General features: G+C 39.2%; 1 protein-coding gene across 2 annotated transcripts; it reads left to right on the top strand.

The window, feature by feature from the left end:
* Nucleotides 1-43,863: 43,863 nt before the first annotated feature.
* SNX7 (sorting nexin 7) lies at nt 43,864-136,403 on the top strand. 2 transcript variants are annotated; one of them, XR_007135607.1, is made up of 10 exons: nt 43,864-44,060; nt 70,255-70,437; nt 76,783-76,893; nt 77,259-77,423; nt 80,105-80,303; nt 83,222-83,421; nt 90,086-90,172; nt 117,694-117,846; nt 135,803-136,037; nt 136,291-136,403. XR_007135607.1 is itself a non-coding variant. In XM_047785221.1 (9 exons), exons 1-9 carry the CDS (start codon nt 43,881-43,883, stop codon nt 135,878-135,880), a joined length of 1,356 nt encoding a protein of 451 aa, XP_047641177.1. In that variant the 5' UTR covers nt 43,864-43,880; the 3' UTR covers nt 135,881-136,263. The 2 variants fall into 2 exon arrangements, 1 of the variants encoding a protein (XP_047641177.1); XM_047785221.1 differs by lacking the exon at nt 136,291-136,403 and having other exon boundaries at nt 135,803-136,263.
* Nucleotides 136,404-144,179: the final 7,776 nt, after the last annotated feature.

Genomic DNA, 144,179 nt, shown 5'->3' with positions numbered 1-144,179 from the left:
CATTAACTCATCTACCTCTCAGTAATATGCCACTTTCCCTGAGCGTGTGTTCCTTACAATAATATCTCTTCGTTTTTCCCTTCCAGTTTTGTGTTGTTGTTCATTTACTTCTACACATTATAAACCCCAGCACACAAAGAACTGTCGCCCTCCTCGGCTGTTGTTTGTCCTGAAGCTGATTTTCATAAGAGGATACTACACTTGTGGGAAAACTATTCTCTTTTCCCACAGATGAAAAAACGTGGTCTCTCTCTGCCTGTAACTGGAGACATCCAAGTGGAAAGAACAAACTAAAGACCCTTAATACCCTTAGTAAACCCTCTTCTGTTGTGAAATGTTTTTTAACTTTAGGTCTGTTTTGCCAATATTCAGGCAAGGTTGTTTTCTTTTGATGATGCTAAGCAATAATTGCACTAGCATCCAGTAATATTGTGGGAAAAAAAACCACATATAAATGATTTATAGTATACAAATCATTTTAGATGCTAATACTAATCATTAATAGGTGACCACTGCTTATGAGCACATATAAACATGATCCTTGTAATTCAATATTCAGATTTCAACACTGTGTAACACTTAACATGTCAACTATTCTGCGTATTAATATAATGCATCAAATGTTTATAAAAGTTGCAGGGCACATCAGAATTGCTTGGTTCAGATGCTTGATAAATTGGCTTGTGGCTTCTGAAGAAAAGTATATAGTCATAGGCAAGTATATAGCAAATTCTTAAGTAATGAATCATTGGGTTCATTAATGACTATTGATAAAACAATAAAATATATGGCTAAGTAAATAAATCCTTTCAATATTTTAGTGACTAGTAAGATCTAATGGGATGGAATATGTTTTACCATATATAGGAATTTTAACAAGAAAAATACATGTTATCGCAGACAAATCTAAAATTTTATTGAAAGATGTACAATATAATCTGAATAAAGACAGAAACATTCTATGTTCTAGTATTTGATCTAATAGCCTTAAAATAGCAATCCTTTCCAAATTTATGTGTATTTGTCTATATAGCTATATTTAATTCAATTAAATTACATAAGATGTAATTCTTGGAGTTCCCATTGTGGCTCAGTGGTTAACGAATCCAATTAGGAACCATGAGGTTGCGGGTTCGATCCCTGGTCTCGCTCAGTGGGTTAAGGATCTGGCGTTGCCGTGAGCTGTGGTGAAGGTCGCATACATGGCTTGGATCCTGTGTTGCTGTGGCTCTGGCATAGGCCGGTGGTTACAGCTCTGATTAGACCCCTAGCCTGGGAACCTCCATATGCTGCGGGAAGCAGCCCTAGAAAAGGCAAAAAGACAAAAAAAAAAAAAGAGATGTAATTCTTGACAAACTTTTTTCACCTGGAAAAAAATTATTCTAAGGTTCATAGGAAAGAATAGATGTGTGAGAATTTTCAAAGAAATTGCCTTATCAGAGAATAAATCTTATTAAAAAGCGATGATCAAAAAATATAGTAGTAGGAGTTCCTGTCATGGTGCAGTAGAAACGAATCCAACTAGGAACCATGAAGTTGTGGGTTCGATCCCTGGCCTTGCTGAGTAGTTTAAGGATTTGGCGTTGCCGTGAGCTGTGGTGTGGGTCGCAGATGCAGCTCGGATCTCGCGTTGCTGTGGCTCTGGCGTAGGCTGGCAGCTGTAGCTCCAATTAGACCCCTAACCTGGGAACTTCCGTGTGCCGTGGGTGTGGCCCTAAAAAAAAAGGCAAAAAAAAGAAAAAAATATAGCAACTTTATAGCAGCAAATAGTTTACAGCAATATCAATGAAAGAGAAGCCCTAATTTTTATGTGTTTAAAAAATTCAATTACACATTTTAAAATTCAAATAGTTTACAGCAATATCAATGAATGAGAAGTAGTAAACAGTTTACAGCAATATCAGTGAAAGAGAAGTCCTAATTTTTATGTGTTTAAAAAATTCAATTACACATTTTAAAATTCATATGAGAAAGGAGAAAGAAAGCATTTTAGAATTATTTTTGTATGACAACTGGTTCTCAATTTAGAATAAAATAAATATATAAACTCATTTTATAGTATACATAAAAATAAATTCCAGAATTAATAAATATTAAAAAAAGAATAAAGTATGAAAAATAATATAGGGAAGTATATTTATAACGTGGAGTGAGGAAGATCTTTCTAAACATTTGGAGGAAATCAGGAGCCATAGAGAAAAGCAATACTTAATTTGAATATATAAAAATGAAAATTTCAGTATGACAAGAGATCATTACAAAAGTGAAAAAAAATTAAAAAGCTAGAGAGTTCCTGTCGTGGCTCAGTGCTTAACAAAACCAACTAGCACCCATGAGCATGTGGGTTCGATCCTGGCCTCCCTCAGTGGGTTGAGGATCTGGTGTTGCCATGAGCTGTGGTGTAGGTCACAGATGTGCTCAGATCCCACATTGCTGTGGCTCTGGCATAGGCCAGTGGCTACAGCTCCGATTGGACCCCTACCCTGAGAAGAACTTCCATATGCCGTGGGTAGGTGCAGCCCTAAAAAGAGAAAAAAAAAAAAAAAAACCAGGAAAAAGGAGAAGCACAAAAGGGATGAAATGTTTCTATTTTTAAAATTAATTTTAAGAGCAAATAGGATAAAAATGGACAATGATTATAAATAAGTAGGCATTTGATGAACAAGGCAATATAAATGGCTAATCAACAGGAAAAAGGCTCCAACTGTTAGTGTTGAGAGAAGTAAAACAGGAACCACTGTAGGTATGTCTAGCAGGAAGAGATTTATTTTGGTAAATTAAGTGCTTACATACTCAATGAAATAGCGTGGAAAAAGTCAGGAAAGGTCACTCTGGCTCTGAGCTTCATCACTAGGCTTCAGAAACCTAGGAAGCTGCCACTGTCACCAAGGCCAGGAAACATGGTAACCTATGTCCCTGGTAATCACAGCTGCCATGGGCAGAGGTGGGAAATTTGCACTATGGCTAAGGCTCATGCATTTACCTACCATTGGCAGAGGGAAAAACAACTTCTGCCCGACAGGATTTTAACTGGGTTGCCTCTGGCAAGGGATTGTGAAAAACATAATTCTCAGAATTCCAGTCCAGTGTCACAGGGAGGAAAGAGAGATGCTTAACTTTACAAATGCAGAACGAATCTGCATAGCCACATGGGTGAGGTATTTAAATGGTTACTTTATAAATTCTTTTAATAACTTTATTGGGACTGTAATGTCTTGGTTACTTTTTGTGTGTAGCATGCCAGTGTTCATGCACCCCAGGCCCAGACCAACGGCACAATCAAAGAAACAGCAGGCAAAAAATACTTTCAGAATAACTCTTTTCCTTACTTGCCTTTCTTGAAAACTGAGAGGAGTAGGCATAGATCAAAATTACACTCCTTAAATGTCTATTGGCAGATGAATGGATTAAGAAGATGTACATATACACAACGGAATACTACTCAGCCATAAATAGAACAAAACAATCCTATCTGCAGCACCCTGGATGGAACTAGAGATTCTCATACTAAATGAACTAAGTCAGAAAGAGAAAGACAAATACCCCATGATATCACTTATATGGGGAATCTAAAATATGGCACAAATGAACCTATTACAGAATAGAAACAAACTCATGGACATAGAAAACTCATGGACTTGTGATTGCCAAGGAGGAGAGGGAGAGAGTGAGATGGATTGGGAGTTTGGATCAGTAGATGCAAACTGTTGCATTTGGAGTGGATAAGCAATGAAGTCCTGCTGTATGGCACAGGGAACTATAACCAGTCACTTATGATGGAAGATAATATGAGAAAAAGAGTGTATATATATATATATATATATATAATTGGGTCACTTTTCAGTATAGCAGAAATTGATAGAACATTGTAAATCAACTATGAAAAAATTTTTAAAAATTACACTCCTTGGAGTTCCCATCGTGGCACAGCAGAAACAAATCTGACTAGGAACCCTGAGGTTGCGGGTTTGATCCCTGGCCTCGCTCAGTGGGTTAAGGATGTTGCTGTGGTATAGGTCACAGACGCAGCTCGGATCTGGCATTACTGTGGCTGTGGCATAGGCCGGTGACAACAGTTCCGATTAGACCCCTAGCCTGGGAACATCCATATCCACACTCGTGGCACTAAAAAGACAAAAGATAAAATAAATAAATAAATACATAAATACATAAAATATATTACACTCCTTATAATCTCATGGTCCACGTCCTCACAGGCAGATGATTCCATGCTTCTTTCTTTCTTTCTTTCTTTCTTTCTTTCTTTCTTTCTTTTTTTTTTTTTTGTCTTTTTGCCATTTCTTGGGCCACTCCCATGGCATATGGAGGCTCCCAGGCTAGGGGTCGAATCAGAGCTGTAGCCACCGGCCTACGCCAGAGCCACAGCAACGCGGGATCCAAGCCGAGTCTGCAACCTACACCACAGCTCACGGCAACGCCAGATCGTTAACCCACTGAGCTAGGGCAGGGATCGAACCCGCAACCTCATGGTTCCTAGTCGGATTCGTTAATCACTGCGCCATGACGGGAACTCCAATGCTTCTTTCTTTTAAACTCTTCCAAACCAAGCCTGTGTGCAAAAATCTTGACTTTTTAGTCAACAAGCTATGCCACACAGTTTTGTATGAACAAGGCTCAAAGAACCAATCTTGCAAGTGGTGGCTTGCATCTATGAGTGTAGCATATTTAATAATAGTTCCAAAACATTCATTCTTTACTCCAGCTATTACATGGGAGGTGTATATTTTCCTGACATGTTGAAGTTGTGCTTGGCCATGTGACCTGTTGAAGTTGTGCTTGGCCGTATGACTTGCTTTGGCCAATGAAATCTGTGTTATGTCTAGACTTAGGAGGCACCCCAGTGTCTCCATGTGTGCTTTGGGGTACTTCCATCCTTGATCATAAAAAGAACATGACTGTGATACCTGCTGACTTCAATCTGAATCCCAACTGACCCACAGTCCTGCTATGTTGAAGGTATTTTTCTGATTGCTTTACAAGAATTAAACAAATTCTATTCTCATAACAATCCTTTGAATCACTAAGATTGTTGCCTCTATTTTACAGATGAAGAAGCTGAAGCAAAAAAAAAAAATTAAGTAAATTACCCAAGGTTTTAGCAGTAGATGAGATTTAAATATACTCTAGCTTTAGATACTGTTCCTTGACATTTATTTAAATATGCTTTCTTTTTCCAAAATGTTATAAAAATATTCTATATTTTATTCTAAAATATTTTTAGAAGTTTTGTCTTTCCGTTTTAAATCTTTTGGCTATCTAAGAATAATTTTTTATGGTATGGTATAGAATTCTTTTTTAACATGGAAGGCTAAATTCTCTCAGTACCAGGTACTTACTTTTTCTATAGAAGGCAATCAAATAAATCACTGGAGAATTAAAATAATTTTTCCTTTGATGTTTGCATTTTCTTTAAGGCCATCATTTATAATTTGAATTAAAACACATTGGCAACTGTCCACTCTTGATTCTCTAGGGCACTACTGTCCCAACAACATATACCCACATAAGTAAATAAATGGGTAAGAATATTTATGATAAAGAGACAGAAATATATCAACACCTGAAGCAGAAAAAAAAAAATTGTTTCAGTTTTATTGCCTATAAGCTACTCAGTAATCTCCATCTTCAAATTCATCATAAAAAGCAGACCACAGATTTTTTTCCTGCATGACTAAAAGAATCCTAACAAATCGATGAGTAAATACATCCATAAGTTATGATCAAAGCTTGCTGAGAACTTGGAACGAAGAAGAAGAGGTAGAAGAGAAGAAGTGAAATTGCTGACATAACCAGTGTACTTTACAAAACCCACTCACTGAAAGTTTATACCTACCTATTACTTTTGGATGACAATATAAAAGAAAAGTATGATATATAATAGATCAGAGTGAGCTCATGTGTCACTACGTCTTAAAAATACATTAAGCTAAAACTCGATTCTAATGAGAAAAAATTATAGATCTTTTGCACTTACCATCACTTTTTAAATATGCAAAGAATGTAAAAGAGCTTAAATATAATTTAGGTAGTTTTTAAAAATCTTATTTTAAGAAGTACTTTATATGCAACATATCGATGATTTTCATTGTCTGCTATATATAAAAGATTAATGGAATTGTTCATGGAATATGCAAGGCTTGAGGAACATAGCTTTATAATGAAAGTATAAACCCAGTACTCTTTATGGATTATTTATGTTTTGAACTTCTCATAGACTTTATATAAAGTTATATATTTAAGGAACTCTGCAATTATTTCTAAATTTTGGCTCATCGCTTGGTAATAATCCAGCTCAATATTTTCATCTCCATTTAATAGGAAGAAAATGTGAGGTTGGAGAGTAAATGAAGTACTTCTCACACAAAGTTAGAAGATGTGATAAATTTATTATTTTTAGATTTCTTAAGCTAAGCTAAGAACTTCCTTCACTGAATTATAATTTACTGGAATATAATGCACTCTTTCTACTAAAGTCTGGGTGTTTCTAACATTGGCACAGCATGGTCTCAAAAAAAAAGATGCATTTTAGTAGGAAATGTTAGTAAGTGAAGGCCGAATTATGCCTTTCAATTTTTATATTTGTGCATGTGTGCTTTTGTGTGTGTGTGTCTATGTGTGTTACATAAACCACGCATTCCAAGGATGCTTCCACTCATTGCCCCATCGACAGCACTATTCTAACATGACTGCGTGTTTCAGAACACGAGGCGGAACATAACGTACAACCTGTCACCTACTATTTCCAGCATTTGCTTCCTGGAAATTGTACTCTCTGAATATATGGACAAATGCAGTGGATGCTAGTGCAGTAAGGGAGCAAAGGGAAGAGATTAATGTTGATGTGCCAAAGGCGTAAAGACTAGGGGAGGACACTTAACATTTATGCATCAAGTGTCATCTGATGTTCTGATCAGAATGACCTCTGCAACCAAATGTTAAATGCTATCTCTAGAGATCATTCCAAGTCTTTATATCTTCTTTTGGCCACTAATACTTTTCTGGTTCAGAAATACAGAGCATACATACTACTAGTTTATTCCTACAAAAACAAAATCTCCAATGAAAATGCTGCTAGTAAAAAAAAATATTTCCAAGGAAGGTCTATTTTTACTCTGTCAAGCATACTTGCAAGGTTTCTTTCTGTGTGTGTGTGGGGGGGGTGTGTGGTTGTGGTTGGATGTGTGTATGTATCTTTAAGGACATTCCTATGGAAAGTCAAGGAAGTTGTCACAGGTTTCCCAGTCTGCTGCTTAAATAATCTCTGTCCTACATTTTTGGCATTGGAAATTTTGCTAAGGACTGCAGGTCAGCCTAATTTCTGAAACTACATCTATGGTGAAGTACACCAAGGAACAGGCAGCATGTAAGGGGCTATAAGAATACTGTAGCTACCCTGTCTGATAGAAAATTTTACATCTGCAGAAATCTCTTCTATTTGAAAGTGAGTCATGAGGAAACAACAGAAAAACAATAACAATATCGAGTCTTTGAAAAACATTTTGATGCCAAGAGAAAGGAAGAATCACCGAAAACACACCATCTTTGAAGGTGACTTAACATAGCAAACAGAAGAAAATTTTAGAAGCACGCTTCCTATCTTCTGTGAACTCAAATAGGCATCTCCCCCATAAACAAGGGACAATTGAAGATAATTACAGAAATGAAAAGCAATAAGACTGGATGAGAAAATAATGCAAAGAAATCAGAAGAGGTTAACAGAATTAGATCTGCACTTAAGAAAGTAAAAACATAGACACATTATAAAAATTAAAAAGTTGATATTAGAGGAGATGAGAGAGACCGAGATAATTGAGAAAATGCAAGAAAGCACCACATTCACCAGAAACAAGCTAGCAGAATGAGCGGGAGGAGGTGAAATCACGTGGCAGGTGGTTCTCACTGCCTACCTTCACCGTCTTAAAAGGAGCAAAGGCTCAAGCCCAACTGCCTCACACAAGACCAAACCTGCTGGACCAGGTTTACCTGTGAGCTAGAGCTCCACGGAATCGGAAGGGAAAATGCTTCCTTCTGTTATTGCCCAAACCCAGCTTAACACAATCAATGTAAGGACCAACAGTGCTGTTGGATATCAATGCAAAAAAAATCCTAAATAAACTCTTAGCAAGTAGAATTCCAAGTATATATTTTCCATGATAAAAAGCTCTTTCTTGGAGTAGTTGATTTAATGTAAAGCAATCTATTATTATGATCTACCATTTGGTGTATAGCCAAGGGGGAGAGAAATGATTATCTTTGTAAGACTAAGAGGTATTAGATACAATTTAAAACATTCATTTGAAAGATTCCCATTAAAATAGGAACTTAGAGGTACTTCCTTATTGCTGCAAGTAAGTATACATAGGCATTCATATCCATCATGTAATGCATTAGCATGAATGTGTATGTGTTTGTGTATACACATCAGTCCAAAAGCTAACCTTGAACTGAATGTTTGAACAATGGAAACATTTATATTAAAACCAGAAGGGAGAAAATGCTCATTATTGCTACTGTCATTAGGTAGCCTGGCAGATCTAGCCAAGGTAAATGGCAAGAGAAAGAAACATGAGGCATAAACATTTAAAAGGAGAACGCAGTATTTTCATTAAGGTAGATAACTATTACTGTGAACCTAAAAAACTCGAGAGAATAATTTGTACAATTTCTAGACACACAGAGAATTTAAGTATATGCTGGATTTATATAGAAATGTATTGCATCAATATATAAATAGCAGCCTGTTTGAAAATATAATGGAAATAAGAGTCAAAGTAAAAAAAAAACAAAACTTCTATATGAGACACTAAAGAAAAAACAATAGGTAATATATTTATAAAATGAAAACTTTTAATGCTGCTAGGGGATAGCAAAAAGATTTGAGTAAATGCCAAGGTTTATTAAATTCTTGGATAAGAGAAGTCAGTATTGTAAAGATGGCTGTTATTTATTTATTTGTTTTTATTTTTATTTTTATTTTTTTTTAGGGCCATACCCATAGCATATGGAAGTCCCCAGGCTCAGGGTGGAATCCAAGCTGCAGCTGCTGGCCTGCACCACAAACCCAGCAATGCCAGATCTGAGCCACATTTGCAGCCTGTGCTGCAGCTTGTGGCAGCGTGGATCCTTAACCCACTGAGCAAGGCCAGGGATAGAACCTGCATCCTCACGGATTCTATGTTGGGTTCTTAGCCTGCTAGGTCATGAAGAGAACTCCAAGAAGGGCATTTTTTAAACTTCCAAACTATGTAAACTACTTCTAAAGTTTATATGGAAAAAAATAAATAAATTAGGGAGAAGAGCCGGCCAACTCTGAAATATCGATATGTTGAAAGAATATGTATTTAATAAATGTCAATGATTTAGTAAACCCATAAAAGTTCTAAAATTAAATATAGGAATATTTCCCCCCAATAATCTTAAAATTAGGAATACTTTAAAGACATAAAACTCAAAAACCATGAGGGAAATACTGATAAATTTAACTATGTGAAAATTAAAATATCCACATGGAAACCTAAAGCCAAAAGACAAAAAAATAGGAAAAAGTACAACACATCTGACAAATGGCTAATTTTTTCATCTTTGTGGAGGTATTTCAGTAAGAAAAACATTGACAGTTATTAGAAAATGAAAACTATTAGGTGTTTAAATATTTTCTAGAAGTTACTTTATCTTACTTGTAAAGATATCCTAAATAAAAGTGAGGATATCACTTCTTAACCTATTATTTTAAGAAATAAAAAAAAAAAAACTGAGAACACACTATTCAAGATGGTATGGAAGAAAAGTCACCCTCAGATGCTACCAGTGGGAACATACATTACATTAGCTTTTTAGAGATTAATTTGGTAATGGCTATCAAAATTACAAATGCAGAGACTTCTCTTGTGGCATAGCTGGTTGGATCTGGCATTGTCACTGAAGCAGCTTGGGTCACTGCTGTGGCATGGTTTCAGTCCTTGGAAACTTCTGCCTGCCACAGGCATGGCCAAGATGGTAATAATAATAATGATAAAATTGAAAATGCACACCCTCTTTTACCAGGCAGTTCAGCTGAGTAATACCTACAAGTAACCTGGCAAAATCGCCAAATGACAGATGTACATGTTTATTTCTTGAAGCATTGTTTTTAATAGCAAAATCTTAAATGGTGTCTTAGTCAGCTCAGGATACTCTGACGGGAACGTCATAGACATAGTTGATTTAAACAACCAACATTTATTTCTCATTGTTCTTGGGGCTAGGAAGTCTGAGCCCAGGGTACCAGCTTGGGCAGGTTCTGATGAAGGCCTTCCTCCTGGTTTCCCTGCACAGCAAAGGGAGCTACAGAGCTCAGGTCTCTTCCTCCCTTTTATGGGCACCAGTCCCATCCTGGGGGTTCCACCTCCACCTCCATGACCTCACCTGAACTTAATTTCCTCCCAAAGGTTCTACCTTCAAATACCATGACATTGGGGATTAAGGTGTCAGTCTTAAGGGTCATGAATATTCAATTCATAGCAGTGGTTAAATAAATTATGGTTCACCCATGCAGTGAATGACATGGGTTGTAGTAATTCAGATTTTCTTTCAATATTTTTATACAGCATTTTCCTTGGCATTTAGAACTCTCTTTAGTATCAGTTTTGAGTCATTCCATGAGAAAAGAATTCTCTCAAGTTTTGTTTGCTCAAAAATATCTTATATTTATTTATTTTTTTGAAAAATAATTTCATTGGTTAGCGGTGGGTTTATTTCATCACTTTAATACTCTGCTTCTGGTTTGGGCTTATAATGTTTGCTTTGAAAAGAAGCTGAAGCTCTTGTTTTTCTATTTTAAAATAATGTGTCTGTTTCCTTTTGACAGGTTGTGATATTCTCTTTGTCTGATGTGCCTTGATGTAATTTCCTTTGTATTTTTCTTGCTTAGGGTTTGTAGCAACTCTTGACTCTATCAGTGATGACTCCAGTTTTCAATTTCTAAAATTTTTAGCCATTACGTCTTTCAATATTGCCCTTTTCTCATTCTTTTCTCTATCCTGAGACTTTGAATACAAATATTAAAGGTTTTTTAAAAATCATTTCCATATGTCTTTTAGGCTCTTTTCTGAATTTACCATCTTGTTTGTCCTCTCCACATTTTAGTCCAGCTATTTTCTATTAATCTTTGTCCTGGTTCACTAATGTTACCTTTAGCTGTCTTTAATCTACAATCGAATCAGTGTATTGATTTCTTTATTTCATTTGTGCATTCTAGGATATCCATTTTGCTCTTTTTATGGATTTCAGTTGTCTATTTTTTATCTTTTTAAAAATAACTTAGTTATTGTAAAGTCTAAGTCTAATAACTTCAAAATATGTATTTGTTTAACCTGTGGTTCTGTTTACACTGTTTATTTTCTCTTGCTTTCTTTTTTGGTCATGCCTGTATCATGCAGAAGTTCCCATACCAGAGATCAAAACCGCTCCTCAGCAGTGACAGTGGTGGATCCTTAACCCACTGAGCCACCAGAGAACTCCTCTTGCTTTCAATTTTTTAAAAACTATACCCCATCTCATAGTAATTTTCTTTTGTTTTATTTTTAACGCCAGACCGTTTGTGCATACACATTGAAGCTAATATGAGGTTCTGCATGATATCTTCTTTCTTCAGAGATTTACATGCATTTCTGACTGTCATTCTGAAATGGAAGTAGATCACCTTAATCCACTGTGGCTTGAGCTGTTGCAAAACTGGGTTTCAGTCTTTGTGAGGGAAGTCAATTTCCCTTTATCCTTATTCCTAGGTTGTAACCCTTGAGGAATCCCAACTGTATCTTCCACAGGCCTCATCCTTAGCAGGTCCTAAACTGAATTTTGTCTTCCTCACATCATGGGAGTGCTAAAAATTCTCCTAGGCCTCTCAGCTTTTTATTTGCTGCTTTCTGCTTGACTTCCCAGACTCTTAGCTACAATTTACAAACAACAAACACTTCAAGGGGAAGAGTGACACCACATGTTAGACTAAGCTCAATGCATTTTTCTTCTCTCAGGGATCCTGGTCTTTCAGGTTCCGAATGCCTTGGTCATTCTCTAATGTTTACGAACAGTTTTAACTTTTTATCTATAAAGCTTTTTCATTCACTGTGAGAATATTGATCTAAACCAGTAGACTCTGAATAGCCAAAAATGGAAGACTAAATTAGGTATTTCTGAGATGTTGAAATTTTGAATAACTTTCTATTGGTATTGTAATCACAAAATAACCCAATAAATTCAGTTTATTTCATGTATGGCTATCATAGAAATTGCATTTAAATGTAAGCTGTTGGAGAAAGACATTTGCAGATGAGTAAAAAGGAATCGATGGATGAACAGAAGTAAAACCAAGAGAATGTAGAATAATGAAAGTCAAGAGAAGATTATGCAAGATTACCGAAGAGACTAATTTGTTGGCTGAAACTGGGAGGTTAAAATAAAGGAAAAGGGTGATGGGTAAGGACAGCAGTGTTGATTCCAGATATTGACATTAACCATTAGGTTACAGATATTACAAGGGTGGTTATGGTGTCAGATATAGCAAATAATTTTTTATTGAATAAAATAAAAAGCTCATAAAAGTCTATGCAACTATGAATGTCATTTTGTCATAAATGTGGTGTTTTGAGTCAGCAAAGAAAGATTGATTAAATAAATAGCATTAAAACCCTCGAGTACTCCTAGTGGGGGAAAAAAGTTAAATCCTAATTCACACCTTATATCAAAACAAATTCCTGATAGATCAAAGGCAGAAACCATACAAACATAAAATACCATATGGATAGAGAGATAAATAGACTTCAATTGTTTTCTTATTTAATAGACTTCAATTGTTTTCTTATTTAACAAAGAAAAAACCATTCATACATACATATTTAGGAAGACATTATTTTAAAATTTTTATAAAGCTCTAGGGAAAATAATTTAAAAATAAATCATCTATAGTATGCATATTAAAACTAGAAATCAGGAAAACATTGAAATTACTAACTCTATAAAACGAGTATATTGAAAAAGTTAATTAGATAACTTTAATTATAAAAAGTGAGAAAATTAAAAATAATTTGAAAAAGCAGTTAATAATGGTTGGTTTCATTTAAAAGGTTGCCATATACAAATCTAAACTAATATATCTCAATGGAATAGATGTTTTTTTGTAGAAATTTTAAAATTACCATAATTGACAGTGGAATATATCTACTAATTAAACTACATAAAAGAACTGGGGTGAAATACTATGTAATTATAACATTCACTGCTCAAAAAAAAAAAAAGATTCTGGGTCACATAGGTTTGTAGAATGAGCTTTCAGTATTTTAAAGAGCAATTTCTGATCCTAGCATAATTTATTCCAGGCCAAGAAAAATGAAAAAGAGCTGCCCAACTAATTCGATGGGTCTAAAATAATTCTAAACCTAAATCAGTAGAGGATACAGAAAAGAATTATGAAGACAATTTTATTTGCATAAAGATTCAGACGTCTTAGTTTTTAAAACAAGTTCAGCAATTTATTCTTAAAATCATTTTCTATAATCAATTGCTTTTGGCTTATCAGATATTGAATATTATTCAAAAGCCATTTATTATTTTTTAAATGGTTTTAGGAAGTGCTAAACATATTCTTAACATAAGGAAAATCTTTCCTCAGTAGTAAAAACATATTTAAGAATAATTTTAGTAGCTTCTGTCATTTATTGGACATTTATTTAAATTAATTTTTCAACAGTACTAGAAAGTACGTTATTGTCCTGATTTTAAAGAAACTTTCACATTATACAGATAGTAACTGGAGAAACTAGTATAGGAAGACTCTTAACCATTACAGTGAAACACTAGAGGCTTTCCCATTCATTATGGGCATAAAAAAGATTTGTTTCATAAACAATAAAAATCTCATAAAAACAAAAGTAAAAGGTCAGTTAATTCTGGGAAAAATAGTTGCAATTGATCTCATAGAAAATGGGTTAATATCATTAATATAAAATCAGAAAGAGGTTTTTTTCAGTTTGTTTTTTGTAACAGATGTTATACAGTTTCTCTATAACATCCAAAGAACATTTAAAACAGTTCTTTAGATGTTATAACCATTTTCTCCTTGATAACAATTAGATTCCTCTCCCTTCTTGAACTTATTGCCTTTTCTGGAGAGAGAGAAAAAACAGGCATTAGGAAAATTCTTTATAAAAATTACTCTGTATCTAACTACCATGAAAATGCATTATCTTTGATAATTCAATCCACTTTGACTTACGACTACTTTAAAAATATTCATGGGATTCGTAGTAAGATACAGTCACATTTGCATTTTTGACTCTTCAAAACAAGCAATTAAATTTTCTCACTTTCATATATTGATTTCATTCTTAGCCTGAATATGTCCTAATTATGTATTTCAGGAGATTCTGTCTTTAGTCATTGAAGAAATTTAATTCCCTTTGATCAGCTAACCAGGTTAAACAGTTTCATCAGGAGACAAAATTTTAATTAACAAGGAAATGCTTTCAAACTAAAAGTAAAAATTGCTAAAACAAATCAAATTCAAAATGTTATCCAGGAGTTCCCGTCGTGGCGCAGTGGTTAATGAATCCGACTAGGAACCATGAGGTTGCGGGTTCAATCCCTGGCCTTGCTCAGTGGGTTAAGGATCCGGCGTTGCCGTGAGCTGTGGTGTCGGTTGCAGACGCAGCTCGGATCCCGCGTTGCTGTGGCTCTGGCGTAGGCCGGTGGCTACAGCTCCGATTGGACCCCTAGTCTGGGAACCTCCATATGCCGCGGGAGTGGCCCAAGAAATGGCAAAAAGACAAAAAAAAAAAGACAAAATGTTATCCATTTTATCCATTCATGATAAAAAAATATCAGCTGACTACTTATGAGGTATGAAGATTTGCTGTATTCTCATTTTTTTCAGTCGTTGCTTCATTTATTTAAATATTACAAACAGTTGGCCTTAATTTTTCAAGGAAACATTTCTAAAATTATCTTCATTCTCATTTTCATGGAAATTACATATGAAATAGCCAAGTATGGGTGTGTCTACAGGGCTTTAGAGGGCAGTAGGTCAATGTAACGTCTGTTCTCTCATCTCTAGATGTAAGCACCCTTTGGGTGGGTTGTCCGTCTAATGGTATCATAGTTTGGCTCCACCTGCAACCTCAAACAAACTATGAGCCAATACTGAAGTCACATTTTCTTACATTCCTTTACAGTTTTCTCTCATGTTTATTCTTCCTATTCTGGGCACTTCAAATCCTTCTTCAGAAATATTACTGTCTAGAAATTGGTCATAGCCATTTCATGCAATTTCATCATGGGAACACCTGCTATTTGAGATCGTGAAGTTTACGTGTGGGGTTCCATGGCTCCATCTTTAGCCCTCTGATTCCTTAGACATTTAATGGTAAGCTATAACCCTGCAGCCTCTTACAACTTATCACCATCTATATGTCACACCTTGTTCTGAATGATACCTCATTTATTCCATCGTTCATCAAGTGTTCATTATATGCCTGACATCACAAAAATTATTGGAGTTATATGTAGAAATAAGGCACAATCCCCTGCCTGCCTTTCCAGCCCTGTCTCTTCTCATTCCTTAGGTCACACTTTATGCTCTAATAAAACCGCCTTTGCTCAGGCTGCTCACCTCTGCACCTATCCTCATCTTTCAAGGTTAAGCTCAAGTCCCATTCCAGCATCTTTTTCTCATGTCTTTTTTTTTTTTTAATTATTCCTTCCTGCCAGAGGTTGACTAATTGCTCCTCTTCTGGGTCTCTTAGTAGCCAAGCAATCATTGTGTTTGCTTCATTGTATTGAAAACATCAGGTTATAAGCCTAGATTATAAGAACAAAATTGCATCATATTCATCTTTACATCACCATCATCTGACTGGTTAGACATAACCGCCACTCTACAAGTGTTCATTGAATGCATGTCAACTATACTGAACTGAGTCCAGTGGCTGAGCGACACACCCAAATAGAGATACAATCTGGCAAGTAGAAAATATCAACAAGGTAGGAGCAAAGTGCTGCAGAACTAGAATGTAAAGAAGGAAACAGGAACACATTCTCAGTGCAAGTTTTTAAGCTATTATCTCTCAGCTCCAATTTCACTCTTTTATACTTTCTCTGTGACTCAGTCTGGGACTTCATTTTTATCAAAAGAAAATATGAGGAGATTTGAGAGGCAAGAGGAAGACACAGGGGCTTCCTCCTTTGTGGTCTGCTTGCTGATCTTGACAGTGCTTCTCATAAATGGAGTGTTGCCACAGCAGCAGGAGTTGGTTTCGACTTCCAGCATTTTTCAAGACTCTTGAACCACCTTCATCTTGGTCATTCATAAAAGCCATCAGCAGCCAGGGAAGCCTCCATACTTAGAGGACTCAAGCTCATCTCCATAAAACTCGACCTCCAAGCTTCTAGATGCTGATAACCCCGATCTCTTGTCTGTTTCTCCAGCCTTTGTGTGATGGCTGTTTCCTGCAGATATTATTTCTTGGTAACCCATGTGCTGTGTTTTCATTTTAGCCTAACACCTCTGTAACTAGCTCTTTCTGTTAAGTCCTCCTTATGAAATACTTTGGTGGGGTGTTTTTTGTTTTGTTTTATTTTAATCCACTGGCCTCTGAGACTAATATATTTTGTCTAGATATATTCTTCCTACAGAAAATATGGTATTGGAGCTGATTTTTAAAGAAAATATAAGAAATCTAGAGAAAAATTTATGGACCTGAAAAACAAAAAATGAGCTACGCTAGCCCATATTAATCAAGTTACTGATGACTCAGAGCGATCTACTTCCAACTGGAGTTTTGTAAGATTTCATTTGAATAGGGGCTTCTTCAGCCTAAGAAAATAAATAAATAAAGTTTCAGAAATAATGCCCTCATCCAAAGATATAAACCTGGAGTGGCTCAGTGGTTAACGAATCTAACTAGGAACCGTGGGGTTGCGGGTTCGATCCCTGGCCTTGCTTCAATGGGTTAAGGATGCAGCATTGCTGTGAGCTGTGGTGTAGGTCACAGACGCAGCTCTGATCTGGCATTGCTGTGGCTCTGGCGTAGGCCAGCGGCTACAGCTCCGATTAGACCCCTAGCCTGGGAACCTCCATATGCCACAGCTGCAGCCCTAAGAAGACAAAACAAAGCAAAAACAGAAAACAAAGATATAAACCTGAGTGGAAACATGTCAGTGACAGTTATATTCAGCTTTTTTGAAGATGAAATCTTATGTGTTTCATGTATATGATCCACTTTGATCTTTTCCTTAGTACTGTAAAGTGACCTGTGTAGCTATTTTAAATAGGTTTTTCAAAGTCATATAGTTTGTGAGAGACAGATTCCAGTGTATTATAAAATCCAGTGTATTGTTCACTCCACGGCATGGCCCTTAATTGCAGAAGCTGGTTGGAGATAGTTTGTAAGCCTTGTTAGAGCATAGCACGTTCCCAGGTGGCCTTCTAAACACTGGTGTCACATTCTTTCCTTAGTAGTAACTAGTACTCATTTGATACTAACTATTTAAGAAGCTCTTTGCTAAGTGTTTCTCAGGTTATTTCATCCAGTTCTCACAACTATTATTATCTCCACTTTAGAAATGAGAAAACTGAGCTTAGAGGAGTTGAGGAATTATCACCTAGATGGGAAGGGAACAAAGTCAGGATTTAATGGCAGCATTCTGAATCCAGATCCCACATGCTTAATCACTACACTCTAATATCCCCTATAACGAGGTGTTTTTAAACAATATTGTTGGGAAGTGTATTAAAAATGAATTAATATATTCATTTGCATATCACTGTACATTTGAAGGAAAAAAAATTTGTTGGGATAGAATTTTTTTTTTTTTGTCTTTTTGCTATTTCTTGGGCCGCTCCTGTGGCATATGGAGGTTCCCAAGCTAGGGATCCAATTGGAGCTGCAGCCACCCGCCTACGCCAGAGCCACAGCAACGCTGGATCCGAGCCGCGTCTGCAACCTACACCACAGCTCACGGCAACGCTGGATCCTTAACCCACTGAGCAAGGGCAGGGATCGAACCCACAACCCCATGGTTCCTAGTCAGATTCGTTAACCACTGCGCCACAACGGAAACTCCAGAATGTTTTAAAGTTGCAAAAAACACCTGAATTCTAACACTAAACTGAAATGGCTTCATTTTTACTGAGGTGTTAGCAAAACTTAACAACACTGGAAAATCAAAATTACCTATATATTAATTACAGAAGTGAATATATAAACATTCATAATTATTCTGAATATTTTTCTTTTGTGAATTTAAAATGTAATACCATGTAAAAAGTTAATTCTGTTGAAAAGCTTGCTATTCATTTTCAAGACTTCGACTTTATTATACATTCATATACTAGAGTTTCTACCACCTTCATATTCTGATTTTCCCCATTTATAGATACTAATGAAAGGCAAAAGCCACTTCACTTTCTCTCACATGATCTGTCCATAATATTTCAATACCTAAAGCATGAACATCAATTACTTTTTAAAAGCTACTCAGTTGTCAACTGAACTGACAAATAAATGCAAGATAAAATATGAGTCACTGCTTTTGTAGTCTCAATTGATTTTTTAAAAATACTAATAAAGAAAACCTTTATAGAAAATTTCTTTTTGAAATACAAATGAATGCCTATAATTGCATCAAATAACAATGTAAGTCACAAAAATGTTTTTGATAAAGGTTTTTTTCATAGTCACAATGGAAATTGTCATATTTGGAAGACGTCGATATGAAAGACTTTAAAAATAGGTCTGATAGGGGCCTGAGAATAAAATGTGTTCATTTTTTCTGTCCAGTATGTTGACGTTTAGATCAAACCATGTCAAGTGCTCCCAGCTACCTTTTGTTCTTCTAAGCCCCATGGCAGTGCAGCTCCTCCGTCTACTGGGCTTGGCCCCACAAACCAGCAGGTTTTGGAAACTGTCATCACTGTTCCTGATCTGGAGGCTCAAGCTTAAGCAGCTAAAGCAGGCAGTTCCTTCTAAAACTCCTACAGGGCGGCTGGGCTGTCTTGGATTCTTTTGCCCAAGTCTCTGAGATGTCTTGTTTTGTCTTTTCCCCAGGGCTATAGGAGAAGACCTGCCACAGCCTCCAGTTAGTTCTCTGGCTTCATTTTCTGCATGCTGAGTCTTTCTTCTTCTTTGCTTAGTCTTACATCTGGACAGAATTTCTATCCTGACATTCCAGAGTATCTGACACACATAGAATCTGTATTCAGCAACAGCAAAGCGATATTTTTACCAACTCCCAGTCACTTCTCTGCAGATCACTTTGGCCCCTCAGTCCCCCAAATTCAGTTTTAAACATGTTATGATCACACAATCAAATCTGAACATTTATAAGATTAAATATAAATGCAAAAGCATATGTAAATACGGGTTTTAAAACATCATTGTTTTATAAATGAAATTGTATTTTTGTCTGCAGAACTTTTTTACCTATAGACATAGAAATACTTTGAAAAACCCCACCAAGTGCACATGGATGGCTGGCATTCATTACTTGTACTAGCTACATAATATCCCAGAGTATGAGTATTTCATAATTTATTCACCCAATCAACTCTAGCTATGCATTCAGATCTTTTCCAGTTTCAGCCATTATACATACACACTGCTATAATAAAAGTTGTTATAGACTGGTCCTCTTACTTTTAAGGAATAGAAGTCAGTTTTTAAATTTATTAGATATTTTAATAGATATGGTTTATGTCTTAGTATATATGATGAGATTGGCTTTCCCAAAGCGGGGCAATAATTGATCTCTCCACTGGTATCCAGGAGGATAGTTCCTGCCTGCGTCCACAACAGCGATAGGTCTGATTCGTGTCCCATCTTCTCCTGGGAAGAGCAGGGTGGTCTCCTGGCATCAGGGTAAAGAAAGGTACCTGCATATCTTACTATTCCTCAGCGCACACATTGTGGCTAAAGGTACCTGGCACCTCCAATTCCAGAAGGTTTATCAAGTGGAAATTCGGCTACCTGTCTCACTTTTCCCTCAACTCCTGAAGACATGCTTTCTTAGGTATAAGTCAGGTACTGTTGGCCCATTTTTTCAGTGTCACCTGGTTTCCTGTCTAATTTTTTGTTGTCCACCCCTCCATTTTCTATCCTTGAAGGCTTATACCTTTAAAAAAATTCTTTTACTCTGATTTTCTTGGAGTTTCAGGGAGGAGCAGAGTAAAAGAGTGTGTTTCTCCTGTGGACTTTTTTACTGGTTGCTATTGAGGCAACTTTCAGATCGTATTGTCTACTCTGGTTGTTGCCTTTTTTTTTTTTTAATCTTTTTGGTTTTCTTTGCCATTCTCTTATAAACATTGATCATTTATATTTTGCCAGGAATTATTGACTTCCTGCAGTTTTCCAAATGTCTAAACACAGAGCTTCTGAAACATTCTTTTGTAATTATTTCAGTCTCCTTTGTATTTCTGGTTATGATTCCTCTCTCATTCTTTTTATTTTTTTATTTATTTTTTATTTTTTGGCCTTTTAGGGCCACACCTGTGGCATATGGAAGTTCCCAGGCTAGGGGTAAAATCAGAGCTACAACTGCCAAATCAGAGATGTAGCCACCAGCCTACACCATAGCCACAGCAACGCCAGATCCAAGGTGTATCTGCGACCTACACCACAGCTCACAGCAACATCTTAACACACTGAGAAAGGCCAGGGAGCGAGCCCACATCTTCATGGTTACTAGTAGCATTCATTACTGCTGAGCCACAATGAAGACTCCCCTCTCTCCTTCTTAAAATTGTATATTTGGTTCTTTTCTCTTTTACCATTCTGATGAGGAGTGTAATCTGTTTTCCTTATTAGACTTTTACAAAAGTAGCCTTTGTATTTCCTTTGACTTTATCCTATTGTTTTGCTTTTCACTATTTCAGATTTTATTATATAATTTCTTAATATTTACTATTTTTTATTATGTATCCAATTTCTTTTTTTTTTTGTCTTTTTTTGCTATTTCTTGGGCCGCTCCCACGGCATATGGAGGTTCCCAGGCTAGGGGTCCAATCGGAGCTGCAGCCACTGGCCTACACCAGAGCCACAGCAACGCGGGATCCGAGCCGTGTCTGCAGCCTACACCACAGCTCCTGGCAATGCTGGATCCTTAACCCACTGAGCAAGGGCAGGGACTGAACCTGCAACCTCATGGTTCCTAGTCGGATTCGTTAACCACTGCGCCACGACGGGAACTCCTGCATCCAATTTCTTAATAGGTATGTTTAATTATTTTGTTTTGTTCTGTTGTTCATCTCTCTTCCTAATGATGAAGGTAAGCAAAGCCCAGCACTTCCAGATGATTACAGAGTTCCCCAGGTCTGTGGGCTTTGGGGTGATGTCTTCTTCTATTGTTGTCTTAGTTTGAAAGGTTTTGGCATATATATCAAAGACTGAGTGGCTTAAACAACAAACATTGATTCTCATAGTTCTGGGTGCTGGGAAGTATAAGATCAAGGTGTCTGGTGAGGGAGCTCTTCCAGCTTTGCAGAAGGCTGTCTACACATTGTATTCTCACCTCATGGAGAGCAGACAGAGAGCAAGCAAGCTCTTTCATGTCTCTTCTTATAAGGGTACAAATCCCATTTATGAAGGTTCCACCTCCATGACCAAATCACCTCCCAAAGGTCTTACCATCACATTGGGGCTTAGAATTTCAACATGTAAATTTTGGAGAAATGCAAATATTCAATCCATAGCAATTGTTTTTCTAGATAGTTTGCTTTTTTTCTTTTAAATTTCTTTTATCAAAATGTGGTCAAGTATATTTCTAATTTCTAAGCAATTATGATTTTTGGATTGTTTTTTGTGTTCGTGTCTAGTTTTATCTATTCAATCAAAGATACTTACTGTGCAGCTACTCTATGCCCAGAAGGATTTGTGATGCCTGAAATACATCAGTGAACACTACGCAATCCCACTATTGTCTATCCTATAATCATTTTGAAATCTCCCATGCCTTGTTTCTGGGTTGATTCCAAAAGTTGAAGAATAATAAATAATATTTATGTACTATGGCTATTTAAATGTGACTCACCTCAAAGCAAGTTAGTATGCTGAAACCATCAAAATTCCATAAAAGAAGATGCTCCAGACCAAAAGCATTTTCTTTCCTTTTATACATTGTTACTATTCAAATACTTCACCACATTTTACTTTTCCTCCTATCTGTAGCATAAATATCTTATAAAGTTTTACATTTCTCTCCTGTGTTTCTCCTTACTGGGAGAAGAAACATGCCTTGCTGTTCATATCACCTATAACTAAAGTTTTATGTATGTTGTAGGTCTCTTGCCAACTACTTCATTGCTTTTCCTGATCACATTTGATTCAATGTGATTAACGAACATTAAATGATATTCAGTGATTATTTAATGTAATTGGACCAGTACTCTTGTAAAACTGCCATCCCTGGGATCCTTTTCACTGGATTCTTGGATCAGCTTCATCATTTCCTTTGGTACATAATTTCCTTTTCTCCCTTCTTTTGTTCAGAGTAATCCCCAAGTAAGTAATCATCTTTCATTCCAGGAAAGACACAATTTGTCCACCTATTTTATTAGCACTTTGGGTATGGAATTCAAGATTAGAAATAATTTTAATTAGAAGTTTGGAGGATTTGCTTTTTCTGCATTCTAAAATTTAATTTGGCTGATAAGGTATCAGATGCCAGTCTAAATCACATTCTGATATGGTGGACATTTTTTTTCCCTCTCTGTTGTTAGCTTTTAAGATCATTTCTGCATCCTTGATGTTTTGAAATTTAATGATGATATTTCTATCTCTGGATCTGTCTTCATGTATTCTGCTCAGAGTGAACATCCTAATTTGAAGATCCACATCTCTTTTCAACCCTCAGAACTTACTTCCCTTGTCTCTAAAAATTTCTCCCCCTCTAATTTTCCGGCTTTCTCATTCTGGAACTCTTATAGGATTTAGAACCATCCACAGTTATTGTCTATGTCTGATTACTTCTCTCCAACTTTCCATTCCCTGGCTGCTTTCTCTATCTTAAGGAATAATGTCTTGAAAGTTATTTTTAATTATTCAGTGACAGGATCGATTTCCAAGCACCTTTTTCTCTGATTTATCTATTTTGAAGATTTTTTTCGATAAACTATTTTCTTAACTATTTCTCAAGTTAATCAGAGTAATTGTTTTGTTTTTCTTTTCATATTCTTTCTTATTTTCCTCTGGATTATCTAGATGGTTTCTTGAGTGATTTGCTTTGTCTTCTCTTTTAAGCTATAGTATTACTTCATTCACTTCAGGTGAATGTATTTTTTTAATGAAAGACTTGGCTTTTTGAGGTATAATTGACACATAATATTAGTTTCATATGTAGAGCATAAGAACTCAGTATGTGTATATAAAGCAAAACTCAGTTGGCTTTTCTAAATAGCTGATGTGGATTATGTTTGTAGGCTTGTTCTTTTCTCTTAGGTCCCTGTGTTGACAGTCCCTAAGACCACACTCAGGTTTGGTGATTCAATAGAGATAGTCACAGAATCAGCATACAGCAATACTCACAGTTACAATTTATTACAGTGAAGGGATGCAAAGCAAAAATCAGAAAAAAGAAAAGGCACATGGGGAGAAGTCTAGAGGAAACCAGGTGCAAACTTCCAAAAGTTCTCCAGAGACTCACAGGACACACTAAATTTTTGCAGAAATGAACTGGAGCAACATTCTCAAAGTATTGTCTCTCAGGGAAGCTCAAGAGAGACTTAGCACCCAAGATTTTTATTGGAAGATAATCCCATAGAATATTTTGCCCAGCTTGTTCCACAATTCTAAACTCTCAGAGAAAACACACACACAGATGTTTAGTATAAACCATATTGTTTATAAAGTCTAGGCACAATGAACCACCCTCATCAGGTAACTGTTGACTAAGAATGTCTGAGAGCCAACCTTCCAGATACCAGCAAGGGCCATCCTTCCAATCAGGTTTTCTTAAGCTAATAGTCCCAGGCCTTCCAAGTTAACTCTTTACTACACATTCATTCTGATGAAGAGGATGTCTAATTCAGAGCTCTGTGTTTGCAAGCTGGACTATTAATGTTCACAGTATGATGTGTAGTTTGGGATCTGGCTTCCAGGTCAGGAAAAGTGGATATGCATGCAAGAAAAGGGAGCAGGGTACAATACCTTAAAGCACTGGCATTCACTCTAGCACACACATTTCTCTCTAGCAGTCCTTTAGATCTTTGGAGAACCCTACATCAGACCCACATCTCTCATGAGGACTTTGCACTTTCAAACTTCCTTGTCTGTCTGTGAACTTTTTGTCTCTGCCTGGATTCCACAACCCTCCCTTCTCCACTTAGAAAAGTTCCTCATGTTTTAATAACTAGCTGATACCTCTACTAAACTTTCTCCATTGCCTCCAGATAGAACTATTTCTTAAAACATTTAACAAAATTGTATTGAATTCCAGGTAGTGCACTAAGGGATGAGAATATCAGGAAAGTTGCTACACCCACAGAAGTTACAAGTACTATTATTTTATTACTAATATCACATGTTTACATCATGCTGTAAACCCATGTCTTTCTCAATAAATAACTCATTTACTTTTATGTCTATGCTAGCACAAAGCATAGACATAAAACATTTTTATCAAAGGTAAATACAGGCTAATACAGGTCAATAAGCACCTTGGGACATTTAGAATATTCCAATCTAGTATATATTTGGTTATGTGTGTTAACTCTGAAACTGAAAAATAAGAGAGAATGAGACACAAAAAGAATATGAATAGAGTGGATAGCAGTGTTTCCACATCTGGGTGTATATTATATTAACTCAAAAACCTAAGAGAAGATGAAAATTCTGACAGCACTCATAAAAACCTTTTCCTAGCTCTAACATCAAAACACATCCCAATTCTACTTTCATTTTCTGGGATGAAATGTTTCTAATGTTTTATCTTTAAATGAAAGACATCTTTGTAAGTGACAATCCAAACCAAACTGGTTTTGTATAAGATTGCAATTACTGTTTCTTTGTTGTTTCCACTATAATTCTGATAATACTTCAAGGAAAAATCAGAATTGAAAAACCTGAAAACCTGAAACTACTTGTATATGTCTCTTTAGTGAACATACTGAGCAGAAAATTTAGAGAAACTCAAATTTCTCTCAAGAGAGGGAAATTTGGGAACACTTGTTAATTTTATTTAAATATTAGTTGATCTGACTTTTACATTTATTGTATTTTAGGCTTTATTTGAGACTTTTACTTTAATGTTAGTTTTGTCTGAGGACTTATTCAAATTTGCCTTAAAATTGCTTAGCACATTTTATTAACGTATACAAAATAATCAGCTTGTTTCTGCTTTTACAGAAGCAGAGATACAGATATAAGTAGTTTTTTTTCCTTTTATGAAACTAAAATACTTGTTATTCTACTGATTCTAATATTAAATGCTGCATAATTTCAGCAGAGAGATTAGTTATCCTCATATGCATATCTGTTTGCAAATTGTAAACCTTTTAAAACTACTCTCTTTTAACTCACAGGTTGCTCTTTCTCAGTCCCTTTTGCTGGTTCCCCTTCAATTTCCTCAAACTCCCAAACTTGGAGTAATACAGACTCAATGTTCAGATTTCTTCTGTTTTACAGATTTGGTGAGTTCACTCAATTAGAGCTTTAAATGCTATCTATATACTCATGATCCCAATTTTTTACCTCCTGCCTCGACTTTCCTTGAAATTCCAGTCATGACATCTAACTGCCTGCTCAACTTTCCCATCTGGATATCTAGTAGGTCTCCCAAATTTAACATGCAAATATGAGCTGATTCTGCCCTTCCTTGAACCTGCTTTTACCATTTTTCTCATCTCAGTAAATAGCAATATCATTCTTCTAATTGCTTATGCCAAAAAACTTGGGGTCATCTTGGCTCCTCATCTCTAGAAAACTGAATTAAAGGAAACTGGCCTTTCTTATAGCAATCTTATTTTTTCTTGGCCATGAATCTCTGGCCCAGGCGATTGTGGTCTGAGAAGCAGGACCACACAGCCCAAGTCCTAGCTTCTAATCAGACGGGAAATCCAGTTGGTTCAACCTGAGGATTTATCCAGAAGTCCATCACTTCCTTAATGCTCTGAGCCACTATCATTTGTTGCCAGGATTGTTATAACAGCCTCCTTACTGGTGTTTCAGCCACTTCCTCTGTCCTCCTAAAGTCTGTTCTTCATAGAACTGTCAGAGTAGCTCTTCAAAAATGTAAGAGAAATTCTTTTGCTCAAATGAGTTTCTTGGTGTCTTTCCATCCACCTCAGATGAAAAGCCAAAGGCCTAGGTGATAACTAACTATGAGATCACTTCTCTGATCTATTGAGCACTCTTCTCCTTACTTACGACCATGACCTTGCCAAGAATTAAGCTGCCACAGGGTCTTCGTACATAGTGTAACTTCCACCTGGAATGCTATTGTCCAATGGTATTATTTCCTCCCTGCTTTTAGGTCTCTGCTCAAATATTACTTTATAAGAATGACCTTCCCTGGCCATCCTATAAAGCAGTGACTTCCCCCACTCTAATTCCCTCACCCAGCTTCATTTTCCTTCATATGCATATGACCACTTGAAACACTTTATATTTATTCTTTTGTCAGATTCCATCTACTGAAATGTATCTTGCAGAAAGGTAGGGACTTTAAATCTCTGTTTCATTTGCTGCATAATGCCAGCGCTAAAACTTACATCTGTCAAGTTATAGATACTCAAAAAGTAATTGTTGAAATTGAAATATTTTAAAAGTAAATAACATTGATTTTATTTTCAACATATACTGATGTAATGAATGTATTCAGTGATTAAAACTTCAAAACACATATACACTAATTTTAGTACTGGCAAGAAATTATTCTAAGATTTAGTACTAAATAGTTCATGAATCATAAGTGTCTGCCACACCTAGAGTTTTCTTCTGAACAAAATAACCATGAGCCATTCTTTCTAAACAAAAGTGCCAAGCCTTGGGTCACATGATTTTCTATCTCAGGCTACAACTGATAGGGCCGGGGGGTCTGCTGAAGGTAAGCAGTGAATAAAGGAAAAACAAGGTTGACATTAAGACCTCTTCCTTTGATTTACTTTTCAAGAAACTATGTCTTGATACTAGAAACTGGCAAATCATCTCAAAAAGATCTCTTTTGGAAATTTCTGAAGTTGAGAGTCACATTGAATGATCAACAGGTAACAAACATACATATTTCAAAGAATCCAGAAGAGGAGACTGGTCACAGCCATTGGGGTAGTGAAACTTCTGTTCTCTCCTGGATGGTTATGGACTCTTGATACAGCTCTCCCTGAGGCTGGATCTATTTTATGTCCTGGAAGCACTGGGACCTCACTGCTGAGATGCTTTCTTTTGCTTAGTCACCTCTCCAGGTACATTTATGACAGAAATCTTTCCTAAATGTTAACAAGCATTACAAATAGACTGTTTAGTGAGCAGATGTGTTAAGGAAAATGCTAGGTTTAATATTAAAATACATTTCTTCACCATCAAATAAGAAGAAGCATAGCACAGGTGTTAAAGCAAGGGTTTTAGATTCATACTGACTCTGCTGCTTATTAGCTGGGTGATCTTAGGTAGTTATTTAACCTTTATGTTCCTCAATTTCCTCATCTGTAAAATGAAGATATTACCTAGCTCTTAGGGTTGTTGCTAGAATTAAAGAAATTACATGCATGAAGTTCTCAGAGAGGTGCCTGGCACATAGTCTGCATTCCATAAGGACCAGGTACAGTGGTATGTTATCCCAGGTAATACCTACATCTCCAGAACAAATGTTCTCTTGTGCCACATTGAGAAAAATGAAGTTTCATGACAGTGAGCAATATGTCTCTGACGGAGCCAGGATTCCAACCCAAGCTTTCTGCCTTAGAAGCCCACGTGGCTAACCACTCCACAATCCCAAGACGGATTTGGCTGTGGATTTCTTTTTCTTGAGACCTTGCAAAAAACTAGTACTCTTTAGAACACAGACAGTGCTGACTTAAGGTAAATAGAGTTGATGAAACAAATGCCATTGTGACTCCATGGTTCTGGGGGCTTTCCTCAGAACAATTTTAATAGGGTTCATATTTTAGAGTTAACAATTTGGCATGTTTTTGACTCAGTGTATTTCATGGCCATCAAACTAATGAAGCAAGAATTATTAAGTTTCATCTACAGCAAGAACTACTACACTTTCCCATTAAGAGAGCAAATAAATCCCCTTTGTTGTTCGTCAGTATTTATTGGGTTTCCTCTTAGTTTCAACTGAAAACAAAACAAGTGCTACCATGGAGATATTTTGACATCTTATCTTTCCTTGGATATAGCCTAAAATGGTATTTCTATGTCTTAAATTTTTCTTCTTCTTTTTTTTTTTTTTTGTCTTTTTACCATTTCTAGGCCACTCCCGCGGCATATGGAGGTTCCCAGGCTAGGGGTCTAATCAGAGCTGTAGCCACCAGCCTACACCAGAGCCACAGCAACGTGGGATCTGAGCCACATCTGCAGCCTTCACCACAGCTCACGGCAACGCCAGATCCTTAACCCACTGAGCAAGGGCAGGGACCAAACCCGCAACCTCATGATTTCCAGTCGGATTCGTTAACCACCACGCCACGATGGGAACTCCTTAAATTTCAAGGAAAAACATCAATGCTCCAACAACTTTCCAAATTTTAATTTGATAAAATTTTTATATTAGAACAATTAGAATTCTAATCTCAGAATTGGTAGTTATTGGTAATTAAGCAGTTCTAAGACCTCTCATAAGTGCACATGAAAACAGATTAAGCAGAGGCAAAAATCCCACACACCTTGTTATTCAGCTCCAGACCTGGAATTCAAAACTTAGATAGAAATTGCTTTTGATCCAAGACAATACACAAGATAATGATAGCAAAGAAAGTCTTTGAAATAGTTTACTATGCTCAATCATTTGTTCTTTAGCTGTCTTTCCATTTTTATTCCTTCAACACAGACGAGCAAAAATGATACTGACTCCTGAGAGACAGCCCATCCCTAAGAGAAGGAGATCGCTGCAGTCCTTCCTCTCATTCTGCCCCACCATCCCAGACTGCCTCTGGGACCCAGTCCACACAGAGTCCTTTTCCAATCCGGTACTTCAGCAGCACCTGTAAAGAAGGCAGCAAGACCCAGAACCATATCCTTGAGAACTAACGCTAAACTATTTCTTGGCCAAGTTGAGGAGATGGAGAGACTGTGACATAGAATAAGGAATGAAGAAAGAAATGGATAAGATGACCCACCAAGTGTCGTGCTGATTCAGGTATGCTTTCAAAGGAAAACCTAGCTCAAACTAACAAACAATGAAGGATTTCCTGGCTCTCTTGAGTGGAAATTCAAGAAACACAGAAAGCTTCAGGCACAGTTCTTTTGGGACTCTGGTTCTGTTTCTCAGACATCCTCTCGTCATTGCCTTCTTCCAGGCAGCAGGGTTTCTATAGGATTGTGTCACTTCTATGACAAGCTGGGTATGTGAGAGTATTTAACTTAGCCTAATGTCATTAAGCAAATAGTTACTCTTCCTTGAATCCAATTTCAATTTCAAAAATCACTTTGTGATACCCACACTGGTCTGCTGATATGGACAGAATGCACATTGAATAGTCTTCCATCCCTGTGAAAGTGATGTCTTATGGCAAATCAATACAGTTGCATCTTATTATGGTTTGGAATGTTCTGTTGCCTTACTGCAGGGACAGAATGTGCTGAACATGCCAAAATGTGTATTTCTGGACAGTCTCCAGGTATATTTGAGGGCAGAATCAATTGAATCTTTTGATGTATTAGATGATGGGGACGGGAAGAAAGAGAGAGCTTGGCATCTAGATTTCTGACTTGGGTACCTAGTTTGATAGTCATGCCATTTGCTGCGATTGGGAACCTGGAGAAAAATAGAGTTGAGCAAAATAATGAAATAGATTTTAAAGTTGACTTGTTAAGACACAGAATCTACACTTCTGGGCAGATTACTCAGAAGGTAAAAAAACAAAAACACTTATAACCTCTCATTAAGAGCAGAACAATAATCCAAGAAAATGCTGTCATTTTTAACAGAGACCAAATTTTAGTCTTATTTCAGTGTAATAACTAATGCTAATTTTTCTTTTTAAAATATTAAAGCAAGTACATAAATCGTAGTCAGGTTTGACTGCAAGAAATAAAATTCCTTTTCCACAAACTTTCTACAACTTCCCATATTCACTCAGACTTTGTCCCATACTTTCTTATTTCTCATTCTGCAACAATCAATCATCCATACAAAGTAATACAACCAAAAAGATGGGTTTTCTTATTCACTCAAGTTTCAAGTTCCTGGTGAAAACTGTATGATCCATCATGTGCCACATTTTGCAGGTGGGGTGGGGGGGACCTATAACAGCAACTAGGGTGACAGGGAATAAGGATGGGAGCAGGATTCATTAATTCATTAAATATTCATTAAGTGGATGAATAGGATCATGGCTAGAAGGGAGGATCATGGCTGGTAGGCAGCATCGTGGATGATTATTTTTTACCATCCAGTAATACAAGTTAACTTGGGGTTAGTTTGTTATAACTACCCATAGTCTATGCCAAGAAAGTTCCCAAATATCCAACAGTAACCGTGCATAAGGTCTAATCCATCCTTTTTCTGGATATCACATTTCCCACATTTTCTTAAAACGAATATTTTTGCACTATTCTCGGAAGAAATTTTCAACAGTTGTTTAATCAAGCGTTCACATGGTGGGTAGGATGAACACTACTAGTTGTCCATTTACTATCTTGCCAACCAATCCAGATCTTTTCTGATTGAAAACCTCAAATTTCCAGACTGCAGCTAGTGATACTGACCTAGCTAGTGAGATGTAAGTTGATGGCTGCTCACTGGGGCTTCCAAAAGCACTACGTCTTTTCCTGATTAAAATGTTTTAAAAAGATAGATCAATGGCATTCATGTTTGACCCTTTGTCTTTCCCACTAGAATGCAGACTCAATGCTCAGAAGTAAAGTTGCCATTATGAAACAATGAAAACCCTGATCACACTATATTGTCACTGCTACTCTTTTGCAACCCTGTCTAGACTACAAACTCTTCAAGGTTCTTGTCAGTTTTGTTCCCCTTGTATCCCACACACCAAATATATTGTGTGGCTCATAGTATACACGGAACACATGCTGATGGAGTAAAGGAATGGAAATACATAAACACAGGCAGAGTTTATATCTTTAAAGAACTTATTGCCCTTTTTATTTCAAATATACTGGAAAATCATGTAAAGTAGTAGAAGGAGGACATTTTTTTGTAATGATAGCTGGATCCATACTTCAGTTGTGCCGCTTATAACCTTGTGACGTGGGGAAATCTACCTCTCCCTTTTGAGCCCGTGTGTATTAATCAGTATAATGATGAAAAAAAATATTGTGTGGGTTATTTGTGAGTACAAAATGGGATGATATATGCAATGTCTACCAGGGTAGACTCTCAATATTAGTCCTCTTCCTTTCCTAGCATGCAGCTTATCTTCCAGTTAACACAGCTATCTGCTCATGCATTCATGTAAAGGACTCAACTTTATACTAAATTCCACATACTCCTCTATACCCAAGCCCTTTTCATTCCCTCACTTAAAGAGATACAAAATTACTGCAGGCTTTTGTGTGTGTGTGGCTGCCCGTGTGGCATGTGGAATTTCCTGGCCAGGGTTAGAACTTGCACCACAGTAGCAACCTGAGCTATTGCCGTAATAATGCTGGATCCTTAACCGTCTGTGCCACAAGGGAACCCAACTACAATTGTTTAAGTACATGGAAAAGGGAGTTCCCGTCGTGGCACAGTGGTTAACGAATCCGACTAGGAACCATGAGGTTGTGGGTTCGGTCCCTGCCCTTGCTCAGTGGGTTAACGATCCGGCGTTGCCGTGAGCTGTGGTGTAGGTCGCAGATGCGGCTCGGATCCTGCGTTGCTGTGGCTCTGGTGTAGGCTGGTGGTACAGCTCCGATTCGACCCCTGGCCTGGGAACCTCCATATGCCGCGGGAGCGGCCCAAGAAATAACTAAAAAAAGACCAAAAAAAAAAAGTACATGGAAAAGAAGAGGGTAAAAAGAAATAATATTTGTTCAAAATTATTCACAAAAAAATTCTTTAAATCTACTATATTTAAATTTATTATGGTTTTAAGCCAAATTTTGTGAATCCAGGTTTTATATATGACCAATGGCTACCAACCAAGTATTCTGACTGATGGAAATATCCTATATCATTGTTTTGGTTGGGGTTACACAATTGTGTATAATTTAAAAAAAAACTCATCAAGTTGTATATTTATATTTGGTGAGATTTACTTGAATATAAATTATATTTCAGTAAAGTTGATTCACATTTTAAAAGCTGTGGTAGCATCTATATGTAGTGAGTAGATTAAGTACTTAAGATCAACCTCTCTATCAGAAAAAAAGAATACTGAAATAACTATTCAAATATATGAAATGAGCTTTTGTCCTGATGGCATTTGGCAATCCAGAAAAATAGAATTTTAGTTTTTCCAGCTACATAGGAGTAGATAAGAAATCCTGTTCCCCATATAATATGGAGGTCTAACAGGAACCCCCATCTCACAGTCCACACTAAATTGTGTTCCCAAAGGGATGCACATTGGGGTGAAAGGAATTACTGAGTGGAATCCTATGTAGCTATTTTCAAGTCTCCTTGAAGTCAGCATTTTTTTTCAGAGTATAGAGGGATTTGGGATATGAATAAGAAGAAAAAAAAAAAGGATGACTCAAAGAAACATTAAAGATATTTATTATTTCAGTCAACAACCATAGAGTCTCTGATAAGGACACTTTCATGTTTACCTGATAAAATATTTAACACCGTCGGTAAGGCTCCAAGTGTTTTCCCCTTTCTGTCTGCTGACTTGAGAGTGTTGGTTTTGTTTCCAGGTTTTGACAGCTCCAGAGATCATGTCCAGGACTGACAACTTCCCCGTCTTCGGAAGTGAGATAAGCATGGCTGCATAGAGAAGGGGGACTGCATGGAGGCAGGAGGGAGAGGGCTTGTGTGTCTGACCCTTGGAAGCTCCCATTTTCTTTATAAAATAGGAGGTAGAGTCACTGTTGAGAGTGAGGAGGGAGCTTATGCAAGCAAGATTCAGAGTCTTCTCTGAACCCTTGAGTTACATCTGATTTTTGAAATAGTCATGGCAGGAAGAATGAAAGGTGAATAAAGAAACACAGTAGAAGAAGTGAGCATCGGTGAGGACCCAGTTGAGGGGGGTGACTGAAGGTTCCGAGAAGAGTTTGTCATGTTCAGCATTTCTGTCTCCCAACAGCACTCAGGGGTGAATACTGAGAAAATAAACAGTCGTAATTGTCCACGTTAGGGCATGAAAAGCACATGCAAAAGAGAAACAAAGGGGCAAGAGGGCTGATGACTAGAATGATTGAAGGAAGGGCCAGGAAATCTAAGCTGATTGGGGATAGATTAGAGAGAAATAAGAAGAGCACTAACCTGACAGTCCAGGGAGACACAAGAATGGTCATGGAATAGTTGAAAGACAAGCCAGAATAATAGATTATTTTCAGGAAGCACAATGCTTAAATTACTGGGTTTGGTGGCAAAAATTAATTCTCTAAGGGGTAAGTTGGGGAGGGGTAAATTGGGAGCTGGGATTGGCAGATATACACTACTGTCTATAAAACGGATAAACCACAAGGTCCTACTGTATAGCACAGGGAACGATATTCAATAGCTTGTAATGACTTATAATGGAAAAGAAGCAGAAAAGGAGATAAAATATCTCTATATAGTCATCGATGGATAGGTAGATGAATAGATAGAGATCTAAATCACTTTGCTATACACCTGAAACTAACACAACATTGTAAATCAACTACACTGAAATGTTGTTTGTTTTGAAAAAAATTAATTCTTTTAAAGCATGAAAACATGAATGTATTCTCCCTGAAATTTTAGAGAAACGCCAAAAGGGTTAGATGCATTTGAATAAATGCCAAAGTCACTTTTGGCTGCCCACATCCTCTCTCCCTCTGTGGAAAGGTGAACCGTGATAACAGTTTGATACCTATGCCAAGTAAAAACATACGTACCCACCGAAGACATATTATTGGTTTGTGTGTATAGATAGCTATATATTTGTTGTTTATACGTAGACTGCTACTTGCTTTTCTCATTTGATGTTTTACTTAATCATACCTGACTTTGTTGATACATGAAGCTGTTGTTCATTCCTTTAACTAACACACATTACATGAATATATCGCACTTAATCTAGTCATTTCCTTATTGGACATGGATTGGTCAGGGTTCAGTATAAGAAACAAAGAGCTGGAGTTCCCGTCGTGGCGCAGTGGTTAATGAATCTGACTAGGAACCATGAGGTTGCGGGTTTGATCCCTGCCCTTGCTCAGTGGGTTAAGGATCTGGCGTTGCTGTGAGCTGTGGTGTAGGTTGCAGATGCGGCTCGGATCCCATGTTGCTGTGGCTCTGGTGTAGGCTGGCAGCTGCAGCTCCAATTCGACCCCTAGCCTGGGAACCTCCATATGCCCAAGAAATGGCAAAAAGACAAAAGAAAGAAAGAAAGAGCTGTATGTATATTAAGCAAGTAGAGATACCATATAGGGAATTGGGGCTTATGAAACCATTAGAAAGGCTAAAAAGAGTACGTTCTCAGCAGGCCTTTCACAGGTATCTTCCAAGATGATAGGAAATTGACCAGCTAAGGTAACTCTGAGACCACCTCTGAAGCTGGACCAAAATCAAGATGCCAACAGTGCTTCCACCAAAACCTTCTCTCAACACCCAGGAAGCCAGGGGATGGATCCTGGAATGCTACTCCTGCAGGGACTGTCTCTCAAACATCAGCAACAGCAAAAACCTGTACATTTCCACCACTTTGCTTCCCATGAGCCATTACCGAGTGCAAGCGGGAAGATGGTGTGCACCACACTGCCAGCTCCCGCTTTGAACACACCTAAATAATTGACGCATTTTGTACCCAGAGCCCTGGCTGCAATAGTGTCTAGGAAAGCTGTTAGCTTCCTGACTTCAGAGAATAGGAGGGAAATAAAATTTGAGCGAGCTGATCCACAATATACAACTTGAATTCTTTACAATTACAAAAATGCTGTAATGAGCATCCCCATGTGAGTCTCCGTATCTTTTTTTGGGGGGGGGGTGTCTTTTTTCTTTTTAAATTTTATTGGAGTATGGTTGATTTAGAAGGGTGTGTTAGTGTCAGGTGTACAGCAAAGTAAATCAGTTATACATACACATATATCCATTCCTTTTCAGATTCTTTCCCCATATAGGTTATTACACAACATTAAGCAGATTTCCCTGTGCTATATAATAAGTCCTCATTACCTATTTATTTTATATCTAGTAGCAGGTATATGTCAATCTGTCTCCATATCTTTATCTAGAGAAAATACCTATAATTGGAATTTCTAGGTCAAAAGCTATTACATGAGTCAGCACAGCCTGCTGTAACAAAATACCACAGATTGCATGACTTAAACAACCAAAATGTATTTTCTCACAGTTCTGGAAGCCAGAGTCCAAGATCAAGATGCTGTCAGCGTAGGCTTCTTGTGAGACCTCTGTTCTTGGCCACCTTCTCGTTGTATCCTAACAAGGCCTTTTCTCTGTGCACATGGGGACACAGAGCATGCTCTGGGGTCTCTCTGCCTTATTAAAAGGACCTCAGTCTTATGGGATTAAAGCCCTACCTTTGTGAGCTCATTTAACCTGTATGACTTCCTGGTAGGCTGTGTCTCCAAATATTGTCGGGGGGGAGACCTTCAATGTATGGACTTGGAGGGTAGGGGAGGACTTCTTCAGCCTATAATAAGTAGGTACAATTTTTATTTCTTAATTATTCCCGAATTACTTTCCAAAGATGTTTTATCAGCTTGAATTAAATATATCAAATTCTCAAAGCAACATTTGAAAATTTGGGAAAACTTGGAGATCTTAAGACAATTACATAAGATAAAAACTATTTTTTTATCATTGTATTGAGTGTCTTTTTATATACTTAAAATCCATTTATATGTTTTTTTTTTTTTCTGACAGAAATGAGTGACTGAGTTGAAATGGTCAAGAAAACCTTCAGAGTTGAAGTTAGGAAACTTAGAGGTCATGAGAAGGACTGCAGGATTCTGAATATAAGCAAGACTGTGGACCTAAAGCCAAACCTGTTCTGCCTTCAGAGGAGCAATAGAGCAATAAGAAGATGGCCTTACCAAGAATGGGAGGGGTGGCGTTCTGGTCGTGGCTCAGTGGTTAGTGAATCCGACTAGGAACCATGAGGTTGTGGGTTCAATCCCTGGCCTTGCTCGGTGGGTTAAGGATCCGGCATTGCCCTGGGCTGTGGTGTAGGTTGCAGACGCGGCTTGGATCTGGTGTTGCTGTGGCTCTGGCGTAGGCTGCAGCTCTGATTAGACCCCTAGCCTGGGAACTTCCATATGCCGTGGAAGCGGCCCTAGAAAAGCCAAAAAAAAAAAAAGAATGGGAGGGGTGTGTCATATTCCAGTGGCATAGGCCTCCATGGAGGTTGATATGCAAGTTCACACAGCTAGCAGAGAACTCTCTGGATTTTTATGCAAGACTGTAGGCCAAGATTTCTGTCTTCAGGGAGGGTGTGGTCAGATGGTTCACCAGCATTGTCACGATTAAATCGTTCTTTTGATGCTACCATTCAAAAGGGAGACTTTTTTATTTTTTATCTGAGACTTCTACATATAAAATTTTTCTTATCTTTAAAAAACCAAACAGTTCTACCGTGTAAGATCAAACATGTTTGGAGAAATAGTCTCATAATAATAATGGCAATTTTTTCAAAAGGATAAGGTCAAGGTTAAAACTGGTGTTTAATACTTATAAATATTCAACACTGTTGCCTCTGCTCTCAAAGTCTATTAATAATTCACTGCAATTTTCTCTTTTTCATGAAGATATTAAATGTGGGAGTTTTAATGCAGTTATTTATGTATCCCCTTTTATATATTTATTTGGCATCGTCATGACTTATAACCCAGGAATTTTAAAGAGGGAAGTTTTTAAATAGGAACTCTTTAATTTTCTTGAATGGTATCTAATTTAGATCATTTAAAATATTTCTCCAGGCCAAAGTGTGGCTACTAAGTTCGGATACTAAGGAAATGGCTTGACAAGTTTTCTTCTTCAAATGAAAATACAATTTTAATTAAGAAAAATCAAAGAAACAAAAGTTTACCCTAGGGCCATAGTGCATTATAAAAACCCTACTTTCTGGAGTTCCTATCACGGCTCAGCAGTAGAAACCCGACTAGTATCCATGAGGATGCAGGTTCAATCCCTGGCCTTGCTCAGTGGGTTAAGGATCCAGTGTTGCTGTGAGCTGTGGTGTAGGTCACAGATGCGACTCAGATCTGGTTTTGCTGTGACGGTGGTGTAGGCCGGCAGTTACAGCTCCACTTAGACGCCTAGCCTGGGAACTTCTTTATGCTGTGGGTGTGGCCCTAAAAAGCAAAAAAAAAAAAAAAAAAAAGTTGTACCTTCCAAACTCTGCATCAGAATGAAAAGGGGTGAAAACTTCTCTAGCTCTGAGCAATTTTTCTAGACTTGTTGTTATTTATAGAAAGTAAGCATTAGAGACAACTTCAGAACGGCTGCGTGAGGAGCTCCACAGACCTGCTTCCCAGAGAAATGACAATTGAGCCCATGCATTAATTCCACCTCTGCCACGCCAGCCACCTAGGTCATGGGCCCATTAGGCAAGGAAGGTGATGGCTAGGAAGACAGGGCGATTGACACCCCCGGAGTTTATCATTTCGTCCACCCAGCCGTTAAGCAGCTCCTCTGCAGCTGTGGTCCCCTGGTAGACATTTCACCCTCACTGATGGCTCCAGAGTCTGTGCCCACTGTGAAGAGCTCATCCACGTACTCTTCCCTTCGATTCCTTTTCATCAGGTTTCCAACGTTCTTCCTCCCGAATCCTTGACCAGTCCAACCAAACCATTTGCAATGACCCAGGAATTAATATAGACCAATATTTCTGGAACTTTCTCAGTCCAGAGATAGTAGATGACCAAATGTCACACTGGAAATTCTGATCACTAGGAGGATTTTCCTTTATCACTGTCCTTCAGGGGCAACAGTAGTGAAACCGCTACATTCTTTTTTTTTTTTTTTTTCTGCACCCTCAGTATATGGAAGTTCCCAGGCTAGGGGGTGAATAGGAGCTGCAGCTGCCAGCCTATACCACAGCCCCAGCAACGCCAGATCCATGCCTCACCTGCAGCCTACAGCAAAGCTCACTGCAATGCCGGATCTTTAACCCACTGAGCGAGGCCAGAGATCAAACCCACATCCCCATGGATACTAGTCAGATGGGTTTCCGCTGTGCCAAGATGGCAACTCCTGCAACTGCTACTTGCGAGCAGTACTAACATAACATGAACACCCATCTGTAAACCAGGTTCAGGGTTTTCCTTCCTCAGGCAGCTGGTTCTAAAGAGATTTCCAGAAAGCCATTTTTGGCAGGTTTTTTCCTCCTGGGACTATTCCTGGTACCTATTTTGTATTGTTCAGGATCCTTCAGGAGACAGGACCACACAGTCATCTGAAAGTTTAATATAAAACTTTATTCACAGGGGATGAAAGTAAGGAGGAATGGGATAGTAAGGGTTTTAGAATAGGAATTCTAAAGAATACAGGAATAGCAGATATAAGATGGGACCACTACCCCTGGGGCTGAGATCTGGATACCCTTGGAGAGAGTACCACCATGGCTGCCAGAATGGTGAAGTCAGCGAGGAAGCTCGTTAGTGGGAGCTGCTGGTAATCTACTCTCTGGGAGGTGCTGAGCCTCAGAACTTGCTAGGCACCAGGAGATACGATTGGAGACAGTTGGAACCAGGACCTCTAGAGGTGTCCTTCTCAGGAGTTTCGTGTACTTCCACGTCCAGCTCAGACTGGGTCAGCTTGGGCGAGGCTGGCTGTGCAGGAGCAACGTCAGGGGATGGCTGACCTCCAGAGCCCCTTGTGTGTGTCCATTTTCAGGTCTGAGGAGAAGACGTGGGGCGCACCAGCCTGGGCTGGGGATGGTCCCACAGTATCTGGGTCTCTAGACATTGCCTCCCTTGCTGTACAAGTTTAATCAAACAGCAGAAAAAGCTGTGCCCTGTGGGAAGCTTACCCTGGAGAAACTATGCAGGGGGCTGAACAAAGGCAGAAAAGAACTTTCTGCAGGACCCTCTTCAGAGAGCACACGGGAAACAGGAAAAGGAAAACCTTTCCTCCTGCAGTGTCCTTCCAGGCCCTCTACTGACAAGGCTTAACATCATGCCAGGATCACAAAGGAGATAGAATGATAAGGCTCAGCACCATTATTGTAGAACAGGCAACAAAAGTGAAAAAGCAAAAAATCAACCACTGGCACCACGACTGTGTTTTCCACTGTTGGATTTTTAGTTCTCTTTTTTGGTAGCATCTGTGGTTATTTTTATTCTCTTTATTTATTAAATAATTTATATTTTGGTGTATTATTTAAAATTGAAGCTCTAATGCTTTTGATCGTTTGTACAGTAATTCTAGCACATGGGAGATTGTTTCCTGGGATGTTTTTATTTTTTTGTTTTATTTTATTTTTTTAATTTTTTGTCTTTTTAGGGCCGCACCTAAAGCATATGGAGGTTCCCAGGCTAGGGGTCGAATTGGAGCTGTAGCTGCCGGCCTATACCACAGCCACAGCAACACAGGATCTAAGCCATGTCTGCAACCTACACCACAGCTCACAGCAACACTAGATCCTTAACCCACTGAGTGAGGCCACATCCTCATGGATACTGGTCGGGTTCGTTAACCACTGAGCCATGACGGGAACTCCTCCTGGAATGTTTTTAATTCAAATTGTGTCTGCTTGTGTCAGAGATCCCAGAGAAATATTACTCAGCTAGCATCACTTGTAATGCTCAAAATTGTGACTTCTTGAATCAAGGTTAGGATTTGGGGGGAAGGTGGGAAATCTCTCCCACTTTGAGCCTGGGCTGATCCAGAAGAGTTTTGTTATTGATGACTATTTTACCCATTTCCATTCCCATTATTCTTTCATGACAATTCAAACTCACACTGAGGCCAGTCCTACCATCCCACCAGGGGGCCCGCTGAGTATCAGCTCAGGTGTTTTAGTCTTACTCTCTCACTTAAACTTACTTTCTTACTTTGTTCCTAGAAGTCTCCTACTTCCTTGAAAGCTCCTCCATGCATTTAAAAGACTCTTGTTAGAATTTGTCAGACTATTTCATGGAAAGACTGTAGATTTATCTATTCTGCTAAATTCCAAGAATCCCCAAATAGCTTTATAAATCCTCTTAGCTATTTTTTTAAGGCAACATATATAACACTTTCTTTCAGGGAGCCTTAAATTACTTACCACTTATTACTTACCTTGGGTAAGTTATTAAACCTCAACTTGGCACCAAGTGACAACTCCTACTCCTCTTGCAGCCACATAATCTGCAGGATGTCACGATTTGTCCTTAATGGAAAAGACACATCCCTCCTTGACAAGTTTCTTCCAGCACAATCATCCATGAACTTACTGACTGGCTTATTTCCCATAAGGTTTTGCATATAACATTTTTTTTTTCTAATCAATTAAATCACGTTCCAGCAAAAGAAGTCAAGCCATCGGGCAATGCCCCTGGGGTGACTTGTCTTATCATGAATCCCATTAGCAGAATCACTCTTCTTTGTGTGTGGTTGAATGGCCTATTAAACATGCAGTTTTCGTCTCAGGAGGTCCCACCTGGAAAGTGTGGGAGAGGGGCAGCTTTTTGACAAGATGTATATTTTTACAACCAAAACTTATATGATATTATTTCTCCTATACTCAGAATAAGAGTCCAAAAAATCAAGGGACAGGACTGGATAGGGCTTCTGTTAATATTATACCTGTACGTAAAGTTTTGGACCCTGTCGGTTGAGAGGTTTTACTACCCAAAAAAGAAGGCTTCTATTAAAGAACCCAGGGATGATTCTGTTGGAGACCATTGAAACTGCTGAACGATGCAGTAAACAAATTGAGCGCACGTGCAAAGCACAACCGCTAAGAGCTAGCCTTAGCATTAACTGCACCTGATTTTGCTCATTAACCTACGTCACCGTCCCTAATAAAAGGCATGTGGGCTAAAACCTAGGCGTCTTTGTTCTGCGGGAAGGGGTGCTTTCTGGTCCTCCGCTTCTGTGATGTATTATGCCGCGTGGTCCCTCTTCTAGGATCTCCTGTTGCCCTGCAGCGCTGGACACGGCATGATCCCATTTAATGGGAAGCTGGGACGGCGAGGTAGCAATTTAGCATTTTTCATGCCACTGAATAAGCAAGCAGCCATGGCATGGTGGTAATCAAATTCAAAAGTTTAGTCATCAGTTATAAAATATCAACAGAATTACAGCAGAATTGCAGGAGATAAAGACATGTTAGACCTGGAGCTGCACTGATGATGGGTAGGTTTGGGTTTTCTTCTTTTGGGGAACTGGGGATAATATACCCAGATGTTGGATGCATAGCTGAACTGTAATTAGTAGGAATGGGAAAGAAAAGTGTATGAAGAAATGGGATTTTTGGCGTTCCTGTCGTGGCGCAGCGGAAATGAGTCCGACTAGGAACCATGGGTTGAGGGTTTGCTCAGTGGGTTAAGGATCCGGCATTGCCCTGAGCTGTGGTGTAGGTCACAGACGCGGCTCGGATCTGGTGTTGCTGTGGCATAGGCTGGCAGCTGCAGCTCCTATTTGACCCCAAGCCTGGGAACCTCCACATGTCACGGGTGCGGCCCTAAAAAGACCCAAAAAAAAAAAAAGTGATTTTAATGTTGAGTAGCCAAAGGAATGGATTATAGCAGCTCTGCCCGCATCCTACCCCCTTTTTGCCAATGAGTATCAATATGGGTTTTTCTATGCTTAGAAATCTAGTTTCCCTTTGAAAGCTCTGTAGGACTTGGCCAGGTGGGCCAAGTAGATTGCCCCTTCACGGTTTTGAAAGGAGAACTATTGAATCAGAAACAGGAGAGGCAGCTGTGGCACTCTGTGGGTGCCAGCACCTGGAGTCCATTGACATCCGTGGAAGGGGCACGGCATCCAGTGCTCAGGAATGGTGTCGGTGATGTCCGCCTTGTTCGTTCTGTAGCATGGGTTTGGCTGTGGTCCAAGCTGTACACTCCTGGTTTGTTCTGCCCATTTTCTGAGCATGTCTCTGGTCTTTCTGGCAATTCATGCGTCACAGTGTCCTTAAGAATTTCCTGGCTGAAACTGTAATTTGAACAACGGAATCGTCCTCACTAGCAGAACGAGCTTAGAGAAAAAATAGACTTTTAATGACTTGTATTCCTTATATACCTTAGCAGAGAGCCTTTTTAAGTGAGGACATCTGCTACTGTGGTTTATTAATAAGTAATGTCATCCCTCAGCTTAAAATGTTATAATTTATGAAGGAATGTAAGGTATTTACATGAAATAAATACAATCTATAACATGAAATAAAACTAAGTGCTAAATTGGGAATAGACCTGCATCAATCAGAAAGTCTTCCTGAAAGAGATGGGATTATAGTTAATTCCTGAAGGGTGGCAGGAGATGGCATTTTGATTACAGGAACTATAAAGCAGAGGAAGGAAACTGGATAGTCAACAGCCAGGGAGATCAGCTTGACTGAAGAAATGCCTGTATGAACTGAAACCAACTTGAACGCTTAAGAGGGAACATATTACTAAGGCCTTGCTCTCTAAAGGGAAAAAGAAATTGTCTTTCTCCAAATATCTCACATATGTCTTCAATTCCCCCCCCAAAAAAAAACTTAAAACCTTTAAACATTAGGCTAAACCCCTTGCCAGAAGAGGTTTTAGAAATCAAGTCTGAATTAACCTCTTCTCAGGCTATGCGCAAACTTCTTAGTCTTTCCTGGGTTGATGATTTAAAAAAAAAAAAAAAAAAAAAAAGAGCTGGGGCTGTGTCGAGTAATAAAAGATAGTTAGTTCCAAATACATCAACTTGCTTCACTTTTCCATTATTTTTGGAATTTAGTTTTGTTTTTTTAATAATCAGTGAACTACATAATTACAGCTTTGCACTGGCAGTGTCAAGACCAGTGATTATTTCTCGGGGGCAATGTCCAGCCCTGCCCCTCTCCTCGTCTGGGGGAACACAGTTGCTCCTTGACTTCAGGAAGACTTTCGGGAGTAAAGATACACTTGAAAGTGGCTGCAAATGGTTTTAAAATCCAAGTTCCCTGGCTTGACAGCGAAATGACCACAGAGTCAGGTCATGACCAAACAGGGGGGCGGGTTGCATTAGCCTTAGTAAAAGCCGGACTAAAACCACAACCCAGAAGAAAGGCAACCATTAAAATCCAGGAAATAACAGTGTTGGCTCTTTCTCTTGGCGAGATGGGTCGGCAGCTTTCCAAGCCCTTTGGGGCGCCTCTGAAGTTCGTGGCTCCCTCTTCGGCGAGCCCAGACCCCCGCCCTCGCGGATACCCTCGGGGCAGCCCCGCAGCCAGGTCCCTCGCGAGGCCGCCCTCTTCCTCCCCGCAGGGGACAGCGTCCCAGGCCCCACCCGAGGCCCAGCCCGCCGCGCCTGCAGCAGGCCCCAGGCCAGGTGGGGATGTGCCCGGGTCCCGAGCTGGCCCGGCAGTTCCGCGTCTGCGCAGCGGACGTGGGGCTGGAGCGGGGCCGGCCGGGGAGGCGCAGGATGCGCGGGAGCCAATGGGCACGCTGGGGGGAGCCGGGCTGGCGGCGGCGGCCGGCGGGCCACGCACTCTCGGGATGGAGGGCGAGGGCCGGGCATCTCGGGCGCGCTCCTCGGGCCTCCCGGCTGGGGGCGCCGGCGAGGACTGCCCGGGGGGCGCCGCCCCCCTCCCGGGCAGCAGCGGCTCCTCCGCGCTGCTGCCGGCCGAGGTGCTGGATCTGGACGAGGACGAGGACGACCTGGAGGTGTTCAGCAAGGTGAGGGCGGCGGCGGCGGCGGCGCGTCCCGGGAAAGTTCCAAGTCAACTCCGGGAGTTGGCCCCGCGGAGCGGCGTCCGCCCCTGCGGGCTCGGAGGCGGGCGTGGGTGGGTCTGTCCCCGCCGCCGCCGGACCCTGCCTGGCGGCTCGCTGCACCCGGGGCTGCGTCCTGGCGGGTCCCGAACCGCAGCCGCTCCCGGCTGGCTCTGCCCTTTGACCTTCTGTTCGGCAGGGCCGTGGCTTCGTGGAGTCTGCAAAGTTGTGATATTCTCCCCCGCCCTGTTTCTCCTTTTTCCTTCTCTGACGCGGACATTTCTAGGGACAGTGGCCGAAGCCGGGAGGCGGGGACCCGAAAGTGCCCCAGTGCCTGGCCGCTTCAACTCTGGGAACGAGATCACCCAAGTCTGGAGAAATGATTTTTGATTTAGTGCGGTTGCTGGTTGTGGAATTGAGACTTGGGGGGCGCCGGGGGTGAGGCTCAAGTCGAGTGGCAAGAGGCGTGAGGGAATCCCTCTTCGGGAGAAAACGGCTCGTGTGTCCTGCAGGGAAGCTCCTGCGCTGCCGAGCTCAGGATTTTTCAGATAGTCAGCTCCTGCCACCCAGCCCACAGCCAGCGCTTTCGTTTTTAAGCCTGCCCCGGGGAAATCGAGGACCAAAGGGCCCTCTGAACTTGCAGGATAGTTGCAGAGAAAATGACCCAGGATGGTGGCAGACTTGTGGGTGCTTTTAGGCTGGTGGGTTGTCATTTCTTTTTGGAAGAGGAAAAATACAGTTCTTGCAGGGCCCTTCACTGCCCCTGCAGCTTCTCCCATTGCTGCCGGTAGAAGATTGGAGTTAAGATGAGAACATTGTGTGAATTACTGAGGATTCTGTGCTGTGGGTAAATGTCACCTTGAGTTGTTCAGCAACTATTTCACCTCTGCTTCATTCTGGGAGAGAGGTTAGAACGTGAACAAGCCTACTCTGACCCCAAAGAGGAATATGTCAAACTCCCCCCTTTACGCTTTAGAATTAAATGGTAGGCACAGTTGTGTTCCAGATGTTCAGAGGATCAGTCTTGTACTCTTGATAAAGTCATTTGATCTTTCAGTGTATTTAAATTCTGAAACAGTGGAATTATTCTATGTTCACTTGGCAACAGTTAACACTGCCTTTTTATGTTCCCCACAGACTTGATGTTCAGATAGGACAATTGGCCAGTTCTTTGTTCACATTGCTTTTTAGGATACCATTAGTCTATGAAAGTTAGTGTGTGGCTCTGCCTTATGAATCTTCCAACACCACACAGGGTGGGGCTAGGGACAGTGTTGGGAGTGGCAGTTGCATATCAGAATCATCTGGAATTGTTTAAATTTGTCTTGTGGTTTCTCTTTCCCCAAATTTTAAGTATTCCAGCCGCCATTAAGAGTCCCTGTTTTAATGAGTCCCTGTTCTCAAAGGCAGATCTTCGGTGAAGCTAATGAAACGTTAACGGCAGCTGTTTGTTGGCCCAGGCCTGAGAAGTGTTGGAAGTTACTGGGAGTTGTTCTGCGTTCTAGGTGGGAAGGGAACGACAGGTTGCAGCCAGACGCATTTCTAAGTAAGCGTTTCTGGTGAAGTGCCTAAAGCTATCTCAGCAGAAAGGAATCTAGAACTCGATGGTTATCGGTCCTGGCGATTTCTTTCCTCACTCTAAATAAAAATGCGTTTTTCCACCTAATTTTATGTTTGTAACTTTGTATTCTGTTTTAAAGGATGTAAGATTCAGCAGCATACCTAACCACTGCTTTGCTAAGCAGGGCAGATAATTGCACTATTGTATTTTAATCTATACAACTGGTTTCTGTAGAAGAGTTTCTCAACTTTTTTTAAGTGTCCAACATACGGAGTTATACAACAGGAATAACAGGCAGAGAGTGCATCTGGGTGTATAGGTCCTGCCTGCTTATATTTTAGTAAGTTGAATTTTCCAACCATTACCCACAGTTAGACAAGCACATTTAAGAAAGTCGTTTTCATTTGGTCTCCTCTCTGCTGCACCTTTTTGAGCCTGCTCCTCTGTAGAAGGCTGACACTGTCCACCCGCCCTTAAGACGGTATCAGGCATTACTTCGGAAGTTTGCTAATGTGATCCTCTGGTGCTTTGAGATCCACCTCTTTCATATTCAGTCGACATTTACACGTGTAGTCTCTTATCTCCTTAGATTATTTCTGACTATATATGCTGTGCCCCTGTGCATAAGCCTTGTTTTTTTTTTTCTCTTATTTTTTTGGACTTAGAGTTAACATGTAATAGTGTGTTAGTTTCAGGTGTATGACATAGTGGTTTGACATTTGTATGCATTGATGAATTGATACCATGGTGAGTCTAGTATCCATCTGTCAGCATGTAAAGTTACTGCAATATTACTGACTATATTATCTATGCTGTGCATTATATACCTGTGACTTCGTGGTTTTATAACTGGAAGTTTGCACTTCTTTTTTTTTTTTTTTTTTGCTATTTCTTGGGCCGCTCCCGCGGCATATGGAGGTTCCCAAGCTAGGGGTCCAGTCGGAGCTGTAGCCACAGGCCTACGCCAGAGCCACAGCAACGCAGGATCCGAGCCGCGTCTGCAACCTACACCACAGCTCACGGCAACGCGGGCAGGGACCGAACCCGCAACCTCATGGTTCCTAGTCGGATTCGTTAACCACTGCACCATGATGGGAACTCCAGTTTGCACTTCTTAATCCCCTTAACCTATTTCCTCTTCCCTCCCCCAAACTACCAGTTCATTCCTATCTATGTTTCTGTTTCATTTTGTTTTTCCCTTTGTTCTTTTTTTAAAATTTTTTATTTTTTTCTTTTGGGGTGGGGGGGCTGCATTTGTTGCATATGGAAGTTCCCAGCCTAGGGGGTCGAATCAGAGCTGCAGCTGCAGGCCTACACCACAGCCACAGCCACGACAGATTCCAGCTGCATCTGCATTTTACTTCACAGCTTGCATCAACACCGGATGCTTCACCCACTGAGCGAGGCCAGGGATTGAACCCACATCCTCAGGGACGCTATGTCAGGTTCTTAACCTGCTGAGCCACAGTAGGAACTTCTGTTTTTTTTGATTCTGCAGATAAATGAAATCATAAAGTATTTGTCTTTCTCTGTCTGAATTATTTCACTTAGCAAAATACTCTCTCAATCCACCCATGCTGTTGCAGATGGCAAGATATCATTCTGTTTTATGGCTGAGTAATATTCCCTTGTGCACATATCCACAACACCTTCTTTGTTTATTCCTCTCATGATGGACACTTAGGTTGCTTCCACATCTTGGCTGTTGTAAATAATACTGCGGTGAAACAGAGATGTATATATCTTTTCAAGTTAGTGTTTTCCTTTTCTTCAGATAAATACTCTGGAGTGAGATGACTGGATCACATGGTAGTTCTAATCTTAATTTTTTGAGAAAACTTCATACTGTTTTCTGCAGTAGCTGGACCAATGAACATTCCCAGCAACAGTGCACAAAGCTTCCCGTTTCTCCCCGTTCTCACCAATGCTTGTTTTTTGTTGTCCTTTTGGGTAATGGACATTTGGACAGGTGAGAGGAGATAACATATTAAGGTTTCGATGTGCATTTTCCTGGTGATTAGTGATGTTGAGCATTCTTTCCCTTTGTCTTCTGACCATCGTATGTCTTCCTTGGAAACTTATCTATTCAGGACCTCTACCCGTTTTTAATTAGATTGTTTGTTCTTTTTGTTTTTTTGTTCATTTTATATCAAGTTATATGAGTTCTTTTTATATTTTGGATATTAACCCTTTTGCACATGTGTCAGTTGCAGTTAGCTTCTTCCATTTGGTATGTTGCCTTTCATTTTGTTGATGGCTGCTTTTGTTGCCCTTCTCTGAGGAAATAAATCTATACTGTCTTGATTACTCTAGCTTTGTAGCGTAGTTTGAAACCAAGGAGCATGATACCTCCAGTTTTGTTATTCTTTCTTAAGATGGGTTTTGCTAGTCAAGGTCTTTTGTGGTTCCACACAAATTTTAGCATTATTTGTTCCAGTTCTGTGCCAAATGCCATTAGTATTTTGATATTTTTGATAGGGCTTACATTGAATCTGTAGGTTACTTTGGGTAGTATGGATTTTTTAATAATATTCTTCCAATCCACGAGCATGGTGTATCTTTCCATTTATTCGTTTATTTGTGTCGTCTTCAGTTCCTTTCACCAATGTCCTTTTTTTTTTTTTTTTTTTTTTTTTTAGGGCCACACCTATGGCACATGGAAGTTCCCAGGCTAGGGGCTGAATCAGAGCAGCAGCTGCTGGTCTGCCCCACGATGCCGGATCCTTAACCTACTGAATGAGGTCAGGGATTGAACCCGCATCCTCAGGTTTGTAACCTGCTGAGCCACAGCAGGAACTCCCTCATCAGTGTCTTAGAGTTTTCAAAGCATAGGTCTTTCACCTCCTTGGTTAAATTTATTCCTAGGTATTTATTCTTTTCGAAGTGATTGTAAGTGAAATTGTTTTCCTAGTTTCTCTGGTAGTTCATTATTAGTGTATAGAAACACAACAGATCTCTATATATTGATTTTTGTATCCTGCACCTTTAATGGATTCACTTATTAGTTCTAATAGTTTTTGGTGGAGTCTTTAAGGTTCTCTCTATATAGTATCATGTCATCTGCAAACAGTGATAGTTTGACGTCTTCCTTTTCAATTTGGATGCCTTTTATCTCTCTTTCTTATCTGATTGCTCTGGCTAGGACTCTCAATACTGTGTTCAATAAAAGTGGCAAAAGTAGGTAACCTTGTCCTATTCTTGATCTTAGAAGTCAGTGTTGCGAATGATATTAGCTGTGGGTTTGTCATATATGGCCTTATTAATTTGAGGTGTATTCCCTTTCTACCCACATTGTTGAGAGTTTTTAATCATAAATTGATGTTGAATTTTGTCAAATGCCTTTTCTTTTTCTATTGAGATGATCATATGATTTTTATCGCTCATGTTGTAAATGTGGTTTATTATCACAATCCATTTGCAGATCAGAAGCTTTTTAAAGAGTAGGCTCTTTGACTTATAAGTATTCGTTGTTGCACAGTATATTAAATGTTCCTGGTAAATACACGTTAGGTATTTCTTTTTCTTTTTTTGTCTTTTTTGCCTTTTCTAGGGCTGTTCCCGCGGCATATGGAGGTTCCCAGGCTAGGGGTCCAATTGGGGCTGTAGCCGCTGGCCTACACCATAGCCACAGCAGCTTGGGATCCGAGTCGCGTCTGCGACCTACACCACAGCTCATGGCAATGCCGGATCCTTAACCCACCGAGCAAGGCCAGGAGCTGAACCTGCAACCTCATGGTTCCTAGTCGGATTCGTTAACCACTGCGCCACGACGGGAATTCCTACGTTAGATATTTCTGTGTAAGATGCTATGCTAAGTATTCTTTGGGAAAAAAAAGAAATGTGAGATTCTGTTCTTGTTATCACATCTTGGTGTCCAGCTGGAAGATGTGACAGAAACTCTAAATAACAACATAAATCAAGAGAGATGGAAAGTAAAACAAAGAAAGTATTGTTCTGAGTTTTCAAATAATTCAGTTAGGGGAAAATGATGCTAACTCTCAGGAGAGCACAGGGACTGCAGAGGTTATTGACTTAAAAGAACAAGAATAGATGTGGAAGGTAGGAGAACATAACCAAAAAACCAAAAAAAAAAAAAATGAACATTATAGCAATAGAGTATAGTTTTAGAATTGGGCCAAAATGAGATGACGCTTGCAAAATACGTAGAGAAAAGGGGCAAAAGTGTCTACATTTAAAGGAAAAAGTTCTCTTGTGGGGTGGAAATAGTATATTAAAAGAAATTACCCTTATTTTTATTAAATAGTGTGTAGAAGAAACAGCAGTTGAAACAGCATAAGTAAATAGGTCACAGTGAAACACTGACACGTGTATTTGTTGCTCAGTAAATAATAGCCTTTATTATTAGCCTTTTAAATGGTATTCAGGACCATAAAGTGAAATGTATATCGTCTAGGATAATCAGAATTTACAGATATAATTATCCTCATTACCAGTAGTCATCTTGGAGAATGCAGGCGTGGGGTCCAAAAGCTAGAGATAGGTAAAAATTCTTTTTTAAAAATAATGGGCCAGAAAGGAAGTTCTGAAAGGTGTGGACCAATGGGCTTAATTTCGGTCTCCAGAAAAGCTATCAAAGCCACAGAAGTGTTTAGTATATTAGTATAAACACTTTGGGAAGAAGGCAACAATCTTTTTTTTTTTAATAAGAAAGGTGGAAAATTAAGATTGTTTTTATGGTAAATCAGAAACACAACAATGTATTTACTCAAAACAGTTTTTGAAAGAATCACTCATTTTTGTGGAAAAAGGTTATTTTTGAAAGAATAATGAAGTATAATTGTTGAGACCTCCAGCTCGCAGATACTTAGAAGGTAACTGGAAGTTTGGTTATCAATTTTTCTCATTTGTTCTCTGAATCATCTTTATTTAGCTCCTATTGTGTGCCTCTAGCCTCTATTAGCCAGGGGCATGATAAGAATCAGAATTATCTCCAATGATTTAAATAAAAAGTTTAATGCAAGAACTGTTTTTAGAATTTTGAGCAAGTTTCAGGAACAAGGAAAGGATCCTGAGGCACTTAGAGGCTGGCAGTAGCAAAAAGCCATTAGCACCCCTAGTTGTAAGGAGAAGAGGAATCGAAATAGTGTTGCTGGATCCCAGTGAGAGCTGGAGCTATGAAGAAGCGGCCACTTCCATATGAGCTGTATTTACAGAGAGATGTAGCTGGAAATGTGCCACTGCCAGAAGTGTGATGCCAAAGTCGGGAGGAAATAGGGAGTATATTCTCTGTTCTTCTCCTCCTGCTCCTGGGTCTCCTGCTTGTGCACTGGACATGCTGCTCCAGTGATATCAAAGATGGGGGGGGGTCAGCTTCCTAGGGCACAGAGAATAGATGGACGGGCGCCGGAAGGGGGTGAAAAGAAAGAATAAGCAGCATAATACATAGTACTACAAAAGTGTGGAGGATAACTTTGGATAAAGAAAGCCCCATCACTACCTCCCATCCCATATGCTCTTCTATAACGGGACCGGCCACCTTCCCGTCAAGAGGTGGGATCCAGGGGCTCTCACTGAATCTGGGTTGGACTTCGACTGCTTGGACCACTAAGGTCTGGTAGAAGTGGAAGTCCGCAACTTCCAGGGCCAGATCATAAAAGGAAATGCAGGCTGCACTTTGTCCAGTGGGACACTGAGCTTTTGGGTGTTGCCATGTCAGAAGTGCCATCTAAGACCTCCATGTTGTGAGGAAGCCCAAGTTACATCAACAGACTACATGTCAGCGCTCCAATCAGCAGCCTGTGCCGGAGTCCCAGGCACCGCCCAGCATTGACTGTCTTGTAAGTGAAGATGCCTAATGTGCTGTCAGCCCCCAGCATTGAGTCATCAGATCTTATCAGCCGAGGTCCCACGTTTGAAGGAGGAGAGACAACCCTGTTTCTGCTATCTCCTGTCAGAATTCTTGACTCAATAAACTAGTGATAACATATAACAACCAATTGTCTTATACTCCCAAGTCCTGGGATGGTATGTTATACAGCTGTAGAAACTGTAACAGAAGCCGATAGTCTGTATTACATAGCCTTGTAGATCTTTTGATAAATTAGAATGTGAAGCAGACCGTGAAGTATGATGGGATAAATGTAAAGGTTCTGAAGAAAGTTCTGCTCATCATTGTAAATAAAACTATAGCCAAGATATAAGCTTAATGTTTGGCACAAGAGACCATAGAAACACTGCCTGTATTTGAAACCCTGACTCCACTGCTTACGAGTTTTATTTCCTTGGGCAAGTTGCTTAACCTCTCAATGCCTCAGATTTTTTCATTGTAAACTGAAGATTCAGTGACTACTAGATTTAAAGAGCCTTCAAATAGTGTCTGGCCCTTAAAAACCTTCTCGAGTATTGATCAGGCACACACAGTCACTATAGGATCCTGCTGTCCAGAAAGAACTGCAGTGATGGACCTATTCTAGACACTTCTGTTTAACGTGGCAGCCCCTGGCCACATGTGCCTTTTGAGCACTTGAATTGTGACTCATACAGCTGAGGAACAGAACTCTTCTTTGTATTTAATTTGAATAAATTTACATTTAAATGTGCTAGTGCCTACCAGTGTGAGGAGTACAGGTCTAAACAAATTGATATTTTATTACTAGCTTGAGTCAGGATGAATGAATGGTTTCCTCCTTTGGTGATCTGGACAGAAATAGAACACACACACACTATACGTGACATGTATGTATGTATATAGTGTGGGCATATGAATGTGTATGTATATACATAAATGTGTGTGTGTATGCAGGATGTGTACACATGGCAGATGTGTCTGTGTGCATTCTCAATTGTCAAATGCACTTAAAATCTAGAATACAGGATTACAGAAGGTTTTAAATCCTGTGTTCCCCTTCCTCTGACCTTCTTCCTGGTCCTGTCTCAGTGGCTTAAAAAAAAGGGGAGCCAATAAAGAAAAGAAAAATAGTGTTGGTCCAGGCTTCTCTCTGTTTCTCCTGCCAGAAGCTCCACTGTCGACCATCCCAGCCTTCTTATATGTTAGGTTGTCTTACATTCCTCCCTGAGGAGGAAGAGTGGGCGAGTGACCTTCTCCTTAAGAGCGAGTGTACATGGTCACCAGCAGACTTAAATAAGGAAATTGCCAGAGAAGTTTGGGGAAACCTTAGGACCATTTTACGTACAGACTTTCCCAGTGGTTTTCAGTGACTGAGTGATCAATATACCCAAATGACACAGTATTGAATCTGGAAAAGCACTGTCTTTTCAAGGTCATGGGAAATATCAGCTGTACTGCACTTCGAACTTTCCATGCCACCTAGGTTCCATCCCATCCTCAGTATTTGACAGGAAACAGCAGAGGAACATTTTGTCATCTGTGGACCACATGTCCTCCTCCTTTGGCATGCCACTTTGAGAGTGTCTCAAGTCTAGTCTGAGCTTAGCAGAAGAAGGGCTGGGACCCATCAGCACGGTCTTCCATTGGCCCAAGGAGTGGGGAGGGGAAGGGCTGAAGTAGTGCGGGTCTCGCCATGCACTTGGCCATCGTGAAGGAGAATAAACTACGGGGTTTCCCTGATGAAATGTTCTGGCAGCCCTGACCTGTGAAGAAAGGCCCAGAAGAACAAAATGTAGTTTCGCTGGGAAAAGACGTGGGCTAATTCTTTTAACAGCTCTTTATGAAGAGTTGTTATGATCTAGTTGGATTAAATGTTTGTAGTTTGGAAGGGCAAACCTGGAACCACTAGGTCAAAAATATGTGAAGGTAAGTTTTAGGTCAATTTATGGGGTAGTTTTCTAATGGAAAATTCCAAAATGAAAAGGATTATTACTCTGCTTGGCCATAAATTTGGTCGCTGAAAATGGCTCTAGCACAAGCTGGATGACTAACTGTCCCAGAGGAGAGAAGGCTGTGTTTGGACTGTCCCTTCCCGCTATTAAGAGGCTGTTACAAATGGAATTTTAATGTACGAAACTTGACCACAGGAGCAATGGAAAGTCTTCGTTCAGTGGTCCTGCTCATCCCTGCAACTTAATTCCCAAACTGAACTAGGTTGTGCCTTCCTGAATTCTTACAGATCTCTTCCCACACTTATCTTTTCTGTTTTGTCCTCTGCTAATGATGTGACAATTTCTTAGATATCTAGGATAAAGTACTAGGTCTTACCTTCTGTTGATCCCTTTCACCCACCCTTCGTGTCTCATGTCCATCTGAAAAGGCTCCATTGGGTGTATCTTCTTGGTATCTCTGGAATTAGTGCCTTTTTCCTTTTCCCACTGCTCCAACCCCAAGTAGTTATGTGGTTACTTCTGAGAACTATTTAAATAGCCACATCTTCAGTCTTCTGATGTTCTGCCTGGAGTCAATCCTGTGTGTTCCCAGAAATGTGATGTTTCCCAGAGCACACAGCTCTGAAAATAGTGAACATACTATCACATTGTGTCCTTTGAGGTCTTGGTAATCAGCCTCTCCTGCCTCTTCTCTCTCCCTCCCTCTTTCTCTCTCTTGCCTTCCTGTCAAAGTATGTTCCATGAATCTGTTGGATCACCTGGGAGCTTGCTAGAAATGCACTTTCAGAACCCACTCCAGACCCCATGAATCAGAACCTTTAGCAGGATTCCTCAGCGATGTGTTTGCACCTAGCAATTGACGGTTGGGTCAACGAAACAAAATCCTTTCTGTTATTTATGGCCCATTGTAAATCTGCCCCTTCCAGAAGAGCTTCTTCGTTTTCCAGTTGGAATTAATTTCTCCCCCCTCTGTGCTCCCCATAATGGTGTTTTGAATATAATACTTAATCCATTTTACCTTATAAATAGGTATTTATTTCTCTTCTCTAAAATCTTGATTGCTTGTCTCTCTCCTATAAATTAAACTCCTTGAAGGCAGGAGGGTAGGAACTCCAGCTGTTAATGGAATAAATGCATTAATTTATGACATGGCCTGTGCCTTTTTTCATATATATGGACACGGTTATTAAAGTAATTGGCCAGTGATCTGTTTTCTGTAAATTTAGTTTGCATAGTACTGGTCTTCCCAATCTGGTTACTAGATCAAATAGAATTTAAAACAAATTTGTCTTAATAAATGATGATTAAATGTTACTGATGAATGACACAGAGCTATGCTGGGCATCGATCTGGGACAAAATCTCCTGTTTAGATTTTATTAGAAGAAATAAATACAAAGCATAAAAAACCCCAAGGGAATCATTGAGAAACCTTCTTTTACTTGGAAAAATAAATCCTTTTAAACTAATAGCACCTGTCTCAATCAGGGGGCTTGATTACAAGCAATGGAAAGCAACTCAGGCAAGAAAGAAATGAAATGGTGCCTCACAGAAATGAAATGGTAGCCCACAGAATAGTCTGAAGGCTGGAAATGCAGAGGCAGAAAGAGACAGGTACTAGCAGAAACTATACCCAGTGTTATGTTTGGAAAGGGGGTCGAGTGTTGTATAGCCAAAAAATAAAATAAAATCCATGAGAACCTAGCAGAAGAACTGTATGTAGTTCTTTTGTGCAGATAACAAAATCAAATTCAATTGGTCACTGGCAGTGGGGAAAATTATTACCAGTATTTTGCGAAAATGATGCTAAAAGGCCTCAGATTTGAACTTAATAAGATGTATTTTGTTTGGTTCTGAAAGTGGATTTTTATGTTTGCATTTTGCTTATTGGGACATGCCATTCCTGTGGCCGAGGGCAAAACATGTTAGCGCTGATGGAAACAGGCAGTGGTTTCCACATCTTCTGTCCAAAGCAAGTCGCTGGTCAAATTCCCGGGGGTGGGGAACTCTTTTTTCCCCCTGTAAGGAGGCAGTGAGAGTTACCTGCCAGTTGACCAGGCGATACATTCCTTTCATATAGAGACAGCAGTCGTTAGAAACACTCATACCATCTCCTGCAATGGTTTTGTAGCAAAATCATAGGCAAATGGCATGTTAAACCTTTCAGAATAAGGAAAAGTGATTTTTTCCCCCCATACAATGTTAAATACAAGAAAGAAAATTTTCCGTTAGATAAGTTACCCAAGCATAAGAAATAAATGGAAAGGCATTTGTCATGATTAATGACCTCCAATTGGTTAATGCTCATGCGTGGTCTAAGATCCTACAGATCCTTGGAAACTTCTAGCTGTGCAGCACATGTCTTACTTTGGATTTTTAGGTACACTATTCATTTATCATGTAGTTCTCCCTTCTCTTTTTTAAAGCTCTCGAAGATGAAGATGCAAACACTAAAAATTCTGCCACAGGAAACGTCAAAATGAGTTTTGTTGGTTATACCTTCATCAGAGCCGGGGTGCTACCCATTTGCCTCCTTTCTGGTCCCCAACGTCCTAAGACCTTTCCTGCCTTAGGCATTAAGGTTCCCCTGCCCGGAATCCCCTTCCCTCCGTGTTTTTCATGGCTGGCTCCTTCTCACATCACCTCCTTAGACACCGTCCCTGGCTGCTCTCTCTCAAAAGCGTTCCTCTTGTTTTCTGCCTTAACCACTTAGCCCAGCCATTCATGCCACTTTCTCTGGAATTGATTCCCTTGTTTACCAGTGCTTACTCACATCTGGACTTCTGACAAGCTTCATGAGAGAAGGTACCATGCAAGCCGGTCTTGGCCAATGTCCCGTCACAGCCCAGTGCTTGACACCCAGCTGACATTCAATGACCATTTGTTAAATGAAGCAATGCTGCTGTACAAGGTGCCCCTTGCATACGCGTAGGGGCGGTGGTGATGGTAGTGGCGGCTGAGTCTCGGTTCTTCCAATTAAGGAATCAGTGATTTGGGGAGAATTGTTATTAGCCTATTTATCTGTAAAATGCAAGTGATGATAATTGCGATTTTCTTTCAGGTCGTTGAGAGGGTTTCCTGAAGTAATGCAAGTCGGTGTTTCTAAGATGCAGTCCCTGGCCCTCTCATCATTTGCTGTTATCCTAAATAAGATCGATGTTTATAACTTGTATAAACAGCCGTTTTGCATTTGTAGAGAGGCTCTTCAGAGGATCACAAAAATTTATTTGTTCCTAAGTTTAAAGAGCGCGTACTTATACAAGGGAGGATATTGTGGTTAGATATCGATTGTCTAGGTGGGGTGACTTAGGTTAAAAGTATGGAAGCCATGGGAAAAAGTTCTGTGGAGGCACGGTGGATATAAAATCAAGGAGCTGGGATACTTCTAACTTAGAATAGTTAAAGCATATATTTTTTCGATGACTGTTGAGATTGTTACCAGCATGCTGGTGTTCTCTCTCAAATGCTGTATTATATGCATAGATCCTCCCTCAAGTGTGTCATTACGCACCGTATCTGCCAGGCTTTTTAGAAATACTAGGGGGTAAGAATATTCTTGGTACAGCTGTTTGAACTGTCTACTAGTTTTCCTGATATTTTATAGCATCTGTTAAGTCTCTTCAGAAATGCACTTAGAGGAGTACCCGTCGTGGCGCAGTGGTTAGCGAATCCGACTAGGAACCATGAAGTTGCGGGTTCGGTTCCTGCCCTTGCTCAGTGGGTTAACGATCCGGCGCTGCCGTGAGCTGTGGTGTAGGTTGCAGACCCGGCTCGGATCCTGCGTTGCTGTGGCTCTGGCGTAGGCCGGTGGCTACAGCTCCGATTCGACCCCTAGCCTGTGAACCTCCATATGCCGCGGGAGCGGCCCAAAGAAATAGCAAAAAAGAGACAAAAAAATGCACTTAGATTTGTTGGGGTGGCTGGATATCAAGGCAACTCACCCCTTTCTGTGGAGAGTGCTTCTAAAGACAGCACTTTGGTTTAGGGAAACCAGGATTGGTTTCATTTGCTGAGCCAGGATCCACTTCCGCCGTGCCTGATAGGTGTGCAGCCGGCAGGTTGTGCTCCTCGGGAACCATTTTTACTATATCCCTGGGTTGGGTCTGCAGTGTTATCTGCCCAGAGGACATATTTTCAGCTTCTTGAGGAGTTCTGCTCAGGGTGACGATTTTTTTCTGGTTTGCTCTGTTTCCAGTCCGTCATCTCTGCATCTGTACTAGTAGATTGGTAGTGTTTCATATGTGCATCCGATACCCCACACTTATGTTAAGGCAAGTTTAATAGACCCCCGTCATTTGTGGGTTTAGCCTTCCTGGCTTTAAATGTCTTTTGTGTGCACTAATGACATATCTGTGAAGCACACATAACTGCACCCAAGGGTTGAAGGACATGCTTAGGGGAGGGATCCTTGCCTGTCTGTCAGTCTTGACATTTGACTTGTTTTTTGCCTGTCCTGGCTTATGCATGCAGTAATCTTTACCGAGCTGATTAAGAATATTAATTTGTGGGTGTGTATGTATGTGTGTCCAATTTGGGGGAAAAAAAAGCCCCTAAAAGAAATGCAGATGCTACAAATCTGAAACTTCCTTGCCTTCTGCCCATCTCCCAGTGAGTAAGAGGACTTTATTTTTATTTCCAAGGTTCATGAGAAAACTGTGAAAAGATCATTAATAGACAGCTTTCAATAATAAAGAATATATTCTTATCCTACTTGAACATGCCTTTTAAAAATGTTTAAAATGATTTTATTGAGAATATTTTTATGGCTACAAAAGAATATATATATATATATATATGCATGCATGTATTTATTTATTTTTATTTTTTTGTCTTTGCCTTTTCTAGGGCCGCTTCCCATGGCATATGGAGGTTCCCAGGCTAGGGGTCCAGTTGGAGCTGTAGCTGTCAGCCTACGCCAGAGCCACAGCAACACGGGATCTGAGCCGTGTCTGCCACCTACACCACAGCTCATGGCAACGCTGGATCCTTAACCCACTGAGCAAGGCCAGGGATTGAACCTGCAGCCTCATGGTTCCTAGTCAGATTCGTTAACCACTGTGCCACGCCGGGAACTCCTATATGTGTGTATTTATATTACACCCATCTCTACATGTTATGTAACCATCTAAATAATATCTGCAAAATATAGCAGGGGCAAACAGCCTGTAGGCCAAATCTGGTCTGCTTTGTTTTGTAAATAAAGTTTTATTGGCATACAGCCCTACTCATTCATTTATAAATATATTCATTCATTTATTGTCTCTGGTTACTTTCATAGAACAGTGACCAGGTGAGTAATCGCGACGGGAAACCAGATGGTCTGTAAGGCTCAAACGTATTATCTGGTCCTTTGGAAACTGTAGATTCTTAGTAATAGAATAATAAAATCTGCATCCATGTACCTTCCACTCATCTTAAAGAAATAAAACCCCAAATTTTGGTGGAGTTTTTTGTTTGTTTTGTTTTGGGTTTTTTTTGGCCATGCCAGTGGCATGTGGAAGTTCCCAGGCCAGGGCTTGAACCTGCGCCACAGCAGCAACCTGAGCTTCTGCAGTGATAACACTGGATCCTTAACCCACTGCGTCCCAAGAGAACTCCCCAGATTTTGGTACCCGTATACCTTGGAGATATTGCATGTTTGGTTCCAGACCATCACAGTAAAGCAAATATTATGATAAAGTAAGGCACATATTTTTGTTGTTTTTCAGTGTGTATAAAAGTTATGTTTCTGCTGTAGTTTATGCAATGTAGCATTACATCTAAAAACATGATGTTCATACCTTAATTAAAAAAATTCGTTATTCCTAACCTAACTATCATCTGAGCTTTCAGTAAGTCATAATCTTTTTGCCACTGGAGGGTCTTATCTCACTGTTGGTAGCTGCTGACTGCTCAGCATGGTAGTTGCTGAATGTTGGGGTGTCTGTGGCGATTTCTTTAAGACAATAATGAGGTTTCCTGTATTGATTGACTCTTCCTTTCATGAAAGATTTCTCTGTAGCATGCAATGCTTTTTTATAGCATTTTATCTATAGTAGAACTTTTTTCCAAATTGGAGTCAGTCTTTTCAAGCCTTGCCAATGGTTCATCAACTAAGTGGATCAATTTATAGAATATTCTAAGTTCTTTGTCATCATTTCAAGTCGTCACAGCATTTCCATGAAGGAGTAGATTCCATTTTAAGAAACCACTTCTTTGCTTATTCATAAGAAGCAACTCCTGAAGTTCCCGTCGTGGTGCAGCAGAAACGAATCCGACTAGGAACCATGAAGTTGTAGGTTCAATCCCTGGCCTTGCTTAGTGAGTTAAGGATTCCATGTTTCTGTGAGCTATGGTGTAGGTTGCAGATGTGGCTCAGATCTGGAGTTGCTGTGGTGTAGGCTGGCAGCTGCAGCTCCAGTTTGACCTCTAGCCTGGGAACTGTCATGTGCCACAGATGCTGCCCTAAAAAGCAAAAAAAAAAAAAGCAATTCCTCATCTGTTCAAGTTTATCATGAGCTTTCAACAATTCAGTCACATCTTCAGCTTCCACTTAGAGGTCTAATTTTCTTGCTGTTTTGACCACATCTGCAGTTACTTCCTCCACTGAAGTCTTGAACCCCTCAAAGTCATCCATGAGGGTTGGAATCAACTTCTTCCAATTTCCTGTGAATGTTGATATTTTCATCTCTTCCCATGAATCGTGAATGTTTTGGTTCTTGATGGGCATCTAGAATGGTGAAGCCTTTCCAGAGGTTTTCAATTTCCTTTGCCCAGATCTGTCAGAGGAGTCACTCTCTATGGCAGCTATAGTCATATGAAATGTCTCTCTTCAATAAGCCTTGAAAGCCAGAATTACTCCTTGATCCATGGGCCGCAATGGATGTTATGTTAGCAAGCATGAAAACAACATTAATCTCATTGTTCGTCTCCACCAGAGCTCTTGAGTGACCAGTTGCATTGTTAATCTTTTTTTTTTTTTCTTTCCTGAGCAGTAGGTGTCAACAGTGGGCTTACAATATTCAGTAAATCATATTGTAAGCAGATGTGCTGCCATCCAGGCTTTGTGCTATTTATAGAGTGCTGGTGGAATTGATTTACTGTAATAGTTAAGGGCCCTAGGATTTTTGGAATGGTAAGTGACCATTGACCTCGACTTTAAGTCACCAGCTGCATTAACCCCTAAGAAGAGTTTAGAAGCCAGGCATTGACTTCACTCTGGCCATGCAAGTCTTAGATGGCACCTTCTTCCAAAAATAAGGCTGTTGCGTGTGCACCAAAAAGCTTTTTTAGTGTAACGACCTTCCTTAATTATTGGAGCTAGATCTTCTGCATAGCTTGCTTCTGCTTCTACACCAGCACTTGCTGCTTCACCTTGTATTTTTCTAGAGGTGGCTTCTTTCCTTAAAGCTCATGAACCAGCCTCTCTGCTAGCTTAAGATTTTTCTTCAGCAGCTTCCTCACTGCTTTCAGCCTTCATAGAATTGAAGAGAGTAGGGCCTTGGTCTGAATTAGGCTTTTTGCAGAGTCTTGGTTTGATCATCTTGCTTCCCTATCATTCCTTTGTTCACTGTAGAACGTGTAACTTCCTTCAAGAAATTTTCCTTTGCATTCACAACTTGGCTGACACGAGAGGCCCAACTTGTAGCCCATCTTCACTTTTAAGCTGCCTTCTTCCCTAAGCTCAGTCCTTTCTAGCCCTTGACTTAAAGTGAGAGTCACGAGACTCTTCCTTTCACTTGAACACCGAGTGGCCATGGTAGGATTATTACTTGGCCTGATTTTAGTATCGTTGTATCTCAGGGAAGAGCAAGGCCAAGGAGAGGGAGAAAGACGGGAGCAGCCAGAACACACATTTGTCAAGTTCAGCATCTTGTATGGGTGCAGTTTGTGGCATCCCAGGGTAATTACAGTGTAATAGCACCATGACAAATAAAAAAATAATGAAAAAATTGACGTATTTCAAGAATTACCAAAATGTGACACAGAGATATGAAGTGAGTGAATGCTGCTGGAAAAAAATAGCATTTGTAGACTTGTTTGATGCAAAGTTGCTACAAACCTTCAATTTGTGATAAACGCAATATCTGGGAAATATAGTAAAACAAAGCACGATAAAATGAGGCATGGCTGTATTCCCTGTGCAGCCCTCCCCAGGATTCTCTCTCTCTCATGCTTAAAAGAAAATAAGTTTGTTTTTAACATCTATTCGGTTTTCATCAAAAGTTTATAAAGATGGTTCTGGAATCAGAGTTTGACTTAAGCCATTTAGACTTTATGATGGTGCAAAATTGGTACACAGTCGGTAGAAACCATACTTGGACTTTGGAATTTTGATCTGTTCTTGGGCAGCGGATATGCAACATGCTGAAGCTTTCCTGGTGCTGGACAGCGGCAGCGAGCCTCAGCTCCCAGGCAGACGTGTGATCACGAGGTAAACAGCTGACACACTTACAGCTGTTCTGTTCCCTGATAACCATTCTGTTTCAGTACAGTAGCCAATAAATCTCAGGAGATATTGAACACTGTATTATAAAATTGGTTTCGTATTAGGTGATTTTGCCCAATTGTAGGCTACTATCAGTGTTCTGAGCAAGTTTAAGATCAGCTAGTCCAATAAGCTGTGAAGTTTGGTAGACTAGGTATATTAAATACATCTTTAATTTACAGTGTTTTCAATTTATGAGTTTATTGGGATGTAACGCCATTGTAAGTAGAGGATGATTTATATCTATATATCTGTATCTATATCTATCTATCTATATAGATAGATATCTTGAAGCAATATGTTTTAAGGATTTATATGAATATGGGCCTTGTATGTTTTAGGACCTTTAAAATGTGGTAGTGTCATGTGTGTCGACTTCTCTAATTTTTTTTTTTCCTAATACTTAGTTGCTGATATTTATCAATGGCCGTACCTGAGGCTGTAGTAGATTTTCATTGCTGTGTCATATATATAACCTCGATTGCATAAACCGCAATTTATTTATCCATTCCTCTGTTTCCAACAGCGCTGCCTTGAATGTTTTGGTACTTCCGCAAGTTTTGTCCACTGTGTGACTATATTTTAAGCACAGAAATTGATTTGTTCTTGCTTCAGATTACTGTTTAATTTCATGGGAAACTGAAAAAGTGAATGCAGTGACAGATCCTAGTACCTTTGACTTTGTGGCAGTTAGGCAGTCAAATGCTGGTTCCTTCAATCAATAGCAGTTGGAGCAACTGATAGAACCTATTTCCTCACTTGAAAACAAGGAACAAAAGAGCACCTCCTCAATAATATTGCTACCTGGTTTAAAAATAGGCAAGAAATAGACCAAACTTTTCAGGGTCAGTGTCAGGTTTACATAAGATAACTTACATAAAGCCTTTAAAAAGCAGACAGTATGTACATAACATTTATTCCTCTTTTATCCTCCTCTTAATTCTCTGAGATTCAGGTGGAGTATGATTTCGCTGAGCTTCCAAGTGAGAAGACTAAATCTCTGAAAAGTAAAGTGAGTTGACCTGGTTAGTATGACTAGTATATATCTAACCTTGAACGAAGTTTAGTTCTGCCTGATTTCAGAGACTTTTTTCTTTTAAAAGACCACCTTTTTTTTTTTTTTTTTAACTAGAGGGGGAAATTATGTCAAATACAGTTATGTGAAAAATTTCTGTCATCGGTATATAGCTTGAGAGTGCACAAAACCTGAAAAAGTCCAAGTACATTCAAGGCAACACAACGCTGTTAGAAAATAGAAACAGGAAAAGGGATAAATAAATTATGATATATGCATACAAGGGTATATATACTACATAGCACTGGAAATTATGTCAAACATGATTAGAGTGTTGTATGCCCCTTTATAGAACACGACACAAGCTGGCTTTTCCCCCAATCACAGTTTCAGCAGTGTTCCACAGAAGGCCTTTCTCATTTTTTATTATTGTTATAAGCAGGCAGATTGGAAGGAGTTGTAAACCAAAACACAGCTGCCGAGTCTAAATTTAGGCCCATCAAGATGAGTGTCCCTCATAACCACACGGTTTCTCAAACTCCTTCCACTTTAAGTTGCGTTTTCACCAGATGTCTCTTGGTGTGCGTGTTTCTGGTACATCAGCAATTTTATTTGCATGGCCTTTTCATGCCAGTGTTCTGATTTATCACACTTCTCACATTGATTTTTTTTTTTCCCCCTCTACTTGTAAAAAGAAAATAGCTGTTTGTGCACAGATGGTAGATGTGATTTTGTTTTATCAGAGCGATTCATGTTATATTTATGAGATGTTCCTAAGTAGCAGCTTCGTGAGGGGTATTGAGGAAGGACAGCTCTTAGGTCATACCTCACGTTTCACCTGTTGCTGGTGGTTTTTTTTTGGGGGGGGGATGTATCTCCTGAGTACTCGTGTATTGGCAACCCATTGTTTAAGTTTCAGCTGTGTGTGTATTTCAGGCGTAGAACGTTGGAACAAACCATTTCATAGCATTAACGGAGGGAAGCAAAAACATTTCTCAGAAATTACTGAAGTTGACTGTTAATAATAAAAAAATAATAATGGAATGGAGCAAAGATTAAATAAAACATTTTCATTGTAATTCCTTCCTTCCTTTCCACCCTTGTTTCCTCCCTTAAATATTTATCGCGTACAACTCTCGGTAGAGAAATGCTCTTCCTTTGCTAGGGCTGCCGTAGCAAAGCACCACAGACTAGGTGTTTGCCACAACCAGAAATGTATTGTCTCATGGTTCTGGAAGCTAGAAGTCTGGAATCAAAGTGTCAGAAGGGTTGGTGGTTCCTCCGCAGGGGAGGGAGGGAAGCATGTGTTCCTGGCTTCTCCACTTGGCTTGGAGACGGCTGTCTTTGCCCTGCATCTCAAAACACGTCTTCATTCTATACACGTCTGGGTCCAGATTTCCCCTTTTTGGTCAAGATATCAGTCCTGTGGCATCAGGACCCACCCCAGTGACCTCATTTTATCTTGATTACCTCTAGAAAGACCCTGTCACCCAATAAGGTCTAGGTCCGAGGTACTGGGGTTAGGATTTCAACACAGTGAATTTTGAGAGGACACAGTTCAACCCACCACAAAGGCTTATAATAAACCAAAAGTATCAACAAGGAAGACCCACCCTTACTTAATGTGTTAGCGGCTTTGTCAATTGAATTCCATTATTATGCTAGCATAATGCTAATGTCCATTTATTTCAGTGAAATCAACTAAGTGGTTTCTCTGATGGTGAGTATTGCTGGGTTGGAGTAAGGATAAAAGACAATAACTTCCTGAAACAATTTGGCTCACTTCTGTGTTCTACATATTCAAATCTCAGCCTGAACCTCAAGATTTTTTGTGCATGTCTTTGTGTGAATGTGTTCACTCTGCTGGCTATAGGGAAGGTATTTGGTATTATTTCAGAAATGGGGATTCACCATGCAGGTAATTTCCCTTCTGCTTTAATCTCTTGAAGGAAAAAAAAAAGAAGAGATGTATTTTCATTGAGTGACATATCATAGCATAACAGACATACATCCAAATGCTAAGAATGAACAAGTGCATAAATGAAGTTGAGGGCAGGGGGAGAAAAAGGGAGAGAGAGATAGCAGGTGAAAGAGGCATGTGTTCTTGTGGAGGTGAGACCTTTGTTTGGAAAGAAGAAATTTTAACGATCCATCTCTCCTGAAAAGCATCAACTGAGAGGATTACGTGGAGTTCTTTTTGGTTAATTACGTCTTTGGATCTTCTCAAACACATGTTCTTCACTTGTTCATGTCCAAATGTAAATCTTTTAAGTACTGTCAGTGTATTTTCTTTCCCTTTTCTTGAAGCAAGTATAAAACGCTTTGGATAGTCAGTTTTATGGAGGTTTTAAGAATGTTTTTGAGTGATTCATAGTCATTTAAATCCTTCTACTGAAATCTTGGATGTTGCTAAATTTCAGCCTGTAATTTCCTTCCTTTGCTGGAGGTTGAAGCATATTTTTATGACACCGCACTGCACTCATTGGAATTGTGAGCCTTTGTAACGTTCATGCGGATCTTTCCTGCTCTACAAAAGGATGCATTTTAAGCAGAAGAAATAGAATGCTAAATTATGTAGTAGGTAAAAGAAGAGGGTTGTGGTGAGTTAAGAGGGTGACTACAAAGAATGCCAAAGCCCACGGTTGTGTGCACCGTCAGTGAAATTTGAAGCATGATTGCCCATCAAATTAAAATTTGTCAGCTTAAAAAACTGCTCTTTATACAAAATGGTTATTGAGAGAGATTTTTGTACATTAAGGTTGCACATTTATTTGGAACGTCTAAATTCCGTTTTTAATGACTGCTTAGTATTCCATTGTGTTAGCATCCCATAATTTATTTTGACAATCCCACTGCCATGTGATTCCGCATATTCCTTTAAATTGCCTATTTAACTGTGCAATTTTGATCCGTTAAGAAAAAAGAATCAAATAATCAAATGTAATCCAAGTTTTTCTGCCAAAAGGGCCCTAGACAACTCCTTTACCTGATTCACAAAGGTTCTTACTGTTTCTGGACGCATCTGATATACAGTGTTGACTCTAAACAATTGAAAAAATTCAAAATAATACATGTTTATTTTAGCATATATGGAAATACGGAAACTCTAAATTTATTTTAGAACATTTGGAAATATAGAAACTCAATATTTTAGAATATTTGGAAGTATTAAGTGCAACACCAGTGCCAACATCTGGCATAACTTCTGTTAATTCCTCCGTATAGCTTCTAAGTTCATGAGCCCACACACATTGTGAGTGGGCTCTTTTTCTTTCCTACCCTCTGGCCTCCCTCTGTCATACATACACAGAAACACACATACATGCAGTAGAACCTGGTTGAGTACAAATCGTATAAGCTGCTGTTTTTTCTTAGCCACATACTATCAACCTCTTCCTAAGTTACTTTATATTCTAGATAGACCAAAATTTATTTCACTAAACTTCTGTTGTGAGACATGTACTGTGTCCATGTCTTTGTGTGTCTGATCGACCCGGCTGTAGTTGGTCTTTTCTTATTTGGGCTAAATCATGATTAACATACATATTTTCTAGCATTTATATCTTGTTTTCTAAATACCAGTTTGCTCTAAAAGGAACCAAAGCGCCTTGGAGAAATGTCTGATTCCATGACTGGAGCAGGGAACAGATAAGGTACATCTGAAACATCTTGACATGCCAGAAAATAAACTACTCAAGGAATAACAAAGACATGTCAAAATCACACAGATGTCAGACTCCCCCACCCCAGTGTCGTGCAGCAGCTTGACGTGGGAGCTCAGTTCCCAGACCAGGAATTGAAGCTAGACTGCGGTGGTGAAGGCACTGAGCCTTAACCATTAGACCACCAGGAAACTCCATACTCAGTTGCCAGCTTTAAGGGGCTCCTCCTAGGCAAGTTTTGAACCCTTAGAACATCTGTATAAATTATGATATTAATGGATTGTAACCCATTGAGTAAAATAGGCCCCTGAGTCTACATAGGACTCATATAATTAATTGACTAAATAAATAGTCTTCAAAATATATTTGTTATTTTGACATAAGGAATGTAACAAGGAACAAAAATACCTAATAGAGCTCTGAATTTGCTTCAGAGGAACATGAACTGGTAATAGCAATACTGGAGCAGGAGATGCTGCTTTTTTGCTTTTACTTTGTTTCATTTTTGTATTAAGCCTTGTGGAATGCCTTGACTCTTGAAAGCTATAAATATGCTTTTTATTTTGAAGTCACTTTCAAACTTAGGAGTTACATACCACAAAGAACCTCGATTTCCAGTTGTTACCATTTTGCAGGACTGTATGTAAGCTGGGTAAATTGGGGACGTGTCTTGCTGCTCATAAATAGGTCTGTGTGTAGTTTTTGAAAACAAAGACACACTTCTACATGATCACAGTGTTAATATCCAAATCAGGAAATTAACATTGATGTAATATGATATTCTAATCCACAGACCCTTTCAACATTTTCCACTTGTCCCAATAATGTGCTTTAGAGAGAGAGAAAAAAAATACTCTTCTCCTTTGGTACAGAATCCAGTCCAAGATCCTATGTTGCATTTGGCTGTTGTGTGTCTTTGGTCTCCATCAGGCTGGATCAGTTCCTCATCTTCCTCTTTCCATCATTTTTGAAGCTGTCTTAAAGGCAGTGCCTCATCGATTCTTTTTCCCATTCTTTTCCCATATAGATGATCACAGAAAGGATGTGTGTAACTGAATCCCTTTGTTGTACAACAGAGATTATCATAGCACTGTACATCAACGATACTTGCCTAAAACTTTAAAAAAGGAAAAAATCAAAAGGGCAAAAAAAAATAAAGTCAGTGCCTCCTCTTCAAAACATGTACCTCATCTTAATGTCACCATTTTTAGTTATAGTCAGGATTTAGAACAATTTATTTTTATTCAGAATCAAGCCATTTGGAGAACTATCATTACGTTTTCATGCTTGTACTTTTGGTTTTCTTGAGAGTTCATCATTCATTTCTTTTTTTTAAATCCCTTCCTTTCTCCCTCTCTTGTTTCCCCTCCCTCTTGGCTTTTTCGCACCAATCATAATTCATCTAGGAAATCTAACATCACCTGCTACCTTGTGTTACACTTACCTGTATCAGGTATTCTGGTCAGCCTGCCTCCCTCCCTCCTTCCCTCCTACCTTCCTTCTCTCTTTCTCTTTCCTGCCTCTCTAGCTTCCTTTATTCTTTCCCTCTTTACCTCCCTGCCTCCCCGGAGACTCTTTTTGGTCCAGTCTAAATTGGACCAGCACTTCCAGGTTGCCCTCTAAGTCTGCTGCAAAGCTTTCAACCTAGAACATTCACTATCACCCAAGGAATTTCCTTTCGTTCTCTTTGCTGTTGAATCTCCTGCTTTTGAATCCTATTTCTTCTTTGGCTGTATGCCCTTATCTTAGAAACATGAAGAAGCTTCCAAAGAATGGGTTCATGGGAATGACTTTTTAAAAAAAATCTTTCATTTCAGAAATGGCTTTCTTCTTCCTGTATGCTTGAGTGGCAGTTTGTCTGGCTATATAGAATGCTAGGTAGGAAATATTTTCCTCTACAAATTTGGAAGCTATTTTTTAGTCCCTGGTGTTACCATTGAGAAATCTAAAGCCATTCTGCTTCCTGAGGTTCCTGTTTTGTTTTGAACACGTTCCTGTTTATATTCTCTCTGGAAGCTTTTATGAAATTAAAAATCCCTACTCTCAAGAAGTTTCATGGTGACGGATGCTTGTAGGAGAACAGGCCGCGCCACCACTGCCCCGTTCGTTTTGAGGCGGCCTGATAGGTCCTGTCACCCTGGAAACCCTTCGGATCAGAGGACATTTTCTTTTCCTCATTTTCTGAAATTCTTGTCATTTGGGCGCTGCCTGCCCGTATCCTTTAATTTTTAAAAATGCTTTTCTCTCTCTTCTTCCATCTTCATGTTCTTTGGGGTCAACTTAATTCTTGAGTTCTATCTTTGAGAACTTTCTGTTGATTTTTATTCCTACTGCCGTATTTCAGTTTTCAGGAGCCTCCTTTTTTAAACCGTTTTTTCTGATGTTCTCTGAATTTTTTTTTTTTAACACCTGTTTTCATTCCTGAGTTTGATGTCATTCTTACCGCAGATGATTTCATCTATTTTTAAAGCATGATGTTCTCGGTTTCATTTGCTTCCCATATTCTCTTCGTCTGTGAATCTTTCCCGTCAGGCGTTCCACATAGTGAGATGTTTGGTGGTTCCTACACCAGGTATGAAGAGCTGCGTAGACATTCAGCGCACATGGGAGGGGCTTCCCTGGAGGGTGATTGTACAGACTCTTGGCTGGTTCCTTAAGGGGCATCTACTATCAGTTGTTTTTGGAATGATCAGCTAAGAGAGGAAACGTCCAACCAGTTTGTGGGGTTTTGCATTTTGCTGTCCACATTCTTGGGACCAAATGAAGCGAAAGGGCTGGATTATGGTGGGGTTTTTTGGGTCATTTTAGGACCACACCTGGGGCATGTGGAAGTTCCCTGGCTAGAGGTCGAATCGGAGCTGCAGCTGCTGGTGACACCACAGCCACAGCAACGCCAGATCCAAGCTGTGTCTATGACGTACACTGCAGCTCATGGCAATGCCAGGTCCTTAACCCACTGAGGCAGGGCCAGGGATCAAACCAACATCTTCATGTATACTAGTCAGGTTCATTACCGCTGGATAGATACATTTTTTAATCTAGTGTGTAGTTCTTTTCCTCGATAGCTATATTTTCATAGTCCCTCTCTCTCCCTCCGTCCTGCCCTTGTGTTCATAGACACTCCAGAAAGTAAATTTCTAGTTTTCTGCAAAATGGGGAGAGAAAATTCACCTGATTGCATGGGGTAGGTGCGGGAATCTGAAGTACTAACTCTTTATTTTATTAGCTTTCCACTAATCCTCCAGGTTATCTGTACCAGCCTTCTATGTCCACAGGCTTCTGTTGCCCCTAATCCTTGAGTCTCCGGTTCTGTCATACATGTGCCTTCTTTTCCTACCTCTCCACTCTCTGCTAGGTTTAGTTTAGCTTTCACTGTACTTCTTTTTAGATACCTTCAACCATAAGATTTCCAGTGTCCAAAATATAGTTAATTTTATTGGCTGAGTCTCTTTTTCCCTTGATGGTTTATGACTTTTAATGCCTTTTTATCTTGTCTTGTTTCTTTACTGTCATTTTTAAAGTTGGATTTCAAGAGGAAGCAGAGATAAAAATACATGTTCAACATACCTTTTTAAACTAGGAACCCAGTTATCCTTTTTGTTCTTGACATATTTGATTAATATTTGTGGTATCTAAGAAAAAGAGGATTTTAACTTTTTTTCCATAGATGTTAATTTTTGAATGCTTTGTTCCTAGGATGCCTCATTGATGGACATGAATTCCTTCAGCCCTATGATGCCCACATCCCCTTTATCAATGATAAACCAAGTCAAGTTCGAAGATGAGCCAGATTTGAAAGATCTTTTCATTACAGTTGATGAACCCGAAAGCCATGTTACTACAATTGAAACTTTCATTACTTACAGGATTATCACTAAGGTAAATATTGAATGAACATTTTCTTGAGTACAGTTGCTTCTTTGAACTTTTACAACTGCTTCTTGTTGACTTTGACATTCCACGTAGACGCTTAGCTGAATTGACTTCTAGTTTTCCCACCGTTTTGAGTTCGACATTGCATCTTATCTATCCTTCCTTTGTTCTGTATGAAGTCATATTGACTTGAGTACCAGTCGCTTGTATTTTGGCAGTTGTGCTTCTTCAAGTGGGAACCTTGAAAAGGTTTTTGTTTGCAAATTATAAAGAAATATATTTGGGAAAGAAGAGCCTCAGTTGGCTAATAAAGAAAACGACTAGTTAAAAACATGATGTAACATTTTGTATTCACATTTCTTCTGAAAAATTCCAAAAATCATTTCGTTTTCCCAATAAGAGCAAGTGGCCACTTTATCCTATGTGTGAGATACTGTTCGCTGTTTAAACGCAAGGAAAGAGAAGATCTAGAATTCCAGTCTCCTGAATCCTAGGACAGGGCTCTGCAAAAAGACAGTTTTCTCTGACAAAGTAAAACCGCCATATAGTATTATCTCTCTTTTTTAAAGTCCTTTGTGTAATATCAATGTTCAAGAATTCTGTTTATAGGGGTTCTCAGTGGGGCTCCGTGGGTTAAGAACTCAACTAGTATCCATGAGAAGAATATGGGTTCCATCCCTGGCCTCACTCGTGGGTTAAGGATCCAGAGAGCTACGGTTAGGTCGCAGGCGCAGCTCTCCCTGCATGGCTGTGGCTGTGGTGTAGGTCGGCAGCTGCAGCTCTGATTTGACCCCTGGCCTGGGAGCTTCCATATGCTGCATGCTTGCTGCTCCCCTGCCAAAAAAAAAAAAGAGAATTATATTTATATAATATTTTATTTATGAAGTCTCACCCTATGTCTCTTTGTAGCTCTGAAGCTTTTGGGCCTTCTACGTATAATCATGTCTTCCAGTGCAGCCTTCACTTTGATGCCATTTCTGTTGCCTTAAAGATGTATCTACCTGTTCTCTTCACTCAGACTCTTAAAATCCTTCCTCGGTGCCTCATGTGCCTAGGGAACAAAGTACGGGCTCCTCTGTGTGACACACAGAGAACTTCCCAGTCTGGTGCCACCTGCTGTATGTGACTCATGTCTTACGCCCTACCTTTAATACAGCTGTTCTCCACGCCTGTAAAACCACTTCTTTTATCTGAACATTCGGTCTCTTGCTCTCCTCTAACTTCGCATAGGCTCTTCCTTCTGTCTGGAATGTCCTTTCCACTTTTAAACAGAAGAATTGCTGTTTACTTTTTAAGCTACAACTCAAAAGGATGCCTGCCCACTCCTCTGTCCCCTCAAGTTGAGAGCCTTTTTTTCTTCTGTTTGCTCTCATTGTTCTAACTGAACTTGTCAAGAATATAGGACATCAGGAGTTCCCGTTGTGGCGCAGTGGTTAACGAATCCGACTAGGAACCATGAGGTTGCGGGTTCGATCCCTGGCCTCGCTCAGTGGGCTGAGGATCCAGCATTGCTGTAAGCTGTGGTGTGGGTTGTAGATGTGGCTCGAATCCCGCGTTGCTGTGGCTCTAGTGTAGGCCGGTGGCTACAGCTCGGATTCGACCCCTAGCCTGGGAACCTCCATGTGCCACGGGAGTGGCCCAAGAAATGGCAAAAAGACAAAAAAGAATATGAGACGTCAGAATCAGTGTAGTGAAGAAATTAAAAGCCTATATGAAATACTTCTAAGTCTTGGTGTTTTTTTTTTTTGGTAATCTATAAAACTGAAATGATAATAGAATCTGATTCTGTAGAGTTGCTGTGAGAATTAATTGAGGGTAGGTCATCAGTGTAGAACACATTAACAAAGTGCCTGACACAGAATAAGTATTCCGTAATTGGCACCTACCTGTGTGTAGGTCAGTAACTGTGTTCACTTGTATTTATTCCCAAGGAGCTTCTCAAGGAAGATAATTGTATCTTAAGTTGTCCATAACTCTAAATGCAATCCTTGTGATATAGCAAGTAAGAAGGTTAACCTTTTGGTGAATGTGTGGAGAAATTTATAGTATCATAGTCATATCGGGAGGCTGGAAGCATGAACCTGAATCCTGCCTGCTCCCCTTCCTTGCTATTTAATTAACCTCTCTGTGCTGTTTCCTCATTTGTGAGTAAGATAATACTACTAACCTCATAGGGTCTTTGTGAGTATTTAGTGCATTAATCCAGACATACTGCTAAGAATAGAGCCAGATTTCTCCCGTTACTACTGGTATAATTATAAGCATCCATTTTCATTATCCTTTCTAGCAAAGATTTTGCGAAACCAAATTATTTTCACCTCATTTGTTTCCTTCAGAAAGACACTTTATAAGCCACCCTGTGGATTTCATACAATTCATATAAGAGAACATACAGAAGTTGCCCTCTGTTAACAGTGGTTAACAAATCCAACGAGGAACCATGAGGTTGCGGGTTCGATCCCTGGCCTTGCTCAGTGGGTTAAGGATCCGGCGATGCCGTGTAGGTCGCAGACGTGGCTCGGGTCTGCTGTGGCGTAGGCCAGCAGCTGTAGCTCCAATAAGACCCCTAGCCTGGGAATGTCCATGTGCCGTGCCCTGGGTACAGCCCTAAAAAGACCAAAAAAAAAAAAAGAAAAATTACAGTGTGCTAAACGAACCTTTACTGTGAGACTGTGTGCCAGGCAGTGTTCTAACCACTTTATACATATTGAGTCATTTAAAGCTCATATCAGTCCTAGATCATATGACTTAGCCCTATTTTGTGAGTGAGGACACTGGAACTCAATAACTTGCCGAAGATTACACAACATTGTGGCGAGCTGAGATTTAGATCTAGAGAGTTTCCTTTCATAGATGTGGGTTTTCTGTTATACTTTCGTGCAGTGTATGATGATGGCCAGCTTTCTTTCAGCTTGACTTTTATGAACTGAGTCCCTTTGTTCTACGTCTGATTGCTTTTACTACATGCTAGTATATGGACTATATATACTAAAATATGCATTGCAGGTACAAACATATAAACATTTAGTACATGTATGTTATGTTATCAAACATAGTCTTTTCTGTGTCATTTGCCAGTCACCATTTATTTACTCATATATTCAATAAAGTTTTGTTAAGTTCCAGCAATGTCCTAGGCCCTGTGCTTGTATATCGAGACTACACCAGCAATCAAGATAGACATACCCGGAGTTCCCATCGTGTCGCAGTGGTTAAAGAATCCAACGAGGAACCATGAGGTTGTGGATTCGGTCCCTGCGCTTGCTCAGTGGGTTAAGGATCTGGCGTTGCCATGAGCTGTGGTGTAGGTTGAAGACGCAGCTCGGATCCCGCATTGCTGTGGCTCTGGTGTAGGCCAGCGGCTACAGCTCTGATTAGACCCCTAGCCTGGGAACCTCCATATGCCGCGGGAGCGGCCCAAGAAATGGCAAAAAGACAAAAAAAAAAAAAAAAGATATACCCTCTGCCTTCATGGGGTTTTCAGTATGGGGGTGATGGATGTTAAACAATGATGTGTTTAAATAATTAATTATATTATAAATACTAAGGAGAATACAGAATTTTATGAGCGTGGGTACTCTGTCTAATTTGGGGGTGCAGAGATGGCTACCTTGGGAAAGTTTTCGTTTTAGAAAAATTTATTTTATTTGCTTTTTTTTTTTTTAGGGCTGCGCCTGTGGCATATAGAGGTTCCCAGGCTAGGGGTCGAATCAGAACTGCAGCTGCCAGCCTATGCCACAGCCACAGCAATGCAGGATCCAAGCCGCGTCTGCAACCGACATCACAGTTCAAGGCAACACCAGATCCATAAATCACTGAGCGAGGTTAGGGATTGACTTGTGTCCTCATGGGTACTAGTCAGATTCGTTTCTGCTGAGCCATGATGGGAACTGCTATTTTTAGAAAAATTTATATTCATGGCCACTAACATTATAAGGATAAATGCACATACTCATATGCCCACATTCACACTGGCAATCACCTACTTAGGAATACTTAGGACTGACCTGACTGCGAATAATTGTATCAGGAAACCCATGTCCCTGGCATCTGGTCCCCTTATGGGAAGTTACCCTTTGTTCTCCAGGTGAGATGTCTGAAGGGATACTTGAAAGAGGTACTTTGTCTTTCTGAGATCTAGAGATGTGCCTGGCCCTTAGGACAGGGAGGAGTAAGAACTCGGAGACTGAATAAGAGTCTTGCCTCTCACACCTGCGTCATGAAGACAAACTCATAAATGCCACCAATATGCAATTGAGAATTAAAGTATATTCTTTATTCTAAGATTCCTTTTCCCTCAAAAACAGTTTTCTAAAGTCTCTGATCTTAGAGTAGTTGTTTGCCCTTGACCAAAGGTCAGTATTTGTTGAATAAAATGCATTTTGAGGTGTAGATCACATGAGTCCCTTGGTTCTTAATTTCAAGATCCCACATTTTTATGGTCAGACCTGAAAAATTAAACACCGCTTCTGGTTTCCCTTCCATGGAAAACTGTGTTCTAGATTAGAAGCTAGGGATAAAGCTTCCAAACAGTAGGAATAACAGAGTTTGATGACAGTTTTCCAGCTTAGAAATGCCTTGTGTTCTAAAACGTTAATTTGTAGAACAAATAATATATAACTGAGAACCCTTTAGAAGTGCAATGAAGTCTTTGAGCAGGAAGAAAGGATGCACTGTCTTTAAGGCTTGTATGTATCCCCTGTTTTCATCCGTTACTGTAGGATGTTAGAGAACTCTTTTCAGTCAATGGCATAGTCATAAGGACAGAATCAACCAATTATTTGACTTGATTTTTACATCTTCTTCCTGCCAGAATTTATACAGCATTCTTTTATGTTTACTTGAAATGTTGGAGATTCTTCAGAACACGTAAAGCTCAATCTTACTTTAACTGCTTAGTGTTTGAGTGTTTTTATTGTTAATGCCAGTTTATTTTTGGAAATCAGTAGTCAACCTGTGCATATGTGCTGGTATGAGGAGGTGTTCAGTAAGGGTGTTTAATGAGTGACTCTAGCCATGGTTTGTGTGCATATGTATGTATGTGTGTGTCTTTGCATATATATGTACACATACCAACTTGTATATATATTGTTAAACTGTGTGTCTGCTAGATTGAGTTTTCCTGTTTTTACCATTTCCATAACTTGTACTATTTTGCATAATAGTTAAGATTTCACGGTGTTTTTTGAACATGTAGTTCCTTGGACTCCTGCATCTCATTTACTTCCACTTTTCCACTAAAAAGGGAATGTTTTGCTAAGATAATATTGTATGATATTCTAAACACCCATTTTACGAGAATAAACCTTGGCAAGTATAGTTCTTGTGAGCCTTATTTTATGACAATTAAGATCGCATCTTATTTTGACTTAAACTGCTTAATTTTACAATTGTGTTCATCTCTGTGGGTGTTTGATAGTTCTGGTGAGTGTGAAATATATAATGTGTTATTCCATATTTACTCCTCCAGGAAAATCTCAAACTTAATGTTACTGTGTATAATTTTCTTAAAAAATTATACAAGTTACCTTTGTTTAAAATGAGAGGTGAGTATGCCTTATCTAAGGTATTTTTTGTATTTGTCTTGGAATTCAGGTAACAGGAGTGAGGTTGATACTGTACCCATGTTTTTCTTGTCATATGGGTTGGAGTAGATTTTTGGTTTGTTGAGAACAGATATTTTAATGTATTTGCTTAATTTTTAGGAGTTTAAGCATTCAACTCAAAATAAAATTCCTTGAGAAATGACAGAAAGATTTTTTTTCTTCACATGAAATTTCCATTAATAACATTTTTAAACAGTGGTAAAATCTCTCTGTATAATGTTAGAATTTTCGTATACTAAAAGCAAATTTTAGCAAAGCAATTCATTTGAGCAAATTCCAGGAAAACATTTTTTTTTTCTCAGTTATGTTCAGGTTATTTTCCAAATTGCAAAAATAGAACTTTCCTCAAATTCTGAATTCTGATCATCTTGAGAAATGAAATATACTTGAAACCTAAATTCGGAACGCACTTTCCTGTTAGCAGGAAAGTCATGCCAAAGATAATAGTAGTTAAAATCTTGTGGAAGACAGATGGTTTCTCTAAGACAGATTTTTCAGTTTGGATTTTAAATTCGAGCATGATGTTTGCTTTCTTTCTGGAAATACTGGAAAGTGTGCTTTGTTTCATCTGCTACATGAATTGATGACTGCAAAAAAAAAAAAAAAAGTACAGGCTGACAAACACTGAATAATTAGAATTTGTTAGTTTTTGAGACCCATTTATTTCAGAATGTCTAAAATAACTTTGGGCAAATGTCTTCTGTCTTACATTGCATGTGCTGTGATTCTCTCCAACCTTCTCCAGACATCTCGTGGGGAATTTGACTCCAGTGAATTTGAAGTTAGGAGACGTTATCAAGACTTCCTTTGGTTGAAAGAAAAACTTGAAGAAGCACACCCCACTCTGATTATTCCCGTAAGTTTACATTTTTTTCTTCATGGAAATAGCTGCCATTTTGTCTTGTGAATCGTTAGGGAGCCGAACATCCAATTTCAGCCCTTTAAGTCAGTATAATTCACTTATCTCAGAAACATTTGTTTTTAAACTTTTCAATCGATGGGCAGATTTGGTTTTTTTTTTTTTTTTTTTGAAACTATTGTACCGTGTTCAACTTTACAGTATTTGGCTCTAGCACTGTGAATTTTGAAAAATTATTTTTATAAGAAATGATCACATGTTGAAAGAGTCTTCCAAAAAAGAAAAGGTGTAGAATTCCTGATAATCCTATGCCACATAATGCTCAGATGCTTTAAAATTTTTTTTTTTTTTTTTTGGCCCAGCCATTGCCAGAAAAGTTTATAGTGAAAGGAATGGTGGAACGCTTCAACGATGACTTCATTGAGACACGCAGAAAGGCATTGCATAAATTTTTGAACCGAATTGCTGATCACCCAACTCTAACATTTAATGAAGACTTCAAAGTTTTTCTTACGGCACAAGCTTGGGTAAAGAATTTTGTGTATACTCATAGTATCTCCTTTAGTATCTGTGTGTTGCATATAAGTTGTATGCTTCTTCTTTTTACCTTTATAAATCAAGTAGCAATGTCCTTGAATTATGATGGATTTTATGCATAGGAGTGTTATCCTTCAGATACAACCCAGAGTCAAGTCTGCGTAAACTTATTATGGAAATCTTTTATCTTTCTCACATATATATAACTCATATTTCTCTTGGTAGCTGTTGTGTTTTTGTTTGTTTTTTGTTTCCTTTTCTTTCTTTCTTTTTTTTTTGTGGCCAGGGTACTCCTTGCATATATACCCAATACTGAAAAATACGTAAACATTTTTTTTTTTCTTTATACAGTTGCACCTGCAGCATGTGGAAGTTCCTGGACCAGGGGCTGAATCAGAGCTACAACTGCTACACCTCAACCAGGGCAACACTGGAACCCTGATGCATCTGCGACCTATGCCACAGCTTGTGGCAATGCTAGATCTTTAACCCACTGAGTGAGGCCAGGGATTGAACCCTCATCCGCGTGGACACTGTGTTGGATTCTTAACCCACTGAGTCACAACAGGAACCTCTAAATATCTTTTAAGTGATATGAATTTTAAGTAATAATGGATCAAGGCTTTTCAAGTTAGGATAAAATTTTTTATTGGATGGATGGGTGGATAGATAGAGGGATAGATAATTTCCTTGCTTTTCCTTCAATTAATGTGGAGCATCCTAATATCTAATACAGAAACCTTATATATTCCTTTTCTTTTCTTCTCTGAAGCTATAACTCACCAAGAAGGATGACAGATAGGATAAATGGTCAATATTAAATACTTACCGACTGATGTTGAGTTTTCTCTCAGTTGTTGCCGAAGGGATAGAAGCTAAAAAGTGATCTTGATAGGACTTGGTGTCTGGAAGTCCTATGTGGCTTATGTGAGATGAATTTGTGGCCTGACTCCAGACCCTTAGAAGCTGTCAGAAACATTCTCTGCCATCAATAGCTGCAGTAACAGCTTTGCCACTTGTGACTTGTGCTGTTTCCGATGATGCTTTGCTCTAGCAGATGATGGGGTAGCTGTGTTGCCTGGTCAGGGATGGCATCTGTTATTATTCGCACACAAAATCATCCTGACATGGAAATCAACAAGTTGATATATTTCGTGTTAAGACCTCAACAAAAGAAAGTCTGGACAAAAGATAATGTGTTATTTAATATTGGGGTAAATAATATATAATGTTATCTGTGGATTTGGTTGTCAGCATTGTTATGTATAGATTTTTGTGTGTGTATATGTTCTTTAACTTCTATTTGATCCCAAACCCATATTGAAACATGTGCCACAGCCATCATCAGTATCCCTTTTCCTCCTTCTCCGGCTTCTTTTTTAGTATGCGATCCTTCTGAAGGGATGCTCTTGTGTGGTGTAGCCTTTTATAGCATCTCTACTTTGCAAGCCTGTAGCTCATCCTCCTTGGTTAACTGTGAAACAGCTAGTTACGTATTTTATTAAAAGCCCCTCTCCAAAAATAGCCAGTGGAGATAGAGTCACAGCTTACCCAGGGAAGTTGGTGGAGGAGCAATGGTCAGGTTTGCCAGCCATGCTAGTGACTTTAAGAAGACAAAGCACAAAAGAAACAAGAAGACAAAGCAGGTTAGTGCTTTGCAGTGAAGCCCCTGCAGTCAGACTGGCGGGACTCTGATCCTTGTCCACCAGTGCATTGCTCTTGACCTCGAGCAAGCGCTTTAACCATTCTGCGCCTCTGTGTTCTTCTGTAAGATGAGAGTAATAATAGAACCTACTGTGTAGTGTTAATGTGAGTTACATATATAAAAATGCAAGAGAGTTACCATTGTGGCTCAGTGGTAAAAATCCCAACTAGTACCCATAAGGATGTGGGTTCGATCCCTGGCCTCGCTCAGTGGGTTAAGGATTTGGCATTGCCGTGAGCTCTGGTGTAGGTCAGACTTGGCTCAGATCTGTCCTTGCTGTGGGTGTGGTGCAGGCCGGCAGTCCCAGCTCTGATTGGACCCCCAGCCTGGGAAGTTCCATATGCCATGGATGTGGCCCTAAAAAGACAAAAACAAAAAAAAAGCAAGTATTGTACCTGCAACATATGTAAATGTTAGCTATTATTATTATAAAATTTCATGGTGTTAATGAGTTATATAGATCAAAAATGGAAGTATTGTACCTGTGGCATATTAAGCTCTTAATAAATGCTAGCTAGCTGTTATTATAACTAATGAATTAATGAAATTTTCCATTTTTTTCCCTCTTGGGAATAGTTTAGACCCTGAGAAATCTCCTAATCATTTTTCTATTAAATTTCTGTTATAAAATCTAGAGTTCATCTCAAATCATCCTTTTGATCTTCTCTAGTATCTCCTTAAGCAAGATCCCCTCAATTAAACTTTGTTCTTGGAAAGATCCATGCTCTGAGGCAGCATGTTGATGTGTTTTACATGAAGACTTTGAAAAGGAATATTATTATCAAGGAGACCTGTACCCTAAATTCATCTACTTGAAACCAATAGTTTGCAAAAAGATGTATATAAGAAACATGTTATTATCTTTATTTTATTCTTCTAATTAAGTTTCTTTTTTGTTGTTGGGTCTTGGCATATCACTGTTGCTTCATCACAAATACTGTATTTCTTTTGTTTGTTTGTTTCTAGGAGCTCTCTTCTCACAAGAAGCAAGGGCCTGGATTACTTAGCAGGATGGGGCAGACCGTCAGATCGGTGGCATTGTCAATGAGAGGAGTTAAAAGCCGCCCCGAGGAGTTCATGGAAATGAATAACTTTATTGAAATATTTAGCCATAAAATAAATTTGATAGATAAAATATCTCAGAGAATCTATAAGGAAGAAAGGGGTACGTAAAGTCCCTGAAATGGGATTTCAAAGTTGTTGACTTTCTGATGGATCTTTTACATGTATTGATGCCGTGGGAGCAAGACAGCATCAGCTTTAGCATTTCTTGTTAGTTATTCTTAGGGTTTCCATCTCTGCTTAGTGTCCATCTGCTATTGTTTATCTCTTAGAGCCTTTAAACGTATTAATCAGAGTCATTTTAAAGTCTAGTCTGATAATTCCAGCACCCCTGCCAAAGCTGGTTCTGATGCTTGCTTTCTCTTTCAGTTGTGTTTTCTGCCTTGTATGTCTTTTTTCATGGCAGCAGGACATGATGTGCCGATAAAACGAACTGCGGTGAATAGGCAATAGGCGTTGGTAATGTGCTGAGGTGTGGGGAAGGGGCAGTGTGCTCGGGATCCATGCTGAGGGTCTCAGGCTTTTGGTGAGGCTGTGCCTGTGGACTGGGAGCTTCACAAAAGTTTAATTTTTTTTTTTTTGAGCTCTCATTTTCAAGGAGAATGCACAGTGGCCCAAACTTGAGGGCTTTCTTGGGCTTTCAAATGTGAAACCTGCTTGTCAAGATGTCATTGAAAACAATGGAATTTTTTAAGAAGTAGTTTTGGGAATCTGAGCTACATAGAGCATTTCATTCATAAACCATGAAGGATCCAGAGATCATAACTAGTGGTTTCTCTTTTTATTTCTTATTCGATTTTCTTTGATTTTGCTTTATTTTGTCTTCCTCAGCTTCTTTGGCAAATATGTATTGACCCCATGTTATGCTGCTGCTTTGTGCTAAAGAGCAAAGGGGTGATGAGACAGTACCTCCCTTGAGCTCATAGTCTTAGCTGACAAAGGAGTTATATTAACAGACAAATTACCATGCCCCTCCATTAAATGTTTGCACACGAAGGTGGTTTAAGTGCTATCTAAGCATTGTTTAGAATTTCAAGGAAGCTCTCTATGTAAAAGTAAATACTGCATGGGTTTAATGACACACAATGATAGACACACAACTTGAGAGAAGAAATAAAGGAGAGCATTTTATTTTCTAGAAATATTAGTTATTATGGCATCGGGAGAGTGCAGTTTGGAGGGGCTCTAGTGTTCATTAAGCCTAATGTCTTCCTTAGGTGACAACTAATATTTCTATTGTTTTTTACATTTTTAAAGTTTTTTCCGTTTACTTGAACATAGAGACTTTTGAAATTCTAATAGTTTAGTAAAAAGTTTAATGTAGAGCAGTATGACATATTTCAACTAACCCTAATGAGTAGTAAGATTAAACACAGAGAATTTAATTGTGTTGATATGAATAGTAGACTAAAAATCTCTCTGTGTATACATTCCCTGCCTTTGAAAAGCCATCTATCATTCAAAGTTGATAGCGTAAAAGCAAAAATACAAAAATACACAGATTTTAAATGAAATCCAAATTTTTGAATAAATGGCTTATCAAGCATTGAGTAGTCTTTTGTTCATCATTCTTTCATTGATATGAAAATATTTATTAAATACATTATGTATTAGGCTTTGAGATTAAAAAATAAGACTCAGCCCTGTTTTAAGGAGCATATGTCCTAGGAGTATGAGAGTTATGCAAGCAGTCATAATAGAGTGGGGTAATAGAAGTATTAAATTATGATAGGCTTTAATAGACATATAAAATTATAATAGGCTCACTGAAGACAAAGCATCTGAGAATCCCTTGGAACAGAAAGAGAAGAGATTTATTTGTGCTAGGACTTAAAAGATTAGAAGCAGTTTGTCAGATGATAGAAAATGGTAGCGGGCAAGGAAAAAAGACATGTGCCGTGTTTGGGTTAGGAGAAATCATGAGCTGTTTATGAATGAGCAGTTGGCTTGGCTTGAATTAGAAATATCTTTGGGAGAGAATCGCAGAAGGTAGACCTGGAGAAGCAAGATAGGGACTGATCACAAAGGACTTTCTAGTCCAGCTAAGAAGCTTCCATATTTCTATACTGTGACAAAAATTGAAACAGGAAGAATTGTTGGACGTCCCTTGCAGTATTGCAAGTTAGAGATGCTGATGACAATGGGAGTGAGGACAGATAGGTAGATGGTGGGTAAGTGTGTGGATGGTAGATGGAGAGGGAGGTGGGCAGATAGCTAGATGGATGGATGGATGGATAGAAAATTATCAAGAGGGGTTGAATTGGTGGTTGGCTCTGTGCAGGTGTGAGTCTAGGATGGCCCCACATTCTTTGGCTTGGATCCCTAGAAGTAATTACCATTAAGTAAGACATGTAAACAGGAGAAGAGGGAAAAGAAGTCGGGCTTTTTTTAGGTCATGTTGCCTCTGAGACACTAGGTGTAGTTTGTTTGGTAGGCAGAGAAGTCCGTGATAGATATGGGCGTCGTGTACTTTATCTCCCAAGCCAGGGCTCTTTAGAGCACGAAAAAGGATGTTATTATTGATTATGTCTGAACAGCAGTCATTCCAGGAGTGATCTGAGCAGAGTGGGATGGCAGGTTTATTTAATGAACAATGATATCCTTATTCTTTTTTTTTTTTGTCTTTTGTCTTTTCGTTGTTGTTGTTGTTGTTGTTGTTGCTATTTCTTGGGCCGCTCCCGCGGCATATGGAGGTTCCCAGGCTAGGGGTTGAATTGGAGCTGTAGCCACCGGCCTACACCAGAGCCACAGCAACGTGGGATCCGAGCCGTGTCTGCAACCTACACCACAGCCCACGGCAACGCCGGATCGTTAACCCACTGAGCAAGGGCAGGGACCGAACCCGCAACCCCATGGTTCCTAGTTGGATTCGTTAACCACTGCGCCACGACGGGAACTCCGATATCCTTATTCTTATGTTCATGTATGGAAACATGTGAGAAAAACAAGGTCCTTTCTTATTGTCTGCACTGTGGGGATTTTGAAGACTTCTATAAATGGAAGACCTTAAATTTTTTTTAGACTATCTTGACGAAATGAAAGAATATGGCCCAATTCATATTCTGTGGTCGGCCTCAGAAGAAGATCTGGTCGATACTCTAAAAGGTGTGGCCAGCTGCATTGACAAGTGCTGTAAGGCCACCGAAAAGCGGATGTCTGGACTCTCGGAGGCCCTACTTCCTGTCGTCCATGAATATGTGCTTTACAGTGAAATGTTAATGGTAAGAACACTGAGTTACAATTTTACCTTAGTCCCTGACCTGCTTATGAGCTTGATAAAGGCAGTTTCTATTACTGTTTGTTCATCACTATCTTCTATTCTAGAAGAATGCTTTGCGCATAAATATTTCTTCACTGCATGAGTGAACTGATGAGCAGAAGAACATGTTCGTAAAAGACAAAAATGTTCAACAGTAGCGACACTTGTTTTTAAGATTCTACATAGAGTTGAAGCATCCTCAGTCCCAATTTACATAGGGAATAGGATGAGTTTTTCCAACCTTTCTAAAATTTTATTTTAAAAATGTTCAGCACTTTAGACATTTCTTTTCATGAAAGAGTTGCTTCCCTGCTTCTAGGTACATTTGATTTAGCAATATATTTAGTATCAACACATAGAAAGCACTTGAGGAGGATCGTGCTGTTTGGACTGTCTTCCGGATGCTTCTGAAAAACATTAACATGTTTTTCTTTCACTCTTTGAAAAGGCTTTTATTCCCCTCACATCCAAGGTTGGCATTTACCCTCCTCCCTTCAAGTGAAGGTTTTCAGGTATTAGGATTTAGCGATGCTCTCTGCAAAGCTCATTTTTTCATCCACTATTGTCCGCTGCTCACAGTTGCTTGGGCAGTGGAATGGAGGACCTCAGCTTTCTGCTTTAGGGTGGCGGTGGAGGAAGAGTAGCTAACAGTTCATTTATAGCCCATTTCTTCTGCTGTTGATGCTTGAATCCGTGTCTGGTTTCTGTTTTCATGGACTCTTGATTTGGGGGGATTTAATGTCTTGCTTAGCCTTTCAGCATGAAATCCGCCTCTTTCATATTTATCATGCTTAGGTTTTCCTTTCGCAGAATCAGTAAATGTTTTGTAGATGTTTTAAACTTCGGCTGTTGCTTGACTTTGTTGGGGTCCTCCCATACACAAGCCCTTCCTGCTCCCCGAACACCTCTGGGGTTACACCACTGAGGAGCCGAATCCTTGGCTGCCATCCGTTTTCTTGGCTGCATTCCTTTGGTTCCTTCGTTGTTCATCTTCCTCTTGTGTGGCTGTTCAAAGAGATCTGATTTTTGTCATTAAAAATGTCATCTTCTTTGCCCTTAATTAGACATGTCTCGCTCTTTATTATGTCAAGATGGAAATTGTGCAGTTTATGTCATGTATCATCAAAGATGTGGAAAGTTACAGCAACCAGAATGATTTTATAGGTCCTCATTTGATTGTATTATTTTGTAGCTTCCTAGGATGTAATCAGTAGCAGTAATATTGCAGTTCTGGTTCTGTTTTATATTAGAATGTTTTCTTCAGTGCGAGCGAAGATAATGAAAAGTATATGCCTTGATACAATCACTACATTTCTGTAATTTTTACTAGTTGCCTTCCGAAGAAAACTCTTGCTAAAATATGTCCATGTATGTGAAGCGCAATGGTTCGTATTTATGGAAACACACCTTAAATAGCTGCGGCTAAATCAGAGTATGTGCCATTGGGGTTAGAGAAAGGGAGAGGTTTCTGACATTGATGGCAATTAAGCACTGAAGTAAATAGAAAAGAATTAGTGAGAATTTGTTGAATTTTCTATTGATTTTTGAAAACAGAAATAAAACTAGAATGAGTTATTTGCGGGATGCTTTTTATCCATACTGCCTCTCGGTTCTCCGATAATGTAGAGCCAGCTCCTCTGGTTCCCACTTAACTGATTTGTGTCTAGGTTCTTCCCCTCCTCCGAAAACACCCCAAAGACCTGCACCTCATTAAAGTCTTCCTCTTGTACGTCCTGTTCTCCCTGGTTGATTGGTTTCCTCACCCAGAGTGAGTTTTATCTTTACCTTGACCTGTTAAGAACATTTGTGTTCAATATTACAATTTCACTATTTAATTAATACTATGAAAACCAGCGAAAGATGAGTACACATTTTTTCAAAAAATCCTTGTGTCTATGAAGCCTGAGTAGACCGACTTGGAAGAAAAATAAGTCACCAAGGGAAAGACATTGTAAAAGACTGACAAACAAGATAAGAGATGCAGATGAACTCTGCACTCAACTTCCTTCCCGGGGTGTTTTAATCTGAGAGACACTGAAACATGACATCATGGTTATTCAAGAAAACTGTACTTTAATAAGACAAATTAAAAAAAAAAAATAAAAACAGGGCGGAATTCCTGTCAGTCAGAGAAGAGGCCATACTTACTTATCCAGAGCTTGGTTAATCGATTAATATTTATGTATTTTAAGCTAAATAAAATCTTAAGATGTGAATGCCCATGTCAGTTTTCTGCTTCACTACTGTAATTGACTTCGATTAACTATGCCTTTGGAGTCCAGGAAGAAGGCCGATGATGGGTGTTTTCAGGTGAGTGGCCCCTGGGACTCTTCAAATGCAGCAGCTTATACCATAGCACACACCGTCAGTGCCCCCACTGATGTGTCGTTGTTTTGTTCTTTATTCTTTTTGAAGAACTGTACATGCACAGAGTGCTCAATCAAAACGCATGTATTTTGTACATAAAATACATAAACCATTAAGATGTACATTGGTCAAACTAGTAAAATGTTTATGAAAAAATCCTTTTAAATACTTGCTATCAATTTAGCTTCTAGAGATTTCATAAAAAAAAAATGAAGTCAGTATATCCCCAGATGACTAGTGGCTTGGGAAGAGATACTGTATGTATTCTGAAAAATATATTTTGTTATACAAAGATTCTTTATTTTTTTATTTTTTCCATTATAGTTGACTTACAGTGTTCTGTCAATTTCTACTGTATAGCAGAGTGACCCATTCATATATATACTTTTTCTCACATTACACTCTATCATGTTCCATCACAAGTGACTAGATAAAGTTCCCTGAGCTCTACAGCCGGATCTCATTCCTTACCTACTGCAAATGCTGTAGTTTGCATCCATTAACCCCAGGCTCCCAGTCCATCCTACTCCCTCCCTCTTCCCCTTGGCAACCACAAGTCTTTTCTCCAAGTCCATGAGTTTATTTTCTGTGGAAAGGTTCATTTATGCTGTATACTAGATTCCAGATATAAGTGATATCATATGGTATTTGTCTTTCTGACTTATTTCACGTAGTGTGAGTGTCTCTAGTTCCATCCATGTTGCTGCAAATGGCATTATTCTGGTTTTTTTTTTTTTATGGCTGGGTAGTATTCCATTGTGTATATATACCACATCTTCTTAATCCATTCATCTGTCGACGGACGCTTAAGTAGTTTCCATGTCTTCACTATTGTGAATAGTGCTGCAGTGAACATACAGGTGCATGTATCTTTTTCAAGGAAAGTTTTGTCTGGATATATGCCCAGGAGTGGGATTGCTGGATCATATGATAGTTCTATATTTGCTTTTTTGAGATATCTCCACACTGTTTTCCATAGTAGTTCTACCAATTTACATTCCCACCAACAGTGTAGGAGGGTTCCCTTTTCTCCACTCCCTCTCCAACGTGTTATTTTTTGACTTGTTAATGGTGACTCACCTGTAACCATTTTGACAGGTGAGAGGTGGTACCTCATAGTAGTTTTGATGTGCATTTCTGTAATAATCAGTGATGATCATTTTTTCATGTGCTCGTTGGCCATCTGTCCATCTTCTTGGAGAAATGTCTATTCAGGTCTTTTGCCAATTTTTCAATTGGGTTGTTGGTTTTCTTGCTGTTGAGTTGTATAAGTTGTTTGTATATTTTAGAGATTAAGCCCTTGTCTGTTGCATTGTTTGAAACTATTTTCTCCCATTCTGTAGGTTGCTTTTTTTTTTTTTATGGTTTCCTTTGTCCTTTGCTGTGCAAAAGCTTGTCAGTTTGATTAGGTCCCATTGGTTTATTTTTCCTTTCATTTCTGCTGCCTTGTGAGACTGACCTAAGAAAACATTTGTAAGGTTGATGTCAGAGAATGTTTTGCCTATGTTCTTTTCTAGGAGTTTGATGGTGTCTGGTCTTATGTTTCAGTCTTTAAGCCATTTTGAGTTTATTTTTGTGCATGGTGTGAGGGTGTGATCCAGTTTTCCCAGCACCACTTACTGAAAAGTCTTTTTCCCATTTTATGTTCTTGCCTCCTTTGTCAAAGATTAATTGACCATAGGTGCCTGGGTTTATTTCTGGGTTCTCTATACTGTTGCATTGGTCTGTATGTCTGTTTTGGTACCAGTACCACACTGTCTTGATGACTGCGGCTCTGTAATATTGCCTGAGGTCTGGGACAGTTATGCCTCCTGCTTGGTTTTCCTTCCTCAGGATTGCTTTGGCAGTTCTGGGTCTTTTATTGTTCCATATAAATTTTTGGATTTTTTATTCTAGTTCTGTGAAAAATGTCATGGGTAATTTGATAGGGATTGCATTGAATCTGTAGATTGCTTTGAGTAGTATAGCCATTTTTGCAATATTAATTTTTCCAACTCAGGGGCATGGACTGTCTTTCCATTTCTTTGAATCCTCTTTAGTTGCCTTGATTAATGTTTTATAGTTCTCAGCATATAACTATTTCACCTCCTTGGCCAGGTTTATTTCCAGGTATTTAATTTTCTCGGGTGTGATTTTTTTAAAAAGGTATTGTATTTTTATGTTCCTTTTCTAATATTCCATTGTTAGTATACAGAAATGCGACTGATTTCTTAATGTTAATCTTATATCCTGCTACTTTGCTGAATTTGTTGATGAGTTCAAGTAGTTTTTGGGTTGAGTCCTTAGGGTTTTCTATATATAGTATTATGTCATCTGCATAGAGTGACAATTTTACCTTTTCTCATCCAATTTGGATACCTTCTCTTTGTCTGATTGCCTTGGCTAGGACTTTTATGTTGAATAAAAATGGTGAGAGTGGGGGTCCTTGTCTTGTTCCAGATTTTAGTGGAAAGGCTTTCAGTTTTTCTCCATTGTGTATTATATTTGCTATGGGTCTGTTATAAATGGCTTTTATTATGTTAAGGTATGTTCCCTCTATACCGCTTTGGTAACAGAGTTTTTATCATGAATGGGTATTGGACTTTGTCAAATGCTTTTTCTGCATCTATTGAGATGATCATGTGGTTTTTGACTTTTATTAATGTGGTGTATGACATTGATTGATTTGCATATGTTGAACCATCCTTGTGAACCTGGCGTGGATCCCACTTGGTCTTGTTGTATAATCTTTTTTTATATGTTGTTGTATTCAGTTGGCTAAAATTTTGTTGAGAATTTTTGCATTTATATTCATCAAAGATACTGCCCTGTAATTTTCTTTTTTGGTAGTATCTTTGTGTGATTTTGATATTAGGGTGATGACGGCTTCATAGAATGTCTTTGGGAGTGTTCCTTTTTCTTCAACCTTTTGGAAAAGTTTAAGGAGGATGGGTATAAGTTCCTCTTTGTATGTTTGGTAGAATTCCCTTGTGAAGCCATCTGGTCCTGGACTTTTATTTGTAGGGAGTGTTTTTATCACATCTTCAATTTCATTTCTAGTGATCGTTCTGTTCAGTTGATCTATTTCTTCTTTATTCAGTGTGGGTGGGCTGTATATCTGTAGAAAGTTGTCCATTTCTTCTAGATTGTCAAATTTGTTGGCATATAATTGTTCATAGTATCCCTTATGGTTTTTTGTATTTCTGCAGTATCCATTGAGATTTCTCCTTTTTCATTTCTTATTTTGTTTCCTTGAGTTCTTTCTCTCTCTCCTCTTCTTGGTGAGTCTGGCCAGAGGTTTGTCAATTTTAGTTACCCTTTCAAAGAACCAGCTCTTGGTTTTATTGATTTTTTGAAATGCTCTCTTTTAATGATTTCCTCTCTGATCTTTTTTTTTTTTTTTCTCTCGTCTTTTTGCTATTTCTTGGGCTACTCCCACGGCATATGGAGGTTCCCAGGCTAGGGGTCTAAGCGGAGCTGCAGCTGCTGGTCTACACCACAGCCACAGCAACGCAGGATCCGAGCCGCGTCTGCAACCTACACCACAGCTCACGGCAACGCCGGATCCTTAACCCACTGAGCAAGTGCAGGGACCGAACCCGCAACCTCATGGTCCCTAGTCGGATTCGTTAACCACTGCGCCACGACGGGAACTCCTCCTCTCTGATCTTTATCATTTCCTTCCTTCTGCTGACTTTGGGTTTTGTTTGTTCTTTTTCCAATTCTTTTAGGTGGTAGGTTAAGTTGTTGATTTGAGATTTTTCTTCTTTTCTGAGGAAGGGCTGTATTGCTATCAGCTTCCCTCTAAACACTGCTTTTGCAGCATCACGTAGATTTTGAATGGTTGTGTTTTCATTATCATTTGTCTCGAGGTATTTTTTCATTTCCCTTTTGACTTCATCATTGACCCATTGGTTTTTTTTTAATAGCATGTTGTTTAGTCTCCATGTAGTTCATTTTTTCTCATTTCTTTTCCTGTGGTTGATTTCTAGTTTCATGCCATTGTTAAATTTATTGAGGTTAATTTTGTGCCCAGTATGTGGTCAATCCTTGAGAATGTTCCATGTGCCCTTAAAAAAATGTATATTCTGATTTTTTGGATGTAATGTCCTGGAAATTTCAGTTAAGTCTAAACCTTCTATTGTCATTTAGGATCTCTGTTGCATTATTGATTTTCTGTCTAGAGCATCTGTTCATTGATGTGAATGGGGTGTTAAATGCTATACGAAGATTCTTAAAACTAAGTATAACCCATTTCATCCATGTATTTTAAAATCAAGGGTGTTATGAAAAGAAGAGACCAAATACAAGCGGAACTGGATTCCAAAGTTGAAGCTTTGACGTCTAAAAAGGCAGATACTGATCTGGTAAGCTTTAAATTTCTTGATGTAATTACATAGAATTCACTGTCTAAAATTTTTATTAGCAATGTAAAGCTCTATTACATGCTTGTTTTTAACCATTCAGCAAATGACATTAAATTTTCTTCCAAAAGTCTATTATACACTGAGTCCAGAATTTATAAGCTAAAGATGCTTTTCTGCTTTTCTGTCTTATATTTTCTCTTACAATGAGCTAAGTATGACGTTAATGTTTTTTAAAAAATTAGAGTGTTCAAAGAAGTTATGGAAAAAAGTACTGACATTGTTTGAAAAAGTAAGTACTCAGTAGATAAATCTACTTTTTGCTAAATTGGTGTTTTTATGCATTTTTTTCCTAGTTATTATAAAATTCTTTACAAAGGAAGTATCTGTCTTCAGGCTTAATCCATTCATAAAAGTAATACTTTATAGAAATTTTCAAACACTAAAAAAGGTTTAATAATGTAAGAACTCACATGCCCATCACTGGGATTCATTTACCTCCAGCACTTTGCCTAGGTTTTTTTTTTTTTTTTTTTTCCTCTTTCTTTTTTTACAGCCACACCTGTGGCATGTGGAAGTTCCCAGGCTAGGGGTCAGATCAGAGCTGCATCTGCCAACCTATTGCACAGCCGTAACAACACTGGATCCAAGCCACATCAGTGACCTATGCAAGCAGTGAAGGATCCTTAACCCACTGAGCGAGGCCAGGGATTGAACCCACATCCTTATAGACGCTATCTCAGGTTCTTAACCCACTGAGCCACAACAGGAGCCTAATTTTTTTTCATCTTTTTCTCCCCCCCCTTTTTTTTTTCCTGAGTCATTTCCGGCTGTTATATTTTCACCCACGATAGGTTAGTATTTATATTTTATCGTCTTTGTGTATTTTCAAAGGAATGCTATTAGATCACAATTATTATTCTCATTTTTAAATTGAGGAAGAGGTTTGAAAGGTGGAGTAACTTGCCCAAGTTAACATAGTTCTGGAAACAGAAGTAGAATGGGAGGTGATGGTATCACTCGTCTCCCTCAGAACGTGCTGCCTCTCTTGCAAGTATAAATGTGGGGAAGAGTGCTCAGTGCTTTGCTAACTCTTACTGCGTTCTCTGTGAAAGAGACTTTCCCATTTTCTTTTTTTTTTAATTTAAGGATTTAGATTAGTATTGAGTACACTTTTGCCAGGTGAATGGGGAAGTCTTTGAAATCCCCACCCTGTTACTCCATAGCCCCCATCCCCCATCCCACCTGGGCTTGGGACTCACCTCCTTTCTCCCTGGTTTAATTTTCTCTCTAGTTTGTATAATTTTCTAAAACAAAATATGATTTTACTTCTGATTTTCTTTATTATCTTTCCTTCTCTCACTCCCCATCCTTACTCCAAACACTCTCAGAGAACAGGAATTTTTTTTGTTGTTTTCTGAAGTGTCCTCAGCCCAGAGAACAGTGTCTGGTATGTGGTAGTCACTCAGTAAATCTTGTGAATGAGTGAAAATTGCAGTGATTGCCCTGATTCATAAAAACACATTGAAGGCTTGAAGGAGTTCCCCTCATGGCTCAGTGGTTAACAAATCTGACTAGGAACCATGAGGTTGGGGGTTCAATCCTTGGCCTTGCTCAGTGGGTTAAGGATCCATTGTTGCCGTGAGCTATCGTGTAAGTTGCAGACACGGCTCGGATCCTGTGTTGCTGTGGCTGTGGTGTAGGCTGGTGGCTACAGCTCCGGATTGGACCCCTAGCCTGGGAACCTCCATATGCCGCAAGAGCAGCCTAGAAATGGCAAAAAGACCAAAAAAGAAAGAAAAAAACGCATTGAAGGCTTGAAACAATAAATCTCTGCAAAATCAGACTGTCTATAAAACATGGAGATTTCAGTGATTATGAATTACCCATATGTTTCTTAACTATGTTTATTTTTCAAACTCAGATTTATTTTCCTGAATGGAATGTGGGTGGGGAATGGTGAACTCCTATGGACAGAGTGGGAGGATGGGGTCTGTGAGAGAGACCAACAGAAAGCATAGAATAAATGGAATTAAGGCTAAAGGAGAAAATCACCTTCGTTTTTACCTCAGAATGAGGCAAAAAAATAGGAAATCCAAGATTAACCTTCTCAATACAATAAAGAGTGTATGTATAATTTTAAAAGAGTCAATTGCAAAGAACAAAAGTGGGTAAGCTCATGTACAAAAATTGTAATCGTAACTTTGGAACTATAGAATTTTTTAATTTGTTCAATAATTTTTAAAGATACTAAAATTTGTGATTAGATAAAATTTTGCCCTTGACCAAATACTAGAAAAAGTACAGTATCTTAAAGTTTAAGGAGAATAGTGAAATGGCTTAAAAACCAAGCATCTGTTCAGAATGGCTTATATTCATATTTTAAATTGAAAAGAAGAGTAGTTGGGATTGTTCCAACCACAAAAACACGGGAAAAAATAGCTTGGGCCCAAATATGGCTAGGCTTTCCCAACTCAACTAAAGCACATTTTTTCTTTTCATTTGACTTGCAAATATTTTGTCTTTTGCTTTATAAAAATTTCCTTGCCATCTCATTATAACCTGATGATCCATCTGTATTTATGATTTCATTTTGTGTGTATGTGACATGTCCACTATAAAAGTATTTACCTAGTTAGCTGCTATGTTGTAAGATTTGAAAACCTGAGACTTTCATTAACTATGTTATATTCTGTAAGATCATTTTTATTAACATTTGAAACAGACATTGAATAGAGACATTACAAGTATCTTTTTGTTACCCATCAAAAAGCAGATCCTTCCTCAAATCAGGGACTAATTTAATGATTTGCGAATGGCACCATTTCCATTTTCAAGCAATTTATTTGTTTACGGACCTCACTTCCAGATCCCTGTGTGTTATGGTGATATCTTTGGGAGAAACCTTCCAGGTTACTCTCAGAATGAACCTGCTAAGATTGGTCACAGTACAACCAAAGGAAGGGAAGTTGCTTAGAAATATGCAGGATAGGGTCACCATGGAAACACGCCCTTGTAAGGTCCTTCTAAGAAGCCCTCCTTTGCAGTCACCATGGCGACCCTGGCAGAGAACTGAATAGAGCAATCTAGCCTGGTTGTTTACCATGGCAACTCAAGCAGGGCCACTTTGGAAACAACCCTGGGGCCATTTCTATGGAGACCTGCTGGAGCCGCCTTCCGAGGCTCCATCAAAGTCACCTTTGGGTGGGGACGCTATATGCAAACCCGGCAAGGCAGCTCATAATGAAAAGGTTTGTGAAAGGAAAGCTCTACCAAGAAGGGCAAAGACTAAGAGAGAGTTATAATTATTGGGCAGAGAGAGAGCAGTGATGTGATGTAACATTCCCAGAGGTTGTATTAGACATATTAGATAATCTTTATGTGGGCTCTGCGGCATGCAAACAGGAAGCTCTTGCCTTTCACCTTGCCTGTAATCTTGTATCTGCTGTAAATTGGCATTATTGTTACTTTTCCTCATCACACAAATATGCCCACAAAAATGATGTGTTTTGTTGCAAACTAAAATAATGTTTTATAGTGAATTTTTTTTATTACCTCCGTAGTTATAAAGTGGCTCCTTCTTAGAGTGTGTAGTTTGTAAATCTTATCTCACAAAACAAAATAATAAAAGTAAATGGTTTTGAAGTGATCTAAATTCAGAAAACTCATTTGAAGTTCAGTTCAGCTCTTCATTTAGAGTCTTGTCATTTAGGCTTTGGAATTAGATAGACCTAGGATCAAATCCTAGCTTATCTGCTTATTATGTCTTAAGCCACATTTCCTATCTTTTTAAAGCCTTATTTTATCATGTATAATTTGGGGAAATTATTACTACCTTTCTAATAGGCTTGTTCAAGGATGAAATGCTACAATGCAGGTGAATTATTTGGGTCATAGAAAGCACTCAGGGTTCGTTAGCTATTGTTACTTTGATGTCTTTACAGAAGTAATATTTGAGATGGGTCCTGTAAAATGAGTCAGAAATTGCTCCTTGAAGACCAGTGAGTGGATACTATGAAAAGGAAAGCTCAAAAAAACTGTGCTATAGTGTACAGCTCTTTTAGAATTGGTCCTTAGGAAAAACAAAAAAAACAAAAACAAAAAACTCTGCTACCCTGAGGAGCTCCCATTGTCTAGTGAGCAGGGTGCCGGGGAGGTGAGAGATGTGGGCTGCGGTCAGATGGGAAGGGAGCCTTGTTATTTGTCAGGATTAGGAATGTGGGCTTTATCCTTGGGGCTGTGTGGATCAGCCAGAGCCTGAACTGAAGAGGTGGTAGTGGATTGCAGAGAAGAGGAATTTGAGAGAGATGTAGGTGGAAGATGGAATCTGAAGCACTTAGAGAATGAGGGCAGGCCTTATTGCAAGTGGTTAGTGACCCTTGACATGCCTAGCTTGTAAGGAAGGCAGATTGTGGCTCTATAACCTGTACTATGGCAGAGAGAAGGAAGAATGAAAATGGGAGACGTGCAACTTTCCATCACGATAAGATGATGTTTAAGGGAGACGTATTCAACAAAAGCCTTTCAGCAAGTGTTGTTGGGTACCTCACATATAAAAGATGCTATTCCAAACACTAGGGAAACAGTGGTCAAGAAAACAGGCCCTTGGAGTTCCTGCTGTAGCACAGTGGGACCGAAGGCATCTCTGCAGAACTGGGACACAGGTTCGATCCCCAGCCTAGCACAGTGGGTTAAGGATCCGGCATTGCTCCAGCTGTGGCATAGGTCACAGCTATGGCTTGGATCTGGGAACTCCATATGCCCTGGGGCATCCAAAAGAGAAAAAATAAATAAGAGCACAGGAAAGATCTTAAGAAGAAGGTGATTATGTAAAACCTGAAAAAGGTAAGTTCTGGAAGCACGTGAATACCTGGGAAAAGACCATTTTATGCAGTGCAAAGTGGAAGTACGCCTGCGTGTTTCATGCAAAGCAAAGAGACCACAGTTGCTGGACTGGAATGAGAATGTGCAAGCAGAAGAGTTGTGGGAAATGAGGTCGAAGAGGTACCCAGGGATCTGTTCGCAAAGGGTCTTGTAAGACTTGGTCTCAGCGGGACAGGAAGACAGCATTGGAACAGAGGAGCGACCTGATCAGACCTGTTCTAAAACAATTACCGTGCTTGGGAAAGACAAAAGCTAATGTGTTTACGGATGTGCATGGGATGCGAGAAGGCCAGAGCTGGAGACCAGCTCTTACAGTCCCGGTGGACGTGGTGTGACGTGATCAGATTCTGAGGATATTTTGAAGAGAGAGTTGGTTGCTATTTAATGGACTATGAAATTGTGACTGGACAAGAACTGTCTTGAGGTTTTGGGACTGAGCAACCAGAAGTTAAGAGTTGGCACTGACTTAGCCAAGACTTTGGGAAGAACAGCTTTAGTGAGAAAGATGAAGAAATTAGATCTGGTTGTATAAGGTTGATGTGCCTATCAGATACTCAAGTGAGATATTGAGTAGGGAGTTGCATATAGAAATCCTTAAAAAAAAGACCCAGAAGTCAGGGGATGGATCCAGCTGAAGATATATATTTGGGAGTTATTAGTGCATAGTCATTAAAGCCATGGCATTTGTTGCAGTCTAAAGGATGAGAACAAAAAAGGACCCTGATGGTAACCTTATTTAAAGGTTCATATTCCAACATTAAAAATTAGAGAAGGAGGAAGTTCCCCTTGTGGCTCAGCGGTAACGAGCCTGACTAGTGTCCATGAGGATGCAGGTTCGATTCCTGGCCTCTCTCAGTGGGTTAAGGATCCAGCATTGCTATGAGCTGTGGCACGGGCTCAGATCCGGCATTGCTGTGGCTGTGGTGTAGCTGCAGCTCTGATTCGATCCCTACCCTGCCCTGGGAACTTCTAAATGCTAGAAGTGTGGCCCTAAAAAAGCAAAAAAAAAAAAAAATCAGTTAAGGAAAGACTAGTAAGGAGAAAGAAAGAAAACTTGTACAGCTTTGGCTGTTGGTAGACAGTTGGACCAATAAGATGAAATAAACATTTATTTGGGTCATTCAGCATTCTTAACCACTTCTCCATTTTGTGAGACATTTATAAAACAGCTTGATACAAAATAATTGTAGACAATGACATATTTTAAGAAAGATTGAGAGTTATATGCTCTGATAAGATGTTCAGTGAAATAGATATTCAGAGTAACAAAGTTTCTGCTGTGGAGATGAAGGTATAACAATGATTGAGATTATGAGGAAAATTCAGATATTTGGAGGAACTTGTGGTTTTTGCAGTTTAGTTATACGTTTTCAGAGTCAGAGCTTCTGTGTGAAAATGCTTATTCACTTCACTGTTTAAGATAAATAAGGTTCATCTGTGGTGCTAAATAATGCTGCATATCCATCTTATTTTTATTTTTATTTTTGAATGGATGATTTATAGTTTGCCACTCAAAGCAGCATTCAAATATAAATGAATATGAATACATCTGACATTTAGCAATATGTGCATGGAATCTGAGAGTTGGATGTAGATATAATGCCATAGCTGTTTAGCAGTGTATTTATGTGAGCAAAAAGAAAAAAATGCATTTTCATAAGATCGTTATAGTCTGCATTTGCATACAGCCACATTCGGAAGATACCAGCAGATAACCAAATTTATTTAAACCGGTCCTTGCTCTGTATGAGCTGCTGTTTTTGAACCAGTATTTTACTCTCATCCTCAAATTGTGGTTATTAATCTTCAGATGATCTTGATAGTGTGCTAAATGCTGTACAGAGCAAGACTGCCTGCTCTTTAAGCTTTACAGAAATGCCAACACTGATACAGCCTTTTTTTTTTGGGTGGCGAGGTTGGCTCCACCTTTTCTCCGATATTTGTTGTCTCACTCCCCTGACTTTTTAACAAATGAGGCCTTTCTCTGGGCCTCATTTTCTAATATCTATTTTTCTCTCTCTGCTGCTTTTTTGTCTGTATCTACGTGTGCATCTCACGTACACAAAGATACACTCGTATACATATACACATACTCAGAGAAGGACATGATGCTCTCCAGTGGAAGGAGAAAGGGCTTTCTTCTTTATGTTCCCTTTTATCCATTTATCCTAGAAGGCATCCAGCAGATTTTACCTAACATCTCATTGGCCAGAGTCATGAAAAGTCCATGATCAAACCAGTTACTCGGAGTGAGAATGTGACCAACAGAATTGACTTGGACCAGCCACAGGCTGTCCGCTGATGCAAATACCTTGAAAAAGCTGAGGCGCTCTCATGTAGTAAGAAGGGGGTGAGCAATGGGTTCTGGGTAAACAGCCGTTTAATGTTTGCCTGACATACGCAGTGTAGCAGTGTATTGGAGTCACACACACACGGCACACTGGGAGTCTGGATGAATGAGTGATGCTATAATCAAGAAGGCCCTCTACCCAGAGCAAAGCACCAGGCAGTCCCTAGAATCCATCTCCCTCTGTACCTTCCCTGGCAAGCCTCTCATTCAAGGCATCATTGGTTGAAATGGGTGGTAAAAATTATCCATCTGCTGCTATTTATATAAAATTGTAAAAATAATGAGTATTTGATTAAATAGCAAAAGAAAAAAATCATGTCTACCCTATGAATAAGAGCCTGTTGAGCCTGGGCTCTCTATTTGGAATTTTACCATGTTATTTTACCCTCTGTCATTTATCTTATGCCCCTGGCATTGCAAGTAGAGCAGTCTCTGAAGAGCATTTAATAAGAGGTCTTAAACTCGACTGCAGAGGGGGCATGTGATTTCGGCCACAGGATCATGTGCCTTGTAGTTTGGGGAAGGTTACTTAACTTGCTTTAGTTTCCTCCAGGGTGAAAATTGTGAGTAATATCTTCCTTAGAGTATTGTTAAATCAGCCTATGAAAACTCTTAGCCAGCACCTGATCAGTGTTACAGTGTAAATATTTTGTACTTGAAGTATACTTTGGGTGTCTCATTCTTCTAGATCAAAGTTTGGAAAGTGGTAACAGTTTCCTGCTTGCTAGACCTTTCAATTGTTTTTGTTTTGTTGTGTTTAGAAAACAGGCAGCAAGTATCTTGAGTTGAATAGTGACCTTGCCCCAGTTGGTTGCTCTAGGCAATTAAATAATTTAAGATGTATATGAATATAGACGGACTATTAAAAGGTTGTGTTTGGGACTCCAAACAATTGTTTTACCTAAACAATACCTGGTATTGTACAACTGATCTGTATGGTTCTTTAAGAAGAAGAACCAGAAATCCCTCTATGATGAATGTAAAGGAGGGACTAATTCTCCTTTTCCTTTAGGAGGACTCCTGAGAAAAGTTTCATTTATGTCCCAGCACCAGCAGTAGGATTTAATTTCTCCTGAGCCATTAGCTTGTTTGCAACATCTACACATCTTGGGTTTTATACCTGTTCCTACCCCACTCTTTATCCCACTTTTTACATGAGTTTCTAGACTGTGAGGGCCCCAATTCTGATCTAGTTATATCCAGCAATTATGTCTTTTCTGTGTCCAACTCAGCCCTGGCTTTCCCTTGTTTTTCTCTTACTCTTACTTTCCTTTTGTGCCAGTGAGTTTCCTTACTACCTTTGAACTAGTTGCAGAGTCTTAATTTTGGAAGCCATCTTCAATCTGTTATGGAACAAATAAGAAACACTAAAAAATAGGGACTCTAGGGGTAGATTATTCCAAATAATTTTGAAGATCAACACCTAATTTATAATATTTTTGTTGTTGTTGTTGTTATTGTTGTTGTTGTTGTTGCTATTTCTTGGGCCGCTCCTGCGGCATATGGAGGTTCCCAGGCTAGGGGTCGAATCAGAGCTGTAGCCACCCGCCTACGCCAGAGCCACAGCAACTCGGGATCTGAGCCGCGTCTGCAACCTACACCACAGCTCCCGGCAACGCCGGATCGTTAACCCACTGAGCAAGGGCAGGGACCGAACCCGCAACCTCATGGTTCCTAGTCGGATTCGTTAACCACTGCGCCACGACGGGAACTCCTAATTTATAATATTTTTTGACAAAAAAATGCATTTTGGGTTATTTCTTTGGGAATCCACCAACACCAGCATCTCTGTTGTGACTACAAACTTGGGCACTCTCTGATTCATATGAACTGTTAACCAGAAAATTAATCGGGAGATGTCTGAGGACGAGGTGAAAAACGTGTACTATGTCCAGAATTTTTGCCCATGGAATTTGCTCAAGGAAGTTATTAAATAGTAAGGCTTACTGATTTGAAAAGAAAAAAAAAACCAAAACACAGAAACTTACAGTCTCGATGAATAAGGCTTTGTGTACATTTGTGGTGGGTGACAGTGAAAGGTGGTAAAAGACAATGAAAACTGTAGAAAAAGAGAAGTGGCATTGTTGGAAGTGATTTTCTAAAGAAAGATTCTAAGTACTGTGTTTTCTCTAGGAACATTTTTTCCCCCCACTGTCTTAACTGCAACAGAAAAAGTAACAGATGGATAAGTAAGAGGAGTGGTTTAAAATTCCAGTCATTTCTTCTCAGGATTTAAGAAATTCTACTTATAGTGTCCTTGCGGATTTGTGGTTCGGTTTGTGGAGTTCTGCCTACCGTAGATGGAATATTTTACACAGCTGTCCCATATAGGAACTCAAAATAGATTCAATTTCCTTTTAATTTAGACTTTTTGTTAATAAGAAATGTTTCCTAAGGGTCTGTCTTCCATATCTCTCTGGCTCCTGGCCCTGCCTGGGTACTCAATAAATATTTGATTATGCCTAGAACAGGAACACACTGGGAGTCTGAAGCCTGGAGAGGACTTTGATTCACTTTTACTTAGCTCGTGACCTTAATCAGACATTAAGTATTCTTTATCCACGAACATGCAGAAATAATGCTTTCTTTGAAGAAACTTTTTTTGAAGATGCATTCATGTTTATAAATCTAGAGCTTGTGTCAGTAAAAATTTTGGTAAGCTAGAAGAAAATGTAAAAGAATAATATATTGGCGAATATGTAATGACATATCGTAAAACATTATTTAAAGCATGAATCATTTAAATAGTACTTCTAAAAAAAAATTATATTTCTGCAAAGAGCAGAACTGGTAGGTTTTCTTTTAGTACAGTGCCATATCACTTTTTTTTTTTTTGGTCTTATAGGGCTGCACCCAAGGCATATGGAATTTCTCAGGCTAGCGGTCGAATTGGAGTTACAGCTGCTGGCCTACACCGCAACTACAGCGACATGGGATGTGAGCTGTGCCGGTGACCTATACCACAGTGCATGGCAGCACCAGATCCTTAACCCACTGAGCAAGCCCAGGGGTCAAACCGTGTCCGCTTGGATACTAATCAGGCTTGTTATCACTGAGCCACAATGGGAACTCCCATATCACTAAGTGAATTTTGATCTATTATATTTCTAGGCTTTGGAGAGTAAGCTTTTTTTGTTAAACCCTATTCAATAGAAGAGTAAATTTAGGGGACATGCCGCAATCCTGTAGCACCATTCAATTTTCAGAGTTTCCACACCCAAACAGGTGCTTTCCTTTCTGAAACATATTTTGCATTTATTTAGTACCCATCGTACGCCAGGCACTATGCTAATAATTTATGTAAACTATCCAATGAATAATTCTGTATAAGGTGAGTGTAACTTATTCCCACGTTTGTAGATGAGAAAATTGGGGCCCAGATTGTCAATCAGGGAAGAGTTAGGCATTCCCTGCCTGTCTAAGCACTTTGTGGTGGGGAAACTGCAGTGACCAAGACTGACAAAGCCCCTTTCCCCAGGGAAATACGGTCTCACAGAGGGAGAGTAAAGGGAGAAATAATAAAAGACCGTGATAATTTCAGACAGCGATTAGTGCTGTGAAGAACGTAAAACGGGCTAATGTGAGGGAGAACAGCAGGAGGGAAGAGAACACCTTTCTGAGGTGACACGGAGAGGAGTGCTGAGTGACGACAGGGACAGGCCTTCCAAGGTTGAGGACATGTGTGCTCAGAAGCATCCATGCAAAGCTCTGAAATGAGAGCTCCACGTACTCCCTGAGCTTAAGCATATCTGGTGCGGTGAGCATGTAGAGAATGAAGGGGGAGCAGCCAGGGCCTGAGGACTGAGCAGGCAGGATGGGAACACATAGGCTGTGGGTTCCATTGCAACTGCCGTGGGAAGCCACTGAAGTGGGAGGAATGATGATTCGGTGTGTTACATGCTTTAGATTAAAAATCGTTATTGGAGTTCCTGTCGTGGCGAAGTGGTTAACGAATCCGACTAGGAACCATGAGATTGTGGGTTCGATCCCCGGCCTTGCTCAGTGGGTTAACGATCCAGTGTTGCCATGAGCTGTGGTGTAGGTTGCAGACGTGGCTCGGATCCTGTGTGGCTGTGGCTGTGGCTGTGGTGTAGGCTGGCGGCTACAGCTCCGGATTGGACCCCTAGCCTGGGAACCTCCATATGCTGCAGGAGCAGCCTAGAAATGGCAAAAAGACAAAAAAAAAATTTGTTTTATTGCAGTAGAGTTGATTTACGATGTTGCCTTAGTTTCAGATGTACCGCAGAGTGATTCAGTTATACATACATATATGTGTATTTTTTAAGATTTGTTTCACTTACAGGTTATTGCAAAATATTAATATAGTTCCCTGTGCTATACAGTATGTCCTTGTTTATTTTATGTGTATAGTGTTTATATGTTAATGTTGACAGTGTGTACTTAGACGTCTCCTTCAGGCTAAAATAGTTCTTTCATCTTTCCTTGACTTTTGTGACCATTATGCTGAAGATCGCAGGCCTATTATAGTCTAGAATACTCCAGTATGAACTTTTTTGACACGTTCCATGATTAGGTTTAAGCTGTCAGTTTGGTTTTTTTTTTTTTTTTTTTTGGTCTCTTTGCCATTTCTAGGGCCGCTCCCACGGCATATGGAGGTTCCCAGGCTAGGGGTCTAATTGGAACTGTAGCCATCGGCCTACACCACAGCCACAGCAATGCAGGATCTGAGCCGCATCTGCAACCTACACCACAGCTCACGGCAAAGCGGGATCCTTAACCCACTGAGCAAGGCCCGGGATTGAACCCACAATTTCATGGTTCCTAGTTGGATTCGTTAACCACTGAGCCACAACGGGAACTCCAAACTGTCAGTCTTTGACAGGGATATAACTCAAGTGATTTATTCTGTCGGGTAGCACATGGTTTTTATTTGTGCTATTAATGATACCCTCTTTAATCATTTGACTAAGGCGAGAGCTGCTCAGCTTCTCCACTGTAAAATCAGTCCTTTCCCATTGCAATTAATAAATGTTTTGGGGGAAGGTACTTTGAGACTATAATTATATCGTTCCTTATCTTTAAACTTTAAATTGATTGTGTGTGTATGTGTTCTATTGTGGTTTTCTATTTTAGTCAGTGGGATTTAGTCCTTTCCTATCACTGTGTATTTTGGTATAAATTGTCTCCAGTTTGGCCAGTAGGGTCATCTTCGCACCTCCTCCTCCCCCACCTTTTGACATAGTCTTTGCCTTCTTGGTGTCTTTCTGATACAACAGGACAGTCTAGACTCTTCTTGTACTTGTCTTGCTCCAGCCCTGGGATCAGCCATTTCTCTAACGAGCTCTGATTAGTTTTAACAGAGAAAATTATATTTAGAATACAGTGTCTTGGCATTAGATATGTTCATTGCTACTTAGGTATTTTTAGTCTAAGACCTGAGTGGACAGAGACAGGAACTATATTTACGTATCATCACACATACACATTTTAATATCTATACCGATTTGCCTGTTTATATATATTAAGAACAACCATTTCATATCAGTACCTCCCCTTTGAGTCCAATATCATGAGAGTTAATTCTAGTTGACTTTCCATATTTGTATTTCCTTTTCTGAAAATGAGAAACAGGATCCCAGTTGCCTTCACATACCTACTTAATCAATGCTGTCTGTAACCAGCCTTGCCTGCTCATGTCATCTTGCCTAAGTGGAGACTCCTCGCCCCACTCTGGTTTCCACACTGGCACTGGAACCACACCCACACAAGGGCACCCTCTTTACCAGCTTCTAGGCTTCTCTTGTTCCTTGCTAGTCTTCGCTCCTCCACGCTGCCCATGGGCAGGCAGTGTGCACCATTCTCACCCTGCTTGGGCTGTTCATTCCCACTCCAGACCACTCTTTGCAGGGACTGCCTCAACGTCCTTTTAATGCTTTGGCACCCTGCTCTGGGCCACCGTGACTTTGCCTCCCTTCCTCCTCTAGCATGGGCACCGGCCTTGCTCCCTCCTACCGAATAGGCTTGAGGACTGAATGGGTCAGGTGGAGAAAGGGAAAAGGAAGTAATGAGGGTTGCTTTCAAGGGCTCCCTCTGTTTCCTGCATCGGAAGCAAAAAGACCTATTGAGTCCTGTGTGATGGGAGGGAGATGATGAGGGCCTAAAGTAAGGTGGGAACAGGGGAGATTTTAATAAGAAAGGATACGTGATTTGTCCAGACTTATACAACTTGGTAAATAGAAGAGCCAGAACTGTGACCTGGCACTATACTCCCTGGTCTCGTATAAATACTAGGTTGTTTTTTTCTGATAGAGGGTTCAAAGTCTAAAAAGCTGTGACAGTTTGAAGGCAGATAACAATCATATTCTACTAAAATCAAAACCAAAAAAAAAAAGTTGAGTGTGTTTTTAAATCCCCAAAATATACATTTATTTACAATTCACAATAAATTGGAAATTGCAACTTGGAAACGCTTTGGGACATGTGGAGCTATGTCCTCAGTTGAAATTCTTTTTTCCTTCTTCCAGGGTATTATTACATAGAGTTTTATTTTAACCAGACCAGTGTGTTATGCTAAAACCAGTTAATGATGATGATTAAATAAAAGAGCTACTTCTCGTGTGGCAGGCAGAGTTCTAAGTGTTCTATGTGTGTTATCTCACTCAAGTCTTACACAACACAGTGAAGTAGATGCTATTATTTTCCTCACTTTACAAACTGAGGCACAGAGACATAAAAATTACTGGCTCAATACTGCACATGTAGAAGTTGTCGAGGCTGGACTCCAAAAATCGCACCGAGAACTTGAAAACTAGACACTAGGGTAACGTCTAAAAAGATACTTCTCAACATGCTTCGCGTAACTAATACCAGTCAGAGTTTGCATGCATGATAAATTCTTTTTGCCATTCCTGCCGCAGAACTTTATTGGTGATTTGAAATAGCCTGTGATAGTGAACTGGCAGTTTTAATGATACAAATTTTAGAGCAAATTGACCTGCCTTGCTTCTCTCTCAGTAAAGAGATTGTGAGATGAGTTAAGGAGGTACAGTGTGTGCCGGTGGTTCTCAATAGCAGTGTGGCTGGGGAGGAGGGTAAGAGTTTCGGGGCCCCAGGTGCCTTTGGAGAATATACTACAAACTTCTAGAACTTCCATCCTTCCCAGGAAGCAGGTTCTGTAGAGGCTGAGACACTCTGATAGAGAAGCTTTTAATCAAAATGAGTAAGAAAAAGGACAGAGAAGTGCATTCAGAGCAAATTTTTAATGCGTTAAAAGACCTGCCACAGCCTCTTAAGGCCTGGAAAATGCTGAACACATTCCGCATATTCCATTAATGAGGACGCACACATAAGCCCGGTGTGGTCATCGCTGTCACATGCAGAATACAAATGTCAGGCTACCCTGATGCAAGTTTCCTGGAGAAGATTCCTCACCAAAAGACAAGGTTTTGGTCCAAAGTCAAATTGTTAGTGACAACATTTAGATTAACTTATTCTTGCACATTTAAGATCACACACGTATGAATGTGTAGTTCTTGCATAATACATTAAATAACACATTCATGTAGAAATATCACCATTTCCCACTCCCACATGTACCCTCGACACTTTTTGAGTCATCTCACACTCTCTTTTATTAGACGAGGTTATATACACAGTTCAACAGCCAGGAAAAAGGAGCTCAGAGTTTCTGTGTCTCTCACTTTTGAGTCCCGATATGATGTGTCTCTACAGATGTCATCCCCAACTACCAGTGCTCCCTAAAGCACAGTAGGAATGTCAACATTTCATTTGTCCCAAAAGTAACATAAGCAATTAGCATGTTGCTTAAAAAAAAAAAAAAAAAAAGAAAGTGATTTATTTGACTAGATAATATTTTGCGTGAGCGAGGCCAGGGATTGAACCTGTGTCCTCATGGATCCCAGTAGGGTTCGTTAACCACTGAGCTGTGATGGGAACTCCATAGACCATGTTTTAAATGTGGTGGGACTTGTCTATCCCTGCTTGTTCCTGGGCCAGGGATTCAACCTGAGCCAAAGCAGTGACCTGAGCTACACCAGTCTCAGCACTGGATCTCAACTGCTAGGTTACCAGGGAACTCCTGTAGTGCTTTAAAATTAAACTAATACTTATTCATAGTGATATTCAAACACTTGAATTATGAGTTTATTTCCTTAAAATGATTATTGTCTCCCTTAAAAAAAAGGTCATAATTAGTAAACCACTATCTATATGCAAAAATACCATTAATTGAATTTTTTCAAGCTAATACTTCTTCCAAAATACCATCATGTTTTTAGAATGAATTCATTGAAAATAATATTGGAGGCTTTCTGGGGAAACACATAAAAGCAGATTTATTAAAGAATACTTTTTTAAGGGGAACACATAAAATCTATTACTTGAGTGCTTATGCTATTCCAGTTATACTGGTCACAGCTTTCTAGAGCTGTGGTGAGTAATATGGTGCCCACTAACTGCATGTGGTTATTTACATTTAAATTTGAATCAATTGGAGTTCCTGTTGTGGCTCAGTGTTTAACGAACCTGACTAGTAACGATGAGGTTGCGGGTTCAATCCCTGGCCTCGCTCAGTGGGTTAAGGATCCAGTGCTGCCATGAGCTGTGGTGTAGGTTGCAGACATGGCTCGGATCTGGTATTGCTGTGGCATAGGACAGTGGCTACAGGTCTGATTGGACCTCTAGCCTGGGAATCTCCATATTCTGCAAATAAAAATAAATTTGAATCAATTAAAACTAAATACAGTGAAAAAAATTCTTCATTTGCGCTAGCTGCATCCTGGAGTCATATGTGGCTGTTGCTACTGTTTGGGGCGCTCCAGAATAGAACATCTTTATCATCACAGAAAGTTCTGTTGGCCAGCTTTGTTTTAGCCTGTGTTGCAATATTAAAGGCTGTTTTTGATGTGTGGTAGGTTGGTTGATTGATTTAAAGAGGAAAGATCCTGTTTAAGGAAGGTTTTAGCTTTGGTAGGGATTCAGATGGAAAAGAGAGAAATGTCTAAAAAAAATAAATAAATAAAGGGAATTCCCTTGATTCAAAAGCATAACATACACAGTACTTCAGCCAAGAGAAGGTTTCAGTCCCTAGACTTTTTGATCATGTACTCTATCACCGAAATATTTTTGAGCACACCTCCTAATATGTATACATTTTTAAGTGCACAAATTATCCACTTGCACTACTATACCCGTACGTTTTATCTGTACTATAAGCTATGCATGTAAGTTAAAAACATGACCTAAGAGTTAATTAATTGTAAGGTACACACTTCCAGTTATAAAGTAAGTCATGGGGATGTGGCGAATAAGGTGGTGATTATAGTTAATAATGCTGTGTTGTGTATTCGAGACTCACTAAGAGCAGATCTTAAAAATTCAGCAGTTCTCATCACAGAAAGAAAAAGTTGTAACGTGTGGGGATGGATGTTAACTAGACTTATTTTAGTCATCACTGCTCAGTATGTACAAATATCAAATAACGAATATATGAATATATGAAACAAATGTCATATTATATGTTAATATATGAAACAAATGTCCTATGTGAATTAAAAACAGTTAAATATAAATGGAGGATCCTTTGTGCGGCTCTCTGAGCTAATATATATGCCTTGAAGGTCAGGTACCCCAAGTGGAATTTTGTAAAATAGTAGAGGTGGATCACAAATGAGAGAATCTGGATCCTGGGAAGAAATTACCAAAGTTACTTAAACCTCACAAAACATTCCTTTTGCTGTTGTTCTTAATTAGGAAAAATAGTGTTTGCTTCACCATACATAGTGAGAATTGAAGGAGATAATATGTGGGATATTGGTTGGTTAAGTAGTGAATAAACATACTTCGTGGCAGACAACTGTATAGCCTGCGAAGGTCTGTGAAGTCATTCTGTTTAGATTTGTCTTTGAAATAATTTTTAACCTGAGTAAAACCTAATGGTAGGATGGCATGTTGCTTTTCTAGGCTGAGAGTATCTTCTTCAGAAACAAATACAGGAAATTATCATATCTAAAGAGTCGAAAGACCTGGATTTAAAAGTTAAAAAAAAAAAAAAAATTCAGGAGCCAAATCATTTTAAAAGGTTTATATTAAAGAACTCCTGGAAGCACCTGGAAAAAATGAATCCTCTTCTGCCCAACGTATATTTACTGTGCCTTTGTTGTGCAACGGACTCAAAGCCAATCTCTACATTTCCTAAAATGGGACTGTTTAAATAATTGGCTCTCTGTTGCCTCCGGTGTCACAGGAAATTATGATTATTCCTTATGTGAAGGATGTTTAATGGTGTTGGAGGTACTGACTGGAATGGTGATGTACCAACTACATTTGCGGGTGTTTCATGACTTAATTTGTCATTTTTAGCAAATGCATTGTATTCTACTGAACAAGTTACATTGGCAACATTGGCAAAAGTTTCTATTTTTTAAGAAAAATGTGTATTATACAGTATATAAAAAAAGGTGCTCACATGTAGTACTCACATGTATGCCTGAGGAACATTGTATCATCAAGCATCTAGTTTTTCAGACACATCTTTCCTCTCTCACAGATCAAAAAATAATATAATTTTATTGTTAAGAGCGCTCTTATCTCTCCCCTGCAATCTAATTAATACTTGTTAAGAAGAGGTAGCTGTCAGATTAGAACTGAGTTTTTGAATTTTCCATTGTCTCCTGATGGAGTGGCAATCTAAATCTTTTTATTTAGGTATATTATTTTCAAGAACTTTTCGAAATGATAATTTCCAAGCTTTTCTGATTATGAAGAGAAGTTTTTAGCATTTGAATAAATAGACTGAATGGTTAATTTCTTCCGTAAAAGGAAATAATAGAGAAGCCGTTTCAGGAAGAAACCGATGAAGATATTTTTAAGTAAGAATAGCTATTATCCTCAAATCGTATTGTTTTGCTGACAAATGTTGGTGATACAGTCCTTTAGGTTAGGTACAGGCACCATGTAAATTTCTGTGATATCTCAAAGTGTAATAAGAACAGTCCTTGAAAAGGAAGGAGGGAAACAAGCCTAGATTCATTACTAATATTTCACTTTTCTGAAATTGTTCATTTATTCTACAAGTGTTTATCAAATTTCTACATAGTAAGTACTGAGGATATAATGGTCAAAAGACAGACACATGACCCATGTTAGAATTTGTATTCTAACAGGGAAGTTAGTTCCAATGAATGTTAAGGGGATGAACAGTGGACCGAGATAGGAAAGTAGTAAAAATATACCTACTTTGGGCGAAAATGCTGCTCTGAGAGGGACGATCTGAGCAACCAGTATTTAAACTGGAAGTTAAACAAAGGAAACCTATCTAGAAGATGTAAAATAGAATAATTTTTAGAAATCTCGCTATTTATTGTCTCCTTTATATCGCTCAATAAAGTTTAAACGTTTTTTTTCCCAAAAAGCATGTTTTCTTCACCTTCTCGTACACCTTCTCATAAATTTATTTCAAGTACCTTTTGTTTGTAGTTATCATAAATTATATATGTGAGCAATATTTATTTTCTAAGTTTTTTTTTTTTTTGGCCAGAGTATAGGAATGTAATTCACTTTTGCGTATTTATCTTATATCTAGCAATCTTCCAAATTATTTTCGATTGTAACAATTTCTTTGTACACTCTTTGGGATTTTCTATGTAGAAAATCTTATGGGTGCATATTGATTTGTTTCATTTATTCAGTCTTTATACTTTATATATATATTTTTCATTTCGTACTGAGCTGGCTAAAAAATACATTGTAAAGTTATTAGTGATGGGACAGCCTTGTCATTATCCCTGATGCTAAAGTAAACACTCTCAGAATTTTTTCATTAGTAAAAAATCTCATTACTAATATTTATATATATTTTTTTCTTTTTATGGCTGCACTTGCAGCATGTGGAAGTTCCTGGGCCAGGGGTTGAATAGGAGCTGCAGCTGCTGGCCTACGCCACAGCTCACAGCAACGCAGGATCTTTAACCCACTGAGCGAGGCCAGGGATCGAAGCTGAGTCCTCATGAATACTAGTCAGGTTCGTAAACTGCTAAGCCACATCAGGAACTCTCTAATATCTTTTTTTATAAAGTTAATAAATACTTTTAAAGTAATTTTCTGTGAAAAAAAATTTCTTTTTATATTTTAATCATTTGGTTAAAGACAGTTAATAAACTATTTGCACGAATTTATATTACTTTTCTATAAAAATAGATCTACTTCTGATGATTCTTATGGGAAGATATGTTCTTGCAAATGCGATTTGTAAGAGTAATAGAAAATTAAAATCTATAAAGGCTCATTTTAGTAAAAATTATGAAAATACTATGGGGTTTCTGGATTGGTTTCACTTTCTAAAGTCAGCTTTGAGGGAATAAGGTGGAAAACCTCCAAGGTGATTAAATGAGTTTGAGGGATTGAAGGCACCTGTGGTTGCCTTCGCAGCACAAGTGCTTCAAAAATTAACTGTTAACGTAATGATCTATAATAATTGATCCACAGGCTGTTCCATTAGAACATAGGTTTTATTTCCCAGCAATAATGAATGATCTGCCTGGATTCATCCAAGGTATCTTACCCACTTTCCCACATGACCAAGGACAGACATTCATAACATGATATGACCAAGGTTCAGAGCCATAACTGATGTTGATGGAACCAGTGCATCTGTTCCTGGCCCTTCTAACCATCGGGCCATTCTCTGGGATGCCTCCGAGTTAATGGGATGTGACATGAACCTCATGCATCTTTTATTCTTTGATCTGACACCCACCTCTTAGACCATGTTTTTCATGGATGGGAAATAATGAAGGACAGTAATCAAATATTACCTTAAAATGTAGTATGCTGGCATTCCCATCATGGCTCAGTGATTAATGAACCCGACTAGTATCCATGAGGGCGCAGGTTTGATCCCTGGCCTTGCTTAGTAGGTTAAGGATCCAGCGTTGACATGAGCTGTGGTGTAGGTCACAGATACAGCTCAGATCTGGCGTTTCTGTGGCTGTGATGTAGGCCCGCAGCTACAGCTCCAATGTGAACCCTAGCCTGGGAACCTCCATATGCCACGGGTGCAACCCTAAAAAGACAAAAGACATAAAATAAAACATAACATGTTGATCATGATGGACTTAACTATTTTTAGCATAATTTTTTTCCTTCATCGTTCCTTTAAATTTTTTTTTCTCTGAGACTCTGATGCTCAGGGATCAGTACCTTTTTATTTCACTTTGAAAAATTATAGTAGGAATTTTTAGTGAAACATGTCACGAGGTTGACGTCTCAGAGTTGATGGACGTGTACCTCTGTCTGCAAGACTATTACTGTTGCCTTCAGGCCTTCATTTCCTATCTCACCCCACCCCACCTGTTCTTCCAGTTAATGTTGCCCAGTTAAAAAGATCAGGTAATCTTACCTTTCTTCCCGATACGATACCCACACTTAGGCAATAGCCATCCCTTCCTGATTTTGCCTTCCAGCCTCTTCTCTAAGTATCAGGAATCTTGTTGTTACTGCTTCCCTCCTCGTTCTCTTCCCCTGTTTTCCATTAAAATTCAACACACACCCCACCCCAACAAGGTAAACCCTTTAGTACCTGGCAGTGCCTGCCTCTTTTCCTCTCTTGCTATTCCCCTACTCACTGAAATTTTTAGAAACTTCAAAGCAAACATGCTTCTAAGACCATACACCCAATTTGCTTTCCATGAAATGCCCTTCACATTCTCTTTATCCAGTTTTTTAAAATTCTCTACTTAGGCGTGAGTCCTTGAGGACAAGATCTGTTTTTTCACCCTCCATTTAGTTCCTACCTCAGACTAAACGCATAGTGAGTGGGAATGAACCAAAGCCTCTGTGTCCTCTTTTATTGCTGTCTCAGTGTAGATTAATTGGTCTCCCTTCTTCCCCGCCTCCTCCCTTTCTCTTCTAAGCACCCCTGCGTTATCTCTGACTCGGGAATCTATCTCTAGTAAATCTCAGCTCTGGTCAAAAACTTTGAGTAGCTTCCCCTTTCCTACAGCATCCTTTTCATGCTCAGTATCAATTACACCCCCTAGTGGTTAGTCTTCCATCAGCCAATGCAGCTGCATTTCCCAGGTTTCTCCTCACCCACCTCCAGCCTCCAAACCTATCTCTTATCTATTCTTTTGTCACAGTAGGTAACATAAAGTACACTGTGTGGTTTTGTTCATGTCATGCCTTCATCCAGCTGTTTTCTTCCCCATTCGCTGCCTAGCAAATTAACAGAATGTCCCCTATGCTAGTTGGAATTAATCCTCTGATCTGTATCTTTCTATAACTTTGTTTTCCCTCCATTATGATATTAGCACATTCTGCTTTGTATTATAGCCTTCGGCATTTGTTTTGTTTTTGCATATCTGTATTCTAATAGTGAACACACTCCTTGAGGTAAGAGTGAATCAATTTAACAAGTTAGCTTGATGCTATTCAGTCACTATGTTTTGACTTAGGTGGGCTTTGGATTGAATCTCTGCGATGCTGCAAAAAGCTATGTGATCACTTTTCTTTCTCCTAGTTTCCCAGCCGGTTAAAAGCACATCATACTACCAGATTTGCAGCATTATTATGCAGATTAAATGAAATAATGTGTGTAAAGTATACAGCTTAATGCAATGGCCCATGGCAGAAATACAGCAAATGGTTATTATTACTGCTGTCGTTCCTGGTATGATAGGTACTCTCTATAGAAGAAGGATATTATTGTGTTTGCCTGAGTTCTTAGTATTAATGGTTTTCATTTAATTTTGTGACTAATTTCCAGCTGAATATAACTGAAGCTAGAAATTACCCATTAGTCTGGCTGTTAAATATAAATCTTTATTTTTCACTGTATTATAGTCTTTTATTACTTATTCTGATATTACAACATTTTCCTGGCAAAAAGGATTGCTTGCTTCTTCAGTTTTTCCACCAACAGAGGGCCAGGTAGTTTCCAGAATTTGTGAAATGAATGATTCAAACTTTAATCCTTCCAAATGCAGTCTTTTCTATGCTATTTTGCAGTAGAAACTATGAATTGAATTTCCTTCTTTCAGAGTTATTGAAACCTGCTGTATGGGTAGAGGGGTGCTGAAGCCACTCCAGCAGCTTCTTCAGCCTGTCTGGTTCCTAACATGTTACTTCCCTACTTTAGTGAAATTGTGTTGAGTGTTTATGTTCAGAGCCTGGGTTGCGCCATCTACATGCACAGTTCCTTGTAGCAAAGAACTTGCAAAAATTGCAGTCAGCTAAGGGAAGGGAAATCTAATAACATCCCTTTATAAATTGGCATGAAAGGTATGGTCCAGATCACTCTTAATTTGAATTAAGTGTTTTGTGCTTGTTATCAATTAGAGTTTCTTAGAACTAAAATTATAGGAAGACAATTCAGTGTGAAGAAATAACCAATATCTCTTTCCTCCTTTTCTGAGATAATGATGAAATAATTAAATTAAAAAAATGCTCTCTCTCTATGTATATATGTATATAAAATCACAAAAAATGACAAGACTTGATCATATGTATTTAGAAAATATATATATATATATATAATTCTCTACATTTTTTTTTATTTTCCCACTGTACAGCAAGGGGATCAGGTTATCCTTACATGTATACATTACAATTACATTTTTTTCCCCACCCTTTGTTCTGTTGCAACATGAGTATCTATACAAAGTTCTCAATGCTACTCAGCAGGATCTCCTTGTAAATCTGTTCTATGTTGTGTCTGATAAGCCCAAGCTCCCGATCCCTCCCACTCCCTCCCCCTCCCATCAGGCAGCCACAAGTCTCTTCTCCAAGTCCATGATTTTCTTTTCTGAGGAGATGTTCATTTGTGCTGGATATTAGATTCCAGTTATAAGTGATATCATATGGTATTTGTCTTTCTGGCTCATTTCACTCAGTATGAGATTCTCTAGTTCCATCCATGTTGCTGCAAATGGCATTATGTCATTCTTTTTTTTGGCTGAGTAGTATTCCATTGTGTATATATACCACATCTTCTGAATCCAATCATCTGTCGATGGACCTTTGGGTTGTTTCCATGTCCTGGCTATTGTGAATAGTGCTGCAATGAACATGCGGGTGCACGTGTCTCTTTTAAGTAGAGTTTTGTCCGGATAGATGCCCAAGAGTGGGATTGTGGGGTCATATGGAAGTTCTATGGATAGATTTCTAAGGTATCTCCAAACTGTTCTCCCTAGTGGCTGTACCAGTGTACATTCCCACCAACAGTGCAGGAGGGTTCCCTTTTCTCCACAGCCCCTCCAGCCCTTGTTATTTGTGGATTTATTAATGATGGCCATTCTGACTGGTGTGAGGTGGCATCTCATGGTAGTTTTGATTTGCATTTCTCTTATAGTCAGCGATGTTGAGCATTTTTTCATGTGTTTGCTGCCATCTGTATATCTTCTTTGGAGAACTGTCTATTCAGGTCTTTTGCCCATTTTTCCATTGATTGATTGGCTTTTTTGCTGTTGGGTTGTATAAGTTGTTTATATATTCTAGAGATGAAGCCCTTGTCGGTTGCATCATTTGAAACTATTTCCTCCCATTCTGTAAGTTGGTTTCCTTTGCTGTGCAAGAGCTTTTCAGTTTGATGAGGTCCCATGGGTTTATTTTTGCTCTTATTTCTATTGCTTTGGGAGACTGCCCTGAGAAAATATTCATGATGTTGATGTCAGAGAGTGTTTTGCCTGTGTTTTCTTCTAGGAGTTTGATGGTGTCCTGTCATATATTTAAGTCTTTCAGCCATTTGGAGTGTATTTTTGTGCATGGTGTGAGGGTGTGTTCTCGTTTCATTGCTTTGCATGCAGCTGTCCAGGTTTCCCAGCAATGCTTGCTGAATAGACTTTCTTTTTCCCATTTGATGTTCTTGCCTCCCTTGTCAAAGATGAATTGACCATAGGTGTCAGGGTTTATTTCTGGGTTCTCTCTTCTGTCCCATTGGTCTGTCTGTCTGTTTTGATACCAGTACCACACTGTTTGGATGACTGTGGCTTTGTAGTATTTCCTGACGTCTGGGAGAGTTATGCCTCCTGCTTGGTGTTTGTTTCTCAGGATTGCTTTGGTGATTCTGGGTCTTTTGTGGTTCCATATAAATGTTTGGATTGTTTGTTCTAGTTCTGTGGAAAATGTCCTGGGTAATCTGATAGGGATTGCATTGAAGTAGTAGATTGCTTTGGGTAGTATGGCCATTTTTACAATATTGATTTTCCCAATCCAGGAACATGGACTATCTTTCCATTTCTTTACATCTTCTTTGATTTCTTTGATTAAAGTTTTATAGTTCTCGGCATATAGGTCCTTTACCTCCTTGGTCAGGTGTCTATATTCTTGAGAATAAGTCAAGAAGTAGCACTAGAAAGTAACTTAAGACCCAGACCTTGGCAAAGGAATGGCATATTTCCAGAGACCAAAATACTGGAAAAGAGGGGGAGTCAGCTTCCACTGCACCAGTTGATGATGGTGGTGGCGGTGGAGATGGTAGTAGATAATGTTTAGTAGGAAACTTGTCAGGCACTGTGCACATCAACAGACGTTCATTATCTCAGGCAATTTTCATAAGAAATCTCTGAGTTAGGTATTGTTATTTTTATATTCACTTTACAGACAAAGAAACGAGGGCTTCAAAAGGTCATCTTACCCAATGTCACATAGCTCATGAACGTCAGAAGTGGGGTCTGAGGTCGGTGAACCCATCGTTAGTTGTCTTAATCCCAATGTCATACTGATAAGGCTGCAGACTTTCTGTAGATGGTAATGAAGTCAGACAGGAGAGGACTTCATTAGGAATGCATAGCTCTTGGCCAGAGCAGAAGCACCCACCAGAGCAGAAGCCTCACTGTCATGAGCAAGGGCTTTTAGGAGGGGCAGCTGCAGACAGACAAAGGGAAGACTTTGTCATAAATCCCTTATGGCAGTGACACCATTTTAAACTCCATCAGGAGTGGAGGGAAGATAGACTATATGAACTTAGATACTGTGTTTCCTGAAACCACTTTCAGTAAAGCACTCTGCCGGTAAGCTCACTCCAGGGCATGGTAGTTTTAGACTGCAAGACCAAAGCGGAGGAGAATAACAGTGCAATTACAGCTGGGCTAAGTACCTCTTGATCTTAGATGCTGAGAAGACATTTTTCTAATCTGGCTATGAAATCGGCAAGATTCCATCTGGCAACCCAGAGGAGCATGGTTCTCTACTATCCCCTGAACTTTTTCCAGGTCTTATTTGAATTTGACCTGTAAGTGATTTTACCTTAGCTTATTCCCCAGCATCCACAGTGCCTCCATGAATATTGCTTTTGATAAACTCTCTAAGAGTTAGCAAAAGAATTACTCCAAGGAGTCATACATACCCATAAAGTAGTAAATGGCCTCAGTGAAGTAGTTTACAAAGTTTAAAACAAAAATAAACAAACAAAAAAAACCACATCCTCCCTCCACACACAAAGCGTGAAAATCAACCTTACTACTGAAATAGATCTCCCATATGTAGTAAAAGATTTATGTAATACCAACTGTCTATTCCCAGGGAGACAAAAGCAAATACGGCTAGAGTGAACTAAGAAGTGAAATTTCCTGGCAGAATAAACGAGGGCAAAGTAATATTTCAAACAAGCATTGGAAGCAAAATAACTTTTTTGATTCTAAGACATGACATTTTCCCAGGTTAACATGTCTGTGGGGGGGGGGGGGCTTCCTTAAATGAGAGCCTCTTTCACATGCTTTGAGCCAAGCATCAGTGGAAATGTGGAAGGCTCCTTTTAAAGCAGAAGCGAGACGGTGTCATCTCTGCTTGAGTCTTCCTCGTTTTGAATCTCACTCGATAACATCCAAGCCCCTTTCCACAGACTGCATGGCTTAGGAGGAGCTGGTCTTCCGCTGCTTCTCTGACCTCATCTCCTAGAACCTTCCCTCTTTTTCGCTCTGCCACCTGCTATAGCTGTGCTGGTCTCCTCGTTCTTCTGGGACCCTCAGGACGTGCTTCCACTTCTGGGGCATTGCCCTTGTTCCCTCTGCCACGAATGCTTGGCCTACTGAGAACCCCATGCTTCTCTCTCTTGTCAACTTCAGACATTTCTTCAAGTGACTTTTTCTTATTTAGGCTTTCCCCGGTCATTTATCTAAAATTGTATCATTCTTACATTTTCACTATCTCCCTTTCTGATTCATTTTTTCTCTTTGGCATTTACCATCAACTGATAGTTCGTATTTCATTTATTTTGTTAATGGTTTGTCTTTCCCCGGTGGAGAATAAAGCTCAGGCACAAGCAGGGATTTTTGCCTGTTGTCTTCCCTGTTGAATCTCCAAATCCTCAGAGAATGCCTGTACAGAGAAGGCATTCAATAGATGAATATTTGCTGAATATATGAATAAACATGTACATAAAATAGGTATAAATATACAAAATTAGGAGTTTTTGTCATGGCTCAGTGGAAACGAATGTGACCAGCATCCGTGAGGACACAGGTTTGATCCCTGGCCTCGCTCAGTGGGTTTCCGTGAGCTGTGGTGCAGGTCGCAGGCGTGGCTTGGATCTGTCGTTGCTGTGGCTGTGGCATAAGCTGATGGTTACAGCTCCGATTTGACCCCTAGCCTGGGAACCTCCATATGCTGCGGGTTCGGCTCTAAAAAAAGACAAAAATAAAGTTATGTGCCAAATATAAAGCAGTAAATCGATGGGTTCCATGCTCAAAAGTTGGGTGAATTGGGAAGAGGCGTGACTGTCACATCCAACCTGTCTAATGGAGCAGGGACTAGGTGTCAGGTGTCTTGAGATACAAACCTGCCACTGTTACCAGCTGAGTGAAATGTGGCCGTTCCCCTGTGCCTCCAGGTTGAACTGCCTAATCTGTACAGATGTTGTAATGTGTCAGTTAATTGAGTGCTCTGCTAAAAACAGTTGAAAAATAAGGACCAGGAAGGGAATGCTAAAGATGGGAAACCCTCCTTTTAGCATAGATATTATCACCACAAACAGTGGTCATGAGAGAGTTATTGCAAAAGAATTTTGAAATAGCTTGTGGGTCAATGTCCTTTGTTTTATAAATAATGAAGATGAAGCCCAAGGTTTGAGAAATTTAGGCCAAGTCAAGTGCTCATTGGTGGCAGACCTTAGAGCTCCACTTGACATCCCTGACTGAGTTCTCCATGTCTAGTTCTCTAAATACTAGTCGTGCACATGGGAAATACTTATGACTTTGCAGAAGTATTGTTATTATTAAGCTGTTTTTTTAAAAATAATATTCAGCCTAGATTTGAAGCGTTCCTTTAGTAGCAGGAATACACAGATCGGTTGATGTCTCTTTGTGATCTAATTCAGCTTACGGAAGAGATTGGAAAACTGGAAGATAAAGTGGAGTGTGCCAACAATGCCCTGAAAGCAGACTGGGAAAGATGGAGACAAAACATGCAGAATGATATCAAGTCAGCGTTTACAGAAATGGCCGAGGAGAACATTTGCTATTATGAACAGGTAAGCAGTGATATGTGCTACTGCTTCCTTCTCCAAGAGTTCCCCTCTCTCTTACTTTCTGTCTGTCTTGTGTTGAAAGAGTTTGTTTCGGAACCAAGTGTCGCATTGAAAAGCTCCTTTGGTGGCTCAGGGCCCGTGGAGTTGCTGCTTGGTCGAGTAATGCTAAACCCGCCTGATGACACAAATGTCTTTATGTGGAGGAATTGTGGTGAGTTTTCATGACCAAGTACCTGATTTGAGCTGTGCTGGATGTGAGGAAGAATTACGCTGCTGTTTTGTTTTGTTTGTTTTCCCTCTGTTTCCTGTGTTGAAAGGATCTGAATTCTTCAAAAGCACTTGTTCCTGCTTCCTAAGGATTCCCCCATCTTATTGCCTTTTCCTCTCCTTTCTTATACTGTAAAGAGCTGGCAAAGTGAGGTTGAAGAATGAGCAGAAAATTCATTCAGGGCTTATACCTTGATCCCTGCCATCCCTCCGTTGCTGCCTATAGTTATACACCAAAACCAAACAAGGAACATTATTTCAGTTTAGTTTAGTGCACTTGGGGTTTTTTGTTTGTTTGTCGATTCAGGAAAGATACTAGTCAACATTTTGCTTTTGAAATGATTGCTTTTATATTTTTTACCAACTAATAGTTCTGCAACGTAGTTATTATTTTAAATGAATTTTACACCGTCACTTTCTTCATCTAGCATATTCTGAACATTCTTTTCCTAGAAGGTCTATCTTAAACACACATCTTTAACCTTATCTCTGTCCAAATTAGTGACTATCCCAAATTCATACATTAAGACAATTATTTTATACTTGTCTATGGGGTTTACAAGTTTAAAGGGACTTTAACATATTTTATATTGTGCAAGATTATCTGATACTGGTACTTTCACTCTACAAGAATTACTTGAGCCCTGCTAGCATCAGACACTGCCTGGTTCTGGAAAGACCACAGGGTGTGAGACAAACATAATCCGTTTCTCATGCAGTTATAGTCAGTGAGAGAAATAGTTAACACAAGACATGATAATAATAAAGTGTAGGTTCTAAGATAGAAAGACATTGCAAGGGCATCTAACCTTATCTAGGAGGACTGAAGAAGATTCCTCCAAGGCCATGTTCAAGCTGAGCCCTGAATGATGAGTGGATAAAGATGTGAACAAGAGAGTTCCAGGCAGAGGAAAGACATGCACAAAAGCCTGGGAGGGAGAAAGAACATGTTCAAATGCCTGAGGTTCCTTTTTGGAGGATGGTGCACTGGAGATAGTGTTGAGTTGAAAACTGAGGCTTGCAGAGGAGGAAAAAAGTTTTCCTCAACCCTCTTAGGATCCCTGGCTAGATCTGAAAGGGAAACTGACTGTGACAAATTAGGAGAAAAGCACACATGTTGATTTAATCTAAGTTCTTCATGGCACAGGAGTCTTCATAAGCAAATCAAGCCCAGAAGAAACAGACCAGAGTATTTTTAGGCTAGGTTTGGGGAAGAGTGGGCTGTGGTGCAGGAATAGGATGGGTTAAGGAGCGTGGGGTAAGTGCAATACACTGGGAAAATTTAGCAAGGCTTTCTTGTTAGGAGTCTTCTCTGTGTTCCTTTGTCTTCAGAGAGAAAGATGCTCCTTTCCCCTGGGTGTACAGGAGGGTTTTATGACTTGCTTGAGGGAATAAGGGTTTGGAAGAAGGTCACAGTGACCTTTCTGCTTCTGCCATATTCTCAAACTCCTTCAGCTTAATATGCCTACGTGCCCTATTTTGCACGAGTACGTCTTGAACCCTATTAGGCTGAAGAGGGGGGAGGGCCTTATGAGCTTTGCCTTTTATTTTTCATTCTAAGGGAAATGGGAAATGCTGCTGAAGAGTTTCCAGGGGGAGGAGACAATTGTCTCTTGGACTTGCCTTTTTGAAAGATCACGCTGGCTGTATGTGGGTCAGAGTGGAAGGAAACAAAACATGATGAGACTAGTTAGACAATGTTGCAACAAAGACAGAGATATGAACTGACATAGAGGTTTCATGGCAGTGGGCTGGAGATTGGTAGACAGTTTCAAGTCATTTTCTTTTTAGCAGGTGGATCAGAAAGATCATTTTCTACCCCTCCTATTTTTTTTTTTTAATCTACCTTAACAATCTTAAGTACATTCAAGTATCTGAAAGGAATTTCCCATAAGCCTGAGGTTTTGAAATGTCTTAAACTATTTTTGTTGAATAAAAACACATTTATCACCTTAGGCTTTAGTACCACTTAACTGGTTAAATTCACAGAAATAACTTATCTCTCCTTTACAATAGAACCTGTCCACACTGACATGATAGGAATGTTATGACCGTCAGTTGCAGTAATTTATAAGAAAATGCCTTAGAAAATTAGAATAGATGATATACTGTGATTGTAATTATAAAACGTAAGTATATTAGGTTACATCAGTTACATAACAAATGCACCTACTATGTTTTCCTTTAAATTGTAAGGTCCGCCAGACTTTTCTAAGTTTGAATTTTTTATTTTTTAAAAGAAATACTCATAGCAATGCCAATGAACGCCAACCCAAATATTTGCGTTTTGACTATACGTCTCACATGAATATTTTTGTCATTCTCATAGATTGAATTCATTGTATGCATAATACTGTTTTCTTAGAAATAGTTAAATTGGCATCACTGTGCCATGTCGCCATATTGCAACTTTTGTTCTTCACAGCAGTTTATATCAATATGTTTTTAACTCTTTCCTCCAAGTGAATTGTATTTCTGAAGGTTACTTAAGTTTGTATCAAGTGTACTGTAACTTGGATGTGTAAATTTGGAAGAGTCATTGGTTTTCTTTATTATTACTTCACAAAGCCCCTACAGCTCCAGTTATTTGTTGAGTTTTTTCCTTAGTGAATAATTTTTAACTGATTTGGCACGTCAGTCCAAGCGTAATCAGGAAATTGGAGCCCTTATATAATCAGGGCTTCCTAATTAACACACAAACTGTGGGGCTTGAAACAGCAACAGTCTGCTGTTATCTGTTAACTTCAGAATATCGCAGACATAGAGGGAAGTGAGATGTTCCAGAATCTTTCCATTCCGTTTTTAATTTAATCACATTCTTATGGAACTACTTTTTTCATCAGCATTTGCAAAAATCAATCCCCTAAAGGGATTGTTGTTCATGGTGTGATAAAAGAAATGGGGTATAAACAATTGCCTTTGGACTTTTAAAAAAATTTTTTTTATTTAATGATTTTTTATTTTTTTTCCATTCTAGTTGATTTACAGTGTTCTGTCAATTTTCTGCTTGTACAGCAAAGTGAACCCAGTCACATGTACATATATACATTCTTCTTCTCTCATTATCCTCCATCAGGCTCCATCGCAAATGACTAGATATAGTTCCCAGAGCTATACAGCAGGATCTCCTTGCCTATCCATTCCAAAGGCAATAGTTTGCATCTGTTAACCCCAGATTCCTGATCCATTCCACTCTCTCCCTCCCTCTTGGCAACCACAAGTCTGTTCTCCAAGTCCATGAGTTTCTTTTCTGTGGAAAGGTTTATTTGTGCCATATATTAAATTCCAGATATAAGTGATATGGTATTTGGCTTTCTCTTTCTGACTTAGCCTTTGGACTTTTGTGAAATGAAATAGTCACAGGTAATTTATAACTTAAAATTTAAATATCAAAATGACAGAGGACAGAGGAAAATCGGGTTGTAAACATGAGATATAGGTCTGTATCAGATGCCAGTTATTGTCGTATTAAAATGTTGTACTTAGATATGTGAATTTATTTGCGATGGTTGACACCAAATATAAAACTAGTATTTCCAAATAAACAAAATAGGTGAAATGAAGCTATTCCCCATTTTGTTCTATATGGCCAGTAACTAAGAATGAATTAGAGTCTTTTTTAAAAAACAATACTACCAAAACAATAAAACAAAATATCCGGTTGAACATAAGTAATTTCAAAGTATGTAGGTATCCAAAAATTATTTTCTGCTAAAATGTGAAGGCATGCTAAAACCCATAAAATAGGACACGGATAAAATGCCAGGGTATTTTCTAATTGTTCTTTAGTAGCTACGAGAGAGTTTTTGTTGATAATGATGATGCCACTGATGAGGATGAGGGTGAAGAGATTCGAAAGGAAGTGATCCTTGATCACAGACTTCAAGAATATACTCTTTGGAAGTTTAATTTTAATATCGTAATCATGAAGAGAATCACCTTAATAATACATGCACACTAAAAACAAAACCAACAAAAGCTCAGTACACAAATGTATGAAGAAGAACTAAAGGCTGTCCATAACCTGATCTCCTAGAGAGGAATGCATTTAAAGGCAATTATAGAAAAATAATTGGCTATATGCCGGTCAAAATATTTTTAAATTTCTGCACAGTTCTTTCTGAATGTGTCAAAATAAAAACAGTTGCTTATTTGTGTCGTGATTACAGTGGATGTCTATTATGTTGAGTTCTGTATTTTTCATTTGTTTAAATACTTTTCTATATGATGACATAATCTTCATATAGCACATCATGTTATTATCTTTATTAACAAAAATAACTACTAATAGCTGCTTTTATGTAAAACTTTTGCTCTCATAAATAATACTATTAAAAGTAATCATGAACATTAGACTTAAAGTCTTTCTTGATAAGAATTTCAAGAAATAACCAGGTTAGAGGCCACTTCATTTCAAATGCTATCAATCTTACTTAAGAATGTCAATTGCCTCATGGAAAAATCATTCATTTAAAATTCTATTAACATCAAAACCCTGTGCTAAGCAGCTTTCAAATTCAAACTTAAATCTTGCCCTTAGAGAAGAATAATAAGTATATGTAATTTTTACTTGATTAATACAGCTTTACAATGTATTATTTTTTAAATGGAAGAGTATTTAAATTAGGGTTTTTTTTTTTTTACTTGAATAGTAATGAACAGACTTAATAGAAAGGTTCTCTCATTACTGAATAATAAAAATATATGTATCTACATGGCAATCTAGGAAGCAGAAAAACAATTATCAGCAAAGGACATTTTCTGTGAGTTAAATGAAAGGAAAAAACCATTATAAGAGTCTGTCATCTAGACAAATCAATAACACACCCAGTGCTTTCCTAAAATCCAAGTCCAGCTATATATGGACCATTTAAAATTTAGAGAAATTTAAAAAAAATAGATATCATAGCAGTTCTACAAAGTTTAAGTAGTAGATAAACACTGAATGTTCTAGAAGTTCTTCACATGTAGTTGTTTTCATTTAGAAATGTATTCCTCATTATGTTGGGGAGTGGTGAGTAAATTCTAGTGAAAGAGCTGTTTTAAATTCAGTGGTGCCACCATATATTTTGGAACATTTAAAAAAAAATTGTGCATATTTAAAACACCTTGGTCCAAGTCAAGATAGATCCCAAACATTGTAACTTTAAAGGTTAATCTATACTGATAATGATTATAAAATTGCCAGCTAAGCAGGATTCTGATGGGGGGCATTTAGATTTCGTCTGAAATTTTCATTCTTTTTTTTTAATTGAGAATCGGATAAATGATGGACTTTCTGCTCATCTACATGAATTAAAAGAAGCAATGAGAGGGAATAGCTTCCCTAGACTTAATTTTACCCAACAAAGAGGAACTGTGATGTAACATGACAGAAACTTGGGGAAAAAAACACCAGTTTCAAAATCTGGGAGGTAAAAGCAAAAGAAGGAAACCCCTGGTGATCCTCAGTCACATTCCCTAGAAGTTAGTAAAATGATGTGAAAAAATTACAGAAGAGTTAGTAATAATTTTAATGCCATTGGCTCAAAAGGAGAATATCTCATAAGAGAAATGAACAGTTCTAAAAAATAAAAGGGGGAGTTCCCATCGTGGCGCGGTGGTTAACGAATCTGACTAGGAACCATGAGGTTGTGGGTTCGGTCCCTGCCTTTGCTCAGTGGGTTAACGATCCGGCATTGCCGTGAGCTGTGGTGTAGGTTGCAGATGTGGCTCAGATCCTGCGTTGCTGTGGCTCTGGCGTAGGCTGGCAGCTGCAGCTCCGATTCAACCCCTAGCCTGGGAACCTCCATATGCCGCGGGAGCGGCCCAAGAAATGGCAAAAAGACAAAAAAATAAATAAATAAATAAAAGGGAATGAAGCAGTTAAAGAATCAGATAAAACTGCACCTGTGGGCTATGGACTCTAAAAGGCAAAAATATAGAGGAATAGTCAGGAATACAGAAGAAACAGGGTCAGGGAGGACATATTTCAGGAAAAAGTGAGATTTGGGGGAAAAAAACCAGGAATGACTTCCAAATAATACCAAACTCAAATGGATGGGGGTGTGAGGAGTCTCTTTTGTGAACAAGAAAATTAGGAATTAATAAGCTCTAATACAATGAGTCAAGTGATATGGAAACTATGTTATGGAAACTGAGAAAAACTGAACTACTCTATTTCTGTTTCACTCCTGTTTTCCCCATCAAAGAGAATGAAAGTATAAGTTACATGGTTGAGGCAAATATCAATAAGAGAGGAATAAAATTCAGTTTGAAGAGGTGATAAAACATTAGTTATCCACTGCTACACAAAAGGGAAGGCGAGCTAGCATCCTGTTCTTTTTCCAGTGACCTCTCTGAAAGCCCTTCCGTTACCAGCCTCAAAGCAGTGCTTCCTAAGCTGTATTCACAGTCCTTAACTCTGAACGGATTTACCTAGGGAAGATGGACAGACTTCTGCTTACCCAGGAGAAATGCAGACCCCTTTTCTTTGCTGCGTGAATACTCACATTAGCTCCCAGAGGTTTGGGGGAATACTGGAATGATGACACCTGATTCCCACGTAGTTAACCTCTATAATTTCTGATGCACACCATACCTAGGCACCTAATACTGCTCAGTTCTTTGTGGACAGGCTTTCCTGTTGAGAGAAGGATGGAAGTGGTTGAGGACTGACCCCACGGTAGTGGTTTGGTATCATGCTGGCCCCAGGGAAGGACCTGAATTCAATTCTGATGATGCATTTTCGGAGTAATACTGACAAACTAAGATGTAGTCAAAACAAGGTTATTCTGACGTCTTAGAAACGCGTCTTCATCGAAGGAATTGGGAAAGAAGAAAAGTATGTGGAGAGCAGTCACAGGGGGAGTCCAGGTTTTATGGTTGCTTCAGAAAACATATCTAGAACCGACTTTTGGAAATGGCATAATTTGTACAAAGAAAGAATTGTTTCCTGTGTATAAATTTCTCTAAATTAAATTGCATTGCAGTGAAATAAGTTCCCTGCCCCTGGGAGCTCTTAAGCAATTGTTGAATAGTGTAAATCAGCAATTCTGCCTATACTAAAGTTTCTCAATGCATTTTATAGGAAATTGGTTTTTGTAATGTTAATGGTTATTAACCTCAGAAGAAAAGATCCTGTAGTCAAATAAGTTGGAATTAAGTAAAGCTAAACAGACTTATTTGCTAAAGACGTTTTCAGAATCTTCGATGTGCTCATGTAGCTTATGAATCTGAAGACAGTTTCCTTGACCAGGTCAGCCTTTCTTCTTGTAGGATTAGCCTGTGTTGGAGTATAGTTCGGGAAACCTTGGGTAATTATGTTGATCTCTAAAGTAAGGCAGCTTAGAGTGTGGCCTGAGGCCCAGTTCATAAGTTGTTTATTACAGATTGATAGTAAGATAAATTCAGAAATAGAAAGTGATCAATTAAAATCTTCTGTAGCAATTAGACATTGTCATGACATCCAAATAGGTGATTAGTAGACTTCTTTGGTTGAGTAAGGTAAAGGCCACTTTGGGTGTTGTCCAGCCTTCGTGGTGATTTCCTGTGCCATGAAGTGCAAACTAGTCAGCTCAGTAGGATCATTTAATGGTCCTCCGTGGACTAAAGAAAAGACGGGTTCTTCACCACAGATAGTTTAAGAAGCACTGCTCTAAAATTCCTTGTTTTCTGAGAGGGCACCATCTTGTACACTTAACATGGGCAGCGTTCTTTCTCATTTAAAAATGCATAATCTGATTCGTATTCAACTGTCATATTTACATAAAGCACAGTTAATTATAGAATTGGGATTAAATCACCAAGCTCTGATTTTTATTTCCTTCTAAGGAAACCTTACAAATGGAGTGCTTATCATTTTCAGAATTTTGAAGTATTATGTAAATAACTGTTTGTTTGTTTTATGAAGTGTTTTCTATTCTGAATCGCATATCCCAAAGCCATAGCTACCGCTCACGTTTCCACATAACTGTGGACAGCTTTTATGATGTTTCATGTAGGTCTTAAAGCTTTTGTTGTTTTGTAGGTTTCTGCTTTCTTAAAAACTCCTATTAAAACACTTCCACCAGTCTCTTACATTCTGTGATACAGTTATTTCTCCATTATCTAGACAAGTGAAGCTGGGCTTAGGTGTGAAAGGGAACAGTTATGCCATAGCAGAGACCGTCTGGGCCTCTTCCTGTCCTTCGGATTCCAAAAGTGTTTGTGTTGTTATCAAAGACTTGAATAGGAGATTATGTATCATAATGAAAGAATTTAAAAAATATCTAAATTTTAAATTAAGAACTTTCATCTTACTGTGCCTCATAATGACAGACTGTATTCTCTGGACCAATGTCATAGTTCCTATAAAGAAAAGGAAGAAATCATTTAAAACGCTTGCACTGGAGTTCCCGTCATGGCGCAGTGGAAACAAATCCAACTAGGAATCATGAGGTTGCAGGTTCAATCCCTGGCCTTGCTCAGTGGGTTAAGAATCCGGCGTTGCCGTGAGCTGTGATGTAGGTCACAGACGTGGCTCAGATCCTGTGTTGCTGTAGCTCTGGCGTAGGCCGGTGGCTGCAGCTCCAAGTCGACCCCTAGCCTGGGAACTTCTGTATGCTGTGGGTGCAGCCCTAAAAAGCAAACAAATAAAACCCACATTATACACACCACATGATGTAACATCTTGAAGAAAGAAGGTGGGTTTACTAGTGAAAAAAATTAAAGTTGGGTATCAGGATGCCTGCCAGTAACTAAATGTAAAATCTTAATCTTCTCTTCTCTATGCCCAGTTTTGTAATCTGTCAAAAAGTGGTATGGATTGTCCTCCCTCCCCTGCACCCAGGGAGGCAGGGCTTTGGGAGAATAAAATTAGAAAAACGTATGTGGAGTGTCTTAAAATAATGCAATTAAATGTCATGGCCTCACCTTGATAATTTTCCAGTAACCCAAAAAAAAAAAGTTCTCCTTTTCAGTTTGTTGTACTTTCCATGCATGATAAACAAATACAGATAAGCTTGGTATTTGAACTGTCTGGTACTAAAATGGTCAAACTTCATGTAATTGGTCTGCCATTAGTAAAAACAACAACCAAACAAATGAAAAATGATGAGTTGGTATAGAAAAGTATGAGGTGAAAAGATACGAAATCAAATTTGGGCTCTTATATTAATTCTTTCTATAAAGATTTCCAAGTGTTAGATATTTTGGAGCCCCAATTTTTCCACATGTGAAAATGAGAGAAATAGAATTAGTTATATCTACAGCTCTTTCTATCTAGCTAATCTTGAGTTAGAGATCTACAGACTAATACTATAAAATAATTTTTAAAATGGACCACAAGATGGCGTTTGTAGCTAATGAGTTTTTTGCGTTAACTCTGTTGCAGTCTTTGAAGTATTTGTAGTATTTACAAATGTAAACATGATACTTAAATTCTTGAGAGATATGTAAAAGTTATTTTCGGAACATATGCAAATCATCATTTTGAGGTTATTTATATTTCTCAAATTATAAACTGGCAGGTGATTTTGAAATCACACTTTGCCAAAAATGAAATTTTGTGAGTAATTTGGAGCCTTTGCAAAATAATAGAAGTAGCTCTCCTTTGGTAATTTCATTTCGAATTTCTTTCTGGATTGATTATATTTCAGGAAAAAAAAAAAAACGTTTAAATATGCAGCTCCTGAAAGTTTTCATTATTGCTTTGAATCTTAGGTTTAGGCAATTGAAAAAATGATTACAGGGAGTTCCTGTTGTGGCTCTCAGAACCCAACATAGTGTTCATGAGGGTGGGGTCAATCTGTGGCCTCACTTAGGTGGGTTAAGGATCCAGCATTGCTGTGACTGCAGCATAGGCCAGCAGCTGCAGCTCCGATTCGACCCTAGCCCAGAATTACAGGTGCTCCCGCTATGATGCAGTATGTTAAGAATCCAGCCGAAGTGGTTCTGGTTGCTGCGGAGGCAAGAGTTTAATCCCCGGCCCAGCTTAGAAGGTTAAGGGATCTGGCGTTGCTGCAGCTATGGCTCAGATATAGTAGTCCCTGGCCCAAGAACTTCCATATGCCTTGAGTGTGGCCATAAAAAAAAAAAAATCAAAAATAAATTTAAAAACTATCACTAAAATGTTACACTTGGAGTTCCCATCATGACTCAGTGGAAACAAATCCGACTAGGATCCATGAGAATACAGATTTGCATCCCTGGCCTCGCTCAGTGGGTTAAGATCCAGCGTTGCTCTGAGCTGTGGTGTAGGTCACAGGTGCGGCTCAGATCTGGCCTTGCTGGGGCTGCGGTGTAGGCCAGTGGCAACCCCTAGCCTGGGAACCTCCATATGCCTTAGGTGTGGCCCTAAAGAGAAAAGAAAAGGTTGCACACCCCACTGCCCTCGTTTTAGGCCTGGCCGACAATTTTGATGATTTATTTTGCAGTGATATCGGCTTAGTGTAGAGCTGTTTACTTATCTAAGCGTCAGTGTTTCCTCAAGTGTAGGTGGTGTGGCCTGTGCCCCAGATCGTTGGAGACAGCATTAAAGCATGTAGAGGACACTCAGGCATGGTCTCAGTTTCAGTTTATGAAGAGAAATGGCAATTATTATGGCACTGTTTAAAAGCTACTATTAGGTTAGTAGGAACACTAGAAGCACAACAGCTTTTGACTTAATATGGAAATTTCTTTTTTTTTTTTTTGTCTTTTTGCCTTTTCTTGGGCCGCTCCCGTGGCATATGGAGGTTCCCAGGCTAGGGGTCTAATCGGAGCTGTAGCTGCCAGCCTATGCCAGAGCCACAGCAACTCGGGATCCGAGCCACGTCTGCAACCTGCACCACAGCTCACAGCAACGCCGGATCGTTAACCCGCTGAGCAAGGGCAGGGATCGAACCCGTAACCTCATGGTCCCTAGTCGGATTCGTTAACCACTGCACCACGACGGGAACTCCGGAAATTTCTTGTTTTAAAAGGAGTCCATGGTGGGAGTTCCCGTCCTGGCTCAGTGGTTAACAAATCCAACTACGAACCATGAGGTTGCAAGTTCGATCCCTGGCCTTGCTCAGTGGGTTAAGGATCCGGTGTTGCCGTGAGCTGTGATGTAGGTCGCAGATGCGGCTTGGATCCCGCGTTACTATGGCTGTGGTGTAGGCTGGTGGCTATAGCTCCAATTAGACCCCTAGCCTGGGAACCTCCAGATGCTGCAGGAGCGGCCCTAGAAAAGGCAAGATAAATAAATAAATAAAAGGAGTCCATGGTGAGGTCTGGCTTCTATTACATTTTATAAGAATAGGTATCATTGTTACAGTTTTAGGCAAATTTATGGTTATTTTACTTTAGCAGTGGAGATATATACATAATTTTTTATTAATTTGACTTATGCGATAATTTGGATGGAGCTAGGTTTTCTAGGAGCTCGTCCACGAACAGGGTGGTAGCCTTACCTGTGGAGATAGCAAACTTTATGTTGGCTTAGCACCTGCTGCCTAAGAGCATGGGCTTCAGAGGCCTAACTTGTGGCTTTAAGCTGTGAGACCTTGAAGACTTTTCTTTAGTTCAGTGAGCCTCAGCATCCTTTTCTATAAAGTGCTGACAATAATAGTATATGCATCATAGGTTTATTTGGGTATTAAAATCTATATGTTCATGCACATATATATGTATGGGTGTAGGTAATGAAATGAAGAGAGATGAAAGAAAAGTCCCAGAAGCAAAATTTAATATTCCCAGTAAATCACCACAACAAAATGATTTTGAAGCTTTTATACTCAGAATTACCTTTCCAGGACTCTCAACCAGCTTATCCCTTAAGCCATGACTTACTTTACGTAAGCCTGAAATTGCCAACATAGAAAATACATTTCAAAGCTGCTGGATAGACAGATAAGTGAGTAACTAAGTAAATAAATAAGTAAAATATATGTTAAAGTCTTAATTCAGTGCCTAGCACATAATAAGATTTCAATAAATGTAGACTCTTAGTAATAGTAGCACTAGCAGTCATTGCAAACATTTCTTGTTTATTTCTGAATCTCACCTTTGGAAATTATTTATAATGACAGTTCCCTCGTAAATATCAAATATTGAGGGGAGAGGCAAAATTTTTTATGTTTGCTGCCTCTCCACACTGTATCAAACCAAGGAGGGCAAAGCATATTTATAAGTCGAATGTGATTTCTCACCACTTTTGGTTCTAGGATGAAAGTTAACCAGATGCACATGGTCCAAGCTCCCTAGTCTGTGAATGGGTGGATCGGCCCAGAGAAATGGAAAGATTTGCCTCAAGTTCATACTGTGAGAGAGACTCTCCTCACACCCCACCAGTCTGAGAAAAGATTGATTCTTAAATGTGGAAGCGTTTGTTGAAAGCTGTGTTATATCTATAGAAACATCATTTTTGTTGTCATTCATTCATTCTTTAGAAAACTTGATCACATCTGTTTATGGAATCACTACTCCCTTATGAGAACTAAAAAGGCATTTCCTTTTCTAATGGCAAAATGTCATCACCACTCTTGCTGGGATCGCAAGAGATTTACTTTCAAGACGAGTTTTGGCGTTAAAACTTATTTTCTACATACTCCATCTGTGTGTTTGAAAAGTTTCTAAGCATGTGTGTCAGAACAAAAGGGCTTTCGTTTACCTTTTGGGTCTGTTTGCCCTAGTTCTGGCTCACTTTACTGACTGTACAGCCTATTTCCCAGTCCTGCCCTGCAAAGAGAAGCTTCAGGTGGGGGTCTTTGGCTATAAACTGGGGAAGAATGTGCACCAGAGTCTCAGTTAACAAGGATTTGTGATAAACTTGTTTTCTGTTCACCCAACATCTTGCCTAATAGCATGTTCAGCATATTTATTGGCTAACTTTTAGGGCAGTGAGAAGCATGGAGCACAAGAAAAGAGTACTGGGAGTTCCCGTCGTGGCGCAGTGGAAACAAACCCGACCAGGAACCATGAGGTTGTGGCTTCGATCCCTGGCCTCGATCAGTGGGTTAAGGATCTAGCTTTGCCGTGAGCTGTGTTGTAGGTCACAGATGCAGCTTGGATCTGATGTTGCTGTGGCTGTGGTGTAAGCTGGCAGCTGTAGCTCCGATTGGACCCATGGCCTGGGAGCCTCCATATGCCACTGGTGCAGCCCTAAAAAGACAAAAAAAAAAAAAAAAAAAGAAGAAGAACCAATAGGAGCTGGGAACCAGTTTCCAAGAATGCTATGATACAGCAGAACTACTAATTTACAATTATAAGCAAATCTCACACTAGGTTTTGAGATTTTTTTTTTCTTGTTTTGATTTTTTTTTTTTTTTTTTTTTAGGGCTGCACCCGCAGCATATGGAAGTTCCCAGGCTAGGGGTCCAATCAGAGCTGCAGCCTCTGGTCTACACCATGGCCACAGCAATACGGAATCCAAGCCATGTCTGTGACCTATGCCACAGTTCATGGCAAGGCCGGATCCCTAACCCACTGAGTGAGGCTAGGGATCGAACCTCTGTCCTTGTGAATACTAGTCCTATTCATTTCCACTGAGCCCTGATAGGGAACTCTGTAACAGTTCTCCAGTTATCATGGTCCTGGACACAGATCCTAAACTAAATTGTTTAACTATGTGGTGTAAACCATCCATTTCTCTAATTTTTATACAATTTTTCATACTCCAAAAAGCAAGAAAGAGTAGACAGATTTAAAAAGTGTTAGAGATTATTTTTAATTCTTTTAAAATAGACCCATATACATTAGCAGATGAATGTGCCACATATCCAGTAACAGGTTAATATTAAACATTGGCAGGAGGGAGCAGTTAGCATCACGGGCTGCACAGTTCAGGGTCACATCCTCTGCTCTGTAGACCCAGAAACCTGACCAGTCAGCAGACGGAGTGGGGCAGGCTTTTATAGCAAAACGTACTACTAGTAAGTTTAAAGAGCAGTGGAAAGCAGGATGTCAACTGGTTTGATTGGAAAGGCTGTTTTTATGATGACTGGCATATTTACATCAGGAGGTCAATACATTCCTTCTCTACAGCCTCTGCATTTACTGAGCACTTACTGTACGCCTGGCTTGGTCATCGTCAAAGAGTATACATACTCCTGATAATACGTAAAAATTTCCAAGATGTATGTAAGGAATCAATTTCCATACACTCAATATGCATTTATACTCTTTCCTAAAAGTTGATCTACCTCATTCCCCTGCAATCATTCATTTTTTTTTTTTTTTTTACCCACTTCCCCTCAAAATTGTCCTTCCTCCCCTATGTAAAGGAAGGGTATCCATCTTGGTGGCCCAGTGACTTATTAAATGTATGCTGCTGGTCACTCCAGAGATGGGTTGTTTTCCATTTGCTGATGCATGGGGATACCCCTTACCAGATCTGTAATAACACAAAGGCACTCAGCTGTTTTTGTGTGTGTGTGGTTTTTTTTTTCCGCCAAGCTGTTTTTCTTTGACATGACTTTATTTCAACAATCCTCTGCTTTCTCATCTGTCAAACAAGGCGAACCGCCACTGAGTGGTTTAAAGGAGGTAATACATAATAAAGCAACCGTTACCATCCCTGAGATCAAGTATTCGTATTGATATTCAGCAGTTGTTGTATTTCTGTTGTTTTTCTATGCTAATGTTCTGTAATCGATATTTCAAAATACGTAAATTGTGTTTCTGCCTTTCATATGGTGGATGGTGGGGGGTAAGGAAATAGTTAAGTAGATTTTTTGGGGTTTTTTTTTTTTTTTTTTTACCATGTTTCACTCTCCTTTTTAGGATTTCCTTTAGAAATAAAAATGTTAATTCACAACACTAATCAGCATGGAGGGCTGATCTTCCTTAGACATTTATTAAACGAGGATGGGTGAAGAATATGACAGCAATATAAGAGTGTTCACATGAGGATTAATATCATCTTTGGTGCAATTTGGATGCCTCTTTGACAGGAATTCTAAGTAGAGCAGGCTCTCTGGATTTTCATTTTGAATTTTACCTTGAGTACATTCAGAAGTTTATTTAAATGATAGTTTGGCAGAGTTATCAAAAAGATATGATATCTCCTGAAAGCAGTAATTGCTTTGGGCTGCCCTGCAGGGTTACCAGGTAGTAGATTGTATATGAATTTGCAGAAGAGGCCAGAGAGCACTAGTAAAAATGAGGTTCACCTTTGCAAGGTGAAGGATGGTTGTGCTCTCTCTATCAGCCCTTCAGTCCCAGTTAATAGTTTTCCTTGTTTTTGAAATGTTGTGGATAGACTTTTAAACATTATTAGAATTTAGGTATTTTTGCATTTCCTGCTTCTTTATACGGAGAATTTGGTGAAGGAGGTTTTTTATTATCTGTAAAGTCGAATGATTTTTTTTTTTCCCTTTGGCATTGAAAAGAAACACAATACTGAACAGCTCATATTTAATGCCTTTTCTGCATGTCACGTTAACCCTGTGTTTTTTGTGGATGTTCTCCCTCAGGTGTCGTGGAAGTTCCCATCTGTTGCTAATTTGTCGAGGATTTTTTTTCTTAGTAAGAAATAGATATAATTTGATGTCTTTTCATATCTATTGAGATGATACTGCATGTAATAGTTACATTGATTGATATTTGAACATTAAAATCCAGACTTACCCTGCTGGGATAGACTCCATTTGGTCATGATGTATAATTCTTTCTATAGATTGCTGGATTTGATTTGCTAACATTTTGTTTAGAATTTTTTTCTTTCTTTTTTTTTTTTTTTTTTTTTTTGCTCTTTAGAGCTGCACCCACAACATATCGAAACTTCCAGGCTAGGGGTTGAATTGGAGCTGCAGCTGCCAGCCTATGTCACAGCTCACAGCAACGCCAGGGGTCAGAGATTGAACCCACATTTCTCATGGATACTAGTCGGGTTCATTCCTGCTGAGCCAATTCTGACCTTGTTTAGAATTGTTACAGCTATGTTTATGTGGAGTAATGGTCTATATTTTTCTTGTCTTGTCATGTCTTTGGTAAGTTGGAAAGCATTTCTTTGCCTTCCGGTTTCTGGAAGAGTTTGTTCGGAATTAATGATTCTTCCTTAAATGTTTGAGAGTCTTCGCCATTGGGCCTTGAGTGTTCTTTCTGGGAAGATGTTTAACGACAAACTCAATTCATTTGGGTTATCTGTTTTTTTTTAGAGTGAGTTTTTGTAGTTTGTGTCTTTTAAGTTTCGTCTAAGTTCTCAAATGTATAAAGGTTTCAATAACAGTTTCTTTTTTTCCTTCAGTAGAATTTAAAGTGATATCACCCCTTCTCATTCAGAAGTTAGTCATTTGTGTCATCTCTCTCCTTTTATGAACAGTCTTGCTAAAAGTTTATCAATTTTGTTAATCTTCTCAAAGATCCAACATGTGGGTTCATGGATTTTTCTATATTGTTTTTCTCTTTCATTAATTCATGCTGCAGTCTTTTCTGGTTTTTTTCTTCTGCTTAGTTTGGGTAATTTGTTCTTTTTTAGTTTTTAAGATGAAAACTGAAGTCATTTAAGACTTTTCTTCTTTTCTAATGTAGGTATTTAGTGTCATAAATTTCTTTTTAGGTACTTTAGTGGTATTCCCGAATTTTTTATATGTTGTGGTTTCGTTTTCATTCAGTTTGAAACACTGTCTAGATTACTTTTGGATTTCTTCTTTGATACAGGGGTTGTTTATAAGTATCTTGTAAATATTTGGGCATTTTTCAGATATCCTTTGTCTTTTTAGGGCTACACCCATGGCATATGGAGGTTCCCAGGCTAGGGGTCTATTTGGAGCTGTAGCTGCCTACCTACATCAGAGCCACAGCAACACCAGATCTAAGCCGCATCTGCAACCTATACCACAGGTCATGGCAATGCCGGATCCTTAACCCACTGAGCAAGGCCAGGGATCGAACCCACAACCTCATGACTCCTAGTCAGATTCGTTTGCGCTGCACCACAATGGGAACTCCAGGTTTTCAGATATGTTCCAATTGCTGATTTCTAACTTAATTTCAGTATGTTCAGAAAACAAACTTCATATGACTTCATTCTTTTTAAATTTAGTGAGATTTCTTGTATAGCCTGGAAAATGGTCTGTTTTGGTAAATATTTTATGTGTACATGGAAAAAAATATGTGTTAGCTCTTTTGCCCTAGAGATGTCAGTTAGGTCATCTTGATTCATTTTCTTGCGGCACATTAATGACGTTCTCACCACCTAGTCCCAGCAACCCATCATAATGTAATAATTGCTCATTTTTTGAGTCCTTAACATTGAGCTAGACTTTCTGCATAGAGAATTATAGAGATGATGTAAATTTAATTTTTGCTATTGCTCTAATGGTAAGTATTGTCATTAACTGGATTTATAACCAGAGAAACTGTAATAGAGATTAATCAACTTGCACAACTTGCACACTCGATAGGATGGGATTCAGATCTGGTTAAGCGGTGCTTGTGTCATCACTCCTCTGTCGAGATGCTTAGTACCTGCCTCCTCAGAGATGCCTGATCCGTCTTTTCCTCTATACCTTAGAGCTGTTTTCTTCCCTGACAGTGGGGGGATAGTGGATTATTTCAGCACATCTTATGTATATTTTCCCACTATTAAGCAGTACTTTGCCTCATTAAGAATAAAACTCTGTAGAAATGGATAGGAATTCTGGCAAGCGGAAGGGGAAGAGGAATCCGGCAGATTGCTGGAGGAGCCGATGTGTAAGGATTCATTAATCCTTCTCCCAGGGAAAGTGAACTGCTGTTGATCCCTTCATGGTGTGTTTCCGTTATTCAGTGCCTTGCAACATGGGAGTCCTTCCTTACGTCGCAAACAGATCTCCACTTGGAAGACGCTTCCGAAGATAAATTTTAATTGCATTGAAGATTTCTTTGTGATCTTTGGGAGATAGCATCTGTTAACCAAAGTTATTATCTCTGGATGGTCTGTATCCTTTATAAAGTGGACGAAAATTGTTTCACACTGTCTGGAAAACCAACACCTTGAAACTTGTATTCCAGATCATTGATAGGTAATTGGAGATATATATGCATATATATATATATATATATATATATATATATATATATATACACACACATATATATATATATAAATATTTAGCTTAGAGTTTTAACTATGTTCTTAAATTTTTATGCAGATAACTATACATAGAAAGTTTTTTTTCCTAAATATTTGTCTGTGAACATGTCATTTTAAATATATGACTCAGTTTTAATAAAAAATTTAATATGAAATGACTGTGTGTTCTTTCCTCCTTGTAGCTCAAGCCTCTGAAGCAGATTCGAATATGAATTCAGTGCATATTAACAAGTATACTATGGATCACCTTTATTTCATCATAATTTTCTCTGAAATACCATTTACTGTGATATTACGGATTTGAAGTCAATGTACAAAACTGATTGAATATCATTAAATATTAATGATAACTTTGAAAGTTGGTTTGCTAAAAGTTAAGTAATTGTTTTCTACAATTAAAAAAGGTCACCGGGAGTTCCCATCGTGACTCAGTGGTTAACGAATCCGACTAGGAACCATGAGGTTACGGGTTCAATCCCTGGCCTTGCTCAGTGGGTTAAGGATCCAGCTTTGCCGTGAGCAGTGGTGTAGGTTGCAGACGTGGCTCAGATCCCGTGTTGCTGTGGCTCTGGCGTAGACCGGCAGCTACAGCTCTGATTTGACCCCTAGCCTAGGACCTCCATATGCCGCGGGAGCAGCCCTAAAAAAGACAAAAAAAAAAAAAAGATTGCCAAGGAGTTCTCACTGTGGCTCAGTAGGTTAAGGATCCAGCATTGTCTCTGCAGTGGCTTGGGTAGCTGCTGAGGTGTGGGTTTGATCCTAGGCCTGGTGCAGTGGGTTAAGGATCTGATGTCACCACAACTGTGGCATAGGTTGCAACTGTAGCTTGGATTCAGTCCTTAGTCTGGGAACTTCCATATGCTGCAAGTGAGGCAAAAAAATAAAAAAAAAAAGGAAAAAAAATGTTTACCAAGATAAATTAAAATTTTTATGAGTTATTATTTAGAAATCACAATACAATCATTTTCCCACTAGTAATTTTAATTCTTCTTTTGGTATTTTTTTTTACATATCCTTCATGACTCACTTCTAGCTTTTATTTTTTAATGTACAGTGTTGATCAAGTTCGTTTTCCCATTTCTTGTGTCCACCCTTTGTAAGGCATATTTGCAGGTGCATATGATCCGTATTGATCAAAAAGACACACTGAGCTCATTTCATTCTCTAGGCTTGCATTCTAGTAATATTTATCATACAGAGTGATTTTGTATTTATTTTATGGCTATGTGTTAAAATTGAATATGTTATCTAATATTTGCTAATTTTTTGAAGTAGCTATTTCTCAATGCTTTGAATAAAATTTGAGGTATTTAATCACGCATGTTACCATGCATGCCTGGTTTTTCGCACTTGGTTTTTAGCCCTCAAAAAAAGTCACGCACACAAAGTAGACATTTAAGTATCACTTGGTTTTTAGCACGTAAATAAATGTCACACACATACAAACTAGACATTTAAATTAAGTATCACTTGGTTTTTACCACTTAAATGTCACACACGCAAACTAGACATTTAAATTGTCTTAAATAAAACAAAAGATACACAAACACCTATATAAATATAAAACTAAACATTTTTTTCTTAAATGCTGGTATGTACAATTCTTAAACCATTTGTAGTAAAGAGAAAATCTGGCTTCATTTTTTAATTAATTTTTTGTCTTTTTGCCATTTCTTGGGCCACTTCCGCAGCATAGACCCGGGCTAGGGGTCTAATCGGAGCTGTAGCTGCCAGCCCACACCAGAGCCATAGCAATGCAGGATCCGAGCCGCGTCTGCGACCTACACCACAGCTCACGGCAACGCCGGATCGTTAACCCACTGAGCAAGGGCAGGGATGGAACCTGAAACCTCATGGTTCCTAGTCAGATTCGTTAACCACTGCACCACGACGGGAACTCCTGGCTTCATTTTTGATGTTGGTGGCTGCTGACAGCTTTTAAATCTCCTCTCCCTTTTCCCCTCTGGCCCTATTTCTGGACAAGCTACTAAGAAAGCCCAGGTGCTCCCTCTTTTGTCACTGAGAGGAAGTTCGATCCATACCACCTCCTCCCTGCCTGCAGGGACTCACCCCCGAGTCACCACGAAAACTCCTCGCCTTTCTCCTTTCCCAGGTCTCAAGCCATTTTCAAACAGCCTGCGAGGCCTGCCCTGCTCTCCTCAGAAAGCCTCATTATGTGAGTGATAGATCTCTGCATACCCTCTTGGAATGTTGGTGGCATCACCAGTCTTGACATTCAAGCCATATTTTGGGTGAAAGTCCTTCCTGTTTGTTAGGAGGGTCCCAACTGCATGGTTTTGCAAGCCACGCCACCACCACAAACTTCATTTTCCCCCGATATGTGAACATATATTTTCGCTTCTCCTGGGCCTGTCCCTCTGAGTGGATGGTATCCCAATTATGTTTGACCATTTGAGGAGCTGCCAGACTCCTCTCCAAAGCGGCTGTACCGTTTTACATTCCGAGCATCAGTGTACGAGAGCTCCCATTCCTCCACAGCCTCACCAGCACTTGTGTAGTTTATTCTATTACAGCCATCCCAGGGGCTGAAGTGGTCTCTCGTTTCGATTTGCATTTGCTGCTGCATCTTTTGTTGTGTGCTTGTTGACCGTTTGTATATATCCTTTGGAGAAATGTCCATCCAGATCCTTTGCCCCGTTTTTAATTATTGAGTTACTGTTCTAGATACAGATCCCTTTATCAGATCGTTATTTGCAAATGTTTCTTTTTACTTTCTTGATAATGTACTTTGGAGCACAGGCGTTTTACATTTTGATGCTCAGTGTATTTTTTCTTTTGTTGTCAGATCTAAGAAGCCGTGGCCGAATCAGAGGTTTATGCCCATCTACCCCCTGTGCTTTCTTCTAAGTTTTAACTTTTAGATTTAGCATCCACGTTGGCATCCACTTTGAGGCTAATTGTCCCCTATGAGGTGTGGGAAGGACCCAATTTCATTCTTCCGCGCCAGGCTATCCAGGTGTCTCAGCACTATTTGCTGAGGAGACTGTCTTAGGATTGTCAAAGCTGAGGAACAGGTCCTTGGAACCCCTTCTGTCGTCTTCCTGCAAGTGGAGCCCCTGGTGTAGCTTTACCTGCACTGGGTCTTCTGATGTGTGCTGTGATGGTTGTTGTTTCTACGGTGGAAATATGATTACTGGATACCTCATCATAAAAAAGATTTTTAACAGCAACAAAATAACACACTTAACTTTTAAAGGAAAGATCTACCCTGAATTTACAAGTACTTTTCATTCAGCATGTGCCGTGCCTTCTTTCAGTAACTGCTTCCCAAAACACAGACTTCCTGCTGTTCAGTTACTTATCTTCCAAGCACATAGCCTTCGAAAAGAGACAAGGCTTTCAAGTGGGATGGGCTAGTAGATGGACTTAAAATTGTGCAAATCCATCTTTGTAGTTGCTTCGAACCAAGTAATACTATTTCTTACTTTCTGAGGATTCCACTTCCTCCTTTCAGTCTAGTTACCTGGAGGGAAATGAAAAATCTTTTTACCTCAACGGGCTATTCAAAGCATAAGCATTAGTGATGACTTTCTCTGTTTTTTGACCTGAAGCCCTAGGAAGAAAGAAGCTTATTTTCTATGGGAAGTGAGATTGTACTTGCATGAAAGCCATTGCCATAGAGGTTGACTCCTGTGAACTTTGGAACCAGTGGGCTCAGGCTTAAGGTCTGATTTAGGAAGATGACATAACTTATCCCGTTTCCAGTTTACACATTCCCTTTGCTGTTTTTATTAGTATTATTATTACTGGTAGTTGAATAGAAACATTATTTGCTCCTCTTTTAGAGAACTGCAGGCATACACTCAGACACACACTTTAAATAGGAAATTATCACTGGACATGTACGTAATCCTAAGAATATATAAATAAAAGTCTTCTTTTCCCCTTTCTTATGCCTCATCCCCAGACTACTATCTTTTTTTTTTTTTTTTCCCCACTGTACAGCAAGGGGATCAGGTTATCCTTACATGTATACATTACAATTACATTTTTTTCCCCACCCTTTGTTCTGTTGCAACATGAGTATCTAGACAAAGTTCTCAATGCTACTCAGCAGGATCTCCTTGTAAATCTATTCTAAGTTGTGTCTGATAAGCCCAAACTCCCGATCCCTCCCACTCCCTCCCCCTCCCATCAGGCAGCCACAAGTCTCTTCTCCAAGTCCATGATTTTCTTTTCTGAGGAGATGTTCATTTGTGCTGGATATTAGATTCCAGTTATAAGTGATATCATATGGTATTTGTCTTTGTCTTTCTGGCTCATTTCACTCAGTATGAGATTCTCTAGTTCCATCCATGTTGCTGCAAATGGCATGATGTCATTCTTTTTTATGGCTGAGTAGTATTCCATTGTGTATATATACCACCTCTTCCCAATCCAATCATCTGTCGATGGACCTTTGGGTTGTTTCCATGTCCTGGCTATTGTGAATAGTGCTGCAATGAACATGCGGGTGCACGTGTCTCTTTTGAGTAGAGTTTTGTCCGGATAGATGCCCAAGAGTGGGATTGTGGGGTCATATGGAAGTTCTATGTATAGATTTCTAAGGTATCTCCAAACTGTTCTCCATAGTGGCTGTACCAGTTTCCATTCCCACCAACAGTGCAGGAGGGTTCCCTTTTCTCCACACCCCCTCCAGCACTTGTTATTTGTGGATTTATTAATGATGGCCATTCTGACTGGTGTGAGGTGGCATCTCATGGTAGTTTTGATTTGCATTTCTCTTATAGTCAGCGATGTTGAGCATTTTTTCATGTGTTTGCTGGCCATCTGTATATCTTCTTTGGAGAACTGTCTATTCAGGTCTTTTGCCCATTTTTCCATTGATTGATTGGCTTTTTTGCTGCTGGGTTGTATAAGTTGTTTATATATTCTAGAGATGAAGCCCTTGTCGGTTGCATCATTTGAAACTATTTCCTCCCATTCTGAAAGTTGTCTTTTTGTTTTCTTTTGGGTTTCCTCTGCTGTGCAAGAGCTTTTTAGTTTGATGAGGTCCCATGGGTTTATTTTTGCTCTAATTTCTATTGCTTTGGGAGACTGTCCTGAGAAAATATTCATGATGTTGATGTCAGAGAGTGTTTTGCCTGTGTTTTCTTCTAGGAGTTTGATGGTGTCCTGTCATATATTTAAGTCTTTCAGCCATTTGGAGTGTATTTTTGTGCATGGTGTGAGGGTGTGTTCTCGTTTCATTGCTTTGCATGCATCTGTCCAGGTTTCCCAGCAATGCTTGCTGAATAGACTTTCTTTTTCCCATTTGATGTTCTTGCCTCCCTTGTCAAAGATGAATTGACCATAGGTGTCAGGGTTTATTTCTGGGTTCTCTCTTCTGTTCCATTGGTCTGTCTGTCTGTTTTGATACCAGTACCACACTGTTTGGATGACTGTGGCTTTGTAGTATTTCTTGAAGTCTGGGAGAGTTATGCCTCCTGCTTGGTGTTTGTTTCTCAGGATTGCTTTGGCGATTCTGGGTCTTTTGTGGTTCCATATAAATGTTTGGATTGTTTGTTCTAGTTCTGTGGAAAATGTCCTGGGTAATCTGATAGGGATTGCATTGAAGTAGTAGATTGCTTTGGGTAGTATGGCCATTTTTACAATATTGATTTTCCCAATCCAGGAACATGGACTATCTTTCCATTTCTTTACATCTTCTTTGATTTCTTTGATTAAAGTTTTATAGTTCTCGGCATATAGGTCCTTTACCTCCTTGGTCAGGTGTATTCCGAGGTATTTGATTTTGTGAGGTGCAATTTTAAAAGGTATTATATTTTTGTATTCCTTTTCTAATATTTCATTGCTGGTATACAGAAATGCAACTGACTTCTGAATGTTAATCTTATATCCTGCTACTTTGCTGAATTTATTAATCAGTTCAAGGAGTTTTGGGGTTGAGTCCTTAGGGTTTTCTATGTATAGTATCATGTCATCTGCATACAGTGACAGTTTGATCTCTTCCTATATGGATGCCTTTTATTTCTTTGGTTTGTCTAATTGCTGTGGCTAGGACTTCCACAACTATGTTGAAGAGCAGTGGTGAGAGTGGGCATCCCTGTCTTGTTCCAGATTTGAGTGAGAAGGCTTTCAGTTTTTCCCCATTGAGTATTATATTTGCTGTGGGTTTATCATAAATGGCTTTGATTATGTTCAGGAATGTTCCCTCTATACCCACTTTGGTGAGGGTCTTGATCATGAATGGATGTTGGACTTTGTCAAATGCTTTTTCTGCGCCCAGACTACTATCTTGAAGATAGTTTTTATTACTCTGGAATCTCTTAGGAGTCTGCTTATGCTGGAAGACCATCTATTTAGTAATCAATTTATGTGTTTTGTCTTTAAAAAGATTTATAAATTCTTATATATTTTTTCCAAACTCACAGGTGGAATCTCTGCCTACTATTAATTGATTTTTAATTGCCTTTGGCCCAGTGCTCCCATCTTTTTCTTCAATAATTTTTATTCCACCTGACCAAAAAAAAAAAAAAAAGTAACTACTTTAGAAAAATGGGAAACGATGGGCTCATATAACAAAAAGGGAAAAAGGTGTATTTGGGCAAAATTTGTTCTGAACAGACATTTATTTCCTACTTTGCTCCAGTGAGTGGGCCTCACTTGCTCCTAATCCTGCCTTTACATGAGGCTCATTCTGTGGTTCTCAACCAAGTAAGGGCCATTTAACAGAGTCTGCAGGTATTTTTTGAAGCCACAGTATGGCAGGAGGAAGGTCCTACTGACCTCTAATTGATAGAGATCAAGTATGCCTCTAAACATCTTAAAATGACCAGGGTGGCCCCTCACAACAAAGAACCATGTGACCCAAAATACTGAGATTGCTGAAGCTGAGAGATCCTGGGCTCTGTTAGTGTCTCCCGGTAACTCATGGCTCCGAGTTCCAGCTTTCCCACTGGAAAGGAAAGAGCTCTTCTCCAGCTTCAGTTCCGTGGAAAATCCCAGGGAAGTAGCTTGGGATTCAGCCATCCCCTCCCTCTTCCCCATAGCCCTACCTCAGGCCAGTCTTCATGACCAGGAGCCAAGGTCAGGTTCTCACTTTTGTAAAAATTATAGCAGACACAGGGGGGTTATGGCCAAAGGGAGATCGCAGCTTTCATTCAGACCCCATGTTAGATGTGCACCCTCCAAAAGAAGCAGCCCTGCTTTAGGCAGCAGAAAGAAGTATTTTGAGAAAAACAAAATAATTATATCCACCTTATATTTTTTAAATGAGCATATGTTTTTACTCATTTAGAGCTGTGTAAATTCTATACCCTTATATAATGAACAATATTCAGTTCTTACGCCTAAAATTCTTCAACAAGAGAGCACTTGATGTAAAAATAGCTCTTCAAGGAACATGGATTAAAGATCACAAGTATAAAGAAACCATTAGTCCAGCATATATCATCAGAGGGGGAGTCAATCATAATTTTATTGGCTAAGAAATAGCGCAAGACTGTGAAGTTAGAGATGTTGGTGCACTCACCTGTATTAAAAGTACAACCTTTACGTTAGATTTGATTGAGCCCAGTGTATAAAATATATTCTATGCTGAAGTGCTACAGTGAGATTCCATCAGAGCCCAGTGACGACGGAAGAACACATTGAATGACAGAGCTGTGATCCTTTCTTTTGCAAATACACTCAACCAACTGGGTATCGTAACATGAAAGGCATCCTGAGGGACTGCTACACCCAATTTCATTGAAGATGAGGTTCAGGATCCTCCCTGTTTCGCGAAGAGTCAAACGTTAAGAGTAAGGAAATTAGCTTATTATGTGGACACTTCCGGGTCCCTTAAGCCAGGTTAGCACCTGAAAAATGGCATTTGAACACCTTTAATTTAAATGGAAATGACTCCGCCTGCAGTTGGCCTTGTAGCTAGTCAGTCTGTTCCTGGACTCCTCTCCCATGCCAGATTTTAACCCTCTAGCAGTGCCTCTCTTAATTCTGGCAGCCTGGGGCAAAGCACGAAATTCCCTTCATTTGAAAAGTGGCTGCTGTTTTCAAAACATCTCACATGAAACTTTCTCATACATGCAGTACCTAAAAAGCACTCACC

This window comes from Phacochoerus africanus, chromosome 6, assembly GCF_016906955.1.
Source record: "Phacochoerus africanus isolate WHEZ1 chromosome 6, ROS_Pafr_v1, whole genome shotgun sequence".
Taxonomy (NCBI): domain Eukaryota; kingdom Metazoa; phylum Chordata; class Mammalia; order Artiodactyla; family Suidae; genus Phacochoerus; species Phacochoerus africanus.
This window is presented reverse-complemented; position numbering and strand designations above follow the sequence as displayed.

Excerpts from the sequence above, each read along its gene's own strand:
- SNX7 (XM_047785221.1), top strand. The coding sequence starts at position 43,881 with ATGGAGGGCGAGGGCCGGGCATCTCGGGCGCGCTCCTCGGGCCTCCCG. Across the intron at positions 44,061-70,254 it reads ACCTGGAGGTGTTCAGCAAG|GATGCCTCATTGATGGACAT; the intron begins GTGAGGGCGGCG and ends CTTTGTTCCTAG. Across the intron at positions 90,173-117,693 it reads AAAAGGCAGATACTGATCTG|CTTACGGAAGAGATTGGAAA; the intron begins GTAAGCTTTAAA and ends GATCTAATTCAG.